This window comes from Plutella xylostella, chromosome 20 (assembly GCF_932276165.1).
Source record: "Plutella xylostella chromosome 20, ilPluXylo3.1, whole genome shotgun sequence".
In the NCBI taxonomy this organism is placed as follows: Eukaryota; Metazoa; Arthropoda; class Insecta; order Lepidoptera; family Plutellidae; genus Plutella; species Plutella xylostella.
This window is the reverse complement of record NC_064000.1, coordinates 8,335,767-8,463,002: the sequence shown is the minus strand read 5'-3', so window position 1 is coordinate 8,463,002 and position 127,236 is coordinate 8,335,767. Positions and strand designations below refer to the sequence as shown.

At 38.5% G+C, this 127,236-nt stretch overlaps 8 protein-coding genes and 1 long non-coding RNA gene across 9 annotated transcripts; 6 read left to right on the top strand and 3 right to left on the bottom strand.

Moving 5' to 3' along the window:
* The first annotated feature begins 17,482 nt into the window (after nt 1-17,482).
* Nucleotides 17,483-22,959, top strand: LOC105390848. The gene is made up of 3 exons (XM_011562214.3): nt 17,483-17,500; nt 19,916-20,011; nt 20,864-22,959. The coding sequence occupies exons 2-3, from the start codon at nt 19,954-19,956 to the stop codon at nt 22,510-22,512; spliced, it is 1,707 nt and encodes a 568-aa protein (XP_011560516.3). The 5' UTR covers nt 17,483-17,500; nt 19,916-19,953; the 3' UTR covers nt 22,513-22,959.
* Nucleotides 22,960-26,201: 3,242 nt separating this feature from the next.
* LOC105395547 (facilitated trehalose transporter Tret1) lies at nt 26,202-34,973 on the top strand. The gene is made up of 9 exons (XM_048628391.1): nt 26,202-26,394; nt 27,469-27,698; nt 30,391-30,554; nt 31,026-31,182; nt 31,800-31,926; nt 32,589-32,696; nt 33,169-33,386; nt 33,811-33,993; nt 34,394-34,973. Exons 1-9 carry the CDS (start codon nt 26,334-26,336, stop codon nt 34,637-34,639), a joined length of 1,494 nt encoding a protein of 497 aa, XP_048484348.1. The 5' UTR covers nt 26,202-26,333; the 3' UTR covers nt 34,640-34,973.
* A 9,480-nt stretch (nt 34,974-44,453) lies between these two features.
* On the top strand, nt 44,454-51,088 carry LOC105395363 (solute carrier family 2, facilitated glucose transporter member 8). The gene is made up of 10 exons (XM_048628108.1): nt 44,454-44,860; nt 45,763-45,995; nt 47,355-47,508; nt 48,158-48,327; nt 48,630-48,756; nt 49,107-49,238; nt 49,344-49,402; nt 49,611-49,769; nt 50,246-50,428; nt 50,769-51,088. Exons 1-10 carry the CDS (start codon nt 44,821-44,823, stop codon nt 50,997-50,999), a joined length of 1,488 nt encoding a protein of 495 aa, XP_048484065.1. The 5' UTR covers nt 44,454-44,820; the 3' UTR covers nt 51,000-51,088.
* A 2,183-nt stretch (nt 51,089-53,271) lies between these two features.
* Nucleotides 53,272-63,993, bottom strand: LOC105389245 (facilitated trehalose transporter Tret1). The gene is made up of 9 exons (XM_048628338.1): nt 63,762-63,993; nt 58,754-58,863; nt 58,093-58,212; nt 57,452-57,607; nt 56,728-56,895; nt 55,704-55,836; nt 55,059-55,282; nt 54,503-54,697; nt 53,272-53,547 (listed from the first exon to the last, which is right to left on the bottom strand). Exons 1-9 carry the CDS (start codon nt 63,826-63,828, stop codon nt 53,287-53,289), a joined length of 1,434 nt encoding a protein of 477 aa, XP_048484295.1. The 5' UTR covers nt 63,829-63,993; the 3' UTR covers nt 53,272-53,286.
* Nucleotides 63,994-67,422: 3,429 nt separating this feature from the next.
* Nucleotides 67,423-81,865, top strand: LOC105395362 (zinc finger protein 184). The gene is made up of 11 exons (XM_048628107.1): nt 67,423-67,661; nt 68,072-68,200; nt 68,368-69,093; nt 70,695-70,822; nt 71,699-71,773; nt 72,360-72,510; nt 73,453-73,586; nt 73,893-73,983; nt 74,525-74,641; nt 75,038-75,163; nt 81,443-81,865. The coding sequence occupies exons 1-11, from the start codon at nt 67,548-67,550 to the stop codon at nt 81,536-81,538; spliced, it is 1,887 nt and encodes a 628-aa protein (XP_048484064.1). The 5' UTR covers nt 67,423-67,547; the 3' UTR covers nt 81,539-81,865.
* A 2,746-nt stretch (nt 81,866-84,611) lies between these two features.
* Nucleotides 84,612-88,061, bottom strand: LOC125490100 (RB-associated KRAB zinc finger protein-like). Its single transcript, XM_048628244.1, has 6 exons — nt 87,897-88,061; nt 87,164-87,300; nt 86,847-86,934; nt 86,224-86,340; nt 85,595-85,705; nt 84,612-84,791 (listed from the first exon to the last, which is right to left on the bottom strand). The coding sequence occupies exons 2-6, from the start codon at nt 87,181-87,183 to the stop codon at nt 84,660-84,662; spliced, it is 468 nt and encodes a 155-aa protein (XP_048484201.1). The 5' UTR covers nt 87,184-87,300; nt 87,897-88,061; the 3' UTR covers nt 84,612-84,659.
* A 312-nt stretch (nt 88,062-88,373) lies between these two features.
* LOC119691692 (zinc finger and SCAN domain-containing protein 9) lies at nt 88,374-92,959 on the bottom strand. The gene is made up of 6 exons (XM_048628106.1): nt 92,781-92,959; nt 92,525-92,653; nt 91,194-91,871; nt 89,559-89,686; nt 89,242-89,316; nt 88,374-88,539 (listed from the first exon to the last, which is right to left on the bottom strand). Exons 1-6 carry the CDS (start codon nt 92,886-92,888, stop codon nt 88,374-88,376), a joined length of 1,284 nt encoding a protein of 427 aa, XP_048484063.1. The 5' UTR covers nt 92,889-92,959.
* A 93-nt stretch (nt 92,960-93,052) lies between these two features.
* On the top strand, nt 93,053-104,452 carry LOC119691663 (zinc finger protein 197-like). The gene is made up of 10 exons (XM_048628318.1): nt 93,053-93,241; nt 93,598-93,726; nt 93,954-94,658; nt 94,930-95,057; nt 95,385-95,459; nt 96,317-96,461; nt 99,637-99,773; nt 100,148-100,217; nt 103,048-103,176; nt 103,994-104,452. The coding sequence occupies exons 1-10, from the start codon at nt 93,134-93,136 to the stop codon at nt 104,141-104,143; spliced, it is 1,776 nt and encodes a 591-aa protein (XP_048484275.1). The 5' UTR covers nt 93,053-93,133; the 3' UTR covers nt 104,144-104,452.
* A 2,086-nt stretch (nt 104,453-106,538) lies between these two features.
* On the top strand, nt 106,539-108,027 carry LOC125490116. The gene is made up of 2 exons (XR_007267461.1): nt 106,539-106,888; nt 107,549-108,027. It is a non-coding gene; the product is annotated as an uncharacterized LOC125490116 (long non-coding RNA).
* The last annotated feature ends 19,209 nt before the right edge of the window (nt 108,028-127,236 follow it).

The window sequence follows — 127,236 nt, the reverse complement described above, 5'->3', positions numbered from 1 at the left end:
TATTTCTTACATTTAAGTGGTTTTTTGAAGTCGGTTTTTTAATTTTTTTAATTATAGCTTCTAATGAAGCTGACTGTATACTAGTAACTTATTTATTTAAATAATTACGAATAGTATTTATATTTATAATATTTATTTATGGTAGTTATAATACTAGACATTTTGTCCACTTTCATTTCCTTATGACCTGACCTCAGTGGAACATAAAACCTATCATGTTATGTAGCAGATGCAACGTTAGCTATTAAGATGAGTCTTTTGCAAATGTTAGCATACCTAATAGGTACATATCATTTTCATTATTTATTTCAATAAGTGGCATAGTAGCCTAAGCCAAAACAAGGTGAATCACTCTATTTAAAAAAAAAGAACTATAAAAATATATATACAGTGTGTTGTTTTTCGAACCCGACAAACTTTAAGGGTGTATTCTACGAGTAATTTCATGGAGAAAAAACCCCCATATCTGAAAATACGCAAATTTATTTATTTATTGAATTATAGGTAATAATTAACACAAATACAACCCCTGAGACGGGGTGAAAGGGTGACTTACAGCTTACCACCTTTACTACACCGTAAGTACTACAGTGATACAGGGTGGACTTTTATAAGCAACATCCCCGTTGGCAGGTGGTCATACTGAGCAACCTTTCTGAAATTTCGTCGTACCTACAACAGAAGTAGTTTAAAATGACCCCCATAGTCATCCCCCCCTTAGGTACTATTTTTGTAACATGTGAATTGGATTTGGAGTTCATGATTCCACTCTTTATTTAATAACCTCTTTTTGATCAGGGGTTAGAAAATTATACTGTACACTCACGAGAAACGAAAAAGTTCTTCCAGTGACATACGGATCTAAAATCACAGATGAAACATTTTCATTGCTCGTAAGTAGTAATACTGTTCAATATCATAATACTATGCATAATATGCAAATATATTTGGAAATATTAAACTGCAATATACATTAAGAAAAAATTTATAAACCCCGAATTATTCGGCAATTTGATCTAATAATTTGTTTGTTTTAATAACCAGGCAATTATGTTATTATGCAAATAATTCAAAATTAACAGAAGATATTCAACGTCTCACCTACTTACATAATAATAAGTAATGTTTTTCACATGCAAGAAGTATTATTTGTCAATATGCAGGTATTACTCAAAGAAATCATAAAGTAACGAAGTTAGCATTACTCACAAGCAATGAAATAGTTCCACTTAAAAAATGTGCAATTTCCATCCATACCGTCCGATAAAAAAACCAAATTTTTTGGATTCGGATATACCTATAACAAAATTTTATGGATATAGGAAAATGGAAAAATTTAAAAGAACTTATAAAACAACCTTAACAACGTGAAACACCCCCAAGATTCGTACTAAAACTTTTGAACTGCTGAATTGTTTTTCATGAATTATAGCTTAAGAACACTTGGGTAACATTATCTACGATCCTAAACAAACAAAATAGAGGAGGTACGCTACCACAGACAGATACACAGTCACGTTTAACTTATAACACCCCTCTTTTTCTGTCGGGGGTTGAACAAACGCAACAAACAAACGCGGGGGCAAACGATAGTATGTATTCAAAGAAATAAGTATAAGTAAGTAAGTAGTAATTCATTCTCACAGTACGCTATCGATTCATCTCATATCGTACATAATCTTCATTATTTAGCCGTCCCGCTACCTAAAAGGCCCTTGTCATTTGACCTCCTGTATATGGAAAAAAAACCTTTTAATTCATGGCGTAAATTGATTGAATCATATTATGTCTTAAAAGGATAATGATTACGTAGTGGCATCTGTACTTAAAATGGTATTTGGATTAACTACAAATACTTGGAGTAAGATGTATGTTTACTTCATTATGTCATTTACATAATGTAGGCCAATCTGAAGGCACATTTTAGATATAGCTCTATCGACTAGGTACAAGGTGTTTGACGAAATAAAAAAAACACTTTAAGTTTACTGTCGATGCGCGAAACAGCCTATCCTATATACTTATTTAATACTAAGTTGTTATTTTCTCGGAGGCCCAACCTAATGTCCCAGTGGGTAACAGGAACTTTTCTTACTTGTATGCACATAAGTATGTGAACAGAGATGGAATCGGGGTCACAGGTTCATTGTGCGAACATTGTTGATAGTAATGTTCTCCCTTCGTTGTCGTCGGTTAAGTACTAGCGTAAAACACCCTTAACGAATCGCGCTTATTTTACTGTAAGTTTTTTGTTACACAATTTTGTACGGTTTTCTGTTTAATCTGTGCTTGGAGCAGGCTCAAATGGCTGATATCTTTTTACAAAAAATAAAATTGTTCGCGATCAAGACACAAACAACACACACACAAGTACGTAAGTACACCCAAAACCATCCATTAAACATATTTCTGTCTGTAAGCAAATATCTGCCCCGATCGGCATTCAAACCAGGCATCAGGGTCTTAATAATACTACAATACCATAACCAACCACAACTTAGATTTATTACAGAACTAACCTCTTTTTAAATGAGTAGCGGAGGCGACCTATATTTTCCAGTCACACACAATTTTATTTGTATCGCTGCACACATAAGCTTCCTTATCAAACTATTGCGAGTACAAAAGCTTTGTCATCATCATCATCAGGGGGTGTTACGAGTGATTACGTGTGTGATTACGATTACAGTAGCGTGGATGATTAGTAGACAGTTGAGGCTTAATCTGTAACTGTCATCGGGATCATTAAATTACAAGGGAGGTGGAAGTAGAAAGATTAATAACTTGTATGGTACGAAAACTATAAAAGTTTCCGTTTTCTCGCATACAAAGTGGCGCCTCTAGCGAAAACTAGCATGAAACTTTTGACAGATAATGTTTGCAGGTGACAGAAGAAAACCAAAAACTTTTTTTCATTTACCTAAATTGCACAACCCGTACTAGAGGCCCTGACTGATGTTTGACAGGCGAGCGACGCTGGTTATGGATTGTTAAAAATTGCTGATGTGTCGGTGGTAGTACGGTAGCTGGGTAGCTGGGGTGAAAAATGACACCGCAGGAAGTAGGTACCTAAACATAGAGATACATTCACTTTTTAAGTAAATAAAAAGAAAGTTACATACTTATTGAAAAATAGAGTCAAATATAACTTTTAATTATTATGTTATGTTATATAAAATATTTAATTATTTACGATCAATATATTTTATTCTTACAAAATTCACAATTTCACGCTTATTATTAAAAAAAACCTACACAGCACAATACCAATACGCCAGTGAAATCGAAAGTCCCATGTTGACGTCTCCATAACTCGGGCTGGGGTCAGGGGCTAAGGTCTGGGAAAGTCTAGGCTGGGTCTAGAACCTTGTTAGGGCTGATCGTGAGCACATCTTCCTGCCCGTCGGACTGGTTGTGTAGTGTTGGGAACGATATCGATAACGGGTAAACAGTTATTTATTACTTTTTCATTGCTCCCGAGTGTAATAATGATAATGTTTAATTATTTGTACAGTTAAATGCAGATTACATTAAACGTTGAGTTTAAGCTAATTGCTTCATATTACCTAAGTTAAATTTGCTACTTTGTATATTTTTCTTATCTTAGTAAGTACCTATTGCGTTTGTAATGGTATAAGTATTTGAATAATTAAAATACAAGTAAATAGAACAAAAATTATTATATGCAACTGAAAAATTATTAAATTCATAATATATGACAAATGGAATTATTTTGATTCTTAATATGTTGGCTAGTAGACACTTAAAAAAACTTAAGTACTTGATTTAACTGGGAGGTGTATAACTATTCTTCGTTGTAAAATGCCATAATTATTAACAAAAGTAAAAAATTAAGTGAGTAAGTAGGTAGGTACATACTCGATGAATTTCTATGAAATGAATTCTCAATAACTGTTTTATTCCCATCACTAAATCAATATGTATCTAATAGTGCGTGGCTTCACTGCTAAGGGCAACTTATTATACGGTGAAGTTCGATGTTTTATATCAAGATAGCACGCTGCGTTGGCTAGATGGGTACAGTGAGGCATTTGTGTGTATTTGTCCGTCTGTTTGATCGTAGATAGCATAGCAGTTAAGCTTCCAATTTGAGTCAAATCACACATCTACTCACCAAAATCTCTGAAGCAATACGCAACAAGCAGTTTCTAGTAGTATTTACAAACCCAAATCATTTCTTGCATAAACCTCCGTAAAACTCTCTCATTATTGCTCTTGCAATTATGTCAAACTCCATTTAACCTCCTCATACCCCGAATTATCTAATGTACCCACGAATTTTATGTAAATTGTCCGTTGGCAGATGTTTCGCGCGCATTATCCATAGATGATAATCTCCCTTTCCTCATTGGCTGGCTAATTGACAGTTCGTCGCACGACTCTCCGATTTTAGACCAATTACAGCGCTCGTGAGCTCTTTCAAATTTCGTTCGAAATGAAATGAGTTCGTCTATATTCTTCTCTATTACGTGTCATGGTCTGTGATCTATGGTTCGTTTAGTCTGTGATCTAACCTAGACCATTAAAATGTGAACTGGATTCAATACATTCGATTGTATTCAAATGTTTTTGCGAGTGAAAGTTCTTTTTGCCTTATATGTGATTTATTATTTGTGTTTGTTTTGAATCTGCAACGCTTTAAAACAGACGTGCACCTGTCGCGAGATAAATCTAGTAATTATCTTTAACTGTTACAACTACAATAAACTTAGTCCAGTTTAAAACAATAGATTCGAATGCTCATTAAAAGTTTAACAACTTACCTAATATAAATTACAGTACAATATTAAATTTAACCAACGACATAACCAGACCATAAATTAGGCAGAGTGATGCGCGTGCGAACTCCTTTCATTCACAAAAATGCAACCTCTTTGAGTAAAAAAATAAGTATAAATTTCATAGGCCAATGACAACATATTACATACAATTTTGACCCCAAGATGGGAAGGTCACAAGTCACGATTTTAACCCGGTCGGTCTAGTATGACCAACATTTTGTGGGTATTGTTAAAAAATATTGCGAGATGCTCACTCAACATTATGCAATAGTTAAAATGTTAAGAAGATCATAAGAACATAATGTATGTTTTCGTTTTTTTTTCTATTTTTACTCTCGTGCCTTTGTGTGGTTCCTTTGTGTTGAAGATCACCGAAATGAAGAGTTTTTTCTTCGAAATAGTGGTTTTAATTACTTAGTAAAATGTTTTACAACTTGACTAGACAATATACACTGACAGTTTCACACCTGAGTTTCAGAATGCAACTGTGATTGGCTAAATGGTATACCTGCTAAATGGTAATTGAGTAGGACCTAAGTTTATGTTAAGATTTGGTGAAATAAGAATGTATTTTCATAATTGCACTTTTATATTGTTTTTTAAACACTGCAACAAACACACGCTTATGAGATGGATTTCAGTAAGCATGTCTATCTGTCTGCCGCACTATAGATTCGTTACGGATGAACTGATTAGGATGCATTTGTATGTGTACTAATTGTACTTATGTTTTTTCAATCAAAATTTAAGTTGCCACTTTAACTGCAATCTTTTTATTGTAACATAATAAATAATTTCAAAAGCAACATTGCAATAACGCGCGTTAAAATCTAACAAACACATCAACGCGATCTGATTAATTTTGTATAAAAAGCTCGACTCTGTCCCACGTTGCATTTGAATACGGCTAGCTATTATGCAAAGAGGCGAGTACCTTCATAACGTCCTATTGTCTTTCGGTACGCTGGGTACCCCCTTAAATTGGTCATCAGCGCGCGAAGTGCGAGTTATAACACCGTTCTAGAATAACCTAGTGAAAATATTAAAATAAACACACTCATTTGACACACTGCCAACAACAAAAAATACAGAAAATATATACTTAAATAAAGAATAACATAAAAGGTTGCTGTCTAGAGCGCCAAAAAGGCAGCTCAGCATTTGCTGTAGAAAAGTAAATCATAAGCTTCTATGGTGCGAGAGTGTTGTACTGCATTAGTGTCTATGCGCTGTACAAATCCGCATTTACTTTTCACTGCTCGAATGGTGAGATAAACTCGCACTAGGCCCTCTGGAGACTGTGTTACGGTGTGTTATATTGGCCGAAAACTATTTAGGTACTTAACTCGTCGTTTGGAAGACAATGAAATTTGAGTTGTGTTGTGTCGTATCATAAAAGCATAAAAGTGATTTCGTTTGACACGGATTCGTGTCTACGCAAATTCATACGTTCTGGACCTTGTGAGATAGGCAGAGGTGTATTGCTGCATTCGAATTTCACTAGAGTTATTTGTTCCAATTCCCAATGCAATAAGTACCTACTTAGTTAGCGGGTACATCCAAGATCCAATTCAATACCTACCTATCTGCCTTCAATCAAAAAGTGCCCGGGCTGAAAATAGAACCCAGCGCAAATAATATAATAATATCGAATATAAGCGCTACACATTCAGAATTTTTCTGCTTCAGGCGGGGTTACTCTATTTTTCAAAACTAGCCAACGAGAGCTGCTATCATGCAATCTGTAGGTACGTCAAATACAAGAATATAGAGTCGTGGTTCGCGCAACAAACCTGGATTTTCCTTTTTCGTAAGCCAGAGTGACCCCCTGTGGCGTGGATGCCAGAGCTTTATTCTAAGTAATTGTAAGTTATGTAGGAATCTGCCATCTTTCTTCTTCTATTTTTCCCTGACCTGGTTAATTAGCGTGGAATATCATTAAAATGTTAATGAAGCATCACAATCTAGATTGGGCATGCCTGGCATAGACCACACGTTTATATTACGTATGCCGGTATAACTTCCGGTTATTTAACGAGTTTTAATAGAAAATATAGACTTCTAAAGCATAATTTAAATAATAATACCTTTTTATAGACAAACTCCAAAGTCCTGACATCAAAGAGTGCGATTTTACTAAGACTTTTTATGATCATTAGTTATTTACTTACTTTTACATATACGTAAAAATACAATACCGATTGATTATGGATTTTTAACGGATTTGTCCTTTAATAAATATAACAGGTCGATTGAATTGTTAAACAATTAGTTAGGATCCATTTACGTTTTCACGACTTTATTGTTGGACTATATTATTATTATAAGTGCCTACTTAAAAATATTTTCTTAAACTTTTAACGATACTTCTAACTCTCCATGTTATATGTTATACCTACTGCATTGATTTCCTTTGACATAAACTTAAGTATAATACCTGACTTCCCAAACAAAAAAGGATCAATAAATCATCATTGTCAAATCAAGATTCCGTTGGCATAGTAATAAATCGAAAAGGCTACGATATCGTAAATTAATTTCCTTGTAAAAACAATCGCAATCTGCCATTGTGATAATATTTTATTGTAGTGTGGGAGTGTCGTTTTTGTGCACCCTGTAGATACGATATTATCTCATAGATATAGATAAGTGGGGCGCTCTGGATCGAATAATGTTATTTAGGCAATTTTTTTTAAAAGTAAATTTAATAAATGTGAATTAAAATGAACAGCTTAAAAAAATATGCCCATCTAGTCACATTAATATAAGCGATAGCGATAAGACCGCCATTTTTGTGTAAAGTGTTAGTATTTTAGCTATGTAAGTTTATTTTATGTGTGTGTACAAATAAATAATATTCTATCTATCTATCTATTAATGTGGTGCTAAGTCACTGGAACTTTTTCATTGCTCGCGAGTGTTTAACATCCTTAAAAAACATATCCATGTAAAGACCTTCACCCCAATAGGCAATTTTCATAGAAAACGCTAAAGAAGGCTACAGACTCACAATCATTAGTGTAAACATCGTGTTTGATGACATTTCGCAACGGCACATTCGTCTTGGTCGAATCATCATCATTAGCGCATAGTTCACGCATGTCGTATCCGAATGACATTTTAAATTTATCATTTTTGACTGACGCGCTACCGGGCTATGGTCAGGGAGACTGTAATCAACTCCTGCGCAGCTAGAGTACTTAATTGCTACTTTTGCGCACTTCGTGGGAGGAACTATATAACCATATTAGGTAGATACAGTCCAACTATATTTATAAAGACATGAAAACGGAAATGGATCCTAACAAATTGTTTAAGCCGGTATTTAATCGAATTACCTACTTATTATCTTTATTTAAGGAAAAAACTGTTAAAAGGGGTTATCAACATGTATTTCATTTTTAACTTGTAACTTACTTTAAGTAAATAGATAGGGAACTGGCCATGACAAAAAGTCTACTGACTTACTGTACCTATTGTAGATACACTTGGGCACTATAATCTACTCCTGCGTAGATGGCTGATCTCAATTGAGATTGGCCGCCGTGGTCGAAATTCGGCCGTTCGTTCTTCTCGTTCTTCTCCTTAGACAGAAAGAGCCCCCCTTATCCGAACGGAGAGTAGTTTGTAAAAATTGACGTTCATCAGAAAATTTTATATTTTTACGATGAATAAAATTTTTTGAGTTGAGTTGAGAGTTGAGGACATTACATTACCTATTGTATATTTTCATGATCATATTATTGGGAGATAGGTAGGTAGGTACATAATATTCGTAAGAATGATACCTACATAAGATATAGATTATATAGTATGCGTGCTGTTGCATATTTAAGTACTTATATCTAAAGTAAGATGACAGTAAATAGTCACCATTCATCCATTCATATACTTAGTACTTAACATTTGTCAATGTATTCATGTGTGTTTAAAAACACTCACATTTTCACACCACACAAAGCATGCATAAGTTATTCACATAATGCAAGGTATTCAAGAATAGTTATGTAGTCCAATAAATATCTATACAGGCTTAAATAGGCCAACCACGATTATTAAGAAACGTTGCGAATAAAATTGCGAATATATCGGAGCGAATCAATGGATGATCGAATTGTCACTTACGTCACCTTTCTTCACGCCTGCAGACTGATAATGTCATATAATGAGGTTAGTGACGCGATTGCGATGCACAAAGACGCATGTGAGATTTTAAATGCGTCTGTCTTTTTTATTTTTAACCGCTTAATTAGCGTCTGTGTTTGATTACTTATGAAATTTATGAGAGAAAAGATCATTACAATTTGGTATAGAACAGTATAGATTAACTGATTAAAAGCAATCACTACAAGTGACTTAGCGCAATATTTTTGTCACAGAAATAATATTATATAAGAACTCGTAAGTGTATATAAAAAATGGAATGGTGCTATGATATGAATAGCAAAAAGACGTAAAATGCGCAGGCCCTCAGTGAAAGAAAATCTTCTCCATGCGAGCAATCAACTTATAATTGACCGTAATTGATTAAAAATACACTGCTTACGCATAAGCTACATACAAGTCATACAAGTTGTTACATAATCGTCGGATCTCCGGTCACGATGTATGTAAATATCCGACGTAGGTCGTGAACATCCGCGAATGGAGGAAAGTGCTGGTTTTCTAGAAATATTCGTCTTCCTAGGTGATTGTAGAGGATTGAATTTTATTCGTGACCTTCCCGAGTGGGTGAACAAATTAAATTACAGAACCAACACTGAAATCGCCAATAACAGCTGTTTCATAGTGTTGCCAATGATGTATGTATGTTAAACTTCCTTCAAAGAAAGGGTTAAAAGGCACTACCTAAATTCACTGCCTTAGTTGAATATATTATTGCTGTATATCATTATGTATTATTGTATGTACCTAAGTATATGTATAATAATATTTATTATGTATTTATTTATTTATTTTCTTGCTTTATTTATTTATTAAGTGTATATGGTCTTTAAGTAGTGTATTATACACGTGCAGCTCAGCTACCTCTAATCCTATTTTTAATTTTTATAACTCTCTTCCATCCAAATGTTGTCTGGTAGAGATTGCTATAAGCAATAAAGCCGCCTTTTTGTACTGTTTTTATTTTTAAGTTTATTTTGTATGTTGTTCTATTTTGGTGCAAATAAAGAGTATTCTATTGTATTGTATTGTATTGTATTGTATTGTATTGTATTGTATTGTATTGTATTGTATTGTATTGTATTGTATTGTATTGTATTGTATTGTATTGTACTGTATTGTATTGTATTGTATTGTATTGTATTGTATTGTATTGTATTGTATTGTATTGTATTGTATCTCTAATATGCCTCGAACAGCTTTCCTGATTGTAGAGTTGGTCACATAGTGAAAGTGGCTCAGTATCACCTGCCAACGGGATGGTCACTGATAAAACTGCATACTGAGCCTAGAGCGAGGTGCTAGAGGTCAAACTATATTAGCGGTTCAAGTCAAGCTAGATAATGTATGGAAATTACTATTATGAATATTATGATGACCGACAGTTTACTAGCGACCCGCCCCGGCTTCGCGTGCTATGTTGATTCTAAATATTCATTATTAAAATCTTTATTGATTTTTGGATTTCCAAAAGTTGTTTAGAATGACCCCCCGAGCCACGTCTTTTCAGCTTAGTACTTATATAAATTTTACAACACCCTGTATATTGAGAATCTTATGCTTAGATTGCGTCTGTCAAATTCTGTTTTAAATTTATACACACCATAATTAGATGAGATTAGTCAACGTTAAACGATTCCATTTATTAACAGTTAAGTATAACATTAACAAAATATAACTTCATAATTTTTAAGTTACTAGACCATGAAAATATACAGGAGTTTAGGCAACTGTTACAGACGTATTTGAAGTACAGTTAGTTAATTACCCACTTAGTTATTTGATGATGTCAACTTTAAGATTTCAATGCCATGTAACAGTTTTAGCAATATTTAGCAGAATCAGACCGTCTGATGTTTCTGTGATCTCTTTACAATATGGCTACTGCTTGACCAAATATACATAATTGCGGCTGTCAATCAATACCTTTCATGCAATCAGATAGAGCTATTGTTAGCGTAGCAGCGAGTAGATCCCGAGGGAACCTATCGCGAAGTCAAAACGAAATGACTTACGAAGTAACTAGTGTCAAATTCCATACATTTTGAATCTGAACTAGATGGAGTTTCTAAACAAAATGCGGACAGTATTTTGCTTTGTTTTTCGTATGTGACATCTTGTTTGTATTTTGTTAATATAAGACTTATTATACTTACAAAACAAAAAAAAATCAAACCAATATGTCTACACGGCGAAGGAAACAATAAAGTATAGATTACAAAGTTAATGAAATTAGCCGTGAGTGCGAGAACGCAACGTGGTTTATTGTGCATTGTGGTCCCGGCTTCGATTCCCAGCCTAGATTGATCTATCGGTGGTTTCAGATCACACAATAGGCTCTATCTCGATTCCGTGACGTTGATGTATCATGTATAGTAACTGTTTGTACAGCTCTTAACTCGTTGGACTAAGAGTTCAATTTAAGCTATCAATTTAGGGTTAGCTTACACTGTACATGGTAAAACACCTTGACACGTTTTAAAACCATAAGTTTTGTGTAAAATGAGGTTGTAAGATTTATTTTTCTTAAATAAGGTCGTTACCTATTATGATATTAAACCTTCTTGGAGTAAAGTTATTTTCGTTGTGATGGCATTGGGATAGTGAAATGATAAGCAAAATTGGACACAATTACGCATAAGTTGTTACGTTACGTCTCGGTTAACTGTCTTTTGTAAGCCTATTAAGTACTTAGTGTTATTCATTTTTGAATAAAATTTAGGTAGGTAGGTAGGGTAAACATTGGTGAAATTGGCCACCCCCAATAACTGGCCACACAGCTTTTTATTCGCCTAAAATAAGAAATACGATGACAGCACGCCATCTGTTACAGCTTGACACTAACCATTAGTAAGTTGTCGTTCATTTTAGTTCACACTCATTCCGCTTGAAGGATTGGTCTTCAAAATACCCGCAATTTTCTGACAGTCGGCGACAGTGCATCTGATAAAATGGTTGTGCGCTAAGAAAACGTTAAGCGAAGACATTATTTCGAGAGGCGATATTTTTTGTCCCCAGCTTCTGTGAGTGACTTTAAATAGTGACAACGATAGATTTTGAGCTAAGCAATCATAATTTGTACTGATTTAATCCTTAATTTGATTTTTTATTGCATTTTTCGACTTGGCCAGTTACTGGTTCCAGTTTTATAGTATTTTTAGTAACTGGCCCCCCTATGCCAGTTACCCCAATTTGCTACTTGCAAGTAAATTAACTTAAAATACAGCTTATTACCTTGGTTTTAAATAGCATTTTCTGTGGTATAAATTTTGTAAAAATCGTTCAATATTTAGTAGTAACTGGCATAGGTATTCTAGTGGCCAGTTACTACATGGCCAGTTACTGAGAACTATTTTATGTTTCAGGATATATGCTAAAATCTCTTCAAGATAATGGTGGCCCAGCCCACAAACAGTCTTCACTATTTGGACTGTATCCTCGTCAATATCCGTAGTGGTTAGCAGCGATTCGAATCGGCTCTGTTGTTCTCTTTGGAAGCTGGTGTTGCCATGCCAACTTCAATTTGGTGCAGCGTGGGACGAAGGGCCTGCTTCATCAGTCGTCTTCTCTCCAGAAGTTGATATTCAGAGTGCCTCCAAGAAGTCGGTGATCACTCCCAGTTTAAAATCTATTGATCACTGAGGCATCTCTGAATATGTGCCGCTTGTCAGTCATAATTAAGTCGATTTCATTTTTCGTCCTACACCATCGGGGCTTGACCATGTTCACTTCCTCCGGGGATGTTTGTCATAGAAAGAATTCATCAAGTATAGCCCATTCTGGTCTGTCTCATTCGAGGAAGTCAACAAGAATTTGTCCTCTCCGATTTCTGCTACTAAAACCATGGGGTCCTACCCTCAATTCTTTGCATTCTTGTACTCCCACTTTGGCGTTGAAGTCCCCCATCACAATGGTGTATTGGGTCTTAGCAGTACACTTGATAGCCCTAGAGATATCTTCGTAACTCTACTGCTTCGACTTCTGTGTCAGAGTGTGTTGAGGTTGGTGCATATACCTGTACGACCTTCAAGGAATCCCTCTCGGTTAGTTTAAGTACAAGGTACGCTACCAGATTCGACACACTACTGATCTCCACTACGTTGCTGACAAGGGTCTTGTTGACAAGAAATCCTACGCCACCTTGGGACAGTTGGTTACCCTCCCGATGGTAGAGCATGTGGTCAGACTTCAGGGTTATCGTGTCCCTCTCTAAGGATTTCCGATAGCCCTATTCTATTCTATTCTGTGTGGGGGTGTCAGTGCCTGCACCTGGCTCCCTCGAATTGAACCTTTGTGCATATCCCCAAGGTCTAAACTGCCTTTCTAAGCTTGGACCATTTCCCACCATGCTGGCATTTCACTGCAGGTTGGTGGGATCACATATCTAGACGTGCAAAATCTAGACATGCAGGTTTCCTCACGATGTTTTCCTTCACCGTAAGAGTGATGGTATACATTGTACTTAAGTCAAAAGAACTAATTGGTACATGTCAGCACCGGGATTCGAACCCGCATCTCTGGCGTGAGAAGCGGGCGCTTACCCGACTGAGCTACCATCGCTCTCCGATAGCTTTAAGATGTCCTTATTTTTTTGCCCAGCTCAACCTCGTGTTACACCATATTCTCGTCCTCTCTCAGTGTCCGTGCGTTGTATGTAGCAAGTTGTATTTTATACTATCTTAAAATTAGTTCAAGAAGAAGCTAAGATTTAAGGATTTGACTTAATATAAACTTGAAATAATTCAATTTGATTGTTAATAAAGATTTGCGATGATTTAAAGATAAGAAACTTATTTTTGTCACAATAATATGTGAATTGTGACGTTGTTACACTAATTACATTGAAAGGGTATTAAATTGTAGAAGTTTTTTTGTTTTTATATTAAATTTTGTTAGAAAATCCTTCCTTCATTGGAAGGAAACCCGTGCCCCGGCAGGTGGGGACGTAATGATGACGATGAACTGTTTATTTGTTAAGAAATATAAGGTATTTCTCATTATTAAGTGTTAACACATATACTACGTCATAACACATTAATTATAATAGGTTTTTTATAATGTTTGCAGTAGTTATAAGGTTAATTATATTAGGTGGCCAGTTACTGCAAAATAAGGGTGCCAGTTACTAAAATTTGTGGCCAGTTACTACACAAAAGTGATAGTTTTCATTTAAATAAAGATATTTAAATAGATAGTTCTTATTGATTATTAAATTGATCATAAAAACAATCAACAGGATCTAGTGAATCATTAGATATATAAATCACCTAAATCAGATCATGCATTTAGACGGAGCACACACGTAAAGTGGCCAAGGTGCTTAAGTGGCCAGTTACTACCCCTTTTCCCCTACATAATGATAATAAGTACCTACTTAACTTTTTTGTATAAATGTTTCTGCAGTGCATCGGGCATGTTCGCGGAGGCCAGAGTCCCTGACTTCTTTGCTATTATAAGAACAAAAATAGCTCTTCGTTCTGGGACCGTTTACGTGGATCATCAAATGTGATCTTAAGCACGTAGTGTGACAATATTAACCATCCATTCTACCAACATTGGTTGAAGGTGCAACGCTCTGGAAATGTTAAATAAATATGATTTTATTTTAACGTAATAATTTTAATAATAAAAATAATGACAATGACATAGAATTATTTTCCGAATGTGCCTAATTTTAACTTTAATTTTAATTTTATAATTTTATTATTGATGTAATGTTCTGATATGGGCTTTATATACCCGAAATAAATGACTATTTATTTATTATTTATTTTATTTAACTATGTTTTCATAAATAGTATCATTTTAATTTATTTTTTTTATTGAAGAAGCAAACGTCTGAATATATTTTAAAGGTGTCGACAGGTAACCAATTGGCAACAGCAACTTGTAATATTGAATAGTGCAAAGTGAACGATTGCTGTCACCGCTAATATTTCTGTGTTTGTAGTTGCGATTACGACACACTAGCGAAGTATAATAGTGTCAAAGGTTACACGCTGTGAGCAAGCGGTTGAAACGCCGCGTTTTTTTGTATAAATATTTGTTTATTTTAAGGACGAATGAACTATTTAGTAGGGTAGTGGTTAAGTTAACTTACTAAACGCCCAATCATCCTTGAAAATAGTCATTCCGTACTAGAGGTTTTCATATTCAATTTGACCGTTTTCCGGACGGTTTAACTAATCCTAATCCTAACTATTATTATAAATGCGAAAGTAACTGTGTCTGTCACTCTGTTACTCTTTCACGCCAAAACTACTGAACGGATTGGAATGAAATTTGGTACACATATGGTCTAGACCCTGAGAAATAATAAAGGCTACTTTTTACCCCGGAATTCCCACGGGAAAACTTTTTAAGGCGAAGCGAAGCTCGCGGAAACAGCTAGTCACTTATAAAACCGCCGCGTTTCATCCGCCAGGCCGTCGCCCCCGTCACTCATATTCACACAGCCGCGTCGCTCACACTCACCGTTACATAAGTTTAAACACTTTACATGAAACATCTCCGTACTCTACGCGTGACTTATGCTAGAGGTCAGGAGAAAGTGTTTTTGGACGAAAAATACGATATTTAGCCGAAGATGGAGAACTATTTTTAGTCTCGTTTCGGCTTTTCAGTAAGATGTCAAAAAGTGCTGAATCATATTCATCATATTATTTTCTTTACATGTTACACTCTGAATCAAAGTGTCTGAAAAAAGTGGAAAAAGATTTTTTTCTTCCAGTCACTGTAAAAAAAAAAACAAAGAGTGACATCATGACTTTAAGCTCACAGATAACCTCTACAAATTGTGAAACAGGCTCTTAGTCTACAAGTAGCCGAAGCGTGGCCCACTTCTAGCGAAGACGCCACGATTTATGCAACAATATTACACGCGTTTTATTATCGAGGATGGTTTGCTTAGCACTTAGTGACCTTTTGTAACTTGCAGTTTCATTATTACATTTGCAAAGCAAAAAACTCCAGTTATAGGAAAGAACGTTTTAAAGTTACATGGTGTTAAGGAAATTTCGCATGATTGGATCGAATATCTTTGACACACTGACTTACAAAATTATAAAATTTTGCTTTTTTTTAATAACAAACTATACTTACTGGGGGTAGTCAACGCTGACCTGACTGAAAGACTAAGTGCCCATTTCTCAATAGCCGGTTATCTAACCGACAGGGATTGATTTATAAATTAAACTTCATCTCCATATAAAATTCATGACAAATGTGTCAAGTCAACCACTACTCCCTGGTTACGCTCTAACCGACTATGGAGAAATTGGCTCCTTGGGAGAGGCCTAAGTATGTCCAGCAGTGGACGATTATTGGCTGATGATAATTTTTACACTGAAAAAATGATTCTTGGCTTAACTATCTAAGCACAGACTACTGAAGTTGCTGATGAGTGTCATGTGTTGTCAACAGATGGCGCTGCGCGGCGCGTTGTGGGCGAGCGCTCTCCTCGTGAGCCTGGCGCTGGCGTCCGCCGCTGATAGTCCAAGACTGCGTAAGTTATTATTACTAAATTAATAATATAAATAATAACCTGTACAGAAGGGCTAGTACGGGGCGCATTTAAGACGTGACAAGAGTTTTGCATCGCGCTTACTCACATCGCGCAGTCTCAAGAGCGAGCGCGACGGAGAACTTTTGTCACGTCGCGTCGCACGCGCACCGTGCTACAGGGCCAGGTGTTGCAAAAAGGGTGCTGCCTGCTGCACATGTAGGTTTCGGCTTAGTATACCCTTTTTGCAACACTCTGTATACTATAGTGTCCCAGTGCTGGGCAGAAGACTTCCCCTGTTCAGTCAACAAATATTATTGAATAAAATTGTGTACATACCGTGCCAATGTAATAAAAAATAAGCCAATGTAACTACCGTCCCAGTACTCCCAGTACAAAAGAAGTTCTTTCGTTGGCGTTCATTGGCGCGGGGTGTACTTAAATTAATTAGAAATTAGAATCAATGTTCTAAGAACGTTTGTGTATACTTAGTTGTAAGTAATAAGCAGCACTGTAAAACCAAAAGTGCACTGGTGGTACTGTAAATATTCACTAGGTGGCGTTATAATGCTGCAACGAAAATGTAATCTACTCAATTACTATCAAATGTACCCAATTAAGATTTATTTAAATACATTCAGTAACAATGTTGATGATGCAATGAGATTAAGATGCTAATCTAATTTCATAAATCAACAACAATAAAGTCATATTTTTGTCTCAACGTGTGGCGTCATCTAGTGTGCAATAGGTCAACTAAATTTTAGAAACAAAAATATTAATTGGTCTTATCTTTCACTCAATGCTGCAATATGCACCGCTATGCACAATTTATTGGCTATTGTACTTAATTAAAAGCTGTATTCCAAAATCACGCATCTAAATTATTATAATCACTTCTGAGCCTGCGATATTACACACCAATTCATACTATTTATCATGCTAAGTATTTTTATTTTATTTCATCCATTATTGCACTCATTTCAAAGCCATTGACATATTTTTACAGAATCGTCAAAAAAGAGTAAGAAGGGTACGTACACACAGGGTGGTTAAAAATCGCCGCTTTTGCAGATTTTATTTAAGAAAAATATGACATTGCTTATCAAATGTTATAAACATTGTGGTTAACTTATTATTTTATATAGGGTAAACCGCCTATTGAATAACTTATGGTGAAGTGTTAAGTTTTTTCATGAAAACAAGAAAATAATCATAAAATAAGTATTCCAACCAACAATTCTGCTAAAGCGGTAATTCTACACTACACGCATGGTTTGCACGTTGATGTTTTGTTTGTTACCCTTCTAGAGTAGTTTTTGTGTCTTCTTTTTAGTCCAGTATTTAGCACACAAATCCCCTTCAATTCTAATTTGAGGAAATTTCTTCAGGAAGAATCATCTGTATATGTGCCGTGTACTAATTAAAGTAACATACCAAATATTCTCAAATCAGAAATGGGGATTAACTACTTACTACTCTACCTTAGATACGTTACCTTCTATCTTCGGTACTCACAACTCCCTAAACAACAAACTAAAGTTAATAAAACACCTTTACAGTTATACCTACTTATACTGAAACTAGTTACTTATACAGTAACATAGAAATTAGTGTAGAATAGGAAAATAAAAACACTGCTTATTGCATGATTAACTTTATCTTTTATGGTCAATATTTGTAAAGCTAATTTGCGAGTAAATGACGCACTTTGTAAAGGCTAATTTACGAATACAGGGTGTTTTTCTTGGATACCAGAGATATAACTAGTTACTATATGAGGTATAATAATTAGATTTTCTAATGATTATGTAATAAATACGAAATGATTTAAATGAAATAAGTATTGTTATTAAATTGACTTTTTATAACAATTTGATTAACCTTTTAGACCAAAACTATTCATTGAAAAAAATACTTTGGTTTACCGTATAAAAAAACGCCATAAAATAATCACCCTTTTAAAAATATGACGGCTGCTATTTTTAAAATATTGGGTACGAGCATGAAATTTGATTGCCAGACTTAGTATTATTTGTTTAGTCTTCATGATAACTGGATTTTTCCGGAAAATTCACTTGTACAGACTTTTAGGCTTACTTTATGTTTTTTGATGATTAACTAGCGATAGATACTGATAACTATCAATGGTTTTGTTAGTTTTGGACTTGCCGAAGTGTTTCTTATTTTTGTATGACGTAGAATAGCGTCGCCAATGTCGTGTGTAGGTACTTAATTTATCTCACCTTAGACACATGGCCATAATCTATTAAATTGTTCATTTTGTTATTCTTTTAATTAAACAAGCATGATCATTTACCTACCCACCAAAATTTAACAATAATACCGATGTAATTTTCTTAGTTGGGATCTAAACACTACTTAAACTTATTGTCTGTGTAAATACCAACATAAAAATGTATAATATCTTAACTCTGATTTATTCTTCTTACCTTTACTCTTTCTATAAACGTTTTATTTCTTGCATGTATCGAATGATATGTTTCACTTACAATTTAAAACTCATCAACTCTGTTTTTCATAAATTAAGTAAACTTTTAAACTTATATAACAACTTCTTTGTAAAGCTGTATCTTCTAGAAATAAAATGACGTGGAGTTGGGTGAACCAATTCATCTAATACCTTTAGACAACCGTTCCTTTTCCTTCTTTTGTTAAAATCCCTACATCTATCATATAATATAGGCTTTGACTGTCGCTCTCATTTCATGTACAGTTTTCAAAATCCCTCAATTATTTTTATAATATTCAGGATCTAATGAATGATCCATGTTCTTGGGTTTGTCTATATTCTTTCTAATTCTTGCGGTAGTCTCACTAAAAGAAATTTCACTAGGTGATGGCACTTTCTTGTATACCTATAAGTTGTTGCTCTCTTCAAACATCTCCGCCAGCATCTTTGAAAAACAATACCAACTTCTTTTCGATTTAAATAGTTATCTCTACACTTTCAGAAGAATCTTTGTATACTGTTTTTGGGTATTGGTTCCAGCTCCGGTATCAGTAAATCAGTTCCATCCTTTTCTAATTCCTTGGTCATCTTTGGTCCAAATCCCTTCTCTTCCTCTCCTTACTTCTTGTAAATATTTCCAGGTATTGACTCCGGCACCTGCTCAATCCGTCGTCTTCCTTTCCACACTTCATGTAAATTCTCTCGGGTGTTGACTCCGGCATGACTACTTATTATTAGTTCTTTCTAACTCCTTGCTAATCTTTTGTCTTTGTTTATTTTTATTCCTCTCCTCACTTCATGTAAATTCTCCGTAGTGTTGACTCCACCATTTACTTACTTAAACCAGTTTATTTTCTTTCTAACTCCTTGCTCATTTTTGGTCGTGGTCTATTCCTCTCCTCACCTCATGTAAATTCTCCCTGGTGTTGGCTCGAGGTTCCTGCGACAGTAAGTCACTTGGCCGTCATGTTCCAGCGGACTTGGCTCCTCACCAGCAAGCTGAGGTGGACGACATGGTCAGCAACCTGCTGCAGTGGATCCAGGGGGTCTACCAGCAGAGGAATAGGAAAGGTTCGCTTGCTCACACCATTCCATTACCATTTATGCACAGGTTTAGCGCTTGGGGCGGTTCAGCCCTCTCGACATTTCAACAAAAGTTTCACAAGTAGATTTTCAAATTGTAAGAAAAGTCGAAGCGACCGAACCGCCTTAAGGGTAGCCACCAATCAAGGTGCAACGATTTGCACGCACTACTTATATAGTTTATTATGCGTTTACATTTTTGGGGTCTTAAAAATTAAAATTTCAGTGTATTTATGCAGCACCTTTATCATTATAATCACCGCCGGGACTTCTTTTTATGAGCACTCAAGACACTAGGTATTTCCATCTTTTGAAGGTGCTATTGCAAAATAAATTCGCTGTATTTCTCTTGTCACCTCCATTCCATTGCTAGCACCCCACTGCTGAGCCTGAAAAATTTCGACATTTACTTATGGTTTTTACTAGATTTTTGTATTGTGTAACATTTTATTATATTGATGTACTTAATGTTTTTGTTTATTAATGACCTACCTTTTACAGAAATAGTTGTTGCTGCCTCTTATGCCAGATAAATACTGAATTTATGGATTAATTTGTACCTCGTCATCATTTACAATTTACACTCATCGCACAGCTGTATCAGTAGTCTATTTTAGGAGTCATATTGTATCGATCATAAAAAAATCATCCAACTTAACAACATAGCGTGAAAAAGATTAAAATATCTTATCTAAATAGTAACAACGTAAAACACTGCGTACGAGTTTGTTCTATTTAAATAATATTTTTTTAAATGATAATAATCTCCCTCGGATACCGGGAATCCCTATCTTCAGTAAGTAATGATGAAATTTAACGGGGCATTTCACTTGTTTCCAGCTCGGCAGTACTTCGGAGGCAAGCCGGAGAAGCCGAGGCCCTTCGAGCCGGCGACCTACCTCCCCCCCCTGGGGGGGTACCCCGCTGCGGGCAACCGTCCCTCCCCTCCCTACAGCGAGGGGCCGTCGACGAACCGCCCCTACCAGCCCAGCCAGCCCGCCGAGACGCCCTACCAGCCGCCTTATGAAGCCAGCAAGCCCACCCCTCCTGCCTACCAACCCAGCCAACCCTCCCAGCCGTCGCAGCCGCCGTACCAGCCCAGCCAACCCAGCCAACCTGCCTACCAACCAAGCCAACCTACTGAGGCAGCCTACCAACCATCCTCTTCCCAACCTACTCAAGCTCCCTACCAACCCAGCCAGCCAGCTTACCAACCCAGTCAACCCACCTACCAACCAAGCCAGCCATCGTACCAACCTAGTCAACCTTCCTCTCCTCAACCTCAACAGCCCAGCAGCTACCCCTCCTCCCCATCCTACCAACCTTCCCAGCCATCGTACCAGCCTAGTCAACCCACGTCGCCCGCCTACCAGCCCAGCCAGCGCCCGGAGACGCAGCCGCAGCCCGAGGGAACCCCTTCCAACAACTCTCCTCAAGTGTCACCTGATGACGACGACCGCCACCCGCCCCACATCCACGCCATCACCGTCGACTGCGGCAAGGAGATGATGACCATCAACATCGAGTTCAACAAGCCCTACAACGGCATCATCTACTCGCAGGACCACTTCAACGAGCCCGAGTGCATCTACGTCAAGGAGAACTCCAACCAGGTTAAATACTCCTTCACTGTGAGCCTCAACAGCTGCGGCACCAGATTCTTCAGCGACTTCGAGAATGAGGGACAGGCTTACTTAGAAAACGTGTTGGTTCTGCAAAACGAGCCTGGAATTCAGGAGGTTTGGGACCATATCCGCCGCGTTAGATGTCTGTGGGAAGGCAACCTGACCAAACAACTGGTGTCGTCTCTGAGCGTGGGCATGTTGAACCAGATCACCAGCAACTTCAGCGGAGACACCGCCATGGCTCGTCTGGACATCCAGGTCGGCAGAGGACCTTTCGCGCCTGAAGCCAACGGCTTGATCAAGATCGGAGAAATCATGACTTTGGTAGTCTCTGTAACTGGTGACCCAGGCTTCGACATCCTTGTCCGTGAGTGCGTAGCCAGAGACTCGGAATCCCGTCACGTGGTGCCTCTAACCGACCATGAAGGTTGCGTGCTCAAACCAAAACTGTTTGGAGCGTTCCAGAAGACCAAGGAGACCGGCAACACGGGCGCTTCTATCATAGCGTTTGCGTTCTTCAACGCCTTCAAGTTCCCTGATGAGATGGACCTGATCATCCAGTGCGATGTGGAGCTGTGCAAGACGGACTGCGAGGTGTGCCCCAACCCCGGCAGCATCGAGCCCAGGAAGCGCAGGAGGAGGGACGTCATCCACGTGGGGAACAGAACCATCGAGCCGGTCCCTACCACCATCGGGAAAGGCATCCGAGTGGTCTTCCCTGAGGACCTGCCAGTGGAGACTGGCCTGTGTGTAGCCCCGTCCATAGCCTTCTGGGGGGGTCTACTGGTGCTGGCTGCCTCGCTGGCCAGCAGCGCCATCGCCTCCTACTGCTGGCAGAAGACGAGGGTTGTGAAGATGTCGTGAAGTATTTTTGGGTAGTTTAAATTTGAGAGAGGCTAGATTAGAAGTATCGTTTTAAACGACTCGTTTGACGGTGCTAGATGTGCTGAAGTATTAAAGTCCGTATAGGATTTCTTTTACAGTAAAGTTTATAAGTATTTTTGATTATGTTAACATGTGAGTGAGGGTTAAGACGGTTTCTCAATGCACTTATTTGAGCTTAATCGAGTTTAGAAACAGTTTACTTTAAGTAACAAATTAAGAAGCCAGTCTTAAGTTTATTAAAAGTTTAACTATTTACACTGCCAATTAATATTTAAACTAACGTTACGAATAAATGGATAAGTAAATAAGGAAGTATAATATTTATAACTTTGTGATTACCAGGTTTTAGCTGATAATGTACATATAGTTAAGCATTTATATTGTACAAAATGTATTATGTAGAAAATTAATAAACTTTTTTTTACTTATAAACATGAAGTTTTATTTCATTGATATAGAAATACTGAAATAAGTGTAAATAGAATTGGCACCTTAGCTAACCGATACCATAAACCTGTTCCGTAGCAATGGGATTTGTTGCATAAATAACGTTAAATTTATGAACACTTACTTACCTACCTGAATACTAGGGAAATAAACTAGTACCTTAGTACCTTACTAGGACATGTAGGGACGTAGATGAGACAATTAGACACAATATGTTAGCATGTCCATCAACTACAGAAACGAGATTATCTATCTAAGACCTACAGCTACAGAGCGCTTATCTGAGCTATTACAACACCCAGTCTTGTTACTCCAGTTTACTTGGGTGCTAGGCTGGCTGAGTTGAAGGGAAACAAGGGGTTATAAGTAGGTAAAAATGTTCTACTAGAGAGCCAGGCACAGGAACATTACCCCCTCTCAGAATATAATAGAATATACCCCCAGAGACCTTTCGGTTTAGTACTCGTATACCACTTTTGCGACATTCTGTATAACTATTTACCTATCTTTATTTAGATCAAGATAATCATCATCAGAGTCAGATCCCTAAGTGCGTTGAAATCAGGGACATAGAGCCGAAGAGTAGACCTTCGTTTCATCCTCAATCGATTCTGGCCGCCTATCGCGAACTTGTTCTATTGAATTTGACACAAATTATTACGTTGTAAATTATTGTTACTTCATTTTGACTTCGCGATAGGCCCCCTGTGCCACGCCTTCCCTCATTATCAAGTTAAGAAAAGAAAACGTGTCTTCACTCTTTTACGATCTAGTCACACAGGTAGATATGAATTAAAATAATGTAAACAAGGTGATTTGCTAAACAAATTGTTAAATTACGACCTAGGTTTAGAATATTGCTATTTGGGGTGAAAATTTCCATCGTTACAAGATAGTCAGTAGGAATCCTTACCCAGAGACCATTCATCATCATCATCATCATCAGCCTATAGCAGTCCACTGCTGGACGTAGGCCTCTCCAAAGCACGCCACTGGATGCGAACTTTAGCTTTCCGCATCCAATCATAACCAGCCACCTTTCGCAAGTCGTCACCCCATCTAGCCGGAGGGCGTCCCACACTACGTTTGCCTAGTCGCGGCCTCCACTCCAGAGCATTGGACCATGCATATTATACAGGGTGTTGTAGAACAGAAGTGGTTCAGAAAGTTGAAAGGATATCAAAGACGTGACAAAACTTTTGCATCGCGCTCACTCTCATCACGCGGCATCGAGAGCGAGTGCGACGGATAACTTTTGTCACGTCTTGACGTGCGCGTCTTGTGCCCCGTACCAGGATAGCAGGATGACCCCCTGAGTTACTCCATTTTGGCTTAGGTACTACTTATAAATACCTACCATTTTTGCAACACTCCGTACTGGCACCTTCATGGTGTCTCACTCAATGGTAGCCCTATCCAATAGTATTTCATTATTCATATTATACTGTCACCACACCACTAGTATGGACCTATAGGTTTTCAGCAAGAGAGGAAGGCCGAGGATACAGTACTATCTAGTGGCGCTAGGTGACAAACGGTGCTATGAATAGCAGTAGACAATGATAATTACAAGATAAGCGATTCTATTTTAGTCTAATCCTAGTTTATTACGATTAACTAGCTGTTGCCCGCGAGCTGCGCTTGGCTTTAAAATGGGTTAAGTATAATTTAATTGAAAAAAAAATATATGTAAAAATAAATCATATTATATGTGCCGATAATGAACTGCTGAGCTGAAATGGATGAATCGTATTGGGAGCCAAAAGCTGAAATCGCAAGCAAATTTTAATAGTAGGTGAGTAAATAATAGTAGGTGAACTAGGTACGTTGAAAACTTATCAGAGCTACTCATTAAGACTCTTTGACACTGGATACAATAGTAATAACAAGTAAGTAAAGTAAGATAAGGTCAATACGAGGAATTTATAATAACTTAATACTACCGTTTTAGGTACTACCTACTTAATGAAGAAAACAATACATTAATTTATAAATAAGACAAATTTATTGAGTAATAAAGGAACATAATTCAACTTTGTCTCGGTCTCTCTCTGATAAATCGTTTATTCAGCATAGTCCAGAACTTCCTTTATACACTCACGAATCACGATCAATGAAAAAGTTTCACTTTAAAAATGTCGACACCATTACGTTTTTAATTGGCAATATTCTGATGCGCTGTTAAATGTACTTACCTTTAATATTGCAAACGACGTCATTAAGCTAGACTTTTTAGGAGTAATTTGGTGAAAATAATAAAATTATACCTACATAAGTAAGTACTTAAACTTAATTTTAAACAGAGGGTTGCCTAAAGGGCATGCTTCGTAAGCCGAAAGGGGTATCACAAAAAAAATATTCTCCATAGATACTTTAGTAACTTCATGAACTTCATTTAACTTTTTAAGTATCTCACTGCAAGACATAGATTTGGCTTGAATTTTGATTTCACTTGCGAGCCTGTCTGCCCTTTCTGTTATTATCCTGAGAGGCCAGTAATTATAACTTCCATGTGTTCTTGTTCTTACACTCTACAATAACCTGAGATGTGTCGCGTCTAGACGACCTAAATGTGGCAAAAATACAGTTGTTTATCTTAAGTAGTTTATTGAAGTCAGAATTGAAGTTCATTAGTGTATTTGTGAGCGTAAACATTATTATATAGTTTACCTTCTAGGTTGTTTTAAGTACTTATTGAAAGCCCCTAAGGGATGAAATTTTAAGGAACAGTGTTCATAGTTTTACCCCCTTATTCATAGAAAAGTTACAAGACGTTTTAACTAATAAACTGTTTTGTCCCTTTCTTTCAAAGAACAAATTGTTCTTTGTCGGAGAGGGACAAAACAGTATATTAGTTAAAACGTTCTGTAACTTCTCTATGAATAAGGGGGCTAATATCTAAGTACTTTACCATAAAAAAAGCTATGCATAAATTTTTCATAACTCTTCGTTAATACTCAAGCTACTATGTATAACCTCTTTCAGGGTAGGCCGAGGTATACATTAGAAGAGATTAGTTCAAAATGAAAACAAAATGATCTCGTCTGGGTAAGACAAGACAGCGTAAGATCACAGCTGGTAATCACGTGGTTATATAGAGTGGCAATTACAGTTTATTTACTAAGCATTTACTGTGATAGCGGGATTATGTACTGACGAGCAATTATGAAAAAGGATGCCTGCGTTTACAATGTGGGTGTTTTATTAAGTGCCGCGAGCTTGCAACGGTTAGTTTGAAAAAAGTGCTGATCAGTGGATAGTGTGATTTGTATTTATTTATAATTTTATTTTTAATAACTTTTATAAAGTTATTTAGTACTCAATTAGTATTAGTAGTTAATAATTTATCAGAAATGGAAGCTGAGAAACTGAAACCTGCTGCGTTTGCAACGCAAGTCATTGCTGCCATGGCAAGTTAGTATAACCTTTTTTTTCATTAGGTCCTGTTTCTTTTTTTAAATTTTCACATTCACGGTGAAGTTTATCATTACCATTACAAAGTGGTTCCTGTTGGTTACCTAGCTACCTACTGGCATCTCCCATCAGCCAAAAGCACCCAAAATTTAATTTAATTAATCTAGATGCTATTGGTGTTAATTTAAAGCCCATGACAATATTTAAGTAACTATGGCAACATCACCAAAGGTTAACTGGTAGAGAATGCGACTAGCATTAATTTCGCCTTTGTTCTTATGTTTTTATGTGCAATAAACAATTTATTATAATATTCGTAATGGATTTGTTAACTTGACATTTGTAAGATCCACAATCAAAGGTTCCGCGTTTGATAAATCAGACAGAAGTGAAGCGAAAGGATTGTAAATTATCGAGAACTTAATAACTATCAACCCTTTAATACTTTAATTATTGCACAAATTATACAGTATAACATTAAGTGTACAAAAGGTTTATGCTAAAATCATTTTCTACCAGCCAACCTACAGGAGGTACAAGAAAACCATACTTATACCTTTTTATTAGGTACACTGCCGCTTTAGCTAGCATATTTTGACAGCTACACTACATCGGTAACCTTAGTCCTCCTAACCTCATTTCTGATACGATCCATCACACCCCCACATCATCATCATAACAACCCACACGTCCCCTCTGCTGGGGCACTGGTTTCCTTCCAATGAAGGTAGGGTTTAAGGCTTCGTTCTCCACGCTGGACTATTTCGGGTTGGTGGACCCCAACACAAGCAAGCTTTGAGAGAGTGGTCGGGTAAGTGCGCAACCCAACTGTCAGATGTTTTCTACCTGCCCGGGGGCCTCTGACTAGGCTTAACGACTGCTGCCGACGCAGCAACTGGGACCCACGGCTTAACGTGCCGTCCGAAGCACGGAAGCATCCAGAAAAAAACCACTTGAAATCGGTCACCCATCCAATGGTTGAACGTGCCAATACGTGTTGCTTAACCAGTTACGATCACTGAAGCTAGCTCGACTACGGACGCTTAACTTAACCGCATTCACCTTCTCTTCCAGTTGCCTACCTCACCTCCCTGACCGGGTTCATCTCAGCGTGGCCCTCCTACACGGTGACCAACTTCATGTCGAACGACACCCATCTATCAGCCCCGATGACCCCGATCCAGAACTCGCTTCTGGGCAGCCTGCCCAACGTGGGGGCGCTGATCGCGACGCCGCTGTGTGGGTATGCCATGGACAAATTGGGCCGGAAATATGCGGCGATGCTGTTCGGACTGCCTTATGTGGTAAGTGGTTAGGGAAGTTTGAAATACGACACGGTAAAAAACCCTTAGGCCCTTAGGTACAGAGATCTGTTCTTTGATAGAGGGTTAAAATATTTAGTCCGAGGTACTTATTTACTAATTGCGTTGTATTTTGGGTGAGGTAAGGTATGTACAAGTTTCAGCATCGTACGCATCGAAGGTAGGCAGTATCTTTGTTTAGAAATTCAATTCACACAAGTGTGTCCTCTTCATCAGCAATGCCGACGCCCGCGCCCTTTCTGCATACATTTATTAAAAACCGTTGATCCGGTACTACGATACCGATAGTTGGACGCTTACCTTTGTGCGGTTCTCACTTCTCACATGTACAGATTTTGTTGGTTTACGGTTTAAGTAGGTTTATGTATACATAGTTGGAGCTTTTATTAGGTACTTACACATAAAGTTCAAGGTTTATCACCATGAATGGTAACATATACTAAGATAATTATTTATACGACTTGTGTGTAGTCCAAAAAAAGCTATGGTAAAGGACCTCTCCGTGATCTTTTTTTATGATTATTATGTATTACGTATTATATTTATATATATATTATAATATTATATATATATATATATATATATATATATATATATATATATATATATATATATATATATATATATATATATATATAATATTATTCTTTTATTATAATGGAGACTGTTCCTAATGTCCTAAACAGAATACACATAAATAACAGAGTATTTCTTAAATTTACGTAAGTCATTATCAAAGGGTTGTCTCAGAAGGTTAAACCTAAGGACCTACCTACCTCTACTACATACATAGAGAGACATGTAAGTACATATACATAAATATGTTATACCTATGTATGTAGTAGAGGCAGGCAACCTCAAGAAAGCGGTCTATAGGTATAAGTAGTTTAGTATTTATTAGTTTAGTCAAAGTAGTTTTCGTAAATGGAAATCCCAAATTCCACGTGCTACTTACTAACTAATAGTGCCTTCACGTAATGTAAACATCCGTGGATGAAAATTTCAGTGGAAAGTAGTTGATATACGTATCTAATTGAGTATAATAACATGATTATCTACAAACACTCTTAAATCACGTAAAGCAATAAAAAAATATAATATTTTCCATGCGGATTTTAGTGTGATTGTCTCAGCTTTGATTCCAAAAACAAATGTTTGGTTTGGCTGATGTTTAAATCTACATTTATTGGGCTGTATTATGTCGCTGATAACTTTAATTTGATGTTGCAAATGACTCTTGCTCAGTTCAGCGAACTAATGACGTGCCTAGATTCTTGGTTCTACTTATGTTTACCTGTAAAATCACATGGTGACTATTATAAAATGTTGAAAGTGGATTTTTACGCCACGCAAGATCGCAAATGATCTCAAGTTGAGGTTGTCTGCCATTGTAAGTTATCCGTATATCCCGGTTATGCTGCTATCTTCTTAGATGTGTAGAGAAAAAAAATATAATTATAAACAAACAAAAAACCCGACTGCACGCTAAAAAGATGAAAACAAGTGCCAATGTTAATGGAAAGTATCGTAGGCGGGGACCAGCAGAGGGTTCACCATTTAGCTGAATGTTACTTAGAAAACGGCCTTGTGTGGCGGCAAGTTGGTCCCCGCCTGCGATACTTTCCATTAACATTGGGACTTGTTTTCATCTTTTTAGCGTGCAGTCGGGTTTTTGTTTGTTTATAAGTAGGTAATTATATTTTTTTATTTGTAACTGTGGTGGTGGTGGTGTGTGGTGTAGTGGTTTTTAGTTTGTGAAATTTTACGTCAGTCGGGTTTTAATTCATGAACATTTTTTATTTCAATAATTTTGATGTTATTATTTAAATACCTACAATATGCATATTTTTGTAATGTGCAAATCAAGCCTCCACGCATACCTCACACGGCATTGTTGGATAAATATTATTTTTTCGATCATCACGTTATGTCGTCTAGAGGGCGCTATGTACAGTTTAATGTAACGTCACATAACCTATAACCATCGCGCCGTCAATACGCTTCTTACGATACCTCATACATCAATCAAGCCGTTTAAGCTACAGGAGGGAACAAAGAAACAGACAAACATACATACATACAATCGAAAAACCTCCTTCGGCAGTCGGGTAAATACTAACTCACCCCAAACGTCCGATTTGCATAGTTTAACTTTCTCGTATACGCCGCACCGCTAGTTTACTTCCTAAATCACAGTCCACACTAGTCTAATCACAAATTAATATGTGTACCTACTTATAGGTAATCCGCATAAATTTTCGCGGAGCACTTTATTTTGTTTTAATTTTACAATAATATTCATCACAACATTTTCCAACGTCGCCAAAACCCGATCTTCTTTTCTTTTTCTTACGATTTTACTGTGGCAAAGGTTTGTGGCTCAAACAGTCTAATCCCCGTACCTATGTAACTAAATAAGCATACAAAATTACAACTTTTTATAATGACCGCATGATGAAGTAACATGGAAGTAATAGAGTACTAGCTGACAATTTCTTCCTCTACCCACAGTTACACTGGTCCATCACCATCCTGTCTGACGACTTCTACCTGATACTGTTCGCGATGGGAGCCTCCTTTTATGCACCTCAAACTAAACTACAGCTGATACAACCCCTTGTTCTCTCTTCCAACCAAACTACAGCTGACATTTACCCTTCTCCTCTCTCCTCAGTTGTGCTGGGCCATCATCATCCTCACAGACAACGTGCACCTCATCCTGTTCGCGATGGGCGCGGTGGGGTTCGGCGCGGCGGGGCAGGCCGTGTCATCAGTGTTTATCTGTGAGATCGCCCATGACTCCATCCGGGGCGGGCTGGCTTCCTTCTGCGTTTCTGGGTAAGTCTGAACCACCACAATATTCAGTAATGAATTTCACTATTTAAGAAACAAGGAGTTAACCGCGACAGCTCGCTGGATCGACGATCTTTGGCTCACTGCCACTTGCAGCTTACAGATTATAAGAGCAGTGTCGGTAGCTTTAGTTCAATTTACACATAAGAAACCCTGAGCATATAGGTATAATATCTCTATTCAGAGCACACTTTAAACACCTAATAAGGTCCAGCCGAAAACCGAGCTGTGGCCTCACATGCTGAGCTTGTGCCTTTTTGACGCTCTGATGGATGGCTCTCTTATTTTAGTTATATTAATTTTCCCTTCCTTGTTGTTACATACATAAATAATATATTATGCTCACGACTGTAATCCCCAAAGAGGTACACAGATGCTTTGCAAAGGGGCCATATTGTTGTCTGTGTTTATCTATCTATCTACGTAAAATTCAAATCCTCAACCCTGTTTTCGCAGCTACTACGTGGGCATCCTAGTGTCGTACGTGTTGGGCGGGCGGCTCCCATACCGCGGCGTGCTGCGCGCGCACCTCGCGCTGTCCGCGCTGTACCTCGCGCTGCTGGCGCTGCTGCGGGAGTCGCCTGTGTACCTCATGCAGCGGGGGCGGGAGAAGGTAGGGAGTTGCTTGTGGAATACCTAATATACTATAGATAGAGCGTGGGACACCCCGCGGTTATATGTGCAGCATACCTATATAGAGCCTGGGACACCTGTTTCCTAAAATTTCTTAAAACCTAGAGTGCCGAGCGAAGCGAGGCAACATAAACATAACCAGGATTCCCTAAAGTGTAAAGTGCCGAGCGAAGAGAAGCCATACATCTCAATGCTGCATACTCTGAAGCTTAGAGAACCGAGCGAAGCGAGGCAATAAAAACTTAACTGGTATTTCCTAAACCGTAAAGAGCAGAGCGAAGCGAGGCCATACATCTCAACCTAGCATTCCCTAAAGCCTAATCTTATCGGCATTTTCTTAACCCTAAAGAGCCGAGCGAAGCGATGGCCTCGCTATAACATCGCGATAACGTGTGAGCGACAAATAACTTTTGTCACGTCTCGGTGTACGCATCTTGCGCCCCGTGCTAGGCCTTCTGAGTATTGTGTAAATATTGGCGTATTACGTAAGCTGGGGCCTCTGGACGGCCCCTGCAGCTTGACTGAACGTACCTCCCCATCATGCATCGAAAGTAACCGTTATGAGTTAATGTAAAAATGATGTTTTAAATGTTTCAGGAAGCGATGGAGTCGATAAAGTTCTACCGGCGGTATTCCATCACATCTAAAGAGATGGCGCATGAGATCGCCAAACTTAAGCAGGCGTTGGACCCGTGTCTAGACAAGATACTGCGCGGAGATGAAGGTATGACAGGAGTTTTAAGTAAAACTCAAAGCAGTTTTAGATACAAACTCACCCACATACACACATAGATGAGCACTACCTATAATTTAGATTTGGCAACAGTTCTGTACATCACCACGTTTAAAACCAAACATCAAGGCGCTATAATTTTACAATCATTTTCCAAACCTCCTAGGTAAGTACTTACTATGCTCGATAAGATAGATTTCTTTATTTGTACACACACATGAACAAAACTTACATACACAAAACTTACATATGCACAAAAATGGCAGTCTTATCGCGATTAGCGATTGTTTCTTGGAAGTATAGTTATGATGAAATAGGGGCCAAGTGTACTAAAGAATTCTAAAGGAATCAAATAATTTAAAAAAAAAAAAAAAAAAAACACGCACTCACGCCTTGTACTAATGTACTCCCTTGCGGGGTAGGCAGAGGTCATAGTCAAATAATTTAATATGAATAATTATTATATACTTACAAACTTTTAGGACGTTTTAGCTATTGAACTGTTTTGTCCCTCTCTCCCTCTCTGTAGAAAGCCGTTCAATAGCTAAAACGTCCTATAACATTTATATAAATAAGGGGGTACAATCTATAATACTTACATGTGATATGATAAGTTATCAATCTCAAAACTGTTCCCTTCCTGTTGTCTCCAGAGATAGAAGTGGTGGAGGAGCTGTTGAAGAACTACAAGAGCCAGGGCAAGGTGACCACCCTGGGCGGGTCCACCGCCAGCCAGCAGACTACCGCGTGGAGGTTTCTGTGTAAGTACTGACGCTTTGCTGCGTTATTTTGTGGGGTTTGTTGCCAGTAGTGTATTTAAATTATACTCATCTCTGTTTCAGTACTTACATTAATTTAAACGACTCTTAGGAGTTTTTTACAAACTTTATTCGAATTCTATATTGTTGACTATATTAGGTAAACACCAATTGTTATATTTGCGACTTAAAAGCTCTGAAGTAGACGTCATCTACTAAGCGAAATCGAAGAGCGCCACAACACTCTATCCTCGGCTTACCGCATATAGCTACTACTATTCACTTGTCTAAGGTCGTCAGACCAGTGGATCGGAGGACGTCCCACGCTATGCCACTTCGTTGTCTCTAGTCCATAACTCGTTTACTCCACCAGTATAGAGTTTTTGGATGATCCAATAAGAAAAAGAATAACAAACCTCTTCATCACGTTATCAATAAGATAAAAATATTAACACACATCTTCATCACTCCTCAGGGGAATCCAAATCCTCCAAGCGAGCCCTCCTCACCGTCATAGTCCTGATGTCTCTCTCCATCCTCATGGGGTCCCTGGCGCTGCAGATCTACGCCGAGCCGCTGATGAGAGAGGCAGCCCCATCAGTGCCGTCCAACCTGGCGACTATACTGTTAGCTGTGGATCTGTTGATAGCCAGTCTGATCTGCGGGGTTGTGGTTGAGCGGTATGGACGAAAGGTGAGTGTGCTGGTGATAAGATTTTTGTGCGGTACAAACACCGTTGCATTTGTTAGTACACTGAATGACTAAAGACTGGATTCGTATTCTGGCCATGGTAGACAGGCGTTTGTTTAAATGTGTGAGACTTGGTTCTGCCCGAAAAAAACACTGCAGTATGGGTGCAGCAATGCACAAAGGGACGTTGATAGGAGTAGAACAACTCACAAGATGGTTTTATCGCTATTTATAACCGTTTCGGAACTCAATACTTTAACAGTGTGTGACAGTGTTTAATATTCTTCTTAGCTTTCGGTGATATGAACTATATAGGCTTAGCCACCATGGTGAAAGGATAATCTAGTTAGAGATTGCCAGTTAAACCATACCCTACCTCTTCCTTTCGTCCACCCCGTGTTTAATGCTATCTTATTCTCCTCCACAGCCCCTCATGACCTACTCAGCCCTAACCTCTGCAGTCTTCGCGCTGCTCCTGGGAGTACAACTCCAGCTGAACTTCTTCTCTCACTGGGTGACGGTGGGCATCATCTACGGATACACCTTCGCGTACACCATCGGAGCTGCCACTGTGCCGTTTATTCTGACTGCTGAGGTGTTCTTGCCTGAGGTATGGGGGATTTCTGCTTGATAAGTTAGAGTTAAGAGTTAAGACAGTAGGCTGGGTATTTCTGCCCAAAACAAATAAGGAGACAAGCTATCATAGGACTGCGTTGCAACGCCAGTATGCTAGCACGACCACCTTTGACAGGCATCTGTTTTACTGGAAGATTATACACTCGCCTCTATGTTCACTCAACATCTTGTGGTCGGATAAGGTGGACCAAAGGAACATACAACAAAAACTCATGGTCGTATGTCCTTCTTGACTTGAGAAGCTCGGGGCATCACCATTAATTCGATCAAAACAGGGGCACGGCTGTACCATCTTTTTATCGTAGCAGTTCACGCCCCTATAACTATGTTGTAGATAGAAGTCTGGATTTACAACTTCATTTTTCTTTCCACAGGTCCGAGGTCTCTGCAACAGCATCTGCATGGGCTGCATGTGGCTGATGAACTTCGTGATCGTGGTAGTCTTCAACCTGTCGGTCCCTGTCTTCGGGCTCGGCATGGTCTTCTGTTTCTTCGCACTCGTCTGCTTCATCGGCGCCGTGTATAGCCATCTCTGTCTGCCGGAGACCAAGGGGCTGTCGACTGACGAGATCCAGTTCCAGTTCTACAAGCAGAAGAAGAGGAAGAGTCTTGCCGCGTGAGAGGGATGGCTAGTTGTGTAAAGGACTTATGGAAATGAGATAGTGATATTTTTGGTTGTTGCGGTTGGGTTTTACTCAGATGTGGGCGCATTTGTAGCGCCTTAGTTTAGATGTAGAGCTAAGGCTCTTAAACTACTCATTTTTTTGTATTATATTGTTTACTTGTAGTTGAACGATCAACTAGGTATTAACATAATGATAGCGTATCGAAGTGTTCTTAGTTCTTATTGTAAGTTATTCATAGTAATTAATTAATTTAAGTTAGTTTTAAGTAGTTAAATGAACTGAATTTTGAAATTATATTTATATTCACTGCCTGTGGCAGTACATTTTAGAGCTATTGTTTTTAGCAGTCTTATTTGCAACCTTCCTACCAGACCACTCGAGGAATATTGACCACTAAGTAGGTATTCCTTCATTGTTTCACATTTAGAATTATAAGTCCCTTAAGGGTCTGCAATAGGGAATCGAGGGTTGGCATTGTCATAGAATTATGTAGTAAATGATGCTCTACAGCCTTGAAAAAAATCACACAGGTAGTTGAAGAGTCTAGCTAGGTGCTGAATCATTCGAATTTAAGTAAATGATTATGGATAACTGTAAATTAATTTCAGAATATCAAGAAAAACCAGTCAATCACACTCCCGTATTGTAACAACTGTGTCGTAATTATAAAGAATTTTCATATGATTTTTATCATATTATAAAGTTAAAGGCTTGGACTAGGCGCTAAATACCTTGTTTTTTAATAAACACACACTTATTTTGTGTAAATTAATCCCAAACTTGAGCAATTTTTTTCCCTCAAATCTTCATACAAATATCTATGGCGGCTTTCTGTGTTATAAAATCATAAACACAAGTGACGTTTGACTCAGTTGGCCGCTGGCCTCCAAAGAAGGGTCACGTCGGTTTAGGCAGCACTGACAGCTCGCGATCTTATCGTGTACAGATACAAAATCACTGCACATTGGTTGTCATTGCACTTTTTCAACTTTTATGACACCAACATAATTTGATTTGAAATTGAGGAAGCATAATTCTTCCAGTATATTCAATACATTAAATTAAATTAGATAGTGTGCAATATTCTCGTGATATTACAGTCTCGTAAAGGTCTGATGAGGAGCAGGAATATAGCGAATGGATCTAAGTGATGACAATACGCACGAACATTAGGTTAGGGATCAAAAATACAGTCTCTTGGTGCTGGTTGAGGTATGGTCTCGTGAGGATCTGATGAGGGCAGTAACACGGTGGTGGCTCAATTTTATTTCAAAGATGTTAATAGCTAAAAGCATCGAGTTTGGGCTATTAAGTATGTTTTTCAGAGAGAGAGAAAGAGATTTTGTTTTTCCTCTGGATGTGTTAGGTTTACTGGGTTTACTAAGTTCATTCTGTTAATGGCATCAAGTTGTTATGTGTTCATAAGTAATAATTATTTATTAACAAAATGCTGTTGATTCTCCACGAAAATGTAAAAATAAAAATAAAATAAATAAAAATAAATTCGTAACGTAAAATTGTCAATGACGGAATTTCTTCTATAGACAGTAGCCACAAAAAAAACAAACGATAGATGGCGTGATTAGAAGATAAAGATACATTTTTTCGACACATAGACAGCAACAACAAAAAAAATACAGATTTAAAGAAAAGAAACACATACTTATACAAAACAACAAAGAAAAAAAAGGATACACATCAAAATAACTGGAAAAAATATAAGCCCCAATTTACTTGTGTGGGACAGGGAGTACCATAATATTTTTTTTGGGGTACTCCCCATCTATGCGAAATATAAGCTTGATATCTTTACCCGTTTCTGAGAAAAAGGGCGGTGACAGACAGTCAGTCAGACAGACGGACAACAAAGAGATCCTATAACGGTTGCTTTTTTCTTTTGACGTTCGAAACCCTAAAATTAAGTAAAAATATTATGCTGCCAAAAAATGTACTTACAGGTATTGAAAAAGCGGTATATAAACAAATTATACCAGCAGAGGGTTCACCATTTAGCTGAATGTTACTTAGAAAACGGCCTTGAGTGGCGGTCAAGTTGGTCCCCGCCTGCGATACTTTCCATTAACATTGGGACTCGTTTTCATGTTTTTAGCGTACAGTCAGGTTTTTAGTTTTTTATAATTGTATTTTTTTATTTGTAACTTTTTAGTTGTTTTTATTTTATGAAATTTTACGTCGGTAGGTAGTTCATGATCATTTTTTATTTCAATAATTTTGGTGTTGTTATTTAAATACCTTCAATATGCATATTTTTGTAATGTGAAAATCAAGTCCTTTCATTTGATACCTTACACGGCAAAGTTGAATTATTATTTTTTCGATCATCACGTTATGTCCTCAAGAGGGCGCTATGTACATTTTAATGGAACGTCACATAGCCTATAGCCATCGCGCCATCAATACGCTTCTAACAATACCTCATACATCAAAATCTATCAAGCCGTTTAGGCTACAGGAGGGAACAAAGAAACAGACAAACATACATATATACATACATACAATCAAAAAACATTACCCTCCTCCTTCGGCAGTCGGGTAAAAAGGAGTAAGACAGGGGGTCATTCTGAACTTTTGCTCTACGAGTTTTGGAAATTAACAAAAAAAACCTTTTTCATAGAAACTTTGTTGGACATGTGACTTTTTACCATGGAAAACGAATATTTTTTTTCGCGAATTTGCAAATCTCGTAGAACAAAAGTTGTTCAGAATGACCCCTTGAGTCATCCCCTTTTGGCTTAGTATAGCCCTTTTGCGACACTATGTATTTACTTTGCTTTGTCGTCGGGGTTCAGTTGGCTGGAGGATGCCCGAAACTTATTATCTACACTTTAATACTTGTAGTTACCTTTCTACAAGTAAATACCACATTTGTTTGAGAAAGCTAATCGGGTTCCGAGTATAGAGTAAAGTGGCACCCCTATTAATTTCTTCTCTTTCCTGGTGCCTACCAGTGTAAGTAAGAATTATACTTACTTACCCTAAAATCACCCAAAATGTACTTGAACATAATTGTCAATAAAGTTGGCGAGTAAAAGTTTATCGACCCACTGTGCAAACTTACATGTGTGCGTGTCACTGCGTGTGCTGTGTGAAGAGCATTGAAAACCCAAAATTGGCGCGGCACGTCACCCTGTACGGGCCCTTAAAGACAGGAAAGACACCCAATACTGATGGACTTACTTACTTATTTCATTTAAAATTAACAGTCGCTTGACATTACCTATAAGTACCTACCTAGGATGTAAGATGTTAGTAATACATTTTATAGAACAAGGTGCGTACTTATACGTAGACTTATTATTATTATATTATAGACAAAATACTTACGCATAATTTATCAACAGTGATGATCCAACAAAGTTAGATACGAGTTAATTTAATAAAAATGCAAATACTTGCATGTCATATTATTACAATATTACTTACATTATATTTCAATAACACACGTATCTTAAAGTTTATTACTTTTACCTACTTAGAGTTATTTATTATACTACGGAGAGTTATTTATTGCCTGCCTCTATAAATATAAATAAGTGGACTTCCCACGTAGATACAGGAAAATATTTTTACTTAAGTATCTTTGCATGCTTATTTAAAGAATTAATAAAAGATAACATACTTAATTACTACATAGTACGAAGAACGAAGGGACCTGACCACAGCTAAACTGGGAAGAAGGCAGGAGAAATAAGAACATAAGTACTTAATTATTAATTCCATACATGTGTAGCTACAGGGTGTTGCAAAATTGGTATACTAAGCCGAAACCTACATGTGCAGCATGTTATATCTAAGCCCAAAACTGAAATCAGAATTATGAAATTCGCGAAAAAAAAATATATTTCCATAGTAAAGTCACGTGACCAACAAAGTTTCTATGGAAAATGAAAAAAAAAATCGCGAATTTTCAAATTCTGATTTCAGTTTCGGGCTTAGATATAACATGCTGCACATGTAGGTTTCGGCTTAGTATACCCTTTTTGCAACACCCTGTATACTTAGACCGAACGATTCAGGGGGGTCACTGTCTAATCAACAAACAGCGAGATAGAGTCTAGTGGTTGGCGCTACAGTTTTGTTTTTTCTGAAGTTCGGAACGCTGCACGAACCACATCTCTATCTCGATTGCGTGACTGAATCGTGGCCCTTAGAGAGTGACCCACCTGCAGCGGTTAGTTTCGAGTAGTATCAATTGACTAGAGCGGTGAAAAAGGGTATCACAATGGATAATAAATTAGGACTAAGTTCACTTATTCGACACGACAGCGACACAAACAGTTGAACACCCAAGCTAGCCCAGCACCCAAGCACCAGAGAACCAATATTTGTATTTAAACAAACCTCTGTCCCGGCCGGGAATCGGGGAATCGAACCTAAGAGCTTCGTCGGCTTGTCAGTCAGTATAACTAGCTAGACCATCCGGACGTCAAACACATATGTTGATGTTCCCACATGGGATTCGAACTGGGGAACCCGAGCATAGAAGAAATATGTCAACCACAAGGGCTACGATGAGAAGCAGATATAGGTACACACTGCCGGGCAATGAAAAAGTTCCACTCACAAAATTGCGACAACAAACGACCCCAATTTTTTCAAAGATTAAATTTAAAATGGAACATAACATTACCGAATTTCATTGGTAATATCCTGATGCTCTGTTTAATGTATGTACTTCAAATGTTGCAGAAGACGGCATTAAGCTAGCCTTTTCCGTTTAATTAGTAATTTGATCCTTTTCTCAGTTACCTTTTCATTGCCCGTGAGTGTATAAATAGCGACACATAGGAACATTTATAGAAAGTTATTGACATTGGTTCAACTACTAGATAACTATAGGTGATATTGTATAGATATTACTAAGGCTTTTCCACAAACAATCTGACAGACTCTTGATTTGCAACCATCTTTTGTTTAATTTTAGATCTTGATAAAACCTTTACCTAATAGTAGTGTTGTGAAACGTAGATGATACAATAATTTACGTAGTTGATACAATAATTTCATAGGAGTAAGTACCTAAATACAGAACCAACCAACATTAAATAAAAAATGTTCCCCAGAGGGGTAGGCTGAGACTATGGACCTCCACGTGCCACGATCCTGACATATTGTACTTTTTTCGCTTAGCTCCTCTACATTCATCATAAATATTCTTCATACACACTCGTTGGTTTCGGAAGCTCCTGTTGTAACTATTTAGGTACCTAATGGATTTTATACATACTTACTCGTATATAGCAACAACGACAATTATCCTTTGAATATTTCCAAGTCTTAAAAGTTATTTGGTTTTCCTCTACGTAGGACGTTTTTCCGATGTAGGCAAATGCATAGTTAGCTGGTATATTTTCAATGTACGCTTTGGAATCTGCGCTGTGGTGTACAGGAAAAAATATGGTTTAAGTACCTAATTATAAATGAGGCGCCAGGAAGATCGTGGTATGATTTGATCCCGCATTATTAATTTTATTTATTTTATTTATTTATATTTTGGCAACAAACAGTCATTTACAATAAATTTTACACATAGATAGTGGTATTATTATAGACCTATAGTGCCGACAATAATCACAAACAATTGATTAACTTATAGCTAGTTGAAGTTGGGTGAGGTAGGTAACTACAGTCCATTAGCAGCCAGAGTACACTCGAGAGCAGCTAATCGAGTTCATACAGACTGATAATCATAAAAAGTATTTCGGCCGCCAAGCACACTCATACCGTCAACGAACTGCAGATATCTATGCGTTATTCATAATAGTAATAGGTATTATTATTACTTACAATATTTTGGTCAGTCTTGTTGAATGAGCGCAAGTGGTTAAGGTGATAAACAAGTTTTCATACTAAGTAGGTATTTATAAAGTTATTACAATAGGTAAGTAAATTATGTATTAAATAGGATATAAAAATGGGTATTTATACACGGCAAACTAGATTACCTGCCTATAATCCTAGCGTGAACAAACATGGGTTAGTAATTGGTACCCAGTACCGAGTCACAATTTAGTGTTTGAGAATAATTATCATGATTCATCCTTATCACAAAGTCTCCTAATTATTAGATGTTTAAACCTGCCATAGGCATTACTAAACAAAACAATATCGGATGTTACATCCATTAAGGGCCCGTACAGGGTGACGTGCCGCGCCAATTTTGGGTTTTCAATGCTCTTCACACAGCACACGCAGTGACACGCACACATGTAAGTTTGCACAGTGGGTCGATAAACTTTTACTCGCCAACTTTATTGACAATTATGTTCAAGTACATTTTGGGTGATTTTAGGGTAAGTAAGTATAATTCTTACTTACACTGGTAGGCACCAGGAAAGAGTAGAAATTAATAGGGGTACCACTTTACTCTATACTCGGAACCCGATTAGCTTTCTCAAACAAATGTGGTATTAACTTGTAGAAAGGTAACTAAAAGTATTAAAGTGTAGATAATAAGTTTCAGGCATCCTCCAGCCAACTGAACCCCGACGACAAAGCAAAGTAAATACATAGTGTCGCAAAAGGGCTATACTAAGCCAAAAGGGGATGACTCAAGGGGTCATTCTGAACAACTTTTGTTCTACGATTTTTGCAAATTCGCGAAAAAAAATATTCGTTTTCCATGGTAAAAAGTCACATGTCCAACAAAGTTTCTATGAAAAAGGTTTTTTTTTGTTAATTTCCAAAACTCGTAGAGCAAAAGTTCAGAATGACCCCCTGTCTTACTCCTTTTTACCCGACTGCCGAAGGAGGAGGGTAATGTTTTTTGATTGTATGTATGTATATATGTATGTTTGTCTGTTTCTTTGTTCCCTCCTGTAGCCTAAACGGCTTGATAGATTTTGATGTATGAGGTATTGTTAGAAGCGTATTGATGGCGCGATGGCTATAGGCTATGCTATGTGACGTTCCATTAAAATGTACATAGCGCCCTCTTGAGAACATAACGTGATGATCGAAAAAATAATAATTCAACTTTGCCGTCTAAGGTATCAAATGAAAGGACTTGATTTTCACATTACAAAAATATGCATATTGAAGGTATTTAAATAACAACACCAAAATTATTGAAATAAAAAATGATCATGAACTACCTACCGACGTAAAATTTCATAAAATAAAAACAACTAAAAAGTTACAAATAAAAAAATACAATTATAAAAAACTAAAAACCTGACTGTACGCTAAAAACATGAAAACGAGTCCCAATGTTAATGGAAAGTATCGCAGGCGGGGACCAACTTGACCGCCACTCAAGGCCGTTTTCTAAGTAACATTCAGCTAAATGGTGAACCCTCTGCTGGTATAATTTGTTTATATACTGCTTTTTCAATACCTGTAAGTACATTTTTTGGCAGCATAATATTTTTACTTAATTTTAGGGTTTTGAACGTCAAAAGAAAATAAGCAACCGTTATAGGATCTCTTTGTTGTCCGTCTGTCTGACTGACTGTCTGTCACCGCCCTTTTTCTCAGAAACGGGTAAAGATATCAAGCTTATATTTCGCATAGATGGGGAGTACCCCAAAAAAAATATTATGGTACTCCCTGTCCCACACAAGTAAATTGGGGCTTATATTTTTTCCAGTTATTTTGATGTGTATCCCTTTTTTTTCTTTGTTGTCTTGTATAAGTATGTGTTTCTTTTCTTTAAATCTGTATTTTTTTTGTTGTTGCTGTCTATGTGTCGAAAAAATGTATCTTTATCTTCAAATCACGCCATCTATCGTTTGTTTTTTTTTGTGGCTACTGTCTATAGAAGAAATTCCGTCATTGACAATTTTACGTTACGAATTTATTTTTATTTATTTTATTTTTATTTTTACATTTTCGTGGAGAATCAACAGCATTTTGTTAATAAATAATTATTACTTATGAACACATAACAACTTGATGCCATTAACAGAATGAACTTAGTAAACCCAGTAAACCTAACACATCCAGAGGAAAAACAAAATCTCTTTCTCTCTCTCTGAAAAACATACTTAATAGCCCAAACTCGATGCTTTTAGCTATTAACATCTTTGAAATAAAATTGAGCCACCACCGTGTTACTGCCCTCATCAGATCCTCACGAGACCATACCTCAACCAGCACCAAGAGACTGTATTTTTGATCCCTAACCTAATGTTCGTGCGTATTGTCATCACTTAGATCCATTCGCTATATTCCTGCTCCTCATCAGACCTTTACGAGACTGCTGTAATGTCAAGCGAGAACATTGCCCACTATCTAATTTAATTTAATGTATATTGAATATTAAGAATTATGCTTCCTCAATTTCAAATCAAATTATGTTGGTGTCATAAAAGTTGAAAAAGTGCAATGACAACCAATGTGCAGTGATTTTGTATCTGTACACGATAAGATCGCGAGCTGTCAGTGCTGCCTAAACCGACGTGACCCTTCTTTGGAGGCCAGCGGCCAACTGAGTCAAACGTCACTTGTGTTTATGATTTTATAACACAGAAAGCCGCCATAGATATTTGTATGAAGATTTGAGGGAAAAAAATTGCTCAAGTTTGGGATTAATTTACACAAAATAAGTGTGTGTTTATAAAAAAACAAGGTATTTAGCGCCTAGTCCAAGCCTTTAACTTTATAATATGATAAAAATCATATGAAAATTCTTTATAATTACGACACAGTTGTTACAATACGGGAGTGTGATTGACTGGTTTTTCTTGATATTCTGAAATTAATTTACAGTTATCCATAATCATTTACTTAAATTCGAATGATTCAGCACCTAGCTAGACTCTTCAACTACCTATGTGATTTTTTTCAAGGCTGTAGAGCATCATTTACTACATAATTCTATGACAATGCCAACCCTCGATTCCCTATTGCAGACCCTTAAGTTACAGAAATTGACATTATAAGTTTGTTGGCTCCTTATAAGAAAGCGGTTACGGGTATAGTTTTTGTTCGCATTAGGTGGCACAAACACATGTAGGTATTGATTATTTATTTAGTTTATTAAGTTTAATTATTAATTTATTAAGTACCTAAGTATTTATAATTTTAATCATTACTCACTCATGATCTCTGAAATCTCTTAAATTAGGGAGATCACAATAATTATTTACGAAAAATAAACGAAGAAAAGTATTGTGACACAATTGGTTGGTATTTGGTAAGAACCCTTAATATAACGAGATTGAGTCTACGCTCTAAAGCTTAGGAAAAACGAAATTTCAGAAAGATTTTTCATTTGATTGTGCAAAATATCATCGATTAAAGAAAGAAAAAGAAAAAAAGTATTCTAGAGCAAGTCGTATGTCCATTTGCAGGCAGCATCCAGGTATAACCTAGGTACAAATAAATCAAGCAAGAGTAAGTATAATATTTCTACTTTTAAAAAAAAAATCAGTGTAGGTTGGTAAAAAACAGATGTATGCTCTGAGACAATAATATGATGGTTTTACCATCGGTAGATCTGATGTAAACACTAACCCCCTTATTCATAGAAAAGTTACAATACGTTTTAACTAATTAACTGTTTTGTCCCTCTCTGTCAAAGAACAAATTGCACTTTGTCGGAGAGGGACAAAACAGTTTATTAGTTAAAACGTTTTGTAACTTCTCTATGAATAAGGGGGTAAGCATCTAGCCTTATTATATCAATCAATATCTGTTATCCTTTATAAGGAAGTATGAGATTTATAGAAGCCTTTGTACAGTGTTGCCCCAAAGGGACTGCAGTGGTCTACCTTGTTCAATTTATCTAGTCATTAGAGTACGAGTATTTAAAGAAGCAATATATTTTTTTATAAATGAATTAAATAATAAAATAGTGAAGTGGCTTAAAAAGTGATTAAAAATACTTAAGTATAGAATAATAGATTGTGCGTAAAACATAATTTAAGATAGATATTACACGTTTCACATGCCTAAAAAGTCAAGTGAAGTTTATCAATTCTCATATTTGCGTAGTCTTGTCGCCTCCGAAAATAATATCAAAGGCATTGTTTATATAAAACTAATCCCCTGATGAAATGTGACAAAAGATTTACTTTAGTTAAATAAGATTGCTTTATTGTTCCTCTCCCAGTCATCACTACGCAAGACTACACGAGTTTTGTATCATATCTGTAAAACTGTTCGTGGTGATAGTGTTTTGTTCTGGAAAAAGAGGAAAAAAAACTGCTAAAATGGGTGGAGTTGTGTACCAAATCCATGCATCTGTTGCATGTAAGTATCATATTTTATAAGGCACTACACTCAGGGATCTAGTTTAGCATGAGTGGCGCAAAACTTGTTCCTGGCCATGTAGCACGGGGCGCTATTAAGACGTGACAAAAGTTTTCCGTCGCGCTCGCTCTTGAGGCTGCGCGATGTGAGTGAGCGCGATGCACAACTCTTGTCACGTCTTAAATGCGCCCTGTACTAGCCCTTCTAGATAGGGCATGCTATGGTAGGCCCCCTATAATGCATGATATAATTAGTACCTACCTACTTACATTACATGAAATAGGAGAGTTTAGCTTTCTCGAAACACATTAAGTAACGTTTATAGTTATGTACTTACCTACCTATTGATTTTTCTCGTTAAATTTAGAATCCTAAATAGGTAGGGACAAAATTGAATTATATCATAAGTATTATCACTACAAGACCAGTTTAGAACAGTAACTGATACTTATCTCTACACAAATAGGTAAGTATTCCAAATTCGAGATCGATTTTATTATCTATGATTCCTACGATATTACGAGTATCATACTAAGACAATCATAGCGTCATAATATCAGTCATCATCTGTATAAAGATCGAAACTCTTATAACCTACGCGAATATTGGAACAATTTTAAAAATACTATATTTTACTTAATTAGCAGTAAGTACACACTTAGGTAACGTGCGTACATATGTCACGCAGATATGTGATTAGATTATTAGATTTACTCTAATGAACATGCATTCCTTACAATTTACAATAAGTGATGTGTAATAGTTAAGTATAAACATTTACAATAGACACCAATTCCCCAGAAAACCCTCGTCAAAATCTTCAAAACCAAACACAACATACCATCTATCACCTACAAACTTCCCTTTCAACAGGTTCATTCTATCTATCTATCTTTCCCCAGGTTCATTCGGCTGCTTCCTAATGGGCATGCTCAACACGTGGCCATCCTACACGCTGGACCTCTACTCCCACCCAAACACGACACTCCTGGAGCGTCCAGTCACAGACATGGAGGCTTCGTTGGTGGGCAGCCTCCCGTCGCTGGGCGCCATGGCGGGGTCGGCGGCGGCCGGGCTGCTGATCGACCAGCTGGGCAGGAAAAGGGGGGGCGTGGTCATGATGCTGCCTTTTGCGGTTAGTAGAAGCTTTGTTCTATGGAATCGACATCGAATCAGCATCATTACAAGACCTAAAGAGCTTTGAATTGCGAATCTATCGATCGATCGAGAGGTAAAAGAATCAGGTTAACTGGAAGAGAATGCTTTCAGCATTAAGTTCGCCTATGTACAAATTAATTTATGTGCAATAAAGAATTTAATAATAATAATAATAATAAATTCCAGACGATAGCAAAAGCTAAAGATGTTAGTAACACTAGCTCTACGATAGAAGATGGGAGGAGGAAAGGGGTGGAGTGGTTATGATGCTGCAGTTTGTGGTTAGTAGTAGTTGGGTTACGTCGAAATTGGTTCTGTTTTTTAATCAAAACTATGATTACCAGTATCGGCTTTGAATTATGAATCTGGACTTGAAAACTTCGTTCGAACTTAAATCTAATGCTGGCTTAATCGCCTTGACAGCATATGAACAGATATAAGAAGAGATTCTGATTATTTAATTCAGTTTTCAATTCTTAAGCTCTTTGTTTCATATCAAAATAGGTCCAGTTATAGTAATAGGAATACGGATAAGTAATTGTAGGGTAAACACTAACGAGCGATCGTAATAGTTACCATAGATGAGGAATTGTGGAATCAATCGATCAAAAAATTATACCTCAGCAAGATCTACTCTACGTACATTAATCAGAGGGGTCAGTCTATCTTACGAACTTCAAAGTTTCCATGTTAACCACGTCTTTATCTCGTTTCATTGAACGAGCCGATTGCATGACACCTCTCGTTGGTTATGTTTTTGTCGAGCTAGAGTAACCATTCTGTGTGCTGACTGTACCGGTCTAAGATTAACATAATAGTTATCTCCATAAAACCTGTAATTGTGGGAAGGCACAGGTTTTAAATTGTAATTTAAACATTGCTAATTTATTGATTACAGGAAAATACTTGATGAAAACCGCAGTGTTTTACTTGTATTATGAATTATGATTACGATGGCTATGTAGAGGATTGTTTCGCTTTGGACATTGAACTTATTAAAAAAACTACATTTCCGGAGCTAGGTATACGTTTTTACTAACTTTTGAATTTGAACCAATTTTTATGAAACAAAGCTAATAACACTTTCTACTACTGGGCACCCCACGGAACACTCTACAATACATCTCTATAGTATAGTACAACTATAGCATAACACATCACTAAAGATATAGTTACATATAGGTATGTATAGTCGTGGTTAGCGCATCGCTCTGAAACTTTGGAAAAACCATTGAACATTATTCAATGGTAAAAACAGACGCCCAGGTGCTTTAGACCCCCGCAAAGAATATACCTCTATGTACTTTTATTATACCTAGACCTCCTCCTCTTGCAGATATCCTGGGCAATAGTGGAGGTATCCCGCTCGGCTCTGCCCATCCTCATAGCCCGCTTCGTGTCCGGCGTGGCGGGCGGCGCGTGTCTGGTCTTCGCGCCCATCTTCATCAGCGAAGTGGCTGAAGACTCCGTCAGGGGAACCCTGGCTTCCTGTGAGTTTGTGATGATGGGATTGGCTTGTAGGTGTACCTAAGGAACCCTACTGGCAGGGTGACGTGGAAGCGATGACCCTACCAAGGAACCCTACTAGGTGACGTGAGGGAAGCGAAAAAGGTAGATTGGAATCCTTGAGGTTAGGTGATGATTAAGAACTGATCCTATTTCTGGACGACTCTGAGGAAAAAGCGATTTCTGTGCTTATTTAAAACAGGCTGGGAAAATTAAGTACTCGGGAAAATACTACCACGTGCTTTGAAGGTGAAGGAAATATCATGAAAGAATCACGTGAGAACAAAACATACAGCGAAAATGATGATGGCTCGCTTTATTATTATTTATGAATCGACTATGACTAAACTCTCTGGGGATTGCAGTCGTGAGACGGCATTATATATTATATCTAGTACCTAGGTACTTAATTAGTTATGTATTTTTATGTGAGATTAACATATATGATGGACTCTTTCGTTAAATTTGGTACCCTAAAATCACAACTTTTTCTTGTAATTTTAAGAGTACTTCCATCGTCTGCCGTAGTCTCGCAAAAAATCATTTTCTGAGTGGCCGTACTGCTCCCAGGTTTAATACTGCTGTACCTGTACTGCTTCCAGATCCGATCCAATAGTGCTGTACTGCTTCCAGGTCCGATAGTGCTGTACTGCGCGGGCGCCATGTTCTCGTACCTGCTGGGCTGGTTCAGTCGGTACCACGCCATCGTGTGGGTGAACCTGGCCACGTCGGTGCTGGGCGTCGTGCTGATGGGCACGGTAGGAGAGAGCCCCGTGTTTCTGCTCAAGAAGAATAGGGAAGAGGTGAGACTTAATCAACTAGGTTTCAACTTTTCAACGTTCCTTTAAAAGTTTTGAAGTAACTCTCCTAGTTGATATTGGCTTAAAAAGACCTATCAAACTGTTATCTGACTAGGCGTGGATCTATCAAAAGAGGATCTGGATAAATCTTTGTAAAGATTTATACTTAACACAGATTTCATTTCCTTTACTGACCGAGAGCCTAATAGATTCTGAACCAGACTCTTCTCCCTTTTGACTTCACTTTGGTTATGGTCAACTTCCCTGGCTTCCTACTCAACCCTTTACCTTAAATTACTCTCTAGGAGGCGCGCGAAGCCATCGCCCACTACCGCGGCGCGACGGCCAGCTCCAAGCTGGTGCTGGAGGAGTTCAGTCGCCTCAAGCACCAGCTCTGCCCTGCTGTCGAGCTCATCACCGTTACTAGTGCTGGTCAGTACAAAGCCTGTAGCTGTAATGTAGGTTGGGATCACACGAAACAGTGCCTGTAGCGGTCAAAGGGTGGAAACGCAAACATACCATTGCGAATTTGCTACTTACAGTTTTGGGTTCAAGAAAGCAATCAGGGGATCGCATGATTGCAGGATGTTAAAATCTCTTTTTCTTGTTTCGAAGACAAAGGGGTTGTTATTTAGTGAAAAGATTGGGTGTCCGTTTACCAGACGCACTTTATGGTACAGGCGATACAGCCTATGTTATGTATGTCGTTTGTTGAAACTCCTGATTTAAAAAAGCCAAAACTATGAATGCCCCCTCTAACTTATGCGTATGCGTATTTTCAGAGACAGAGAAAACCCCTGAAGAGTCTGAGAAGGAAAAGCTGAACGGAGAAGAGACGGTCGCCAACCAGGAGAAGTCGATGCAGACCGTCGTGGACACCGTGGAGCCCCGAATGCCCGCGTGGAAGATGCTGTGTAAGTTATTGATCATAATAATGGTCATATATCTAGCTTTCAATATCCTAAATTTCAAGACTTGTTGATAGATATTTCTTTTAATACTATGTGTTTGTTGAACAGATGTTTCGCGATCATCTAGTCAAGCATTCAAGGTCGTCGCCATCCATCTTACTATGCAGGTAAAAACTCCCTTTAAACCTTGAGATAATAACTCTGATAATAGCCGACTCCGATTTAAAAAGGTCGTCTCATATTCTTCTGAAGTTTACCGACGGGTGTGCTGGACGTTTTAAGTAGCACCTAAAGTTTATGCATCACTCAAGAAGGCTCTTACAGTGCACCCCAAAACCTCCGCAACTATCTAGTTATACTCCATTCTTCTTCCAGGTGTTTATGGGCATAGTCCCAGTGCAAGTGTACGCCAAGGAGCTCTTTGCCACCGCCGCGCCGGACCTCTCGTCCAACCTGTGCTCCGTGCTGTTCGCGATAGTACTGCTCGGCGGGAGTATCGCCACCGCCGCCGTGGCTGACAAGACTGGACGTAGGGTGAGGGCAATTTAATTGTTTATTGCACAAAGTAAATTGGTACAAAGGCGAACTTAATGCTAGTAGCATTCTCTACCAGTTTACCTTTGGTTTTGGTTTAAGCATTCGTTACTTTCGTTGGTAACCCACCAACGAATGCTTAAACCAAAGGCGTCTCCTTACAGCCGGCCTAATCTTGCTGGCCTCTTATTCAACCACCTCCTCTCTGCACAGTTCCTGCTCATCAGCTCATCAGTCTTGGTCGCCATCTTAATGGCAGCTCTGGGCTTCTCTCTGCAGACCCACCTGCAGCCGGCGTGGATCTCTCTCTCTCTCTCCCTCTCTCTCTTATGCAACCCCCTCTCTCCCACAGTTCCTGCTCATCAGCTCATCAGTCCTAGTAGCCATCTTCATGGCAGCCCTGGGCTTCTCGCTGCAGACCCACCTGCAGCCGGCGTGGATCTCTCTCTTATTCAACCAACACCTCTCCTCCACAGTTCCTGCTCATCAGCTCGTCAGTCCTGGTCGCCATCTTCATGGCAGCCCTGGGCTTCTCACTCCAGACCCACCTGCAGCCGGCGTGGATCGCGGCGCTGCTGATCCTGCTGTACTGCTTCTCGTTCAACTGCGGCGCCGGGACGGTTCCGTATGTGCTGCTGGCTGAGGTGTTTGTGCAGGAGGTTCGTTTCAGGAGTTTTTTTTATTACTTGATTATACGTAAATAGACAACCTTTGATGGAAAGAGACTCTTAAAACATATAAATAGGTAGGTACTCGTATTTGACATTGCTATATTTTTTGGATTAGGAAGGCTGACGACTGAGAAATTGTGGCTATATCCTTCAGAGGATGATTAAGGTCTGATGATGATGTTAGTACTGAAATTTATAATTTATCCCGATGGTCCATTTTATACAGATTTCTGAACACCATTTAGATTTGGTGTCGGTAAACAGTCTCAACTTAACCTTCACCAAAAATCCCTCACCACCCCACTCACCTACCCCTCTTCTTCCCCAGGTCCAAGGCCTCGCGTCCATGATCCTGATAGAGCTGGTCTGGTTCCTCAACTTCGTCATCATAGCAGTCTTTCCCTTCGTGACCAAACTGCTCGGAATCCACGGAGTATTCTACGTCTTCGCCGCCATGGGCGTCGGCAATGCGCTACTAGGCTACTTCATCGTGCCAGAGACGAAGGGACTGTCAAACCAGGAGATCCAGGAAGCCTTCTTAAGACGGACGAAGAAATGAAGGGTTTAGGTTAGGTTTTAGGTCTTTGATTGGATGGTTTTGTGTTTGGTTGGAGAGAGATTTGAATGTAAGATGGCTGGATAGAGTTTGGTTGTGAATTTGTGATATACTTATTGGTAACGATGTGTACTTAACAGAAGAAGTGGTCAACTTACTAAGTTATCAATAAAATAAGATGTTTATTTTGATACTCAATATTGTGAATTTAACTGATTGTGTGGTATTTTGTACCAAGTAGGGTAACGTAACGTACCTAGGGACATTTTCGACTACCCCAACTTTGAATGAAGCTATCGCAGCGTACAACTAAGATATTAATGTGAAATTTTCTTTATTCGGTAGGATATATAATCTATTATCACTAGTATTTGTGCTAAAGCTTTAGTGTGGCCAGATTTTATTAAATTAAGATAAAAGTAAAAATGCTTGTTTTGACCCAAGGTACGTTACACGTTTGTACCTTGGGACACTGTTTCCTATAGCTTTGTACTATGGAAAATTTCAATTTCTAAATAACGCCTTATATCTCTGTTCTTATTGATTTACTGCATCTCTTTTCTGTCTAGTTTCACTCTGGCACTAATAATAACAGAGATATAAGGCGTTATTTAGATGTTTGCATTTTCCATAGTACAAAGCCATAGGAAACAGTGTCCCAAGGTACAAATTTAATCGTGTCCCAAGGTACAAAAAAGCAATATTTAACCAAAATTTAAATATCTTTATTTTTAATTAATAGGAATCTTTCAAATAATTGCCATGTCATAAAATTCAATAACTGAAAAGTTATACGTGACATCCATGTCTTTATTTTGAGCATGCCTCAATGAGATAAAGCAACACAAAAAACTATACAAAAGCTACTTTTGACTCCAAAAAACTTCATATTGTCTTCACCACACACTCGATGCTGGTATGATCACGAGACTCACTAGTTTTACCAAGCGAGTAAAATACTATGCCAAGGGTAGAATTTTAATGTGTTTATTTAGCCGGTTTTTAAAATACAATCAATGTCCCGAGGTACAAGCGTCCCAAGGTACGTTACGTTACCCTACCTATCTCTATCAATTTGCCTATTGTAAAAGAAACATAATTCCTATTCCTCATAGTTTTTGGGAATTCAATCCGTGGAATCTATTAGAGTGGAAGCTTGAGTTAATTATCATGAACAGCAATATTAATTATCATCCTCCGAAGGGGCAAGACTTGTTATTTATAAATGGCAGTAAGTAGAGCGTTGGTGTTTTATTTGTAACTAGCTGTTCCCGCGCGCTTCGCTTCGCCTTAAAAAGTTTTCCCGTGGGAATTCCGGGATAAAAAGTAGCCTATGTTCTTTCCCAGGGTCTAAACCGTATGTATACCAAATTTCATTCAAATCCGTTCAGTAGTTTTGGCGTGAAAGAGTAACAGACATACAGAGAGACAGACAGACAGACAGACAGACACAGTTACTTTCGCATTTATACTATTAGTTAGGATTAGGATAACTAATGAATGAAAATAACAATAATGTATAAGTATGTAACTAGTTATTTAGTTGTAAGGAAAATTACAGGTTTATGTGTGCAATCGAATGGAGTTGTAAAAACTGAAATAAAAATATAAATTATTGTTGAAGTAAATTTATTTTTCGATTTTATGTATAGCTGGACCAGCGTGGTGGGAAATGGTCCTTACTATTTATAGCTTTAATTTAAAGCTTAGAAAGGCGGTTTAGAACTTGGGGATATGCATAAAGGTTCTACTCGAGAGAGCCAGGGTAAGGGTACTTACACCCCCACAGAGAATAGAATAGAATAGAATAGAGGGATACCTATAGATTTAGATAAAAACTACCGATACCGAATAAAATACCGATAGAGTGGGGTTGGTCACAATGTGAAAACCACAAACAAAAGAGCTTTATCTTCATAGGATAGGTGTTATAATACATTATACATATTATAAGGGTAACGGTGTAGGCAAAGGAGAATAACAGCGCATTTTCCAAGTAAATAACATTCAAGTTTACTTCGTCTTCTTCAGCCTATAGCAGTCCATTGCTGGACACAGGCCTATCTCAAAGCACGCCACTGTATGGGGTCTGTAGTATTCCGCATCCAATCATCCAATTTATTATGTACTCGGTAACTAAGTAGATCTATAATTCATAAGTAGGCTGTACATAATAAAATATAATTATAATTGTAATATAATATAATTGTAATTGAAATAGGAATTTGATGAAAATAAAACAAACGCTTTCATACAAATCTTTAATAACATTAAATTTACAATTCCTCCCTCACGCTTCAACGGCCTTCACCTTCTCAGATTCCCTCTCCTTCTTCGTCTTCAACTTCTCGTAAATCTCTTCCAAGCTCCTCTGCTTAGTCTCTGGCAGTTTGAAGATGACATAGACGCTGTTCACCAGACACACAGCTCCGAAGAAGTAGAAGCAATACTCTATGCCGATGCTATTGGCCAGAGGTTTGAAGGTCAGGAGTTGCACGAAGTCGGTGGAAGAAGCCAGCCCCATGGTCACTGCTGAGACTGAGCTGCGGTACTGTGGATGAAATAATTGTAGACTGTTATTAATTTGTGGGTACAGGTTAGGAGATAGGAAATAGGTGTAAGCTTGTACCTTCTTCTTAGGGTTTGCACCGTGTTGAAAGGAACTGTCAGCCAAATTAATATCAGGCGCTGCCGCTGGTTGTCCAGCATGCGCCGGAACTTTTGGAAGCCTTTTTCTGTGTAAGTACTCCAATGGTTAGCTGAAGAAGGTTGCGGCTGACCTATTCTGGTTCTCCTTGGTAGAATAGAGGCCACTTCCAAGTACTTATTTCTATGTAGAAAGCCGGAAACAACTTAACACTAACCTTAAACGAAAAGATCTCGTTCATCACAACCATAGAGATGGGCTGCAGCCCAGCCGCGTCGCAGAAGATGCAGAGACACAGCGCGGACACGGGCAGCCAGCCCGGCGCCGGCACGCCGCGCGCGCGCAGCACGAACCACGACGCCAGCACACACATGCTGGCGCCGGAGATGAGGGACGAGGACTGGTTGGAGCTTCAGGGTGTCGGTTGTGATAGATACTAGAGCTAGACAAGCGTTTGCTTACTGTATTCGTCAGACAGCTCAGTCGCTGACTGTCCAGGTGTCAAGGGTGCGCCAGACGCATACAAGCAGGTGTTTGTTATCTATAGTAGTATCTATATATACATCATTTGATAGCCTCCATCGTCCACCCCAATGGTTAGCTGAAGAAGGTGGCAGCTGGCCTATTGTGGTTCATAGTAGAGAACTCTTTCAAGTATGTCTGTGTAGAAAGCAGGCAAACAGCAAAAAAACTAACCTTAAACGAGCCAGCCAGATTAATCTCCGTTGCTGGTTGTCCAGAATGCGCTGGAAATTTTGAAAGCCTCTTTTCGTGTAACCCAATGGTTGAAGCTGACTTAGCTGATCTATTGTGGTTCTCCTTGGCTATTTAGAAAGCAGGCAAACGATAAAACACCAACCTTAAACGAAAAGATCTCGTTCATCACAACCATAGAGATGGGCTGCAGCCCAGCCGCGTCGCAGAAGATGCAGAGACACAGCGCGGACACGGGCAGCCAGCCCGGCGCCGGCACGCCGCGCGCGCGCAGCACGAACCACGACGCCAGCACACACATGCTGGCGCCGGAGATGAGGGACGAGGTGAAGAGCAGCGGCTGAGGGGAGAGGAAATAAGAGATTATTGCTTTTGAACTATTTGTGAAAGAATATTGGTTGTTAATGGTAGTAGTAGCGCTGGTTTGTTACCAGCGAAAACTCGTTCAGAAGGAGTAATCGGGTAACGTACCCAAAAGCTTGTCACAAAAGGAATGGTGAATCTAGAATCTACCAATGATGAGTTGTTAGCAGTTTATGTACCTAATTATGTAGGTAAAATGTGAAAAACCAACGCTGTTTATAAAGCACAAATCCACATTGGACTAGCATGAAATGGTCACACAACCGGTTCGCCGTCTCCACTACAAGTTTGTCAATCACGAATCATCATCATGATGCCTACAAATCTTCAAAACCCACCTTCCTCCCAGCCTTCTCCACCACGCTGCTAGCTAGCGCACTGCCAGCCACCTGCACGGCGCCCAGCATCATGGCCTGCTGGTTGGGGGACAGCACTAGCCCCGAGTCCGCTAGCTCGAAGATGTAGGCCGCGAAGTTGAGGACCGGGTTGGCGCCGCAGACTTCGCGGGCGAGGGTGACCGCGAGCGCGATGTAGAACGCGCGCCGGAGGATCTTGTCGCTCCCTGGGCAATGGTAGTTTGTTTATATTGCAATGTGTAGGATTACAAATGACGTAAGATGTACTGAGCTTAGTGGTTAAAGTGTTTTCTACCTGACAAACTGTGGGGGGTAAGGAACATAGGATCGATTTATGATAGTCAAAATGAATTTAATCTAACTTTAGATTGCCTGATCGGATTTTGGGTCTATCAATGATTAAATTCCATACTTAAATTAATTAAGTCCACATACAAAGACTTAGGTAGACAGAACGACGAAAGATGGACCATAGCGTGGCCTGAAGACGGTAGGAGATGGAGAGGTAGTCATGTGACATCAGTCGGAACCGAATCATTTCTCGTTAGGGAAGTCTAGATACACCTAACAGTGGGTGATAATGGTTGGTGGGCTGGCAATGATTACGAAGCTACAAAGCATACTCACAAATAGCTTTCATAGCGAACTTGCTGCTCTCCTTGTCATTATCCTGTTCCTTCTGCAGCGTGTCTATCTCCGCCTTCACCAGCGCGCTGTCCTCGCGCGAGCAGCGCAGCCACGCCACCACGCGCGCCGCTTCCTGCGACAGAGGATAGGCTTTTAGAGATGTTAGAGTGGGATATATTGAGGATAACTTGTCCCTCTGGTTTTTAAAAGATGATATTTCGCTGCAGCTCTATATTATAATCTCTGAACGTCAAGTGCCTTTTATAATCTATCGCGTTGCATATTAAAACGTAGAGAGGTCTCACTATGATTGGCATGATCGTTTTCGGTAAGCTATAGTGACCTGAAATAATTTTCGGTAATATGTGTAACTATGTATACTTATAGTGAGTTCAAAAGAAATTGAGTTTAGTTTAGATGCTTCTTCAAAGTCAGTCCGAAACAGCTTGGTAAAATTTAATATGTAGGTACTTAAGTAGTTTGCTATCGCCGTAATATAACCGCTGGTTTTAGGGTAAATGTGAGTGAAATCTACCCCCCACTAACCTCCAGCTCTCCATTCTTGACCAGGTAGGAGGGGGACTCGGGCATCATGAGGAACAGCACGATGTGCACCGCCGGCAGCGCCAGGCAGAACCACAGGCAGCCGCGGTAGCTCAGGTAGTCGCCGACTAAGTACATCAAGAGGATACCCTATCGTGTGTCTCTAAAAACGTACGTCATAAAGTAAGCCCTGCTTTATTTGAATTTGTTTACTGTGCTTTTCACTAGATGGCGCTGCCGGATACATTCTACTCTGCGGGATGGTTGTTTCTAACAACCATCGAACAAAACTTCTAAAGTTTAGTGCGACAACCTACATTAATTACGTACTTAACTATTCGGTCCCTCGAGCCGGATAAATGTTAAATCGTAGAGAAGTCGCATTATCAGTCTTGTGCGACAAACTACATTAATTACTCAACCATTTGGTCCTCCGAGACGGTTTTTGGATAAATGTGAGTGACATCTACTCCCCACTAACCTCCAGCTCTCCATTCTTGACCAGGTAGGAGGGGGACTCGGGCATCATGAGGAACAGCACGATGTGCACCGCCGGCAGCGCCAGGCAGAACCACAGGCAGCCGCGGTAGCTCAGGTAGTCGCCGACCACGTACATCACGAGGTTACCCGTCGTCTGACTAAGGACCACCTGCAAGTGGACTTGAAGATAAATAACTCGCTAAGGTACCGTCCAATAAGCGAAAATAGAAACGGAAGTGTGAAATGAAGCTTGGAATGTGTCTTTCTGAGCAGTTTCTTTTCTCCTTATAGATTTGATGAAATGTGTCGGTAACTACATAAGTAGTTGTTTATTGTGACTTGAAAGAAATCATTCAATTTATAAATAGTACAGAGCGACAAGGCCATATTAATTGACTTCTTAAAATGGGCACAAACACTACAACAACAAAAAACAAACACTCATCTCTCGTATCTTACAGGACCAAAGAATATCGAAGAACGATAATTATTAGGTATGTACTTTTATGGTTACATAAAAGACTTAGAAACATAATTGACTACATTGACCAACAAATTATAATACCCGTAGTAGTTCGATGATTTATTCACGAGCAATGAAAAAGTTCCACCTGTGATTGCCGTTCCATAAGCCAATGGAACTTTTAATTGCTCGCTTGATTGTACAATATCAATGAATAATAGTCGCCTGTATCTAAAAGTAAGTAGGTATCATAAAATCTCACCAGCGACCCCAGCGTCCCTCTGATGGAGTCATCGCTGATCTCCTTCACATAGACGGGTGCAACCACGAACGCGGCTCCCATGGCCAGGCCGAACACCGCGCGGGCAGCGATGAACGCCCAGACTTCCATGGAGGAGAGCTTGATCACCCAGCAGATCTGGGGAGGAGACAATGATTGTAGATCAACGAGGACTCGGGTGTACCCTCATAATAATATTCAGTGGTTTGTGTGGATGCTAAGTTTTATCCTGTCATTCACTTGGGAAACTGGTTAAGGCCAAGGGAAGGTCGCGGGAAATGTGAAGGATGGATTAAGGGTAATCCAAATTAATCAGGTGTGTTTTAGGCAAGGTTTTCTGCAGGTTGGCAATGGTCTATGTCCCACAGAAGATGAATATGTAGATGAAATGGTGTTACAACCAAAAGTACCTAAATACCAGATACTAGTGGCGAAGGTTTCATTTATCTGTATGGGAAGCGGGGTGTGAAATAGGTAAGTAGGTACCTACTTATCATGAACTGTCAACCCAACAGAGAATCGTCTTGGTTGGACCCTTCGCCACTGCTGCACCTATACCACATATCGCCATACACGGACGCCATCCCGGACACCTGCGAGATGGTAATCACGACGCCACATACCGCCATACAGCTGGACATGCCGAGCAGCGCCGCCTTCCTGCCGAGGCGCTCCTCCACGCCGGCGAACAGCAGCGTGGCCGGGATGCACACCATGTACGACACGGACGCCATCCAGGACACCTGGAAGAAGTCATTAAGGTCAGGATGAGGGTTGATGGCTGGTTGATGCCAAAAATTAAAACGCCCGTGTGAAAGACTCTAAAGAGGAATTTCATGCAGACGATGTACTCGTAAGGACGATAACACCATTCAGAAGTTAGAGGATATCAGGGTAGATACCTGGTTTCTCCTTACAGCAGTCAGAGTATGAGTATTTAAGAGGAGGGCAAGCATTTCCCATTCATCCAGGTGGCAATGAGCCAGGCTATTAAGGTGGTCGATAGCTCCAGCTGCTAGTTTGATCTTTAAAATAGCTGGTGAAAGATATGTAAATCTGTTTAGGAATCGTGGAGCTCTAGTCGCCAGTGCCTGAAGTGTAAGTTTAGATTAATTAATTTACTCAAACGGAAGTTGAATGGAAGTGATTGCATTTGTGATTGGGCTTCTGTCATTTGTTTCGGCAATACTACAGACACAATTTTGTATGTAACAATTAGTTGGCATCCTTTTTACGCACAAAACATCCAAACTTACACCAAAAACATCAGTATAAACTCATTACCACAGTGTCGCTGAGCGGCGCGCCGGCGGGCGACTGGTCGGACTGCAGCAGCAGCGTCATCGGCGACATCCAGCCCACCGCCGCGCCGTACGCCAGCACCGCCAGGTTTACTGCCAAACGAGGAGGCACCATCAGTTATTGTTAATGTTCTGAAGAATTATTGAAAATATAAGGGGCTTTACCACAAAAACTTACACCGTTTACAGGTGTTTAGCGCTGTCAAACGCCTACAATATCTGTCAAATTTGGTTTTAACCAGTGCTTAAAGTTTTTTGTGATAGTACATAGTTACAGAAGATGTCTTTCGCACCGATTCAATGACAACTGGCGAGCTACCGCAGCAGTGTATAAGGTAAAAATAGACCTAAGAGATTGCATGAAAAATAAATTTCATTGGTCGATTTCTACCTCGCACGCCGCTCCGCTGGCTCGAACAGGTCATGAAGCTTTGAGCCCTACGGGAACTCCCTTACGCTACTTATATAAATACCTAATTATACCTAGCTTTTCAATACCCTGCGGGAATAGGAGTACGCAAGCTCTGTCTTTCAAAGCCAGATTGCCTTTCAGCAAACATTCTAACCATGTTAGATTCAGACAATGCTAACTTTGCAACGGGTAAAATATGGTTAGTGTATGGTTATTTAACTAGTATCCCCGTGGAAGTAAAAATTTCCATGCCATGTGGTATCCCTACATTAATTACAGAAATTACAAGGATGTCTATTAGGTATGTTTTTGTTGTTTCTGTTGCAAAAGTTAGTGTTTTCGGAATCTATGCTGGTTTTAACTTACGGTAACTAGTTTCACAAGGAAATACAACACACGAGAAAAGTATTATAATAATAATAATAATATAATCTTTATTTGCACACCATGAAACATAACTTAAAGGACAAAGGCAGGGTTCTAAGGACGTTTTGTACCACTATGGAAATGACGGGTTCCGTAATGAAAGTACCATGATTAGAGAGACACTGTACAGGTACACAAGTCAATTAATTACTAGATTTTTAGAAGCTGGGAGAAAAGAGAAAAACGGAAAAAAAGAATCTTTAAAATGTAGTCGCAATGGAACGTAAACATTCATACAGGAAGAATGGAACGTCAAGTGAAGTATTGTTTATGCCAAGTACTCTGTGATTTACGTCATAAATGTCTAGGTTGGATCTCAGTATAATGATAAAAATTGACAAACCAGAGCAGAAAAATTGAAATGATAAAAAAATGTGTCATGTCAACAACTAAACGTCAACACCATGTCAACACTTGAACAACACAAGACGAACAACGTGAATAATAATTTGATAACAATATGTTAGTTATACCAAGTTATATGTTTACGTTTAAATAAATACGGGACGTGCAACGTACATAATAAATATAATGATTTTATTAATATTATCGACTAGATCAGGCTACTACTTTCATCATGGAATAATGTTATACTTATCCAACTTCTGAAGTTTTAAATTGCCATTCCGCAACAGGGATCTGCTATGCCATTTCGAAATGCTATATGTAAAGGTTCTACTATATGTGTATGCATTTGGCGAGTAATGTAATGAAATAAAATATACTGTTTAAAAGATCATTGTTTTATTTACATAACATAATTTGCCTGGAATCAACTTTAGGAATTTTATGTTCCTATTACCTACTCTATTCTATTCTCTGTTGGGGTGTAAGTACCTGCACCTGGCTCTCTAGATATGCTAAATCTAGATAGGTATGCAGGTTTCCTTCACTGTAAGTGTGATGGTATACATTTTAATTAAATTCAAAGAACACATTGGTACATGTCAGCGCCGGGATTCGAACTGCAGAACGCAGTTGCTCTTCTCATATTTGACTTAGGTATTTATCATCCTATGGTTCATAGAAAATATTGTCAGGATTTTGCGTGTTCTTGTTCTGCTGCTTCTGCAGGTTCCTGATGAAGAAGTGGGACTGGAGCCTGCCGGGGAGGTGGAACAGGAACCGGGTCTGGTTCTCCCCTTTGTCACATTTGTTCTATATCTTCAGCAGTTTCAGCGGTATTCAAAATATTAAATAATTAGGTTAGGTAATGGAAAATGAAATAACAACTACTATGACAAGATTGACAAGCAAGATTCAGTGTTATTAGATTTAAATATTCAAAAAATATCGATTATAGTGAATCGAATAAAGAGAAAAAGAAAATGGTTTACTATGGATAAAAGTCTTCAAGACTTAAATATAATGATATTTTATAAACCAAATGTACTAGTTTTGGCACAAATAGTACCAGAACATGTAATTTATTGATAAATAAAATATCTTTTGTATTTAAGAATGTATCGATATTTCTATTCGATTACTTTTTTGCTCGGATTTGCTGGTAATATTCCGAAATTCCGAGGTCTGGCACCACTGTTGTTACGTTCCGTTCTCTATATGTTTGTTTTTACGTTCCATTATCCTTAGATTTAAATATTCTTCATTTATCATTTTTTCTTTTCCCCCGACTTCTAAAAATATTGTAATTACTGAAAATACCTTATCTACACTGTATTAATAAATGGTGAAAACATGGTTCTGAAACGCTCCAAAAAAAAGGCGGTACGCCCACTGCCGTTCTCCTTTAACTTAATTAACATACATGCACAAATGGCGGTCTTATCGCTAAAAGCGATCTCTTCCAGACAACCGTTGTAGGTAAAAAGTTAAACATTGGAAAAGGGCACTCAGGTGTACTTAATTACGAAATTAACAACTAAAAACAAACAAAATTATAGGTAAGTATTTATTTGCTTATATACCTAATTAGTAGGTAGTATTAACATTTTTATCTAACATTTATGTAATACCTACATAATTTTAATTACTTATCTTTAATTGAACATCATAATGTTTGATGAACTCAACTAGGTAATAAAACAATTGTTTGCAGTAGCTCAACGATTTAGAAATAAATTTGATTATAATATTTATCTTATTATCTTATAAATCTGTTCGTGATTTCATGTCACATGTGTTTGTGTGTTTCTATTTGCATATAACTAATTCTACTGTAACACCTAACTAAGTAGGTACCTATCTATACCTAATAATACCTACATAATATATCATTTAAGTAATTAAAAATAAAATACAATAATGCCTAATGTGAACAGGCAAACGTAGCGTGGGACGCCATCCGGCTAGCTAGACCGGCAACCTTAGGCCCGGGTCTCCTATTACGCGCCGTAGGTTGCGTCCAGCGTCAAGCCGTAGGCCGCGTCACGATGCTCACTACGTCTAAGCGCCAACGTCGGCGTGTGAGGGAGACCGCATCAGTACATTTCTATAGTGAGCATCGTGACGAGGCCTACGGCGTGACGCTGGACGCGACCTACAGCGTTAATAGGAGACCCGGGCCTTAGACAGATAGCGGGTAGTGTCTGGATCTGGATGAGGAAGGCCGAGGACAGAATGTTGTAGCGCTGCATGCTTGGTAGAGCCCTATGTCTATGGACGATTATGGGCTGTTGATGATGAGTCAAAAGTCTTCCCAAAACCTAGCTATTCTATTCTATTCTATTCTATTCTCTGTGGGGGTGTAAGTACCCGCACCTGGCTCTCTCGAGTGGAACCTTTGTACATGTCCCCAAGGTCTAAACTGCCTTCCTAAGCTTGGACCATTTCCCACCACGCTGGTCCACTGCGGGTTGGTGCTTCACATATCTAGATGTGCTAGATAGCAAGCTTAGATGGCAAATACAAAAGTTTGGTACATAGGTGTCCATGTGTTTTTTTTCAATTTCAAGTTAAATGAACCAACCGATCTTTGTAAGTGATAATAAAATTATGAACTCACTACAATAATAATATGCTGCTGAACATTGAAAGGCCGTTTCCCTGAAAGACATCAAATTTGATTTACACAGCAAGTTGAATTATTTAACGATATCGTAACGAATTCAATTCACCACAGCTATTTAAACTTAAATTTAAAATCCGTATGTTCCGGTGAACAAATATAGGCCCCTCTCAAGAAGCGATACTTGATAGACAAAAGAATACCTATGTGTTATGAATATTTATTCAACGTATAACACGAACTAATTATACATATTACAAAATCATTTTTGCATATTTGCCTAAACAAATATCTGCCCTACAGGGGATCGAACCCAGGACCTTCGAGCCAGCTGTCAGAGTCTCTAACCACGCCGCCATCCGGTCGTCTTCGGCCTTCCTCATTCAATCAATACCAGCTACGGTCCTGCCTGAGGACCGATCGAATTCAGCAGTAGCACATAAATACACACCGGTCAAAATCATAACCCTCCTTTTCACTTCAACGTTGTCGGGTAAAATTAATATAGACTCGAATTTGTATGCCGCGTACCTCAGTGGGGACTCTCCCGCACCGTACAAATCTTTTTTTTTTCATTGTACCTAGAGTGCGACAAATTTTGATTTTTTTTTTTTGATTTTTTTTGAGTTCACTAAATTGGTCCATATCTCATTATTTACCTACTAATAAATTATATATTGATATAGATTACGGGAAAACTTAACATCTTAAAGAATTAAGAAATATTAGACATTTACGTGAGCTCTCACCGGAACAGATAAGTTTTTGGCACTGTATCTATTTGCCTGTTCATGATCTCCAAAGAAACAGGGAACTAAAAAGGGTTCCGTAGGGAAAGGTTTGTGGAACCGCTGTGTTAGATGGTCCTCGGGCTCGCTTGTTCGTCGTGTCTAGTACGTCTTTCATCATCATCATCATCAGCCTATTAGCAGCCCACTGCTTGACGTAGGCCTCTCCCAAAGCATGCCACTGGATACGATCTATACAGGGTGTTAAGATGATTGCGTTTGAGCGGGAAATGGGGGTTAGTACTAGTCTAACCAAGTACGTTTTTAAGAAAAAAGACATCGGAATCTCGATTTTTTATGTTTAAATTCTAAAGTAAAGTGGAAAGTTTCCGCTTTCCGCATTCAATTATTACCAGCTGCCGTACTACTTTAGTCACCACAGGTAATAAGAACTTACTTAAAATGGCACAGATGTACTGGTTTACTTTGCTTCCCTCGCCGAAAAAGAAGTAGTACTTATTCATTTTGACACTTTTTACACTATCACACACTAATAAATGTTATAATAAATCTTTTTACAAATTCTTTTTAGTTTATAAATATTTTACTTAAGTAATTAAAATAAACACGCCTTATGAAGCATGTTGTTTTTAAATTTATGCTTATTTCATCGTGCTTTTTATAGGAACTTTTTTAAGCTTCGTAGGTACTTAAATATATTCAGTTTAGTTGGTTCAGATAATTATCTGAACCTTGTAGCACTCTCATTGGCTGCTCGCGTTTGACTGCTTTAATTTATCTCAATAGAAAACAATTTCATCGCTTGCTTACAACAGTTACAATGTTATTAAGGTGCGTCCAAACATAGTACCGCATGTCACGCGTTTACAATATTTCCGCGCTACGGCTTGGCTTAGGGGAAGGCCCCATTGCTACGATGAGTCGCTGCCGTTAATTTCCGTATATTTTTTAATGAAATTACCCTGAATAATATATTAATATGGTCTCGGCCTTATCATAACTATCATGGTCAGGGTGGCTAACGTGCGTATACTTACTCTAGTTTACGAAAAACTAAATTTAAACAACTCTTGTTTGTTTGTATTTCGTATCAGGGGGGTCACTGTGGAAACAGAAAATATAACATACGAGTTGTCACGGAATCGGCACGTTTAGTAGGTACGCAGACGCAGCACTTGAATGCAGCGATAAGTCTAGACGCACCTTTACATTGGTACAATCATGTGTATAAATTTTAACATAACATGTAGGAATGTAGGTACTGTTCAGACGTGAAGTAGAATTCATTAAGTAATTTTGTATGAAAATATAAAAAGCGCCCCTGGCAGTCGGTAGCAGAACAATTTTTTTTCTACAAAATCCATTAAGTAATTTTACTTCACGTTCACGATGAATATTCATGCTAAGGGGTCAGTACACTTTTATATATTGTCTTGAAATAAAGTTCACCATAACAGAAAATTTAACCGTGTTTAATATAATTATAATAGCGATGACTGTACACTCTGAACAACGAGTTTTGTTATCGGAAAAGCCTAATGAGGTTCTTTACCTATTTAATTTTTGAATAACTTTAATTCACTGCTAACAAGCCAAGAATAAGGCGCCCCATTATTTATTTTATCTATTCTTCCCTATGTGATTAATAATTATACAGGGTGCTGCAAGTGGTACCTAGGCATACGAGGCTCAAAGTTGTTAGTTTCCAACAGCCCGATAAACTTTTATTATAGAATAACAAGTACCTAAGCTTTTATATACCTACTTACCTAATGACATTAGTTCAAAGTATTTTTTCTAGATGGCGTGGCAAACGCTACTTGTACATCGCGGTATGGTTGTGTTTCAGTGACATGTTAAGTATGATGTGTAAATATTGTACACCATTTAATCTATATAATCTATACTTTTGCTAATAAGCCAATTTTTGAAGGCAGTGTATCTTTTATTTATACCTGCCTTGTAGTACAGATGTTTCTAAAAGGGTATACTAGAGGATCATTCTGAACAACTTTTATTCTATGAGTTCTAAAAATTCATGAAACTTTGTTGGTCACATGATTATGGAGAACGTACATATTTTATTTCGCGAATTTCCAAAACTCAAAGTAGTAGAACAAAAGTGAATGACCCCCTGAGTTACTCCCTTTCCGCGTAGTATACACTTTTTGCAACAGCCTGTATGTGAACTTGCCTTAAGAATAATAATAATATTAATTCAACTAATGCTAGTGCTACTGCTGCTAATAAAAAGTATGTAGGTATTTGATATAGGTACTGAACTAACGGGAATCACACTAATAAAAATTCACCCCTGTATAATAACACCTCAGTAGAGTCAGTAGGTATGTATAGTTAAGGTACTACAATAATAACTTTGATTGGGCAACATCAGCTTTAGCTCCACTGAGGGCACAGACCCCAGAAGGGGGTCCAGCCAGACTCGTCCCATTCCACACTCGACCCGGCCACACTCGACCCGAATTTCATAATTTCGATAAGGTTCATTTTTGTTTGTATTTTTTTTCTTATCGCAAAGTACAGTCGACAGAAAATGTTTATGGATTTCTTAATTGATTGCATATAAAGTGATTATCACTTAAATTTAAGAAATATGTTGACTAAACTAGCCTAAGTTTGACCTCAGTAACAGAGAGAGGTAGTTTACCCTTCTCATTGTTTTAGCCTGAAATAAACGGGTTATCGATAACAATGGTCAAGATTTGGATGGCCTGCATCCATCTCTTTCGCGCACTTACTTGTATTGTAATTTATACATTTGATAAGCAAGGGCTACTGCGAAGTAATTATAATTTTATAAACAGCAAACGGATTTTATAAAAAGGATTTTATACATATTTCATTGTAAAGATATTTTGTGTAACTGTGATTTTAGCACACATAATTATTAATAGTTACTTATTTTGTTAATATTTATTATTACTTATTACGTTTATAATTCAAAACATGTGTTACCTACTAATAATGTTTATAGAAAATGATAAATAAATGATTAAAAGTACAAATTATTACTTTTGTTTGAATTAATCAGCACATAAAACACCTAACTATAATTTCAGTAAAAAAACTCTTGTGGCCGACAGTACATTTCATACATTTCAACAAAAGTACCTAAACCTTATCGTATTTTAGAAATTCGGGTCGAGTGTGGCCGGGTCGAGTGTGGAATGGGACGAGTCTGGCTGGACCCACAGAAGGAACCACCCGGGATGTAAAGGAGGGTCACTCTCTCTCTAATTCGACGAATCTTTCCTTCGTTCGTTCGTCGATTTTGTGAGCGACGCCCGCCCCTATAAATAACATAAACCATTATCAAAGCCATTGAGTATGAACCCGAGTCCGCGTTGTTCTATGGCCAAAGCATTATTATTTCATTTATTGTTTCATTTAAGCCCGCTTAGTGATAATTTTAATTAAACGTGGAAAACCAAACAACTACCGTTTACTAAAATAAATAGTCTACCGTTGGCAGAGATTGATAACATTGTTATAGGACCTACCTAGAAATGCGTAAGTAGGTAAGTAAGTACATAAGAGAAAGTGCAAACATAATAACAGTTACCATTAAGTATTACTTACATATTTACCCCCTTATTCATAGAAAAGTTACAATACGTTTTAACTAATAAACTGTTTTGTCCCTCTCTGTCAAAGAACAAATTGCACTTTGTCGGAGAGGGACAAAACAGTTTATTAGTTAAAACGTTTTGTAACTTCTCTATGAATAAGGGGGTTAGCTTATGGACCATTTTTACTATTATTTCCGTGATGCGTCAAATGATAAGTAGTTAATCAATATACCTACTTTACTCATGTAGGAAAGGTAAGTCTATCAATGCCAATGGAAACACAGTTTACGTAATTTACGTTACCTATTAACGTATTATTAATATTATTATCATTGTAAATTACTGTAAACAAATGAACGGAGCCCTTGAATACCCTGTCAAAAGCCTGTCAATCATCCAGCTGCAACTGTCAATCTCTGAAACGTCATTATCAAACTGTCAGTGTCATAAAATTTTAGACATTTTTGACTCGACTTCGCTTCGAGCTGACAGCTGAGTACCTACCAAGTAAAAAACAAAAACATTTTGTATGTTTGTAACTAGTCAGCAAAATTCATTTCAATGTAATATTTTTATGTATTTAACTATCTATTTAATTTGTGGCATAAATTTCATCCTCATCGTTCATTGAAATGGAAGCAGTGAGATTTTGCCGTGTTTGTCTAAATGTTGGGGTGAAGTTGTACAGCGGGGATGTGTTTCAACTGCTACAATGTTACGAGGATCTCATCCATCTCAGTGGATTGGTAAGCATTAAAGAAGCAAAAGGCGACCCCAAGCTAGGCAGAGCCTGTGTTATGGGTATCGGACAGCTGATATATCTACACAAATACATAGATAGATAAATATCAAATATAAATATCAACACCCAAGACCCGAGTACAAATATCTGTCTTTAAACAAATACATACCAATAGCAGTACAGTGCCACAGAATTACGGCGAACTAAATTGATCCATATCTCATTACTTACTAAGGAAATATGTAGTGTTATATTTGAGATGGGTTACTTCATACTGCAAGGGTGATTTGCTACTAAGGGCTAACTTAGACTCTAAAGAAATGAAGAAATGCAGACATAAATTTATGTCAGCTCTCGCTGTAGTGAATGGAGTCCAACGCTCAGTCAGATTAAAGTTTTATTATTTAATTGCAGAAATCATTGAAAGGGCTCCAGTGCTACTTCTGCTATGAGTGCTCTGCCATACTCTGGAAGATAAATAAGTTTAAAGAAAAGTGTGAAATTGGACAGAATGTGCTCAACAATTTATTATTCCACGGTGAGGTAAGATTAGCAATAACTCTTCTGACACATCAATGTTATCCAACCTAACTTCCTACAGTAAGTTTCCAGAATATAAATAAAATTAGTAATACATATTATGTAGGTAATAAGCAAGTTTATTATTAAACCATCATACAACTCACTCAAGTCTATTTTCATGTTTACAGATATCACACTCTTCCATCACAAACATAGATAGAAAGGAACTAAGACTAGAATCAACTATTTCAACATCTGTTCCAAGCCACAATGTGGCAAATTATGAATTTTATGAGAACACAGATGAAAACCTCTATAATATAGAGAAAAATATTTCAACAGATTCAGTAGTAGTGAAAGAAGAACATAAAATTGAACAATTTTGTACAATTCTAACTGAACACAATTTTATAGATGAAAATTCAGAAAGTAGCTTTAAGCATGAAGATATGGAAAACATAAGTAGTGATGCAGATAATGATCACAATAAAATACCAGATGGAAACCAAGACAGTTTGCATGTCAATTTTATGAGTAAAGACAAAACAATAAACCTATCCACAAAGACTAGAACTAAAAAGTATTGCAAAGTTATTAAAAAGGCAAAAACAACAAAAGCAGTATCAAAAAGTAAAACATCCAAAAAATCTGAAGACACAGTTAAAAGAAAGCCAGTTCAAACCCCAAACAAACGTAAGCCAAGAGACAAGTATGCAACGCAAAGAGCATCAGCGTACAAATTTGATGCAGATAAATGGAATATAGTATATTTAACTGAAGAAGAAATGAAGGCAGAGCATGAGAAACTGTCAGATAATGCAAACTATCAGAACTCTGCTCACAAGTGCCTCACTTGTATAAAGACATTCACGTGTGAAGACACTTTGAAGAGACACATGCGGGTACATAGCGAGGTTAGTAATAGTTAGTATATTCTATTCTATTGTTTGTGGGGATGTAGGTACCTGCACCTGGCTCTCTCAAATGGAACCTTTGTGCACATCCAAAGGTCTAAACTGCCTTCCTAAGCTTGGACCATTGCCCACCACGCTGGTCCACTGCGGGTTGGTGGGTTCACATATCTAAATGTTCTAAATCTAGATATGCAGGTTTCCTCACGATGTTTTCCTTCACCATAAGAGCGATGGTATCAATCAATCATTTTATTCAATTCACAATAATAAATTGTATCTGAATGTCACTTAAAAATACTTACAACTAAAAACTAAATCAAGAAAAATTAAAATATAAATTGTTGCATGCAGTACATATTTACACTTAATAGTATTGAATAAATAAATTGTAGTTATAAATTAGAGTAAATTAATAATAAATAAAAAAATAGTAATAATAATTATGAAGTTAATACAATTAAAATGTCAAAATCAATCATGCATATTGATATATTCATCTAATGTGTAGAAGCACTTTTCCAACAAGAAGGCACGCAAACCGTTTTCAAACCTTGTGACATTGTCAATTTGTTTTAAGTCGATTGGAAGCTTGTTATATAGGAAAACTGCCTGGTATCGCGCACAGTGTTTCGCAATTTTCAGTCTAGCCGTCAACATTTCAATACGAATTTCTTTCCGTCTCGACTTGTTTCTTGTCGTTCTCTCGTCAGCTGACTCATACCTAGGCAAGTTTTTAGCGAGGTAAGTTAAAAGTACTAAAATGTACAAGGAAGGGACGGTTAAGATGTCCAACCTAACAAAAAATTCTCTACAGGAGACCCAGGGTGCAATTCGTACCATTGTTCGTATGGCCCGTTTTTGACTTACGAACGCTTTCCTCATATTGTAGTAATGACTTTGACCCCAGAACATTATGCTGTATCTTAACCTCGACTCCACTAATGCAAAGTATACCATTTTGAGACGTTCGAGGCTAAGCTCATCTCTTAAGCTTCTGATAGCAAAGCATGCTGAACTAATTGAACCCTCTATTGATATAAGCTCCTGCTTCCAGTTCAGGAATGTGTCAATGGTAACACCTAAGAACTTGACTTCTTCAACCAAACCGATCTTATCTCCATTGAACTCAATATCCAGCGTATCATGATTTCTGGCTGTGTTTCTGAAGATAATAGCACTAGTTTTATTTGGGTTCAAGTGGAGATTGTTGCTACTGAACCATGTATCGAAAGCTGTGAGAGCGGCTCTAACGTTTTGATTCAGTGTGTTAAGGTCGTCAGCATACAGTACCGCGTTTGTATCATCTGCGTATAAAACTAATTCAATATTTGGGATATTTCGGTACATATAGCTGATGAGATCATATAGGTATACATTGTACTAAGTTAAAAGAACTCATTGGTACATGTCAGCGCCGGGATTCGAACCCGCATCTCTTGTGTGAGAAGCGGGCGCTTACCCGACTGAGCTACCACGAAGCCAAAAAGGCATAGCATAATAATGATTTGATTCCAAGATGGTTGCCAAGTTGTGTGACTTTCAATCCAAAACTTCATTAAATTCCTCTCTTCACTACCTAGTAAATGTTGGTATGATTCCAGGAGCGCGGCCAGTTCTCGTGTTTCCTGTGCGCGCGCCGCTTCGTGTGGGCCACGCGGCTGCGCATGCATCTGAAGGTGCACCGCACGGTCTACCACTGTCTGCGCTGTCGGGAGGTCTTCAACTACGCGTGAGTACACTGTAATAAATATGTGGGTACATCTAGCACACGGCCATCCGACCCCAAGCTAGGCTGAACTTGTGATATAATTGTCGGACAGCAGCTGATATATCTACATAAATACATAGATAGATACCTACATAATTATATTGAATATATGTATAAACGACAACCAGACACAAGGCAAATGCTCATCACACAAAGGAGCGAGGCCAGTTCTCGTGTTTCCTGTGCGCGCGCCGCTTCGTGTGGGCCACGCGGCTGCGCATGCATCTGAAGGTGCATCGCACGGTGTACCACTGCCTGCGCTGCCGGGAGGTCTTTAACTATGCGTGAGTTTTACACTGAGGCCATTCCTGATATCGATATAGCTTAAATAATGATGAATTCAGAAGGCAGAAAATCTAATTTTAACGCTGTTAAATTTTGATAGCAAAAATTACATTTGTTCGAATTTTAATTAAAGAAATGAAGCTTTTGACAGCTATAAAATTAAAATTTAATTGCCTTCAAAATCGACATCAATTTGCTTTTAGATACAAAGCTCCAATTTCGCCATAGTCAGTTAGATCGTAACCTGGGATTGGTTCATAAATTATACGTCATCTCCATATTAAATTATTAACATATGTGTCAAAAGCGTGCTCTTGAAGGAGGAAAATTGTTGTTACGGAGAGACAGAAGGGGAGAAACAACTAGAGCAATTTGTACGGCTACATTAAAATGCATGGCTAAATAGAAAAAAAAACTTATCAGTCTTAAGATATATATATTTATTTAATTCTTTATTGTACAAATATATACAAGCTACCAAGAGAATATAGACCGATATCGCTCTAGCATTAATAGATAGTTAGTACATAATATTTGTGTATTTATTTCCAGCACCCGCGCCATAGCCCACGACCGAGTGCACGCCGGGCTCACCTTCCAGTGTAAACACTGCGAAGCCAAGTTCACGTGAGTTGCTTTATTATTGTATATTTATTAATATGTATATATCTTTGAGATACGTGAGACAAGCTTTTTACCGCGTCGCCTGTGTGTGGAGCCTCTTTCGTAAGCACGCTCGGCATTCATCGTTACTCAACAGTTTTTTTTACCGACGAGTAAAAGTGTATTTACAGTAGCATTGAGTTACACTGTTACTCAGCGGTAAAAAATACACAAAAGGGTGTACCTAACTCAACGGGAATAAGCGGTTCAAACGTTGAAGCGCAGTCACAACACCGGTGTCATGTATGCCATCTTAATCTAGTTTTTGTTTTCACCGGCATCATCATCACGACCCATCGCGTCCCCACTGTTAGGGCACGGGTCTGCTTCCAATGAACAAAGGGTTTAAGGCCTAGTCTACCACGCTGGCCTAGTGCGGGTTGGTGGACCCCAACACAAGCGAGCTTGTGCTGAGAGAGTTGTCGGGTAAGTGGCCATCCGACTGTTAGAGGTTTTCAAGCCGCCCGAAGGCCTCTGTTTTTTGTGCCATCTTAATGTAGCTTTTGTTCTCACCGTCACTATAACAAACCTCCGTTTTTTCTCTCCACAGCAACAAGTCATCCTACTACACACACGTGCGCGCGCGGCACCGCTCCGATCACGTGTGTGCCGCCTGCGGAGCCTCCTTCGTGAGCGCGCTGGGGCTGCGCCAGCACACCCTGTATAAACACCACGACGGGAGTATACAGGGTGATGTGCAGGTTAGTAGGTAGTAGTAAACACGAGTATGATGATAGGCCAGTGGCTCCTTCGTGAGCGCGCTGGGGCTGCGCCAGCACACCCTGTATAAACACCACGACGGGAGTATACAGGGTGATGTGCAGGTCAGTAGGTAGTAGTAAACACGAGTATGATGATAGGCCAGTGGCTCCTTCGTGAGCGCGCTGGGGCTGCGCCAGCACACCCTGTATAAACACCACGACGGGAGTATACAGGGTGATGTGCAGGTCAGTAGGTAGTAATGAACATGAGTGTGATGATAGGCCAGTGGCTCCTTCGTGAGCGCGCTGGGCCTGCGCCATCACACCCTGTATAAGCACCAGGACGGGGGCGGTATACAGGGTGATGCGCAGGTTAGTGTGTAATGAACACGTGTGCGCCGCCTGCGGAGCCTCCTTCGTGAGCGCACTGGGGCTGCGCCAGCACACCCTGTATAAACACCAGGATGGGGGTATACAGGGTGATGCGCAGGTCAGTAGATAGTACTTACGATAATAATACACAGCAGTCGTAATAGATGTAATCTGGGCAAAAAAAAACTATCAATCTCTGGTTAAAGAAAAGATTGTGAGGAATCCTCCTTATCTAGATGTGAGAACCCAAATGAAATAGTCCAAGCTAAAGCAGGGAGTTTCTACCTTAAGGTTAGGCACAAAAGTTCCACTGGAAAGAGCCAGATGGACCTCATCAAGAATAGAATAGAACATTATTATAGGGCAAGTTTATATTAGTGTATTAAAAACTCGTAGTAAGTATGCTTGCCACACCTGTTTAAACCGATGCAGAACTCGTTTTATTAAATTTTATTGCCAATGTTAAATGTAAACGGTATTTAATACAGAGGAAATTTTTATTACTGATGTTGCCTTTAGTAGGTGAATGTACCGTATACCTACTGAACAAGAATTACTATTAATCCGCAGGAAGCTGAAGAAGCGAAGGAAGATGATTCAACTAACAAGAACACTTTCTGTGAAAAGTGCGCGATGTCGTTCCGATCTGTAGCGGCGTTTGAGGAACACAAAAAGAACTCTAAAATGCACTTGGAAGATAATGAGTAAGTTCGAGAATCTTTATTCCCGTTGAGTAACATAACTTTGTGTATCACAATGTTTTATGTGTACCATTGAGTAACAGTGTGCATAAAATAGCCAGATTAAACCCACTGGATAACATCATTGATTATATATGATGCCCCTGAGCTACCCTTCGCTTTAAAAGTTTTCTCGTGGGAATTTCGGGATAAAAGTATCCAATATCTTTCTCACGGTTCTTAGCTGCCTCCCTATCAGTACCTTTTGCCAAATCTGTTGTTAAATTTGTAGATTGATTAGTTTTTTAATAATTTATTCCGATTATTCAGGAATGAGAAGAATTCTCTGTCCAAGATAAAGTTGTACAAGTCTGGAGTTTCTACCACCAACAACACCGGCGAACAGTTCACTTGTGACCAGGTAATGCATTCCTTTCAGTACCTATGGAACGTGAAATGTGATAGTGTAAATTCAGATTACTGTCCAAATCTGACCTTTCTTCAGTGCAACGCCTATATTTGAATAATAAAATATTCTTTCAGACTATTAAATTCAATATTTCAAAATACTAACCTTACCTTTTCATACTTGGAGCTTTAAATACTACCAAACGTAAAATGTGCAAAGTTAAATATTTTTCCAAATTTAGCTTTACCGCTCAACCATTTTCCTACTCCGGTTTATACTGCTCAATGTGAGATGTGCAAAGTTCAATCTTGATCCTACTCCAGTGCCCATCAGTATTCTTCACGCGCACGGCCCGCGAGCTGCACCGCACGCGCAAGCAAGCTTATGAAATAATTATATTCGCGTCGACTGTAAAAATAACGACTTCACTTCACAATAATAGTAAATTAGGTTGGTTTAGTGTTTAAGTCGGAAGTGTATTATATATATAGTTGCTGGAATTTTCGCATTTTACTCATAAGTTTTTTCTTACCCAAATCTCTCCCTCCCCCAGTGTCCGTCAGTATTCTTCACGCGCACGTCCCGGGAACTACACCGTACCCGCAAGCACGGCGGCGGCGGCGACCGCGCCGAGAGGTACATCTGCGAGATATGCGGGGCTTCGCTCGCTGTGAGTATAACTGTGCTTTCTAGAGTCCGATAACAGTTAATTGTACGAGAGTATTTTTTAAACCTTAAATGAAAGAAATTCCCCTAACTCATGTACCACGAACGTCAGGGACAGAAATTACATAGCATAAAGGTTGGTTATTGGTTATAAACTTTTTTTGGTGTTGGATCTTAAATCTACTGCAAAGTAAGCGTTTGTCGGACTCTATTCCTAATGATGTAAAATATGTGGACGAATTTTACGATCATGGCGTATTTTCATGATTATTCATAATTATAATTATAATGCGGCGTGGTCTCCATTCGATAACTCGTATTGTTTGATGTAAAATATGCAGACATACTTTTACAAGAACGAATCATTTTTAATTCTGTAATATTTTGCATTTTATCGCAGTACGGCAGTATAAAGGTACACAAGAACATGCACAACAACGTCCGCTACCGCAGCAGTAAGCGGTTCCCGTGCGCGCAGTGCGGCAAGGAGTTCCAGTCCGCGTGGAATAGGACGCAACATATGACGGTGAGGTTTTAGGTTTTGTTTTATTTCTTTATTACTAGCTGTACCCGCGAGCTTCGCTTCGCCTTAAAAAGTTTTCCCGTGGGAATTCCGGGATAAAAAGTAGCCTATGTTCTTTCCCAGGGTCTAGACCAGCTATACTCAAACTGCGGGCCGCATGTGGCCCGCCGGGCCTTTATTAGTGGCCCGCGTGCCATGACACATAATAGAGAATATATATTGTGTGTAAAAAGTATCGGGATTATATCCATAAAACAAAAAATGTTTGTTATTCATCCAAATTTATTTTATCACCTTAAAAATTTGCTCCTTCAGAATGAACAACTCTGAAAACAGCCTTTGGCGTTTATGCTTGGCGCTTGGCGTATGTGTATCGTACATACGCCAACGACTTATACAATCATCTCAACATTTTTTTTAACGCTGTTTTCAGAGTTGTGTTTAGTACTCGCGGCGATTTTTCCTTATTGTCTTCTATCGATAGGAAAAAAAGAAGCTAGAGCCGTGAGCTGCAGCCGTATCTGTTAATATGGTGGATGCTCGATGGTATTTGTTGAGTGTTAGCTCAAAAATGCATTCACAATGATGATCCTTGTGCGAAAGGCGCAATATCGTAGTGACAAAAAATTCTCGATTTTTTTCTACAAATCTGTAGTGGTACTCTCGACGCGCAATCGATTGTGTCACGCTTGCCTTCGAGTCATTTGGCACTCTGGAACACGATGGTAGCGCCACCTTGCCTACCGTATTTGGTGGTTTTCGGGTGAACTAGTCTGAATTCGGTTACGAACGCAAGTTGGTACTCTTGACCGCCATTTTGACAGTTGTCAATATTGAACATACTGGATATACGCAATCGCTAAGGCAAGATGAAAAAATTAACTTTATTACTTGTATTTGTACTTGTGAGTGGCGTTTTTGTGTGGTTTTGTGTGGTACTGGTATTTGAGACTAAAGATGCTGTGTTATGGCTTATTTAGCACTACGAATAGCGATTTTGCGCAATGCGCAGCGAAGAGATATCCGGAGGCGCAAAAATCAGCGGCGAATGGTGAGATATTTGGACGAAGCAGTGGAAATGGGACAGGCGGAGTACGTCGATAATTACCGCCTCACAAAAGAACTTTTTGATGAACTATGTGGAGACATAGAGCCCTTCATGAAGGAAGGGTTTAGGCCTAGTCCACCACGCTGGCCTAGTGCGGGTTGGTGGACCCCAACACAAGCAAGCTTGTGCTGAAAGAGTTTATTTATTTATTTGAAGAACAACAAATGATACACTTGTTACATACATCAAGGCTACATAAATAAAATACAGTACAGGCTTCTGACTAGGATTAAGGACTGCTGCCGAAGCAGCAACCGGGCCCCACGGCTTAACGTGCCGTCCGAAGCACGGAAGCGTCCAGAAAGTTCACTAATGAGGTCAGCGAGTGCATGAACAATCGCGAGCATGTACTCGCTGTCTTCATTGACTTTAGTAAAGCTTTTGACACAATTAACTACGAAACATTATTTTTAAAGCTTCAACAAAATGGTATACAGGGTCCACTATTAAATTTATTTAACAATTATCACACAAATAGGTTTACAACTGTAAAAATAGCTGGTGAATATAGCACAAGATATCCTACTGAGATGGGAGCCGCGCAGGGGTCCATAACTGGTCCCTTGGAGTACATTTTGTATGTAAACGACATGTGCAATATATTCTCTGAAGGTTCAGTGTATCAATTCGCGGACGACACATGCCTGTTGGTTGCTAACAAAGATGTAATAAAAGCGCAAGAACAAATGCAACATAACTATAATATACTATGTAAATGGGCACACGACGTTGGCTTAGTTATTAATTCACAGAAAACTAAACTATTACACATACATTCTCCGTACTTAAAATCACCATACACCCCCCTTATAAAGTCTCACACTCACCAATGTTTTCATGTAAACCATATAAATTGCATCTGTGATTCCTTAGAACTGACTAGACAACACATGTACTTAGGGTTGATAATCGACGAACACCTCAACTGGAGACCACATATTGATCATGTATGCAACAAGCTTAGAGCCTTTTTATCTAAAATATGTATACTTAAATATAAGATTCCGTTTAACGTACTTAGATTAATGTACTTATCATTAGCAGAATCCATTATAAGTTACGGCATAAGCAGTTATGGTCGAACCTATAAAACCTATTTAGACAACATATATAGACTTCAAATTAGAATATTGAAACATATAGTTCCCAAATCAGCCAGAAAGAATCACATAAAAATCGAAAGCGACTTATTTAATTACTGTAAAATTTTAAATGTATTTAATTTGTTTAAGATGTCTATTATCTGTGAAGGATGTGATAAGATGGATTCACTGGTGAGACGGGAGCGACCAAAGCAGTTGCGTTATTTGTCATACTTGTCTACATACAATTTACCAAGGTATATGAATGTATACGGTTCTAGAACATGGGAATACCTACTACCAATGATATTAAATGAACTACCTACTGATACACTTGAAAGTCTACTAATAAACAGGAATAAATGTAAAACTATAATGAAACAGTACTTTCTCTCAAATTGTAATTGTAATACCTAATTAGCTATTAGTACCTAACATTTATCAACATTAATTTTATATAGTCAACCATTATTAGTGTTTAATGCACAACTTCTGACTGCACTTGCCACACATAAACCCTGCGTGGTTTAAGCGGCAGGTTTTTGTTGTAAACTTTTATGTACCTATTATAAAATGTTTTTGGAAAATAAACGAAATAAAAATAATAAAAGAACCACTTGAAATTGGTCACCCATCCAATGGCTGACCGTGCCAGTTGTTGCTTAACCTCAGTGATCAGTTACGATCACTGAAGCCCGCTCGACTACAGACGCTTCGATAGTGTCAACTTGACACTATTCACGTCAGTTTTTGTTATTTTTTCCTTTTCATTCATTCTTTCACAAAGTCGTAAAAAAAGTTTCAAACAATCGTAACCAAATTTTAAGTGAAACCGAATTGTAACCAAATAGACGTCAAGAGTAGGTACCAAATCTAAATTGAAATTGGTTCTGACTCGAGCACAATATGAATAACCGTCTTGGGTATCAAGAGTAGCAGTACTGGCCTTGTTCGTTGAATTTGCTGTATTAAATTCTACCAGGGTGTCCACTATCTGGAAAGTCAGGGAAAGTCAGGGAAAAGTCAGGGAAGCTCAAGGTGGTCAGGGAAAGTCAGTGAAATTGATGGGCCACCTGGAAAGTCAGGGAAAAATTACTTTTTTCTAGCATATTTTTTGTACCTACATACTTTCCTTTACTAGTAATACTTCTTTTTTACGTGAAATACGTAAGGCATAAAATAAAATCTCGTTTAGTTTTGGAATATTTTTGACTGATCCATACTATTTTATAAAAAAAAACACGCACTCACGCCTTGTACTAATGTACTCCCTTGCGGGGTAGGCAGAGGTACATTACTGCACCTATTTTATAATAATTAGGTATACGATTAAGTTTTTTAAATCTACGTGATTTAATAAAATATGACTGATTAATTTTTTTTAGTAGGAATTATAAAAGGTTAGCTAGATCCCGGACTCAGCTGGTAAAATTATGTCCCGTATAGACAGGTTGATGCAAAAGAGGGTGACTCATCTCACCAATCAAAACAAATTTAGTTTAAAGACTTAGAAATTTGTGATAAAAAATAACGTGATTTTGTTGGTGCAAACTCGCATTAACTGACTTTGAAAAAAGGAGGAGGTTCTCAATTCGCTAATTATTTTATACGTCAGCGATACCGCATACGCTGCCTCCGCGCGGCATCTACTAATCAATAATATATTTTTTTACTAATTTAGCAGAGCAAAACAAACTTTATTCTATTTTGTACAGCATGTTTAATCAAATTCCATTAAAAAAAACTTTAGTAACTAACAACTTCGTCGGGCAGGAGAGAGCCATACAAAAAGGATCTATTTCAATTTCTTTTTCGGTTTCAATTTCTACTTCGATGGTAATCAGTCTGATTTTTGTCAGACTATTAAACTAGGCAGTATAGCAACTTGGACTAAGGAAGCTGCAAGGCGGATGTATTTTCAATACTCGCACAACCAAAGTTGTTTAGAATGGCCTCCTAAGGCTTAATAGGGAACTTCGAGAAATAGGTATTTAGGAAAACATTTGCTATCGTTTGTGCACTCATGCCCCGGGGCTCGGGTGCTATAGAGATAAATGCAGCTCGTGACTGACATACTCAATACTCAATCTTTTATTGCATCCATAAGTTTTACAGGTGTTAAATACATAGGTACTATCCTTGATAAAATTTCGGGAGAAATCGTTATTCACCAAGTAAATATCAACAAATCTTTTTGATTTTGATGTCAATCGCTTCAGCATAATATATTCTAAAGTTGTAGGTTTCGCTTTTTAAAAAAATACATTGTTTTTGTTTAACAACGGCGTGATTCGGCGCAGTTTTGATCACAAAAATCGCGTTGCTTGAGGTGCCTATAAGTCTGAATCTATAGCAAATTTAGAGAAAATAAAAAACTATAAATCTAGTAATTTATTGTGTCGTTAATATCCTAAAACATCATGAAGATCGGATAATATTTAGAAGTAGAACAACGTTAGTGTGTGTTAAGTGCTATACTTCCCTCTCAATATACCATTTTTGCCGACCCCCTTAACATATTTTACGCAATCAAGTTTTAATAAGTGTCAAACAAATGAACGCAAAACTTTGAAATTAAGAATTCGTCTTCAAATTATTTAAATTAGGTTTATATTTTGATCTTTGGTCAGGGAAATTTTCTGAAACGGTCAGGGAAAGTCAGGGAATTTTTTGGAGCATTCTGAGTGGACACCCTTAACCCGCAAATAATATTATTTTCCTACCGTTTGACTTTCTGGTAAGAATTCCGAGTGCACAGTCAACACCACGATAGTCAAATCAAACAGTCAACATGACTTTAACTAACAATCGATAGAAGACAAAAAGGAAAATTCGCCGCGAGTACTAATCACAACTCTGGAAACAGCGTTTAAATATTTTTTGTGATGATTGGTAATTCGTTGGCTTATGTGTATCGTTTTTGAAGGAGCATACTTTGAAGGTAAAAAATAAATTTGGATGAATAACAATATTTTTTTGTTTTATTGATCTAATCCGGTTATTTTTTACACAGAGTGGTATGCATGTGTTTTTTTAAATATTATTATTCGATAGTTAACATCGCTTTATAATAGTTAAAAATTATGCTTGCGGCCCGCGACACCATGACTTAACGTGTTTGTGGCCCTTGTATAAAAAAGGTTGAGTACCAATGGTCTAGACCGTATGTATACCAAATTTCATTCAAAACCGTTCAGTAGTTTTGGCGTGAAAGAGTAACAGACAGACACACAGACAGACACAGTTACTTTGGCATTTATAATATTAGTAAGGAGTAAGGATTTTATTGCACAATACAAAAGTAATTATGTACAATCAGGTGGAATTAATAATGCTAAAAGCATTTTCTACAAGTCAACCTGCAAAAAGTACAAATAGCAAATTGTATGGGAGTGCGAAAAAAATATGTAACTAACTGTATTAGTGAAAATTTGGTGCGTCGAATAGCGCAATCATGACTACATAATTATAAATTGTATTAGTAAGCGGTTCCCGTGCGCGCAGTGCGGCAAGGAGTTCCAGTCCGCGTGGAACAGAACGCAACATATGACGGTGAGGATTTGGGAATTGTTGCGGCGAATAGCGCAGTCGTGATTATTGATTTCGATATTTTTAGTTATGACAACAGCTTCCAATAGGCTCTTTTCGGTAAAAATTTTTCTTTTCTACTATCTAGGCTGTATGGTGTGATATGATAACTCAAAGTAATAACAATAACAGTTTTAAAAAAAACCGTTGAATAGCTACATACGGCCACACTATGTAGCTATTCAACGGTTAACTATCAATGTCCTAATGGATAGTGTTATACCTATAGGACCTGACAAATCCTAGTTCAATTCTAGAGTTTGTCACCGACACACTATGACGATTAGCCCATTGAATAGAACATTTATAGCATTAAATATAAGCTCTGAAAGGTGCATCGGATAAACTGGATACACTGCTTTACTGTCCAATTTCCATAATTAATGACAATACCAAGTTTCCCATATCCTGTATGAATGGTGCAGCAAATACTGTCTTTATTCATGAATTTCCGAAATAACTAACAATACCACATTCCATTACCTACATGTTTGTTTGTTGCAGACTCACACTGGTGAGAAGCCATTCGCGTGCAAACTGTGCGACAAGCGGTTCACGCAGTCGCAGGGCGCGCTCAAGCACTTCCGCACCTGCCACTGAACCTGCTGCCGCTACACGGGCTCGCTAACGACGTAGATAAACGTCACTATATCGCGAATTGATATAAATACGGCGGTGTGATTGGCGGAACGCGCTTTGAACGAGTTTATCGACGTCGATAACAGATTCGTGCCACGGCCGCTGACGCAAAATAAAAGGCTTGCTATGACAGCTAATATAGTATGAGTTTTATGACGTTTGATTGACAGTCCCTTATAAGTAAATAAAGGATGGTTTTTCCCTTACAGGACGATTAGAATTTTACATATTTATTTTAGAATACATTCATTCATTATCAGCCCGTATCTGCCCACTGCTGGGTATAAGCCTGGGTATAGAATACATACCTAATATTAAAATGGATTATATGGCAATATACAGGGTGTCCCAAAAGTCAACGTCATCCCTTAAAGGGCTGATAGGTCAGCTCATAAGAGGCCAGAATATCACAATATGACCTTAGTAAAAACTCGATAATTTTCGAGATATTGACACTTTTACAAATATGCTGAAAATCGACACCTTGGATCAGTTTTTTGCGTGCCGCCGGTACAAAAATCCATATTGTTAGAATTTGTTTGGTGTTGCATCACCCTGTACTACCCTGCTATTGATCGCAGTCAAAAAAAATATCGAGTAATGCTGTATGTTTAAAAAAAACACGGTTTTCAAAGTCATAAAAGGTAATCGTATTTTTTTATAAACAACTTTGACTCTACATACTGTAAAAAAAATATACCACGCAAACCTGGCACCTTATTTGAAAAGATTGCTCATTTAATGCAGTTTACAAAATGGTATGAAACGTTGCTATTGTTTCAATTAACAAAAAAGTTATTGCTATTTTAGTACAAAACGACCTCGATGTAAAATTGTTTGAAGGAATTTTATCTGACTGAATATATTAAGGGTAAGTCATGTTGGAATGAGTAAAAGAAAAATAGATGGTGGGGTCAGCCGTGGCAACATAGATGACGCAAAAATAGCTAAGAAAAAACTTACCAAACTCTTATAAAACATATTTTGCGTTTTTTACACCTTGTTTAAAAAAAACAAACATTTATTGACTTTTATTTTTATTTCTCAAAATTATAACACCACATTATTATAGTAAGTACATAATCAGCAAAAAATAATACTCATTAATGGTCATAATCATAATTTTGAGAGTATGGTTTTGTTTAACAATAACTTTAAAATAAATAACAAGTAATTAGAGGTAATGTTAATGACAAACTGACCTGTCCCTTTTTTGGATACTGTGGGTGTACAATGTACATGTATGTGTAAGCGTTTTACTTGTTCAATATTACATATTAGCACTACTTAGGAATGTACGTTACCATGCGCTACATTTATGGGGAATGTGGAATTGCTATATTCCACTTTTTTCTAGAAAGATACTCAAAATGCTTTTTTTTATTAACTGAGACAACGTTGTCTCTTTTCCCACTCCCGGCCACACCACCTATTTTACTTTTAGTCATTCCAACACGACTTACCCTTAATAAATTCAGTCAGATAAATTTCCTTTCAACAATTTTACATCGAGGTCGTTTTGTACTAAAATAGCAATAACTTTTTTGTTAATGGAAACAATAGCAACGTTTCATACCATTTTGGAAACTGCATTAAATGAGCAATCTTTTCAAATAAGGTGCCAGGTTTGCGTGGTATATTTTTTTTACAGTATGTAGAGTCAAAGTTGTTTATAAAAAAATACGATTACCTTTTATGACTTTGAAAACCGTGTTTTTTTTAAACATACAGCATTACTCGATATTTTTTTTGACTGCGATCAATAGCAGGGCTATACAGGGTGATGCAACACCAAACAAATTCTAACAATATGGATTTTTGTACCGGCGGCACGCAAAAAACTGACCCAAGGTGTCGATTTTCAGCAAATTTATAAAAGTGTCAATATCTCGAAAATTATCGAATTTTTACTAAGGTCATATTGTGATATTCTGGCCTCTCATGAGCTGACCTATCAGCCCTTTAAGGGATGACGTTGACTTTTGGGACACCCTGTATAAATTCAGTATCTTAATAAAGTTGTTTTATTTATACCAATATTCGTGCAAGAGAAGATGATATAGAAATATGAAAACAGCGGCTGGTACAAGAGTATTAAGAGCAAAATGCATCGGTCCACCATTTTGAGAGAATAGTTAAATATTTGGGAAGCAAGGCCGGATTTCAAAAAAACAATAAATAAATATGATTATTATAATCAAATCACTATATTGTATATTATTATAATATTAAACTTAAATAGGAATATATTTTCGCAGTTTTATATTCTGATGTACACACGTACAATATTGTATAATAATGTAGATTCATCAGAAACATAAATAAGACAATACAATTATACACAAATAACTTAAAGCTTAATAAGGACACAGTAAAAGTATGCTTATTTCTACATAAAACTATAGAAGTCAAGATTATCAACACGGCCCAAAATACTTATACAAGGTTTTTTCTAGGACAACCACATAAATAAATATTCTGTGACAAATTTATTTCCTGTTGGAAATCAAACCAACTTTTAATTTACATACCAATTGATATACATTTACGGGCTGTATTTGGAAGCCGCCATAATTATGCATATCCAAATAAAAAATGGTGATGTGTTTACATTTCGATAAATGCAACGATATTTAATACGAACTTGATAGAGTTTCAGTGTGAATATGTACCACCTTTACCACTATGAGCTATTTTGAATAAGTTCGGTTAGATGATTTGTGACTTTATTCATTGGTACAATGGTTGTCATCAGGTTGAACTTTAAAAGGTTTGCCAGTACACAAAATGCGGACAGTTTTTCCTATGTATGCGATACACTATCTTCGTATATTTATAGCATATTGCATATTCAGATGAAAAAAATGCGATGTGTTTACATTTATTCTACCACCCCACTTACTTGTCTATTCGTATTTGCCAAAACAGCCATGTGTAGTCAGTAACTATATTCATCCATATATTCTCCAAAATTATTGCCGAATTTGCCTACATTTATGGTATTTGGCAAATACAGTGTGCCAAGCGTGGTGTGGTGTCAGCATTATACATATAAATGGCACACAACACACTCCTCTTCCTTTCAAACAGCCCTCTCCGTCCGCTTCACAATAGCCTTCCCGTGGTACTTGCGGTGGTGGAGCTGCGCGTTCTGTCGCTGCGTGAACCTCTTGTCGCACAGTTTACACGCGTACGGCTTCTCGCCCGTGTGGGTCTGGGAAAGTAGAATTACAGTTATTACATTAGTGGTTAGACGTAAGTCTATCGTAAATGTAACCACAAAGGCAGATGATTTAATAACTATCTATTTGTTTTGGTCTCGTATTTCAGAACACCTGTAAAAATATAACCGTAAGCAAATTTATCGAACCACTAGTTTTTAACCTCGAGTCTTGAAATAGACGGAAAATATTAGTCCACTACAGATAACATCCCACTTAACGTCATACATTCACATCCACACATTTCACACTCCAACTTCGGGGTTTCTTCACAAATTCATATCCACACACACGACACTCACCCTCATATGCCTTGACCGATTCGGCGCTGACTTGAACACCTTCCCGCAGGTGGCTTAGGAGAAAAATCCTAGCTTGCAATCGCAAATCCAACTCCACACACGACAATCACGGAGATGCGTGGGTGTTGGCACATCCCCATGCAAAGGGAGGATCTTCAGACCAAGCCGGGTGGTGTGGCCTGGCGGGCAGCTGCCCAACGGTTAGAGTTGGGAATTTCTATATAATATGGCAGCGTAACTGAGAAGCTTCGATACCGCGATGTAGGATTTCATAGTAATTTGTTTCGTTTCCATACATTTTCTGTGTATTGAGTTCCGAGCGCCATCTGTTGATCGTCATCTGAACTAGTGGCTAGGGGTCCGCTACACACTCACCCTCATATGCCTGGACCTATTCGGGGCTGCCTTGAACACCTTGCCGCAGGTGGCGCACATAAACAACCCTAATTCAAGCTTCACAATCGCAAATCCATCTCCACACACATCGCACTCACCCTCATATGCCGTGACCTATTCGGGGCTGACTTGAAGACCTTCCCGCAGGTGGCGCAGGGGAACAGGCGCTCCTGCGCGTGCCGGTTCTTGTGGTCCTTGATGCTGCCCGGCTGGAATGTACAGGGGGATTTGTTAAACTCTTTGCTGTAAATATCACGCAAGCCGAACGGGCGATATCGGCATTCTACAGGGTGTTGCAAAAAGGGTATACTAAGCCGAAACCAGCACGTGCAGCATGGTATATCTAAGCCCGAAACTGAAATCAGAATTTCAAAATTCGCGAAAAATAGCTAAAAAATAAATATATGTATAGTTAGCTGTTAAATTGTTACCCTCAAATTCATAGACCGAATTTACAACATGGTTAAAATTTCACACACACGATTTTCGACTCTTTACGTCAGCCAAAATGTTGAAATTCATTTATACAAAGTAATTTTAAACTTATTTTATAGTGTTGAAAAGCTATATGAATTCGGGGCTCAGATTTTTATAAAATCGGTAAACATACGCATGTTAGGCTCCACGATACTCGAACACATAACATGGAGTAAACAATGTTTATTCTTCGATTTCTTAAGTAACTGTTTTTTCTTTATGTTATACCACTATAGCGGTAGGTACTCACAGCAAGCGAGGCGCCGCATATCTCGCAGATGTACCTCTTCTGGTGGTCCGGCGCCGCGCCATGCGTCTTGCCGCGGTGCTTCTCACACGCCGCCTTGGACACGAATATCTCGTCACACTGGAATAGAGAATGGAATAGTTAGAGTGTGGTTATTGAAAAATTAACCTCTGAAATCTTTATCGAAATAGAAGAATTCGTAAAGTGAGGTGCGATGTGTTGTGATTACAACACCGCGTTAATCGCGAATCGTGATATTATATTGTTGTTTATCGACGTTGTTAATGGTGCGTGCTGCCCGGACCCGGACTGGACATGTGCGACTGGCATCAAAATTGGGTGTATTTGTGTAGGTTTTCCTGCTAATAGGTAATCAAATCAAACCAAATATACGTGTAAAGGGGATAATTTCTCACAATATCTCACACTTTTTCACGTGAAAACTACTGAACTTTCATTAAATTAGCAATTTAGGTAACTGACCACCTGGGTTAACACAGTATAAAGTCTGTTTTAATATGAGATACTAAATTGACGGATTCTGAACGGATCTATTTTAAGAAGAAGCAGAGCTCGCGGATTACATCTAGTAATAACATAAATAGGTATAAGTAATTAAATCATACCTGATCGCAGCGGAAGTGTTTCTTGTCGGTAGCGGGACTCATGCCGGCTTTATAAAGCTTCGGCTTCACCTTCAGATTCACCTCCGTTCTGGAATAGACAAAAAATGCTCATTATATTCTACTCAGAATCACCTAGTTATTTTTCTGGTCCTAAGTAAGAAAGGTGATTGGCCAGATCTGACCCGCTTTGAGTACCTAAGTTAGCAGCAACTAACCAAACTTATTTTAATTCATTAAGTGTTTACAGTGTTTGGCGTGCACGTCTTGCGCCCCGTACTAGCCCTACTGGTTACAACAAAACATATTATGCTACTCACTCGTTATCATCCACATGCATCTCGGAGTTGTTCTCGTGCTCGCGGTAGGCGGCCGCCGACTTGAACACGATGTCGCAGCGGGCGCAGTACGATTCCGCTGTCTTGTCTGGTAGTGACGGCGTCGCGGGGGTTAGGAGCTGTAGGGGGAGTGAAAATATATAGGTAAGTTATTTACATACATACAGAGTGACAAACTTATCTGTTCCGATGAGAGCTAACTAAATTGATCCATATCTCATTATCCTAACTAATATTATAAATGCGAAAGTAACTGTGTCTGTCTGTCTGTCTGTCTGTCTGTCTGTCTGTAACTCTTTCACGCCAAAACTACTGAACGGATTTGAATGAAATTTGGTATACATACGGTTTAGACCCTGGGAAAGAACATAGGCTACTTTTTATCCCGGAATTCCCACGGGAAAACTTTTTAAGGCGAAGCGAAGCGCGCGGGAACAGCTAGTTTACTAATAAATATTTTTTTCGGGTTCCGATCCAGTTGTTCCGATTGAACCCTGAGTCACTGTTTCATTGTAGATGTTTGGTGCTGTCAAATACTTTGTGTAGGTATGCAACCTTGGACAAGTAGCTAGTCATGGCCAGAGTCCGTAGCATAAATTTTATTAATTTAATTTGGGAGAAGCCTATGTAAAGCAGTGGATGACTACTGTGGAGATATAGTACGATACCTCCTTCCTCATACTTCACGAAGGAGGCAGCGTGTAGGGTGAGTTACCTCCTCGAGATGCTTGGCGCGGCGATGCTGGCGCAGTCCGAACTGGCTCACGAAGGAGGCCCCGCAGGTGGGACACACGTGCCGGGAGCGTGTAGTACTAGACACCTGCCCGCTGGAGAGATATATGGGCGACGGTCGAATGGCGTAGTGGTTAGTGGCCCTGACTGCTATGCCGAAGGTCCCGGGTTCGATTCCCGGCTGGGGCAGATATTTGTTTAAAGACAGATATTTGTACTCGGGTCTTGGGTGTTCATATTTATATTTAATATATATCTATCAATGTATTTGTGTAGATATATCAGCTGTCCGATACCCATAACACAGGCTCTGCCTAGCTTGGGGTCGGATGGTCGTGTGTGAGATGTCCCCCACATATGTCCCCACATATATTTAATAGCTTTCACCAAAAATAGTTTTGGTGAAGGTTTTTGAATCGCACTGTCAGGCCACGAAATACCCTCAGCATGTGATATCTCCTTACTGGGAATATATACTTATTTCTCCCATAGTTACCTCCTCGAGGTGCTTGGCGCGGCGATGCTGGCGCAGTCCGAACTGGCTCACGAAGGAGGCTCCGCAGGTGGGACACACGTGCCGGGAGCGGTGGAGCGAGCGGACGTGGGTGTAGTAGGAGGACATCTTGCTAGGGGGGATGTACAGGGTGTTTAGAAGTGATAGGTATAGTTATCAGAAAGGAAGTTGACGAATGTCCAAAAGTTGTAAAACAAGTGTTGTACAGAAGGTTTTCCGTCGCACTTGCTCTCTAAACCGCGCAATGTGAGTGAGCGCGACGCAAAACTTTTTTCACGTCTTGGCGTGCGCGACTAGCGCCCTTTGCTAGGCCTTTAAGAGGACGAAGCCGAGTTACTCTTGTTTTATACATGTTGGGGTTTCCAACTGATTGATAGTGAGGATGATAATTGATAAGATGATGTTAATAGAAGAGAAATATTTATTTTCCGAAAGACTATGCTAATGATAGATTATAGCTAAATGATAATGAGTACGCGTCAACCGTGATTCCGATACAAACGTGAACTAAAGTAAATTATAATAATAAGTAAGTTGACGCGCGAACTGATGATGTTGCAGTAATAATTAGGTACTTATCTACTTAACCATGTACGGTGTTCCGTCAATGTATAGGTGTTGCCAAATTGGCTTTTATTTTAATCGTGTCTGTGACAAACACTAGAGCTGGACTATGGTTTGTCACCGTAGTGAAAGGATTGGTCAAATAGTCACTGACCAAATACGGTGCACAGTACGTAAATCAGTTAAACAATGGTGAAGGTTAGTTATTTTCACGTTCTTTAATCGATCTACGATTTAAAAAGGCACTTACACAAACTTCATGTCGCAATGTTTGCACTGGTATACGAAACCCTCGTGGATTTTCTCGTGCGCTATCGCACTTGTACTGAAAATTAAATGACAAAGGTTAGTTACAATAAGGTAGAACTCGGGTATAAGTTATTAATAATTAATTAATTAATAATAGATAGAAACTTAAAACAAAGGGATAAATTAAACGTGAAAGAATATGATAGGTAATTATAAAAAACGATACAATGTTCATAGAGTATGATTTAGAAAGTACATTATTGTAATTTATAGTCCCACCCAACCTCTCCCCATTCATAACAAAACAACACAACTCACGAGCTGACGCAGACCTCGGGGCACTTGAGGCAGTGGTAGCGGATCTGGTGGGTCTTCATGTGGCTCCGGAGTCGCGCCTCCCAGTTGAACCGACGCTTGCACAGGAAGCACTCGTGCTTGCCTTTGTCCTGTTTGTAGGAGTGGATTTGAGGATTTTGTGCGGCGAATGTTGCACTTGTGATAAAAAAATTATAAAAAACTAGCTGTTCCCGCGCGCTTTGCTTCGCCCTAAATAGTTTTCCCGTGGGAATTCCGGGATAAAAAGTAGCCTTTGTTTTTTCCCAGGGTCTAGACCGTATGTATACGAAATTTCATTCAAATTCGCTCAGTACTTTTGGCGTGAAAGAGTAACAGACAGACAGACAGACACAGTTACTTTCGCATTTATAATATTATAAGTAAGGAAGTAAGGATAAGGTAAGGTTGTAGTTACAAAGATAATAAGACATTTCAAATTCATACGTAATGGACAACATTTCATTTTCTTTACCCTATATTTTTATTAGTTATTCGGAAAGTTTATAGAAAATTAGTGGACCCGTATTTTTTTATTTTGTAGATACATAAATTTTTGCATGTTATTTTTAACTTTAAAGTTAATTATTTTAAAACCGGAAGTGACGTCACATATTAGGCTCAATTTTTATTTTTGTCTATTGCCTGAGTCTCGAAAAAAAAACATAAATGACACTGACAAGTGACATTTAAACTTTGTTTACATGCCAACCAACAAATGGGTCATTTTCAAATGACCTTGATATTTCTAATGATGGAAAGTAGGTACTTATCATGTAAAAAAATAAGCAGTAACATTTTTTCAGCTGTGTAGGCGGTGGCATGCTCTGGAACATATTATATAGGGGTCATCTCTTAATAATAAATAAAAAAAATAGTCAGAAAGTGTCAGAACAGAATTAATGAAAATGACCCAAATAAACAACAACGTCACGATAAAACGTCAACGTCAATCAAAAATGAAAGTGACAGTTACTTTGTTTTTAAATCTATAGGCTTTGATCATCAAAATGCATCGCACCTGATGCATGACGTCATTAGCACTTTTTTACTATTTTATGATTTTCTCGAAAATGATACATCCAAAAAATACAAAAACATTTTTTTTGTGGCCTTTAGAGCTAAATCTCGAAATGGTTTTCAATTTATAGCAGCTTTAGTTTTTTGAAATGTTGTCCATTGTTAAATTGATCCAAAAATAGTTAGTTTTTGAGGTATTTTTTTGTGTTTGCCTTTATTAATGGGTGATTAACATTCATTCTCAAGGTGGATTTAGTATGAACCTATGTGTATGTTATATGTTTAGGTGGCAAAGCTAGGTAATGTTCTAAAGGCTGGGGCAGACCAGAAGCCAAGCCAGATGTGTCCTATCTATGCATACAGCAGTTTGATTTATTAGCCATAATGATTTTATTATTCTATCTATTCTATTTTGAGAGGGGGCGAAGTTCCTGTATATGGAACCTTTTTACATGTCCCCTTAATTTCAGCTCAGCCAGCCTAGCTCCCGAGTATACTGGAGCAACAAGCCTGGGTGTTGCAATAGCAGATATAGGCCCTCAATGGTTCATTCAAGTATACTTCTTAATTGTAACCATAATGAAGTTTAAAACAACTTACCTCATTATGCACTCTCATATGCCGTTTCAGTGTATCTTCACATGTAAAATTCCTCATGCAATGTTCACAGTAATGCAAAGAGTTTTGGTAGTTGGGATTGTATTGCCTCTTCCTATACTCCCTACACATTTCATCTTCCGTCAAATGTATAATCTTCCATTTTTCTGTATCAAACTTATGTCCCGCTGCCCTTTGCTTTGCAAACTTTACTTTGTCTGTTGGTTCTTTGCTTATTTCTTCTTCTATATTACTTGTAGGATCCTTAAGTTTTACTTTAACTTTAGGTGTGTTAGGTGTTCTAACTTTCCTTTTTGGATTTTTCAAAATCTTTTCTCGCTTCCTTTTCTTGGGCACTGGTTTTGTGATTTCAGATTCTTCTTCAGGTGTTTCTTTATGTACTTTAAGAAACTCGTCATCTGACTCCGTGTATGTGGTTGGATCATAGTCGTCTAATGCACTCTCATCTATAAAATCATTTTGGTCTAGTGTCTCACAGAATTCTTGTACTTTAGGTTCCTGTTTCACGGTTATTTCGTAGGTGACGTCAGAGCTGCAAGGTTCTGTTCCATCCTCATTGATATTGAATGTAGCTATTTTCTGGCTTGGTATTATTCTGGATAATGTGGATTCTAAGCTGCACTCTTTTCTATTTACTCCTAATATTGATAAATATGATATCTGTAAAACAAATTACAAGCATTTATTAATAATTTACAGCATAATTAATTAATAGAACATAAATATAATTAAAAGTGCTACTTTTTACACTTATATTTTCATGAATTGTAGGGTCATAAACATTATTGTTGTTTCAGATTGACAATAATTCACATTCTAGAATCTGTTTAATACTCAATCAATCAATCTGTTTAATATTAATATATTAACAATTCCTGTGGAACCCAGTAGTTTTTATTATGATGGAACTTGAGCCCTTGTTAAATTTTCCCTGTATTAACATAAAACATTTGGAGTTTCTTGAGTTAACAAACCATGTTTTTTCCAATGTGTGTTCTTTCTTACCTAGTCCCAAAACAGGAGGTTAATAAATGGACTTTGTTTCCATCTTATGTAGATAGGAATAAGTGAAATTGTATATCCTAACTAATATTATAAATGCGAAAGTAACTGTGTCTGTTTGTCTGTCTGTCTGTCTGTTACTCTTTCACGCCAAAACTACTGAACGGATTTGAATGAAATTTGGTATACATACGGTCTAGACCCTGGGAAAGAACATAGGCTACTTTTTATCCCGGAATTCCCACGGGAAAACTTTTTAAGGCGAAGCGAAACGCGCAGGAACAGCTAGTTTTACATAAAGCAGTACTTACTGGCCCCTTCAGCTGTAAGCTGTCGAGAGTTCTCTGTCCATTTTCACATTTCTTCCTAAATTGCTCCCATTTCCACAATAGTGCTGCACATTCATAGCAAAAGTGGTTTTGGAATCCAGAGAACACATTCTAAAAGGAAATCAACGAAATGTAATGAGATGTTAGAAAAGAAACTCGATGTTTTGACCACGGAAAGCTGTATTTACAAGGCTGGAGGAAGTAACCAAACCCAAATAGTAATGGGTAACAATCTTACCGCAACTTTGATAATTTGTTCGTAACACAGTTGCAAGTTGCACTGGTCTTCGTGGTACAACTTTACACCAGTATTGAGGCAAATCCGGCAGAATTTTAATTCATCCATTCAATAAATAAATAAATTGGCTAAATAAAATGAGTTGTTTACAAAAATCACAAAACTTTACACGGCTTATGTCTATGACGGCTATGGCAGAAATTTTTTGCTCTGTGATTGATAATGGATTGGATAGCATCTGTCAAAACATTTGTTCTGTGAACGTGTCATCGTCAAAGTTGTGGTTGTGACGAGACGGTGGTTTTATTATTTGTAAATCTTTAAATTCTTTTTAATTTCGTTTATTTATCGCTATGGATGAATTAAAATTCTGTCGAATTTGCCTAAACACTGGAGTGAAACTGTACCATGAAGACAAGTTCCACTTGCAAACGTTTTACAAACAACTTTATCAGGAAGCGGTAAGTTGAAGTAAAAGCAATTTGTGCATCGATATTGTGTTTTTTTGCCCTTTATGATTGCAATTCAATAAATGATCAAAGAGATCTTTCAGTAGATTAACAACTACACTATCCTGTGTGAGTAGCCACTGGCTCACTTTTATTTCTCTCAGTATTCACTGATAAATACTTCTTCAGTGCTTCATATACTATTTATTGGCATTCTATCTGTTTTTCTGTATAAAAGTGTTGCCAATAGACAAAGGTACAGCTTTAGCAATTAGTTGCACCAATGCTAATTTCCCTACTCATTCTGACCCAGCCAATATTGACAGTTGTAATCGATTAACAAGCTGTGTTTTTTCCTATTTTTGCAGAAATCCCTGGCGGGTGTGAACAGCAACTTCTGCTACGAGTGCACCGTGTACTTGTGCAAGTTCAGTGTGTTCCGGCGGAAGTGTGCCACCGGACAGAAGACGCTGGAGAATTTATTGAAAGATGGTCCGGTAAGTTTGTTTAGAAAGTCCTACATCGTGAAAGATATTCACATCAATTTTAATTATAAATTAGTTAATTTTATTAACTGTTGTTAATAATGGTGGATATTTTCTGCCCAGTCAGTATTTACACAAATTTCTGTTTGTATTTTGAAAATTATAAATTGAAATTCAGTTTTTTAAAATCAGTGACTACTCAGAATATGCTTCTGCTAATGTCAAATTCATTCTTACAGATAACACTATCATCCCTATCCATGATAGACAGAGCTAAACTTGAGTTAGCTTCATCTATTGGACATGCTCCAGCACTTTCAATATCATTAGATGAACCAAACAACACTGAAGGAAGTAATGTCGAACATTTTGGAGATTATTGGAGCATACCTCCAAATCCACAGTTTAAACTTAACAATGAAATAGACAGCAATGATGAATGGACAGCTGAGGATAACAACTTCATCATCCCAAAAGTGGAGATCAAAACAGAAAACAACCGCCTGCAAGAATTCTGCCTAACTCCAGACAAACATAACTTTATTGACGAAAGCAGTGACCATGACAATGAAGATGTAACTGATGAAACATGGACAGAGCCAAAAGAGAAGAAAGTTAAAAAAGAAGTATCCAAAACTAAGAAAGAAAATGTAAAAAAAAGAAAAACAATACAGCCAAGGAAAGCGGCACAGAAAAAAAAACAGCAAATAGAGAAGCCTAAAAAAAATCCAGAGGAAAAGTTTGCTAAACAAAAAGAGAAGGCCTATAAATTTGACACAACGAAATGGAAGACCACATATTTGAGTGAAGAGGAAATGATAAGAGAGCACAACAAACTGGCAGAGAACCCCAAGTACCAGCACTCGGAGTTCAAGTGCGAGTCCTGCCTGAAGCACTACCTGTGTGAGGACACATTGAAGCGACACATGGCTATTCATAGTGAGGTAAAGGAAAAATAAGCTTACCATAATAATCATTTGTATGTATTTGTTTGAAAATAATGAATATCATGGACTACAAATTACTAATTTAAAAAATGTTAAAATGCAATTACAGAAATACCTAATCAAATAGAGAGCATGCAATAATAAAGAATTTGGTATTCTAGAGTAGTTGTCACCATTTTCATACAGCCTGAAGAGCTCAAACTGAATCAATCTCTTTGAGGTGATTGCCAATTCTCACAGTAATATACCTACTATGTAAATTTTTCAGGCTAGAGGCAAGGTGGAATGTTTCCTGTGTAAAAAGAGATACCGCACTGAGGGACGACTGAAAGACCACCTGAAGATACACAAGACAATATACCACTGCTTACGATGTCCAGAAACTTTTAAAACTAGGTATGTTCTTATGTAGTAAACATAAACATATATTTATTGTAATAAGAAAAAACTCTTATTACAATAAACATATGTTTATGTTAGTAGCAAAAACTATTTTTACACACAACAACATAACAGCCAGTCAAATTAATTATAATAATTTTCATCTATGTTGGAATCACCACGTTTTACGGGACCTGTTAAATAAAAGAGGTGATACACAGTTGACACATTTATTTGCGCGACTACAGACGCCCTAAGCTAGGTGGTACATAAGTAGATAGACTATGGATGTAACAATGTGTATCTACACATGATAACAACAATATTTGTTTTTCTTTTCAGTGGCGCGGCAATAGAACACGACAGGGTTCACGACGGACTCAGTTATCAGTGTAAACACTGTAAAGCAGATTTCACGTAAGTCCTTCATTTACAATTAGATTTAACGTTTTACAATGCGCTCTAAAAATAGAAATAATAAAATAATGAAGAAAATAATATAAATTGAATATTCATTTATTTTAAACACACACAGAAACAACACAAATATAAGTAAAGAAAATAAATAAACAAAGTTTTAAAAGTAATAAAAAAACTAGTTTTTAACACTAGCTGTGAATGCTAATAATTAGAAATTTTTATCACTTATCACCCATAACAATTTGCTTGATCTTTTGCGATTCCAAATTGTTTTGTGATTTGTAGTTTGTACTGTCGATGTCGGGAATGAAGAGTAATAGAACGAATGAATTAACAAGAGTTACTCAGGACTTACACCATTTCAGTCCTTTTTGAAAAGACGGCTTAGTAGTTTCTTGCATCCATTCTTCTCCAAAGACAAAGAGGACCCCATTTCAGAGTAATTACAAAAAAAACATTTATCAGACAGTTTTATATATTTACACGATTGGACTTTGACACACTTCACACACATCGTTCCGCTTCCAGTAAACAACAATCCTACTACACGCACGTGCGTCTACAACACCGCTCGGCGCACCTGTGCCCCGTGTGCGGCTCCTCCTTCATCATTATATAATGAGATTTTTAGGACGCGCATAATATTTTCACAAAAAAACAGATGTTCCATATTAACAGTCAATACCTACCTACTTGACCAAAATGTATCAAAAAGCTGTTTTTTTTCGTGATTTCAGGGTTGGCCCCATATTAAAAGTTGGTCAGTATGAGTAGGAGAACACGTGGTGAAAATATTTGAAACATCCTGTATTATTTAAAAAGCATTCTGTCACATTTCACACTCGTTGTTCCAGTAAACAGCAGTCCTACTACACGCACGTGCGTCTCCAACACCGCTCGGCGCACCTGTGCCCCGTGTGCGGCTCCTCCTTCATCAGCCAGGCGGGGGTGAACCGGCATCTGCGGTATAAACATCCTGGGGATGTGCGGGGGGAACAGGTAAGAAAAAAAGAAAGAAAAGCTTGATTTGAGTGAGACAGCATATCCGGCTCGAAGGACCATGAAAAGGCTTGGTAGCCTTATGATCGGATCGCTGGTAGTGATTTGATTTTGATTTTTAAAGTTCTTTATTAACATAAAAGGTTGATACATTTTTAAAGTCTAGTGTACATTTTATTCCTAGGCTAAAAATATCTTAAATTCTAATGTTTTACAAGACCTGTCGGTCTTTTACAAAACTTATGGCATGAGGTAAGTATATAACAATATAATTAAGATTTAATTTATTTATTTATAAGACTACATACGTATTATAACAGCTATGCACGTTTTGGTTAAACGATACATTTTATGGGCATTTTTGAAGTTAAATATTATTATAAAGAAAATATACATATTGTTTACGTACTTACATAATGTAACTGCTTATAACTATTTTAACATGCATTTAACTGATTACTTATATCTAGGTATCATGAACAAAGCAATAAGGCATTTATTAGTACCAACTCACTCGGCTTTAAAACGTAAAGTTGAGGGTAGATACGCAAACAACGCAGTGAGCGAGCGTCGCCGCGCTGGCTGGAGCCGAGGACCGCGCGTGACGTCAGAGAGCGTAGTGATGGGGTAGCTTCGTTACATATTTATATCGATTACTTAGCTGAGGTCGGGTTTTACCTAACTTTGCGATTAATTTGTTATCATTATGGTCTGCATTTATATAGAACTTTTTTGTTGTCTTAGTTATGAATTCTTTAATGGAGGGAAATTTAATTTTTGTATGAAGTTTCATTAAATTGGTTCGGAATGGTGTATTATAGGCTATTTTTATTGCCTTGTTCTGCAAGACCTGAAGTTTATTTAGGTTTGATTTAGATGTGCAACCCCAGACTGGACATGCGTATGTAATGCAAGGTCTAATAAGAGTCGAATATATGCATAATTTTGTATAGCTCTTGAGGTTGGATCGTCTGTTAAGTAGTGGTTTCAGGGCATTAAATGCCTTGATGCCTTTAAGGCGGAGGTTGCAAACGTGATCATTCCAGTTCAGTTTCTTGTCTAGAATAACTCCTAGGTATTTAACGGAATTACTCCATGGGATAGGGTGTTTGTTGACATGAAGGGTCCTTTTCGGGGTTTCTCTTTTCCTTGTAAATATAATTGCTTCGGTTTTAGTCGCATTAATCTGTAATTTCCAGTTTCTGAAGTAGTCAATGAGTTTGTCGATAGAAAGCTGGAGTCGATCGATGATTAAATCGATATCGTTTGATGTTGTAAAACAAGCAGTGTCATCGGCAAAACATGCTAAATTGGTTCGTGTTTGCCTTGGGATGTCATTGATGTAAATCAAAAACAGGTGTGGACCAAGGATTGACCCCTGTGGGACTCCAGCTGGGACAGAATATGAAGTAGAGGAATTTTTTCCAATGTGGACTTTGAAACTGCGTTGTGAGATGTACGATTTAATTATTTTAATCAATGATAAGGGAACGTTAATTGCCATGAGCTTGTGAATGAGACCTTTATGCCACACGGTATCAAAGGCCTTTTCCATGTCTAATAGGAACATCCCACTGGATTCACCCTGATTCAATGAGTTGGAGACATGCTCAGCTAATCTGGCGAGTTGATGAGTAGTCGAGTGAGCAATCCGAAAACCAAATTGCTCATCTATAAGTTTGGAGCAAGTGCTTTTAAGCAAGCGGACGTTGATAATTTTTTCAAGTAGTTTTGCCAGGGAAGGTAAAAGACTTATTGGACGGTAACTGGTTGGTATGGAACCGTCCTTACCAGGTTTCTTGAGTGCTATGACTTTAGCTACTTTCCATGCAGAAGGAAAGTAGGCTAAGGAGAGGCATGCATTAAATATTTTTGTTAATACAATAATAGCTTTTTGCGGTAAGTTTTTAATTAGACAATTGGCTATATCGTCGTTACCTGGGGCTTTGTGAACTTTTAATTTAAGTATTTGTTTCCATATTTCTTTTGGATAAACTGGTTTAAATGAATTACCTGTTTCAAGTTCGTTCAACGCTGATATTGAGGTTTCAACTTCTTTGTCCATGCTTTGGTTATAGCACTGAGATGTCAGTTCCATATTTTTTTGGAAAGCATCAGCTATGGTCTCACATTGGTCAACTGGGGAAATTGCTGTCGTGCCATCAATACGCTGGAGGGGTTGGACTGACGACGTTGTGGATTTTAATTTCATGCTCTTAGCTAGTCGCCACAGATCGGAGCTTGGATTATCAACTCTACGTAGCTTATCATTCCAGATTTTATCGTTGTGCTCTTTGATGCCAGTTTTTATGTTTTTGTTTAGGTAATTTACTTGGGTACGAATGCTTTTACGAGCAATGGGATCATTTTCAAGCTGATCGTATCGGCGGAGTTTGTTTTTAAATTTGATGAGTCTTTTGATTTTACGAGGAAGTGGTTTAGGGGTATTAGATAGTGTTATCAGTGGAACGGCTGAGTCTCTAGCTAGGATTATGTTTTCAGAGAGGGTGTCTATCGCGATATCTATCTCACTTGTATCCTTAAGGATTTGTGATGAAAGGTGTATGTTGTTGTTTAATATAGAACGATAAAGAGCCCAATCAGCTTTGCAATAATTGTGCCTTTGCTGGATGATACGATCGACTTTAATTGTTATAGTGAAAAATACTGGTAAGTGATTAGAAGTAAGAGCCGGAACAGTTTTTACATTTTCTATGTTGTAGATATTATTCGCCAAGATGAGGTCGGGTAGCGACTTTGTAAGACACTCACGATAATGATCGCTGGTAGTAGAAGCAACATTTATTGATATATTACAATGAGTCATTAGCAGAGAAGATAACTTAATACAACGATGTAGTTTGCGGTATAGTGACATCATATACCCTTTTTGCAACACCCTGTATAGCCAATGCAAGTTGTGCCCCGTGTGCGGCTCGTCCTTCATCAGCCAGGCGGGGGCAGGGGGAACAGGTATAATTGAAGAGTTTTGTGTAAATTTTAGGATGAGCCCCATTTACTGAGGGTACGAAATTAAGATTATTCATTCATTTACAAATAAAAAAACTACAAATTAAACAATGTCTTCTTAGATTCACTTTTCAATTTTTTTTTCATTTATTTATCAATCATATCATTACAATGTATTTAATTTATTTATTACTTCTCCCAACAGCAACCAGAAGAATCAAAAGCGGACGATCCGAGTCAAAATAAAGAGACGTACTGTGAGAAATGTGATATTGGGTTCAAGACTATCGAGGCTTTCGAGGAACACAAGAACAACTCCGCAATGCACATGGAAGACAATGAGTGAGTTATTAACATTTAATTACTGTTTACAGCAAGCAAGTTTTAAAGCTTTGCTCCCAAGGAATGAAAGTTTGAGTTTAGAATGCTAATCTGAAACGACACATTTGACAGATGCAATCATGTAAAGTACCACTGCTATAAATTACAGAGCTAACTGCTCAAAAAATATAAGGGCTACAATCCCTTATGTACGCTATTTTTTATTTAAATTTACTCCATCTGAACACATTAATTATTGGAGGGAGAACTTGCGATCAAGGTGAAAACAAATTATCTTATTTACTATCCCATCTACTAAGTAGGACAAAAAAATAAATGGTCAACTACAATTAATTTCCAAGTCCTTTACTAAACTAATTTGTTATTTTTTACAGGTATTTTGGAATTGACAAGAATCTCAAGCCAGGCAAGTCCGGTGTCCGACAACAGTTTGAATGTAAACATGTGAGTAACATAATAATACACCACAACTATTCATTATTAAAGATGATTCAAGGCGTCATTCTGAAAAATATTCACCCGTAAACTTTGTAGGTCACATAAAAATAAACACAACAAAAAAACATTTACCCATGAATTTCCAAAACTTTTAAAATATTACAATTTCGTGAAAAAAAGTGTTACCCTCGAATTCATAGACCGTTTATCTTGCCTTTATCTGTCTGTACAATGCCGCTACGATGACTGTCCAAGTACAGGACCACAAGACAAGACCTATGCAACTGCAACGTGGAGTGAGACAGGGGGATGTGATATCTCCGAAACTGTTCACCAATGCATTGGAAGATGTCTTTAAGACGTTGGGCTGGAAAGGACATGGCATATATGTATAAATGGCGAGTACATGTCACACCTCCGCTTCGCGGACGACATCGTTATTATGGCAGAATCTCTGCAGGAACTCAGCTGGATGCTAAGTGGCCTAAATGCTGCTTCCCGACGTGTTGGCCTCGGTATGAACTTGGACAAGGCGAAAGTCATGTACAATGCTCACATCAAACCGGAGCCGGTCGCCGTTGGTGAGGCAACAATCGAAGTTGTGCAAGAATATGTCTACCTCGGGCAGACTATTCGGCTAGGCAGAAGCAACTTCGACAAGGAGGCTGCAAGGCGCATCCAACTGGGTTGGGCTGCATTCGGGAAACTTCGTCACATATTCTCCTCGGCCATTCCTCAGAGCTTGAAGACAAAAAAAAAACGCGAATTTTGAAATTCTGATTTCAGTTTCGGGCTTAGATATACCATGCTGCACATGTAGGTTTCGGCTTAGTATACCCTTTTTGCAACACCCTGTATATAACTATTCATGATCGTGAGTACTAACAAGGTCTATCGATAAACGAGCGAACAAAACATCTATCTATCAGTAGGGCGAACAGGTCCTGTTTTATAATACGGCTAGCCGTAATGTAATACGGCGGATTATTAACTTGCTTTGGCGAACCCTGCGTGACCCCTGGTTCTTGCTGGCCAGGTGCACAGTTAATTCGCACGATTAGTTTCAGATTTACCCTTTTTGCAACATTCTGTATATGGTGCGAAACTCTTAGTTCGACTCGCACCGCTAGATGGCGCTGCAGTCGCTACTTGTACATCGCGGTATGGTTGTGTTTCAGCGAAACTTATCAAGATATAATCGTATTGTATATTTTTTACGTTAAGAAAATTATTATAATAAGTAATAAGTTAATTTTTGGAGGTAGGAACTTATGTTGTATCTACCGCGATAATTATTAGCAAATATAATATACGTAGGTGGTCTGAAAAGTTTCCGACCTCAACGTGAAGATGGCAGCACACATCAATTAAAGTCAGGAAATGTAACTGCATCTTTTGACAGCAACACTTCAAAGTTTCAGCCATTTTTGACGCGTGGTTTTTATTTTACAGTCGTTTTAGTGAGTCGATGTGAGCATTTCTGTGAAAATTGAAAAAATCGAGCATCGAGCTGTCTTAAAATATTGGTTTTTGAATGGGAATACCCCTACGCAAATCAAAGATGAGTTAGATTCTGTGTACGGGGACTCTTCACCGTCATTTACCACTGTAAAATTTTGGGCAGCCGAATTTAAACGTGGCCGTAAGAGCTTCGGAGATGATGAACGTTCGGGACGTTCAAAAACTTTAACTACTGACGATAACATCGCTAAAGTTCTCCAAATGGTGTTAGACGACCGCCGAATTAAAGTGAGAGAGATAGCAGAGGCAATGAAAATGTCCAGAAAATGTGTTTATCACATATTAAATCAAGATTTAGGTATGAGAAGGCTGTCCGCGCGTTGGCTGCCGCGTTTGCTAACGTCAGACCAACGACGTGTTCGAATGAACATTTCCAATGCTCTGTTGGCGCAGTTTAGGCGCAATAAATCCGTGTTTTGGCGCCGCCTAATTAGTGTTACAGGCTATGTAGATGAATAAAAATAAATTTTAAGAAAAAAAATCTTCTATCTATGTTAGGTCGGAAACTTTTCAGACCACCCACGTATTATCAGCTTCATTTTTAGAAGTAGAATACTTTAATTTGTAAGCATTTGTATCTACCGTTCCTCAGGGCCTGAAGACAAAAGTCTTCAACCAGTGCGTGCGTCCTGCCAGTGATGACGTAGGGTGCAGAGACGTGGACACTGTCGGTAGGACTGGTCCACCGATTTAAAGTCGCTCAGCGTGCTATGGAGAGGGCTATGCTTGGGGTTTCTCTGATGGATCGTATCAGAAATGAGGTTATCCGTCAGAGGACTAAGGTTACCGACATAGCTGTCAAAATACGCAAGCTGAAGTGGCAGTGGGCTGGTCATATCTGCCGAAGAACCGATAACCGTTGGGGTAGACGAGTTCTCGAGTGGAGACCACGAACCGGCAAACGCAGCGTGGGACGCCCTCCTGCCCGCTGGACTGACGACCTTAGGCGGGTGGCGGGTAGTGGTTGGATGAGGAAGGCCGAGGACTGAGTGTTGTGGCGCTCCTTGGGAGAGGCCTATGTCCAGCAGTGGATGATTATTGGCTGATGATGATGATATCTTACAACAAAGTTAAAATTTAGGTACTTTGAAACACACGAGTTTCGACTCATTAAGTCAGTCAAAAAGTTGAAATTCATACGTGTATAGGCATCATAACTTCACTTTTAAACCTATTTTAAATTGTCAAAAAGCTCTATGAATTCAGTGGTTACCTTTTTCACGGATTTCCAACACTTGTAAAACACACTTTCAGTGTTTTTCAGCTTACTTCTTGTATATTTCCTTCACTCAACTCTAACCCTCTCCCTCCCCAGTGCTCAGAAACATTCGTAACCAAGAAGGACAGACGGCTACATCTGATGCGCGCTCACCGCCACCTCACGCTCGCTAGTGTCAACAAGAGCGAGCGCTGCATATGCGACATATGCGGGGCTAACTTAGCCGTGAGTATTATACCATTTACCACACCAATTTATACTCGCCGAATGGTTCAATATGTCCATCATAGATCTTTTCCGAGCTGCAACATCTCGGACCAAAGTGTCCATAATGATAGCCGACCTACCATAGTAGATGACACCTTAAGAAAAACCACTACCACTTTCATCTACTGTGTCTTAAATGACACACTCACAAGGAAAATAAAAACGGTCTTGTTACAAAGCCTGTAAAATTTATTTCAATGCTATTATTAAAGTTTAAAATGGCGAGACGGCTCACGAATCACGAACTGTTACGTTAGTAAAAGTGTACAGCGAAAAGCGGGTTTATATTACAGTCGTGAATAAAGATATTCATGAAAAACATTTTCTACAAAGTGAGTGCGTTTCAGAGTAAGGTTATTAACTATACTTAAGCAGGGCCCCTCGGCTCGGGTATGTCAACGACGTAGATAAACCCGTTCAATGATCTCCCAATCACATTGCCGTGTATATTGCAGAACGTGATAGAGTGATGTTAATCTACATCGATGGCAGTGCTATTAAAAGATACTAATTCCTCATCATCATCCTCATTAGCCTTCTATCGTCCACTGTTGGGTATAAGCCTCCTTTTTTGTACGCCAAACTAATACCTACCTAGGTACTTATTTTAATTTGAACACTTTTAAATTTAATTATTACTTATAATGCATTCTGTATTCGCCTGTTATTAAACATGCATTTATCATTTAACTACTGTACTTTTATTAAGAATTAATTTAATGTAATCTTTGTTGGCGAATTATATAAATAAATAAACACCATATTTTTTCCCCAGTACGGCAGCATGTTCGTCCACCAGCGCATGCACAAGAACCTGCGCTACACGCGCAAGCCGTACCCGTGCGCGCAGTGCGGCAAGGTGTTCCAGTCCGCCTGGAACCGGATGCAGCACATGACGGTACGCATCCACCCCGCATCCACCTAGTCCATGCACAAGAACCTGCGCTACACGCGCAAGCCGTACCCGTGCGCGCAGTGCGGCAAGGTGTTCCAGTCCGCCTGGAACCGGATGCAGCACATGACGGTACGCATCCACCCCGCATCCACCTAGTGCATGCACAAGAACCTGCGCTACACGCGCAAGCCGTACCCGTGCGCGCAGTGCGGCAAGGTGTTCCAGTCCGCCTGGAACCGGATGCAGCACATGACGGTACGCATCCACCCCGCATCCACCTAGTGCATGCACAAGAACCTGCGCTACACGCGCAAGCCGTACCCGTGCGCGCAGTGCGGCAAGGTGTTCCAGTCCTCCTGGAACCGGATGCAGCACATGACGGTACGCATCCACCCCGCATCCACCTAGTGCATGCACAAGAACCTGCGCTACACGCGCAAGCCGTACCCGTGCGCGCAGTGCGGCAAGGTGTTCCAGTCCGCCTGGAACCGGATGCAGCACATGACGGTACGCATCCACCCCGCATCCACCTAGTGCATGCACAAGAACCTGCGCTACACGCGCAAGCCGTACCCGTGCGCGCAGTGCGGCAAGGTGTTCCAGTCCGCCTGGAACCGGATGCAGCACATGACGGTACGCATCCACCCCGCATCCACCTAGTGCATGCACAAGAACCTGCGCTACACGCGCAAGCCGTACCCGTGCGCGCAGTGCGGCAAGGTGTTCCAGTCCGCCTGGAACCGGATGCAGCACATGACGGTACGCATCCACCCCGCATCCACCTAGCGCATGCACAAGAACCTGCGCTACACGCGCAAGCCGTACCCGTGCGCGCAGTGCGGCAAGGTGTTCCAGTCCGCCTGGAACCGGATGCAGCACATGACGGTACGCATCCACCCCGCATCCACCTAGTGCATGCACAAGAACCTGCGCTACACGCGCAAGCCGTACCCGTGCGCGCAGTGCGGCAAGGTGTTCCAGTCCGCCTGGAACCGGATGCAGCACATGACGGTACGCATCCACCCCGCATCCACCTAGTGCATGCACAAGAACCTGCGCTACACGCGCAAGCCGTACCCGTGCGCGCAGTGCGGCAAGGTGTTCCAGTCCGCCTGGAACCGGATGCAGCACATGACGGTACGCATCCACCCCGCATCCACCTAGTGCATGCACAAGAACCTGCGCTACACGCGCAAGCCGTACCCGTGCGCGCAGTGCGGCAAGGTGTTCCAGTCCGCCTGGAACCGGATGCAGCACATGACGGTACGCATCCACCCCGCATCCACCTAGTGCATGCACAAGAACCTGCGCTACACGCGCAAGCCGTACCCGTGCGCGCAGTGCGGCAAGGTGTTCCAGTCCGCCTGGAACCGGATGCAGCACATGACGGTACGCATCCACCCCGCATCCACCTAGCGCATGCACAAGAACCTGCGCTACACGCGCAAGCCGTACCCGTGCGCGCAGTGCGGCAAGGTGTTCCAGTCCGCCTGGAACCGGATGCAGCACATGACGGTACGCATCCACCCCGCATCCACCTAGCGCATGCACAAGAACCTGCGCTACACGCGCAAGCCGTACCCGTGCGCGCAGTGCGGCAAGGTGTTCCAGTCCGCCTGGAACCGGATGCAGCACATGACGGTACGCATCCACCCCGCATCCACCTAGTGCATGCACAAGAACCTGCGCTACACGCGCAAGCCGTACCCGTGCGCGCAGTGCGGCAAGGTGTTCCAGTCCGCCTGGAACCGGATGCAGCACATGACGGTACGCATCCACCCCGCATCCACCTAGTGCATGCACAAGAACCTGCGCTACACGCGCAAGCCGTACCCGTGCGCGCAGTGCGGCAAGGTGTTCCAGTCCGCCTGGAACCGGATGCAGCACATGACGGTACGCATCCACCCCGCATCCACCTAGCGCATGCACAAGAACCTGCGCTACACGCGCAAGCCGTACCCGTGCGCGCAGTGCGGCAAGGTGTTCCAGTCCGCCTGGAACCGGATGCAGCACATGACGGTACGCATCCACCCCGCATCCACCTAGCGCATGCACAAGAACCTGCGCTACACGCGCAAGCCGTACCCGTGCGCGCAGTGCGGCAAGGTGTTCCAGTCCGCCTGGAACCGGATGCAGCACATGACGGTACGCATCCACCCCGCATCCACCTAGTGCATGCACAAGAACCTGCGCTACACGCGCAAGCCGTACCCGTGCGCGCAGTGCGGCAAGGTGTTCCAGTCCGCCTGGAACCGGATGCAGCACATGACGGTACGCATCCACCCCGCATCCACCTAGTGCATGCACAAGAACCTGCGCTACACGCGCAAGCCGTACCCGTGCGCGCAGTGCGGCAAGGTGTTCCAGTCCGCCTGGAACCGGATGCAGCACATGACGGTACGCATCCACCCCGCATCCACCTAGTGCATGCCCAAGAACCTGCGCTACACGCGCAAGCCGTACCCGTGCGCGCAGTGCGGCAAGGTGTTCCAGTCCGCCTGGAACCGGATGCAGCACATGACGGTACGCATCCACCCCGCATCCACCTAGTGCATGCACAAGAACCTGCGCTACACGCGCAAGCCGTACCCGTGCGCGCAGTGCGGCAAGGTGTTCCAGTCCGCCTGGAACCGGATGCAGCACATGACGGTACGCATCCACCCCGCATCCACCTAGTGCATGCACAAGAACCTGCGCTACACGCGCAAGCCGTACCCGTGCGCGCAGTGCGGCAAGGTGTTCCAGTCCGCCTGGAACCGGATGCAGCACATGACGGTACGCATCCACCCCGCATCCACCTAGTGTAACGAACCTGGAGGGTTACTCTACAGGGTGTTGCAAAAAGGGTATGCTAAGCCGAAAGGGGGTGAATCAGGAGGTCATTCTGAACAACTTTTGTTCTACGAGTTTTGGAAATTAGCAAAAAATATATGCGTTCTCCGTAGTAAAAAGTCACGTAACTAAAAAGTTTCTATGAAAAAGGATAATTTTTTTTCCCCATAGACTTTTTGCAACACCCTGTATACTGACGAAAGAGCTGTTGCAATCGGCAGGTTTAATACAGCGAGATAGAGTCGTGGCTCGCACAACAGCGCTCTGAAACTTCGTTCTATTCCATCACCCTGTGTTTTATATTGCCATAAGGCATATTTTAGGCCCTCTTAGAACCAATAAGTCTAAATCGAGCAACGCCATTGGTGCGGGCTATGCTGCTCAGCTGCTATTGGTGCACAACATTAATACACTTTGAGATATTTATTAACCGACTTCGAAAAAAGGAGGAGGCTCTCAATTCTTCGTATGTATTTTCTTACTATTATAATTTGTCCATGAATTAGAGATTAAACGTTGACCATACACGCTTCCATTAACGGAACTTTAGCTTTCCTATTATAATTCCCAAGCTGCCTTACTGACAATAGTATTTTCCTCCAGACACACACCGGGGAGAAGCCGTTTTCGTGCAAGTTATGCTACAAGCGCTTCACTCAGCCACAGAGCCTCCGCAAGCACCTCCGGATATGCCACTGAAGACCAATAGAGTATTAGAATAACTGACCATCTTCTTCCTCTTTCGAGTCAGTGAACATACTGAACATGCGAATTATTAAATTTGTCCAGACGGATATGCCACTGAAGGAGTATTAGAATAACTGACCATCTTCTTCTTTCGTGTCAGTGAACATGCGAATTTTTAAATTTGTCCACACCAAAAAGAAGAAATTTGATAGCATTCTGGTTGGCCTGGAGTAAGTCTTCCCGAGTGCAGGTGGAAGGGCACAGGGGACAGGAGAGTAAATGCTCCATAGTCTACTCTATAACTGACCATAGACCATGATGATGCCACATACTTTATAGTCTATCCCCCTTATTCATAGAAAAGTTATAGAACGTGTTAGCTATTTAACTATTTGGTCCCTCTCTCTCAAAGAACAATTTTATTAAAAGAGAGGGACAAAACAGTTCAATAGCTAAAGCGTTCTATAATTTTTCTATGAATAAGGGGGTATTTTTCGTAACATAGAGTAAATGACCATAGAAGATGATTATGTTACAAAGAAAGTGTTGGAAATGTGACCTGCAGGAAGTTGTAGGAAGACCAAGAAAGACGTGGCTTGATTGTGTTAAAGCATATGAGATAGTGTGGAGTGAATGAGGATATACAGGGTGTTGCAAAAAGGGTATACTAAGCCGAAACCTACATGTGCAGCATGGTATATCTAAGCCTGAAACGGAAATCAGAATTTAAAAATTCGCGAAAAAAAAAAATTCATTTTCCATAGAAACTTTGTTGGTCACGTGACTTTTACTATGGAAAAAATTTTTTTTTTTTTCGCGAATTTCCAAATTCTGATTTCAGTTTCGGGCTTAGATATACCATGCTGCACATGTAGGTTTCGGCTTAGTATACCAATTTTGCAACACCCTGTATTATTATGACAGAGGATAGAGTAAAAAAACTATGATGATACTTAATAGTCTATTTTTCTTAACAAAAGACTACTGAAATTGTATACTGCATTGCTATTAGGAGGATTTATTATTATGAGGAAGGCCGAGGACCGAGTGTTGTGGCGCTCCTTGGGAGAGGCCTATGTCCAGCAGTGGATGATTATTGGCTGATGATGATGATGATTGCTATTAGGCCATGTAATTTATTACCGCGTTGTTATTGGTCCAAACAATGGCCCATCTCACTCTGTTAATATCGGTTATGTTCTAGTTACCTTTTCTAGTTCTCAGTCAGGCGATTCACACACTTGATATGCAAAAATGACAGTTTATATAGAAAAAATGCTTATACCCACATACACATGTGTGAATCGCCTCAGGAGTACAGTAATGAGTAAAAAAAACTAACTAAAATATTGTTTTTTTCTGGGCTTTTGAAACGGAATGTGTTTCTTCATGAACCTGCTTTTTAATTTTCGCATCTATATTTCAAATACAGTTAAGCAATGAATTAACGGTGGTAGGCATTATAAAAAAAAAAAAAAAAAAAAAGGAATTTTCGACTTTACTGTATCTACAACTTTACCTAACCTTAAAACCTAAAATTTAGTTATTTATTATGATTTGTAAGAATAAATTTACATTGTAAGTTAATACATTTATTGAATCATAAATCATAATCGTGTTTATATTATTAATCCCTATTCAGAGTTTTCAGTATTACATAATTATATTATGTTTCATTATCTTCCACTATATTCCACATGAGTTGAATTTGAAGTTATTAACTTCTTTTACTTCTTTATAATGATATTTAATAAAGCGGTAGATAACAAAATGTACGCTACCTTCAAAAATTCAATTTATCAAAGTACTCTGTGACATTACGTCATGTTGAATAGTACACTATAACATCTTAATGAAGTTTCGCTGAAGGTTCTACCTTTTTTGGCATAAGATTTTTTTGCCTAATCTCGTATTGCATAGTAACGTTTGGTCAAAGTCTCGTTACGCCGAAAATCGTATGGCATAAATCTCGTTTAGTAAAAAGTTATTTCGCATAACATTGTTTAGCCTAATAATGGTATGGCCAAATCTTGAATAGCCTAATAATGCTATGGCATAGGTTTATACAAAGTAATAATATTCGTTTGGCTTTAACGTTGACGGAGCGTCTCCCTACATAGCGGAAACTGGTGCCTTGTATTGTTTCCGCTGTTTGGAAAACGCTCCGCTCCGCTTCGCTGCGCTCCGCTTTGGTTTTGATGAACATGTGCACCTAACACGCTCCTCCTCGCTTTGCTCGTCGTCGCACCTATTTTTAGGTTTCGATCTCATGGGGTTTGTAATAATTATATTGGTCGTTAACTTTCGATTTTTTGATTATACAATATCGTGATTTTCGGGATGTAGGAGAAAAATACCACAATTTGTACATTTACTACATACTTAATATATTATTTATTAAGATAACATTAGGAGAATCGAGATTATACTTAGGTATAGACGAACATAAATTTGAGCAAACGAAACTTAGGTGTTTAAAGATTGTGCCTAAAGAGTTTTAGACGAAACGAGCCTTATGCCACATAAGTCTTGGCAAAGTGATGGTTCGGCCAAAAAAGTTTAGACCATACGAGTTATGCGAAATGAGTTTTGGTCAATAAAGTTTATGCCAGATGAGCGGAACCCTTCGCTGAAACACAACCATACCGCGATGTACAAGTAGCGAGTGCAGCGCCATCTAGCGGTGCGAGATGAACTAAGAGTTCCACACCAATATAAGGTGGACCAAAATAAGTCATCCGATGTTTTTTGGCTCTCAATATTTTTCTAAATGAAAAACTTCGATTCTGTTCTATTTTATTCTCTGTGGGGGTGTAAGTACCTGCACCTGGCTCTCTCGAGTGGAACCTTTGTGCAACCCCAAGGTCTAAACTGCCTTCCTAAGCTTGGACCATTTTTCACCACGCTGGTCCACTACGGGTTGGTGGGTTCACATATCTAGATGTGCTAAATCTAGATATGCAGGTTTCCTCACGATGTTTTCCTTCACCGTAAGAGCGATGGTATACATTGTACTTAAGTTAAAAGAACTCATTGGTACATGTCAGCGCCGGGATTCGAACCCGCATCTCTTGCGTGAGAAGCGGGCGCTCCCCCGACTGAGCTACCATCGATTCTGTTTTTTTATTATGTTTATTTAAACCTTTACAATTTTATTGGTAAAGTCTAGATCAGTATTTTATTAAGCTAATTACAATACCGTTTCAAGATATTATCTACCTTATTCTTTAAAAATATATATTAAAGGATTCCGATTATTTTATCAAAAATGAAAATATAATTTGTCCTTCAAGACGCTCCGCAACGTTAAAGTTTCCACCAAAGAGAATAAAAATGTACGACTTTGATGACGTCAACGACTGCATGGAAGCCTGTGACGTCATAAAATCATCGAAGAGCCGATCTTTACATATTTTTTTTTATTAACGAGAGCAGTTAAATAAAAAATATTTAAAATTAGTGTCACAAATTGCGACATATATCAATTAAAAAATACAATCACCATAAAATTATTTAACATACCGAAGATTTCCATATGAAACACAACCATACCGCGATGTACAAGTAGCGACTGCAGCGCCATCTAGCGGTGCGAGTCGAACTAAGAGTTCCGCACCATATAGGTGCAGAATGTTGCAAAAAGGGTAAAGCCGAAACCTTAATACTAACCGTGCGAATTAACTGTGCACCTGGCCAGCAAGAACCAGGGGTCACATAGGGTTCGCCAAAGCGAGTTAATATGTCGCAGCCGGATCGTATAATCCGGCTAGCCGCATTACAAAACAGGACCTCTTCGCCCTACTGATAGATAGATATTTTGTTCGTTCGTCGACCTTGTTGGTACTCACGATCATGAATAGTTATTAATTATATCTCGAAAACTATCGAATTTTTATGGTCATATTACGATATTCTGGCCACTCATGAGCTGGCCTATCAGCAGTCAGCACTTCAAGGCATGACGGCACGACGACGACTTTTGGGACACCCTGTATGTCTCTATGTACAAATAATATTATTACTCGTATAATGATTTATTATATAGCGTACGTTACATAGGTGCGTATTTACGATTACGTTATCAATTATCGAATAATCAGTAAGTACCTAATAAATTTTAGTTTTATCGACTACGGCGAAGCAAAGATGAGGGTTAATATTAACACAATCATTACAGTAGGGTAGATACATTAAAGTGTACGCTACCTTCAAAAAATTTATTTAATTATTAGATTCAAAAACTTGCTTATCTAGATTCTGCTTCCTAAATAATTACGTGTGTCGCTGAAACGCAACCATACCGCGATGTACAAGTAGTGACTGCGGCGCTATCTACCGGTCTAAGGCGCGAATTACACAGAAAAGGCGCGGCGCAGTCATCTTGCCGCTTCAAAACGTTTCAGTACAAAATGTTAGGTAAACAATAATTTGTGCCTGTGTCGTATTCTGGCTTAGCATGCAGATAAATGTTCTATTCTATTCTTGTTTTGTATAGCACTTGTAGTTACCAGAGATATGTTCTATTCTATTCTTGCTTTGTATGGCACTTGTACTGTGCGTGACTAGCACAGCAAATTCCGCCAATATCATGTGTTGAAATAGGAAACAGTAGAGCAAGTTAAAATGTACGGTGGTATTTATGACTCTACATACAAAATAATCGCGTACAATTGTACATTGGCTTGATGAAGTTTTTAAACACATAATAATATTACATTTATTATAGTTAGGGTGGGTTGCACCATTTAACTTTAACTATTACAAACGTCAAATCTCTTGGCGAGACAGATAAGTCTTCAAGAGATTTGACGTCTTATAGTTTATATTTGAAATCTTATAGTTCAGAGAATCAATCAACATGGAAGTAATAATACAACAGGAATCACTCACCAAAATGATGCAAACAAAAATAGACCTAACGAATTCACCTTAAGATTTATATTTGAAGTGAAAGAGGCCGCGAGCCGATAGAGAGGGTTACCACAGAGCCCTTCCTCTCTTTCTTACAATTGCCAGGATTTAGTTGTGTAAACTTTAGTAGATTTTGTACGAAGAGAGCTATGCAAAAAAAATATTAAAATTAACTCATAGACTACTGTATATCATATCATTTTCAAAAACAAATGTATAATAAATCATTATAAACATGTAATTTTAATGAAATATTTGGTATTTGTATGAATAATAATTTCATAAAAAATATTGGTAGTTTTTCTAAATACTTTACGACAAGACCGAAGTTGTCAAGAAGACGGATGACGTTTATACTGTTTTGAGAGACGTTATGGTTAGGATGACCATTCATTCGTACTTTTGAATCACTTTCCATTAATTAGGACCTGTTTCATTCAACTTTTTGTTTTATTTAAACCTAAGTATCATTACGTATAATTGTGGCTGTTATCTTATAAGGCTGGTAAAGAGTTATGAGCTGTGATATTGAACATTTTTATTCTCTTTGGTTGAAACTTTAACCTTGCGGAGCGTATTGAAGTACAGATTTAATATAATTTAATTTAATTTAATAAGGTACCTACCTTACCCCACAGAAAATAGAATAGAATAGTAACGTGTAAATAAAGAAGATCCAATAAATACCTACATTGTATTATACTTACTATAAAAATGTGTGTTGTTTGATTTCGCTCATCTTATTATTTACGTCAATCCTAACTCTCTAATTAAAACCATTCCATCTTAGTAGAATTTGGTAAAAAGACAGATTGTTGTTGCTAGTTCAAACCTTGGGAATATCTAATTGATATGGAAAAAAAAACATATCAATATTACATTGCAGTTTGCGCTGCAACAACACATCTATACAAATTTTACCTTCACCCCATTTGTTTACTCAATTGTCATATCACCAAAATACATTCGTACCTACATTGCAATCGAATTATTCGAATAATAGGTGACTTTGAGACCATCGACACCTATTCGCGACATAATAGATTAGAAGTGATGTCTCATGAATTACCTAAAATTATGGTCACCAAAAATAGAAAGAGATGGAGGGCTCCGTGCTGACTATCTCTGTCGGCTCGTTTTTTTGGTGCAGTGCGCATTCCTGTTGTATTATTACTTCCATGTCAATCAATCAATCTTTGTTTGTGGCTGTATGCCGTGTGTGACTAACACAGCAAATTCGTCCAAAAAACGATTGTGTTAAGGTACACACTATGTATAGTTCAGAGAAATGTTTTCCGATTATGATCAGATTTGTCTAGTCAGTGTCAAGCTGACATCTTTCAAATGTCACTATATCAATGACATAAACATAAAACATAAACATTTCTTTATTGCAACACAAATAGTACAATCTAATGTAGCCCTGGTTCCTAAACTAGGGTAACCTGTGTGTCAGGAACCAGTTCCTTCCATTTGGTGGATAATTCACATTGAGTTACAGTAGGTATAAATTTAAAAAAAAAAAAATTACTTAACGTTATGTAGTTACTTATCAAAAATCTATAAACATATCACTTATTTATAAGAAATTCGAATGGCAGGTAGTAATGACCTATTTAGGGTGCGTTGCACCATTTTACTTTAACTATTACAAACGTCACATCGTCTGTCAAAGCATCGGTTAAGCGAAAAATTGGTAGCACCATTCAACTATGGTTAAAATGACGTCATAACTTTAACGATAACCATAACCACCCCATGTTGGCCGGTTACTGTTAAAGTTAAAGTTGGACGTTTCAGTTGATGGAAACAAGGTAGTGACTGTAAGTGAAGTAAAATTCCTAGGTATACATATTGATAGTCTACTAAATTGGAAGCTTGAGCTTAACTCTATAGAATGTACCATCAGCTCTGCGTGTTTTGCTCTTAGAAGTCTGCGTGACGATATAACTATTAAACAATTGAGAACTGTATATTTCGCACTGGTTGAATCTAGACTTCGTTATAGCATAAAGTTATGGGGTAATAGTTACGACTATAATTCGCATAAGGCTTTTGTTTGCCAGAAGAGAGCTATTCGTACTATAGTAAGAATTCCTCAATGGGAATCATGCAGAGAACATTTTGTCGCTCTCGACATACTCACCGTTCCATGTCTTTATATATTCGTCTTGCTTACCGACTTAGCCAAAAATCTTCATAAATTTGAAGATGTGAACAATAAACTTGCCCGAAATGCATCGAGAAGAAAGGAAATAAAAAATGTTCATCCTGTCCCAATTTTGGAAATAGCAAAGCACACATCGAGGTATCAGTCAATTTTGCTGTACAACAAACTGCCGGTAGAGCTAAAGTTAAGGGCCCGTACAGGGTGACGTGCCGCGCCAATTTTGGGTTTTCAATGCTCTTCACACAGCACACGCAGTGACACGCACACATGTAAGTTTGCACAGTGGGTCGATAAACTTTTACTCGCCAACTTTATTGACAATTATGTTCAAGTACATTTTGGGTGATTTTAGGGTAAGTAAGTATAATTCTTACTTACACTGGTAGGCACCAGGAAAGAGTAGAAATTAATAGGGGTGCCACTTTACTCTATACTCGGAACCCGATTAGCTTTCTCAAACAAATGTGGTATTTACTTGTAGAAAGGTAACTACAAGTATTAAAGTGTAGATAATAAGTTTCGGGCATTCTCCAGCCAACTGAACCCCGACGACAAAGCAAAGTGTGTCGCAAAAGGGCTATACTAAGCCAAAAGGGGATGACTCAAGGGGTCATTCTGAACAACTTTTGTTCTACGAGATTTGCAAATTCGCGAAAAAAAATATTCGTTTTCCATGGTAAAAAGTCACATGTCCAACAAAGTTAATTTCCAAAATTCGTAGAGCAAAAGTTCAGAATGCCCCCCTGTCTTACTCCTTTTTACCGGACTGCCGAAAGAGGAGGGTAATGTTTTTTGATTGTATGTATGTATGTTTGTCTGTTTCTTTGTTCCCTCCTGTAGCCTAAACGGCTTGATAGATTTTGATGTATGAGGTATTGTTAGAAGCGTATTGATGGCGCGATGGTTATAGGCTATGTGACGTTCCATTAAAATGAACATAGCGCCCTCTAGAGGACATAACGTGATGATCGAAAAAATAATAATTCAACTTTGCCGTGTAAGGTATCAAATGAAAGGGCTTGATTTTCACATTATAAAAATATGCTTATTGAAGGTATTTAAATAACAACACCAAAATTATTGAAATAAAAAATGATCATGAACTACTGACGTAAAATTTCATAAAATAAAAACAACTAAAAAGTTACAAATAAAAAAATACAATTATGAACAAACGAAAAACCCGACTGTACGCTAAAAGCGTGCAGTCGGGTTTTTTGTTTGTTTATAATTTGTTTAGTACTATATACCGCTTTTTCAATACCTGTAAGTACATTTTTTGGTAGCAGCATAATATTTTTACTTAATTTTAGGGTTTCGAACGTCAAAAGAAAAAAAGATCTCTTTGTTGTCCGTCTGTCACCGCCCTTTTTCTCAGAAACGGGTAAAGATATCAAGCTGATATTTCGCATAGATGGGGAGTAACCCAAAAAAAATATTATGGTACTCCCTGTCCCACATAAGTAAATTGGGGCTTATATTTTTTCCAGTTATTTTGATGTGTATCCTTTTTTTTCTTTGATATTTTGTATAAGTATGTGTTTGTTTTCTTTAAATCTGTATTTTTTTTGTTGTTGCTGTCTATGTGTCGAATAAATGTATCTTTATCTTCAAATCACGCCATCTATCGTTTGTTTTTTTTGTAGCTACTGTCTATAGAAGAAATTCCGTCATTGACAATTTTACGTTACGAATTTATTTTTATTTATTTTATTTTTATTTTTACATTTTCGTGGAGAACCAACAGCATTTTGTTAATAAATAATTATTACTTATGAACACATAACAACTTGATGCCATTAACAGAATGAACTTAGTAAACCCAGTAAACCTAACACATCCAGAGGAAAAATAAAATCTCTTTCTCTCTCTCTGAAAAACATACTTAATAGCCCAAACTCGATGCTTTTAGCTATTAACATCTTTGAAATAAAATTGAGCCACCACCGTGTTACTGCCCTCATCAGATCCTCACGAGACCATACCTCAACCAGCACCAAGAGACTGTATTTTTGATCCCTAACCTAATGTTCGTGCGTATTGTCATCACTTAGATCCATTCGCTATATTCCTGCTCCTCATCAGACCTTTACGAGACTGTAATGTCACGAGAATATTGCACACTATCTAATTTAATTTAATGTATTGAATATACTGGAAGAATTATGCTTCCTCAATTTCAAATCAAATTATGTTGGTGTCATAAAAGTTGAAAAAGTGCAATGACAACCAATGTGCAGTGATTTTGTATCTGTACACGATAAGATCGCGAGCTGTCAGTGCTGCCTAAACCGACGTGACCCTTCTTTGGAGGCCAGCGGCCAACTGAGTCAAACGTCACTTGTGTTTATGATTTTATAACACAGAAAACCGCCATAGATATTTGTATGAAGATTTGAGGGAAAAAAATTGCTCAAGTTTGGGATTAATTTACACAAAATAAGTGTGTGTTTATTAAAAAACAAGGTATTTAGCGCCTAGTCCAGGCCTTTAACTTTATAATATGATAAAAATCATATGAAAATTCTTGATGATTACGACACAGTTGTTACAATACGGGAGTGTCATTTACTGGTTTTTCGTCATATTCTGAATTTAATTTACAGTTATCCATAAGCTTTTACTTAAATTCGAATGATTCAGCACCTAGCTAGACTCTTCGACTACCGGTGTGATTTTTTTCAAGGCTGTAGAGCATCATTTACTACATAATTCTATGACAATGCCAACCCTCGATTGCCTATTGCTGACCCTTAATAGATAACAAAACTAATTTTAAAAACAAACTTAAGTCATTTTTGTTGAAGAAATGTTACTATTCCATTGATGAATACTTATCTAGATCTTAAGTTACAAATTAATCTTATTGTATCTAAAGGACATAATATAATTGATTTTATTGTATTTGACTAATTTTATTGTAATACATTTATTATTGTTAGTTAATTATTTCGAAATGTGTTTATGCCTGTTAATTATTTCTCAATGTGTTTATGCCTGTGTATTATTTTTCAATGTGTTTATGCCTGTTAATGATTTTAGCTATATGAATTTTTCTACACAATGTAACTATATTGTTTTGAAATGAATAAATATAAAGTCAGGTAGCTGTCAAACCCGTTGTATAACCTCAAAGTAACAGTATTACGTACAAATATTAATATTCAATAATTCTTATCATGTCGCTTCTACGTGAAATAGCGCTTGAAACAAGTTCCTCAGAAATTGAGATTGAGGTGGAGTAAGTACGGAACTTACGAAATATGAAGAGAAAGGTGTACTTTCAGAGACCTGATAGATTCGCAGGTTCCAGGTCTCAAAAATGTGGCTCGTGTGTTGGCTTTAAAACTAGAACCTTTCTTACTGCCTCCAACGACGAAGTAAGTGCACCTATTATTATGTTGTAGGTGTAATGATCATCTTCACTACCAAATAAGCGTCCACTTCTAGCCATGGGCTCTCCCAAGGAGCGAAACAACACTGTGCCCTCGGCCTTCCTTATCCAGCCCCTCCCGGCTACCTGCCGGTTGCCGGTCCAGCGCAGCAATCTTATATCAAAGTAACCTACGTAACTCTTTAATTGAATAACCTTGTTTTCAGAAATTTTGCAATCACTCAAATACAGAAATATATCAATGAAAATAAGGACAGAACTAAGAAGAGTGCGGCCCATTATTGTGGCTACGGCATAGCTGCATAATATATTATGTAAACAAAATAGAGACCCTGTGCTGTACCATCAGCTAGGTTTTTTATGATGATTCATCATCTGATGAAGAGGAAACTGTCTATGCAGTTAACAGGAATGATGAGCATAATCGAAGGATGTCAATAAATAATTATTTTAATAGATTACATCGTTAGTTTTTATTTCAACTTGTTAAGAATGAATTAATATGATAATTAATAATAAAGGCTTCTATTCTATTCTATTATCTGGGGGTGTAAGTACCTGCACCTGACTCTCTCGAATGGAACCTTTGTGCATATCCCCAAGGTCTAAACTGCCTTCCAAAGCTTGGACCATTTCTCCACCACGCTGGTACACTGCGGGTTGGTGGGTTCACATATCTAGATGTGCTAAATCTAGATATGCAGGTTTCCTCTCGATGTTTTCCTCACCGTAAGAGCGATGGTATAGTTACATTGTACTTATGTTAAAAGAACTCATTGGTAGGTACATGTCAGCGCCGGGATCGAACCCGCATCTCTGGCGGGAGAAGCGGGCGCTTACCCGACTGAGCTACCACCGCTCTTAATAAAGGCTTATTAGAGTCTACTTTTTACTTCGGTTTTATTGATGATAATCTTTTGGTCAATATTTGGAGGAACAACAGACTTAGTTCCTATGACATGTTGACTTTGAGTGCTTTGACAGAGAATGACGGCTACAATGTACTCTGTGACGGCTTCAGTCCGACAGCTAGATTTGGTATTGCCTTACATAAAAACGTTTCCCACAATAACTTTGGGGATAATTATGTCTCAAACGAATAGCAACCCTAATAACATTAACAATGACCGACCAGCTGGGTGATTTTCTATCTCGGGTGTCATGGACTCGCGATTTCCAACCGTATAAATCTATTATGGGTTTCTGACCATCTTTTGGCATCGGCTATCTCGGTCATGATCACTAAACGAATAGTGGGTATGAGATTTATCGATACACTAGAGGTTGCAAAATTTTTGTGAAAATATTCTGTGATTTGGTTAGCCGACTAAATGAAAACTTCATTTCACTTCAAACTACGACTACTGTATTTATCAAATCTTTAATTTGCCGCATTATTTAGAAAAATGGCGATACTGGAAGCTATTGTCAAATAATTGTCAAAACAAACTACAAGGAACCATCTATATTACCTACTCTGTGGAACCATCCAAAACAGAGATTGATTTTGGTGTGTGTTTTTTTATAATTACCTGAATCCTGTGTTTTAATTGTTCATTATATCTAAGGTAAGTACATAATTAACGTATTACTATTAAAATTTTAAACTTATTCATACACACGAACGAAATATGGGAAATTTTTACAAAGTCGTGAAAAATGAACATTTATTGTTCTTAATAAAAAGCATTGAGATCAATGATTTCTAGTACGATACGCTAGTAATATAAGTCGATGATTGAGATCTAACACTTGGTACTGGGAACTCAGTTATTAAAAGTAGATTGATCACTGAGCCATTAAATAATCTTCACATTTGTGCAGGTTGTGCTTGTTAGTAATATTTTTGTGAGGCATATCATGTGCCAAGGAAAAAGATTGAATAGGACATTAATATTGTATTTTATTTCCAGGATGGCGCCTTTAAGAAAAGTCTCAGATCGACAAATGGACATTTTGTTGGAGTTCGTTGAAAGACATAAAGAGCTTGCTGTTGGCCGGTACCCTCCCGGCCCACTAGGCATACAATCAGCATTACAATTATATGAATTATATTCAATTGGGTCTGGAGTTACAAAAACTGGTCAAAAATTCTGATGGCCATTCACATGTAAAGTGGCAATGTGCAATCATAACTTAAACAAGGTTAAAGTAGAAAAAATATTTTAATAATGATTATAGTAAGACTGGTAGAAGCAAAATGTGATAGGAAGTTATGTGATTTAAAATCAAAAATAAAAGCCATTAATATAAATTGTGTTTTTTATTACTAAATTATACATATACAGCAAAAATCAGCCTATCAGAGTCAGGTTATTTTAGTTCCTTGAAATTCACAGCCTCTGGACAAGGTTGGCCCTCATGCGCCCTGCATCTGCATCAGCAGGACCATAAGCCACGTTACTAATATGCTACACCCGAATGTTACCAGCAGCAGGCAAGTTGTCGTCACTGGTATATTGTGTGCATTTGCTATATTGTGTAGTACACAACAGTCATTTACTGCACACGGTGTGCCAGCAAACATCTCCAGCGTGTTTTAAGGGCCCCAATGCACCGCTCCACAGTATTTCTGACACGGCAGTGTAGATCAGTGTAGTGTTCTTCTGGGGATCCTACAGCTGCATTGAGGATAGGTGTTAATATCCATGGCCGTAGAGCATAACCAGAGTCCCCTGAAACCAATTTTTAAACAACAGTTAGGTACCTATACTTACTGAAAAAAAACAAATACGTACTGAAATAATTTCCTTCTAACTAATTACTTACTATTTACTAATTATGGAAGACCAAAAATTTGCAAGATTCACAAAACAAACATCAAAGAAATATTATTTTGTTCAAGACAGTTCAAGATCATAAGAACAAGAAGACTTCAGCGTCACAATAAAAAAAACGTTATTTTCTACATTCTATGGTGACTCTATGGTTTAAAAGCTACTATTTACTAGTTGCCCAAGACAAGACGGTTGGCCAACCCAAATTAGTACTTATGATTCCAACTATCCGATACAAAATACCAATCTCGGGTTTCGATAAAATATTCGCATACAAAATTTTAACAAGATGGCGGCCGGTGGGTATTGAAGCCCATACCAACTATGACGTCATTATTTGACCCCAACCGAACATACACAATACGAATAGTGTCAAAATTTGCTTTTTGACAGTAAGATCACGGTGAAGAGAGTTATCAACGAGATAGTAAATAGCACCGCAGACCGACGATTTGATGGTGCAACACGTTGCAGTAAAATGTTAACTGTAACGACTCTGTCATTGCTAAGTTTAACCTTAACTATTACGATAACCGGGATGTTGATGCAACCCACCCTTAGAATAAGCTGAATAAGGTGTATTCTTCTGGAGTGCTGTTGGAGAAGCTGCCCTAGGAATGGGAGAATTTCAACCATAGACAACAACCATACACAAAAGAGACAAAAACCGATTATACAACCCGCGCAAAGTTTCTAGACACCTGGCCCAAAAATCTACCCCTCCCCCGCTTCCCCGCGCGAGACCCCGCTCTCGTCCTTTTGTAGCGTTAGCATATAAGTCCGTCGCAATTTTATCGAACAATTATGAGACGATTAACAATAAATATTTTTTATCGCATACTTTTTTGTTACTACTTTAACAAGTAGGTATCAACTGGAATACTTATATACCTATAAACAAATATTTATACATTTTATTACAATATAACAAAAATCAGGTAAACATGTTTTTCGCATGCGGGTTTTTGATAACCAGAATAATTTCAAATATCGGAGCGCTACATGTATATTATGGCGCCACTACACGTCCGCGGATGCGTCCGCAGATGCATCTCGAGATGACATCTGCAGACGTGTAGAGGGGGTGATTTGGGCATCTGTGGTAGGTATTTGACGTCCGCAGATGCATCTGCCACCGATCCATTTGTTGTCGGTTTTTGTGGCACAGATCCAAGGGTTCAACCGCGAGCGTCCGGCAGTCAGTGCACCATGCATCGTTTCTTCTCCACTTCTTCGACTGCGATGCAAACTGAAGTAGTAGTTAAAAGTACTAAACACATAAATAGCTACGACGGCAGCGGTTTCGATGTCCATGTTTGCGAGTAGCGTCTGCCTATATTGAACTCAGACTGACCAATCAACAGAGGTGTGGTCGCTTGTAGAGATTTGTCTGCAGATGCATTCGCGTACGTCTGCAGATACATCCGCAGACGTGTAGTGGAGCCATTATGTTTACCTTCTCGTAACACTTTTCTTTATAAGTAAAATTATTTCTATTAAAACTGCGCAGTATGGCGAGGTTTATTTTTTTTCTAGCCGAGCTTAATTATAAAAATACCATGGAAGTAATAATACAACAGGAATGCGCACTGCACCAAAAAAACGAGCCGACAGAGATAGTCAGCACGGAGCCCTCCATCTCTTTCTATTTTTGGTGACCATAATTTTAGGTAATTCATGAGACATCACTTCTAATCTATCATGTCGCGAATAGGTGTCGATGGTCTCAAAGTCACGTATTATTCGAATAATTCGATTGCAATGTAGGTACAAATGTATTTTGGTGATATGACAATTGAGTAAACAAATGGGGTGAAGGTAAAATTTGTATAGATGTGTTGTTGCAGCGCAAACTGCAATGTAATATTGATATGTTTTTTTTTCCATATCAATTAGGTAGATTTTTATAATCATTTTCATAACTGTCTGTGCATAAATAACTGTTAATTGGTGTGTACAGTAAAACTATAAAGTCCTGAAAACGGAAGTGGATCCTAACTAATTGCTGAAGACCGTATTTAATCGATCTATTATATTTATTAAAAGATAAATCCGTTAAAAAGCCATTATCAATCGGTATTTAATTTTTAAAATTGATGTACAGGTAAGTAAATAACTGACAATGGTAAAAAGTCTTAGCAAAATCGCACTCTTTATTGTCAGGACTTTATAGTTCGACTGTAACGATAATAAACACTTGCGATGAATCGGGATTTATCATCGTGTTTAAAATGATGAAAATTTGTGGGAATTACTTGGAACCACCTTTGCTATGTTTCTTCATTGGAAGGAAAGCTGAAATTTGGGAAAATATAATTTTAAGTAAATAAAATTAAGTTGGGTGTAGTGTTGACAAGAAAGTGTCAAAACAGGTTAACATTAAACGCAACTATTTACCTAAAACGTGTTTACTCTGTGGGTGTTCCGTTTATATAGTCTTGTTGATGAAAATCATAAGATTTCAAAAAAAATATCTCAACCTAAGTGCTTCCGCCGGTTTTAAGCTTGATAAATTATCTTATAATACTCATATCTATCACCAAAAAAATCAACAGCTCAAATTTTAATTACCAGCCTTATAAGATAACAGCCACAATAATACCTAATGATACTTCGGTATAAAACAAAACAAAAAGTTCAATGAAACAGGTCCTAATTAATGGAAAGTGATTCAAAAGTACGAAGGTATGGTCACCCTAACCATAACGTCTCTCACAACAGTATAAACGTCATCCGTCATCTTGACAACTTCGGTCTTGTCATAAAGTATTTAGAAAAACTACCAATATTTTTTATGAAATTATTATTCATTCAAATACCAAATATTTCATTAAAATTACATGTTCATAATGATTTGTTATAAATTTGTTTTTGAAAATGATATGATAAACAGTAGTCTATGAGTTAATTTAATATTTTTTTTGCATAGCTCTCTTCGTACAAAATCTACTAAAGTTTACACAACTAAATCCTGGCAATTGTTAGAAAGAGAGGAAGGGCTCTGTGGTAACCCTCTCTATCGGCTCGCGGCCTCTTTTACTTCAAATATAAATCTTAAGGTGAATTCGTTAGGTCTATTTTTGTTTGCATCATTTTGGTGAGTGCGCATTCCTGTTGTATTATTACTTCCATGAAAAATACTGATAGCAAAGAGGAAGAAAAGAAATATTTTTGGTAATATCGATATTACTTTTTTTGCACTCAATACTAAAGACAAATGTCATTTAACCCAGGTGTCTAGTTATTTCGCCCGCCTTGTAGATATGGCGCTAGTAAAACTTCATACTCAACAGCACTGCATTTTTTTGTAGCCGGCATAGATTCCAGTCCTTTCAGCCAACACAAAAACCAAATGGATGTGAATTCAATCATATGCAATAACTAGATGTTATGCATAATATTAAGTGTTAACTAGTTTAAGACAGTTTTGTACCATTTATGACATCTTCCGTCCCCTCAGAGAATGCAGCTCATAAAAACGATAGGCCGGATGCCATCTATTGGTCGATTTTGGAACTTTTAAACGTCAAAAGAAAATCTCCCATTCAACCATATGCAATAACTAGCTGTTATATGTATTGTGCATAATATTAAGGGTGGGTTGCATCAACATCCCGGTTATCGTAATAGTTAAGGTTAAACTTAGCAATGACAGAGTCGTTACAGTTAATATTTTACTGTAACGTGTTGCACCATCAAATCGTCGGTCATTGTTAATGTTATTAGGGTTGCTATTCGTTTGAGACATAATTATCCCCAAAGTTATTGTGGGAAACGTTTTTATGTAAGGCAATACCAAATCTAGCTGTCGGACTGAAGCCGTCACAGAGTACATTGTAGCCGTCATTCTCTGTCAAAGCACTCAAAGTCAACATGTCATAGGAACTAAGTCTGTTGTTCCTCCAAATATTGACCAAAAGATTATCATCAATAAAACCCGCGACAAAGTAAACTCTAATAAGCCTTTATTAAGAGCGGTGGTAGCTCAGTCGGGTAAGCGCCCGCTTCTCATGCCAGAGATGCGGGTCCGATCCCGGCGCTGACATGTACCAATGAGTTCTTTTAACATAAGTACAATGTATACCATCGCTCTTACGGTGAGGAAAACATCGTGAGGAAACCTGCATATCTAGATTTAGCACATCTAGATATGTGAACCCACCAACCCGCAGTGTACCAGCGTGGTGGAGAAATGGTCCAAGCTTTGGAAGGCAGTTTAGACCTTGGGGATATGCACAAAGGTTCCATTCGAGAGAGCCAGGTGCAGGTACTTACACCCCCAGAGAATAGAATAGAATAGAATAGAATTAATTAATAAGATAATCAATAATAAGCCTGAGTCTACTTTGTCGCGGGTTTTATTGAAAATAATCTTTTGGTCAATATTTGGAGGAACAACAGATGAACAACAGACTTAGGTCCTATGACATGTTGACTTTGAGTGCTTTGACAGAGAATGACGGCTACAATGTAGGTACTCTGTGACGGCTTCAGTCCGACAGCTAGATTTGGTATTGCCTTACATAAAAACGTTTCCCACAGTAACTTTGGGGATAATTATGTATCAAACGATTAGCAACCCTAATAACATTAACAATGACCGACGATTTGATGGTGCAACACGTTGCAGTAAAATGTTAACTGTAACGACTCTGTCATTGCTAAGTTTAACCTTAACTATTACGATAACCGGGATTTTGATGCAACCCACCCTTAGTGTTAATTATTTTAAGACACCTTTGTACAGTGAAACTATAAAGTCCTGAAATTAATGTTTGAGGAACTAAAATTTTCAGGAGCCTGGTACCATTAGAAAAGAAACATAAAAGTCATAACAATTGTTTATGTCAATAGGCGGTTGGCTGTTTTTTTGAATTTTCTTATTAATTATAAGGATAATCTAGATAAGTAAAAGTAACAATTTACGCTTGGTTGCAATTAGGAAGATGAAGAAAAATATTCGTAGTCAAGCTAGTGAAGTTATTTATCGAGTTTTAATACAATGTTTAGCGGAACATCAAGCTGGACACATTTTGTCGAATTTGGAGGATGTTTATAATAAATTTAAATAATAAATTTATTTATTTCAAAGCCAAAAACATAAGAAAAGGAACAATCTTACAAAGGTTCATAAAATAAGTAAAGGCTGTACAGAATATGCTTAAATCGTGTCCCCTGATTCCCAAACTAGGTAAAAACCTGTACGATGAGGATCAGCGGTCACTCACCGTGCTAACAAAGATACAACCTAAAAGTATATCAAAAGATATGCAAGAAAGTTATTACAAACAAGGTTAAGCAATAATTAAGAGTAGGTACAATAGCTGTAGGGTACAAGTAATATATGACTAAGTGTGTGTGTGTGTGTGTGTGTGTGTGTGTGTGTGTGTGTGTGTGTGTGTGTGTGTGTGTGTGTGTGTGTGTGTGTGTGTGTGGGTGTGTGTATGTGAATGTGGATGTGTCTGCGGGTTGGGGAAATTGTAATATATATGTACAAGAAATTATACTTTAAGAAAGTATGGATTCAATCTCATCATAGTTCATAGGAAGGAGCCATGATTTAATTTTATTTTTACATTCATGCAAAGTACAGGATATGAGGTTTAGGGAATTGTTTATAAAATTATAGATCCTGGCACTTTGGCAATAAAATTGTCTTTCAGCAAATCTAGTACGCGTAGCTATGTCAGGAAAGAGAGGTTTTGGTCTTCTACGGGAAATCGTATCAACTTGAGCAGGAATTGAAGTATGTCTGCGAAGTGTAGATCGTAATAAATATAGTTTTCTTACGGTTAGGAAAGAAAGTTCACTATATAAAAGTTTTGTGGGATACCTGTAAGGCTTTCGGAACATTACTTTAAGCACTGCTCTCTGTGATCGTTCTAAATTAATAAAGGTTGTCTTACAAGAACCTCCCCAGGCCGGGATGCAATACGTTAAAATAGATTCACGCTCGTACAGCGTCTATGACGGGTATGTAGCATTGTACAAATTGTAATAACTCATTTTTTATTAGTACCATCGCATCATTTATCGATAAACCTAGGTTTAGAGCCCAAGTCGAACATTGTTTACATATCACTGATTGTAGGTTTCATCTGTAGAGCGATCCGGAAAAAACGCAGCACATTCTATTCGATAGTCTATTCGAAAGTGCTGTCAACCTGTCAACAACAAAATGGCGGTGTATAGATTTGCGAAAGTTTGACAGCTATCATTCCATAGGTCATTGTCAGAATAATATTATGTACTCTGTGGTCATTCTTTTCGAAACTCATTCGAAAGGTAAAAAGTGTTCGAAAGTGCTGTCAAGTTGACATTAGTCGCACTCGCATTCGATTCTATTCGTTAG

Excerpts from the sequence above, each read along its gene's own strand:
- LOC105390848 (XM_011562214.3), top strand. The coding sequence starts at position 19,954 with ATGGTCAGCAACCTGCTGCAGTGGATCCAGGGGGTCTACCAGCAGAGG. Across the intron at positions 20,012-20,863 it reads CCAGCAGAGGAATAGGAAAG|CTCGGCAGTACTTCGGAGGC; the intron begins GTTCGCTTGCTC and ends ACTTGTTTCCAG.
- LOC119691663 (XM_048628318.1), top strand. The coding sequence starts at position 93,134 with ATGGATGAATTAAAATTCTGTCGAATTTGCCTAAACACTGGAGTGAAA. Across the intron at positions 93,727-93,953 it reads ATTTATTGAAAGATGGTCCG|ATAACACTATCATCCCTATC; the intron begins GTAAGTTTGTTT and ends TCATTCTTACAG. Across the intron at positions 99,774-100,147 it reads ATGCACATGGAAGACAATGA|GTATTTTGGAATTGACAAGA; the intron begins GTGAGTTATTAA and ends TATTTTTTACAG.
- LOC105395363 (XM_048628108.1), top strand. The coding sequence starts at position 44,821 with ATGGGTGGAGTTGTGTACCAAATCCATGCATCTGTTGCAT. Across the intron at positions 49,770-50,245 it reads CTGACAAGACTGGACGTAGG|TTCCTGCTCATCAGCTCGTC; the intron begins GTGAGGGCAATT and ends TCTCCTCCACAG. Across the intron at positions 50,429-50,768 it reads CTGAGGTGTTTGTGCAGGAG|GTCCAAGGCCTCGCGTCCAT; the intron begins GTTCGTTTCAGG and ends CTTCTTCCCCAG.
- LOC125490100 (XM_048628244.1), bottom strand. The coding sequence starts at position 87,183 with ATGCATGTGGATGATAACGA. Across the intron at positions 86,935-87,163 it reads ATGCATGTGGATGATAACGA|AACGGAGGTGAATCTGAAGG; the intron begins GTGAGTAGCATA and ends TGTCTATTCCAG. Across the intron at positions 85,706-86,223 it reads TATGCGGCGCCTCGCTTGCT|CCGGGCAGCATCAAGGACCA; the intron begins GTGAGTACCTAC and ends TGTACATTCCAG.
- LOC105389245 (XM_048628338.1), bottom strand. The coding sequence starts at position 63,828 with ATGAATAAGTACTACTTCTTTTTCGGCGAGGGAAGCAAAGTAAACCAG. Across the intron at positions 56,896-57,451 it reads GAGGGACGCTGGGGTCGCTG|GTGGTCCTTAGTCAGACGAC; the intron begins GTGAGATTTTAT and ends GTCCACTTGCAG. Across the intron at positions 53,548-54,502 it reads ACGAGATCTTTTCGTTTAAG|TACCGCAGCTCAGTCTCAGC; the intron begins GTTGGTGTTTTA and ends TTTCATCCACAG.
- LOC105395362 (XM_048628107.1), top strand. The coding sequence starts at position 67,548 with ATGGAAGCAGTGAGATTTTGCCGTGTTTGTCTAAATGTTGGGGTGAAG. Across the intron at positions 68,201-68,367 it reads ATTTATTATTCCACGGTGAG|ATATCACACTCTTCCATCAC; the intron begins GTAAGATTAGCA and ends TCATGTTTACAG. Across the intron at positions 70,823-71,698 it reads CGGGAGGTCTTCAACTACGC|CACCCGCGCCATAGCCCACG; the intron begins GTGAGTACACTG and ends ATTTATTTCCAG.
- LOC105395547 (XM_048628391.1), top strand. The coding sequence starts at position 26,334 with ATGGAAGCTGAGAAACTGAAACCTGCTGCGTTTGCAACGCAAGTCATT. Across the intron at positions 31,183-31,799 it reads TGCAGCGGGGGCGGGAGAAG|GAAGCGATGGAGTCGATAAA; the intron begins GTAGGGAGTTGC and ends TAAATGTTTCAG. Across the intron at positions 32,697-33,168 it reads TACCGCGTGGAGGTTTCTGT|GGGAATCCAAATCCTCCAAG; the intron begins GTAAGTACTGAC and ends ATCACTCCTCAG.
- LOC119691692 (XM_048628106.1), bottom strand. The coding sequence starts at position 92,888 with ATGGATGAATTAAAATTCTGCCGGATTTGCCTCAATACTGGTGTAAAG. Across the intron at positions 92,654-92,780 it reads AACAAATTATCAAAGTTGCG|AATGTGTTCTCTGGATTCCA; the intron begins GTAAGATTGTTA and ends ATTTCCTTTTAG. Across the intron at positions 91,872-92,524 it reads GCTTACAGCTGAAGGGGCCA|ATATCATATTTATCAATATT; the intron begins GTAAGTACTGCT and ends TTTGTTTTACAG.